Source organism: Hydra viridissima, unplaced genomic scaffold, assembly GCF_058129835.1.
Source record: "Hydra viridissima isolate aposymbiotic clone 2 unplaced genomic scaffold, HvirCarnegie_v1 scaffold_15, whole genome shotgun sequence".
NCBI lineage: Eukaryota > Metazoa > Cnidaria > Hydrozoa > Anthoathecata > Hydridae > Hydra > Hydra viridissima.
Genome location: NW_028324314.1, coordinates 5,074,754 through 5,213,464, shown reverse-complemented (window position 1 = coordinate 5,213,464; position 138,711 = coordinate 5,074,754). Strand labels below are relative to the sequence as shown.

The 138,711-nt window shown below is 28.4% G+C and overlaps 9 protein-coding genes, 1 long non-coding RNA gene and 2 pseudogenes across 15 annotated transcripts; 6 read left to right on the top strand and 6 right to left on the bottom strand.

The window, feature by feature from the left end:
* Positions 1-262: 262 nt before the first annotated feature.
* On the bottom strand, positions 263-2,321 carry LOC149878340 (uncharacterized). The gene is made up of 2 exons (XM_090073264.1): positions 1,121-2,321; positions 263-752 (listed from the first exon to the last, which is right to left on the bottom strand). The coding sequence occupies exons 1-2, from the start codon at positions 1,538-1,540 to the stop codon at positions 396-398; spliced, it is 777 nt and encodes a 258-aa protein (XP_089929390.1). The 5' UTR covers positions 1,541-2,321; the 3' UTR covers positions 263-395.
* Positions 2,322-3,810: 1,489 nt separating this feature from the next.
* On the top strand, positions 3,811-20,536 carry LOC149878339 (uncharacterized). 2 transcript variants are annotated; one of them, XM_090072839.1, is made up of 24 exons: positions 3,811-4,064; positions 8,483-8,594; positions 8,798-9,144; positions 9,436-10,410; positions 10,544-10,706; positions 10,888-11,044; positions 11,443-11,645; positions 11,761-12,042; positions 12,554-12,631; positions 12,827-13,114; positions 13,198-13,350; positions 13,439-13,663; positions 14,694-14,926; positions 15,148-15,330; positions 15,730-15,853; positions 16,996-17,142; positions 17,257-17,354; positions 17,530-17,961; positions 18,071-18,241; positions 18,432-18,588; positions 18,758-18,961; positions 19,050-19,118; positions 19,246-19,460; positions 19,869-20,536. In XM_090072839.1, the coding sequence occupies exons 2-24, from the start codon at positions 8,489-8,491 to the stop codon at positions 19,980-19,982; spliced, it is 5,124 nt and encodes a 1,707-aa protein (XP_089928965.1). In that variant the 5' UTR covers positions 3,811-4,064; positions 8,483-8,488; the 3' UTR covers positions 19,983-20,536. The 2 variants fall into 2 exon arrangements, with proteins under 2 accessions (XP_089928965.1, XP_089928966.1); XM_090072840.1 differs by having other exon boundaries at positions 3,954-4,059.
* Positions 20,537-26,024: 5,488 nt separating this feature from the next.
* LOC149878338 (uncharacterized) lies at positions 26,025-45,529 on the top strand. Its single transcript, XM_090073055.1, has 24 exons — positions 26,025-26,174; positions 31,245-31,356; positions 32,204-32,550; positions 32,842-33,816; positions 33,950-34,112; positions 34,294-34,450; positions 34,849-35,051; positions 35,167-35,448; positions 35,960-36,037; positions 36,233-36,520; positions 36,604-36,756; positions 36,845-37,069; positions 38,100-38,332; positions 38,554-38,736; positions 40,510-40,633; positions 41,965-42,111; positions 42,223-42,320; positions 42,686-43,117; positions 43,227-43,391; positions 43,605-43,761; positions 43,931-44,134; positions 44,223-44,291; positions 44,419-44,633; positions 45,042-45,529. Exons 2-24 carry the CDS (start codon positions 31,251-31,253, stop codon positions 45,153-45,155), a joined length of 5,118 nt encoding a protein of 1,705 aa, XP_089929181.1. The 5' UTR covers positions 26,025-26,174; positions 31,245-31,250; the 3' UTR covers positions 45,156-45,529.
* Positions 45,530-47,103: 1,574 nt separating this feature from the next.
* On the bottom strand, positions 47,104-48,902 carry LOC149878337 (uncharacterized). Its single transcript, XR_016447622.1, has 3 exons — positions 48,744-48,902; positions 48,415-48,642; positions 47,104-48,333 (listed from the first exon to the last, which is right to left on the bottom strand). It is a non-coding gene; the product is annotated as an uncharacterized LOC149878337 (long non-coding RNA).
* Positions 48,903-49,827: 925 nt separating this feature from the next.
* Positions 49,828-50,757, top strand: LOC149878336 (uncharacterized; annotated as a pseudogene).
* Positions 50,758-56,155: 5,398 nt separating this feature from the next.
* Positions 56,156-59,960, top strand: LOC149878335 (52 kDa repressor of the inhibitor of the protein kinase-like). 2 transcript variants are annotated; one of them, XM_090073401.1, is made up of 3 exons: positions 56,156-56,484; positions 56,749-57,085; positions 57,184-59,960. In XM_090073401.1, the coding sequence occupies exons 1-3, from the start codon at positions 56,240-56,242 to the stop codon at positions 59,941-59,943; spliced, it is 3,342 nt and encodes a 1,113-aa protein (XP_089929527.1). In that variant the 5' UTR covers positions 56,156-56,239; the 3' UTR covers positions 59,944-59,960. The 2 variants fall into 2 exon arrangements, with proteins under 2 accessions (XP_089929527.1, XP_089929529.1); XM_090073403.1 differs by lacking the exon at positions 56,749-57,085 and having other exon boundaries at positions 56,232-56,484.
* Positions 59,961-69,756: 9,796 nt separating this feature from the next.
* Positions 69,757-71,021, bottom strand: LOC149878334 (suppressor of cytokine signaling 2-like). The gene has a single exon (XM_090073061.1). The coding sequence runs from the start codon at positions 70,746-70,748 to the stop codon at positions 70,236-70,238; it is 513 nt and encodes a 170-aa protein (XP_089929187.1). The 5' UTR covers positions 70,749-71,021; the 3' UTR covers positions 69,757-70,235.
* Positions 71,022-77,616: 6,595 nt separating this feature from the next.
* On the top strand, positions 77,617-88,590 carry LOC145192889 (uncharacterized). 2 transcript variants are annotated; one of them, XM_090073262.1, is made up of 13 exons: positions 77,617-77,962; positions 78,105-78,126; positions 78,253-78,322; positions 78,424-78,533; positions 80,026-80,301; positions 81,065-81,161; positions 84,246-84,387; positions 84,559-84,678; positions 84,917-84,996; positions 87,426-87,590; positions 87,667-87,745; positions 87,852-87,901; positions 88,036-88,590. In XM_090073262.1, exons 1-13 carry the CDS (start codon positions 77,890-77,892, stop codon positions 88,090-88,092), a joined length of 1,341 nt encoding a protein of 446 aa, XP_089929388.1. In that variant the 5' UTR covers positions 77,617-77,889; the 3' UTR covers positions 88,093-88,590. The 2 variants fall into 2 exon arrangements, with proteins under 2 accessions (XP_089929388.1, XP_089929389.1); XM_090073263.1 differs by lacking the exons at positions 77,617-77,962; positions 78,105-78,126; positions 78,253-78,322; positions 78,424-78,533 and having other exon boundaries at positions 80,026-80,305.
* A 2,300-nt stretch (positions 88,591-90,890) lies between these two features.
* On the bottom strand, positions 90,891-111,677 carry LOC149878333 (BAR/IMD domain-containing adapter protein 2-like). 2 transcript variants are annotated; one of them, XM_090072768.1, is made up of 18 exons: positions 111,319-111,677; positions 110,316-110,388; positions 108,984-109,073; positions 108,702-108,835; positions 108,386-108,430; positions 107,326-107,421; positions 106,909-106,974; positions 106,631-106,717; positions 105,792-105,884; positions 104,882-105,522; positions 98,888-98,951; positions 98,476-98,546; positions 97,933-97,986; positions 96,923-96,970; positions 96,669-96,814; positions 96,400-96,507; positions 91,472-91,617; positions 90,891-91,292 (listed from the first exon to the last, which is right to left on the bottom strand). In XM_090072768.1, exons 1-17 carry the CDS (start codon positions 111,367-111,369, stop codon positions 91,496-91,498), a joined length of 1,989 nt encoding a protein of 662 aa, XP_089928894.1. In that variant the 5' UTR covers positions 111,370-111,677; the 3' UTR covers positions 90,891-91,292; positions 91,472-91,495. The 2 variants fall into 2 exon arrangements, with proteins under 2 accessions (XP_089928894.1, XP_089928895.1); XM_090072769.1 differs by having other exon boundaries at positions 91,170-91,292; positions 96,923-96,967.
* Positions 111,678-114,870: 3,193 nt separating this feature from the next.
* LOC145193249 (polycomb protein suz12-like) lies at positions 114,871-123,859 on the bottom strand. 2 transcript variants are annotated; one of them, XM_090072770.1, is made up of 14 exons: positions 123,721-123,859; positions 122,405-122,451; positions 122,015-122,091; positions 121,600-121,683; positions 121,348-121,394; positions 120,249-120,361; positions 119,682-119,913; positions 119,165-119,412; positions 118,555-118,923; positions 117,512-117,660; positions 117,346-117,426; positions 116,677-116,785; positions 116,470-116,549; positions 114,871-115,203 (listed from the first exon to the last, which is right to left on the bottom strand). In XM_090072770.1, exons 1-14 carry the CDS (start codon positions 123,824-123,826, stop codon positions 114,996-114,998), a joined length of 1,950 nt encoding a protein of 649 aa, XP_089928896.1. In that variant the 5' UTR covers positions 123,827-123,859; the 3' UTR covers positions 114,871-114,995. The 2 variants fall into 2 exon arrangements, with proteins under 2 accessions (XP_089928896.1, XP_089928898.1); XM_090072772.1 differs by having other exon boundaries at positions 121,596-121,683; positions 123,721-123,829.
* Positions 123,860-124,831: 972 nt separating this feature from the next.
* Positions 124,832-138,314, bottom strand: LOC149878331 (neuronal-specific septin-3-like). The gene is made up of 12 exons (XM_090072891.1): positions 138,119-138,314; positions 133,182-133,209; positions 132,912-133,067; positions 128,115-128,291; positions 127,846-127,971; positions 127,113-127,194; positions 126,739-126,876; positions 126,385-126,502; positions 126,134-126,229; positions 125,902-125,998; positions 125,710-125,761; positions 124,832-125,610 (listed from the first exon to the last, which is right to left on the bottom strand). The coding sequence occupies exons 1-12, from the start codon at positions 138,137-138,139 to the stop codon at positions 125,493-125,495; spliced, it is 1,209 nt and encodes a 402-aa protein (XP_089929017.1). The 5' UTR covers positions 138,140-138,314; the 3' UTR covers positions 124,832-125,492.
* Positions 129,264-130,827, top strand: LOC149878332 (uncharacterized; annotated as a pseudogene).
* Positions 138,315-138,711: the final 397 nt, after the last annotated feature.

The following is a 138,711-nucleotide window of genomic DNA, read 5'->3' as shown; positions in this document are numbered from 1 at the left end:
TATTGATAAAATTTATAAGGCTCCCTCTGCGCCCAACTTCCAATGGCAATGACTCTTACCCTCCAATAAACCTAAAGGTTGAATCTAGACTTTAATTTAGAAACTAACAGCACCCCCAAAAATCTCTGTGTAAATAATAAAAATTTGAATCTCCTCTAACGATTTTCTAGCATCGCCCCTAACTTCTTAAAGTTGTTTTGGCCCAAAAAAAAACCTATTTTTGGTTTTAAGATTTTATCAAAAAAAAAAAAAAAAAGAAGTATTTGGTAAGAAAGTAACATTCCATATTGCTATAGTACAAATAAAAGAAGTTGTAATCTTTTCAACTACAAAACCCGATTAAAAGTAAAGACTAAAAAATGAGTTAACCCAGAAATAAGCAACCAATAAAGTTACTATTTGCAAATACTCGGGACTCGAAAAACTTGGTCACTTGGTGATTTTGAAACAACTGTTATCGATGTCCAAGACACGACCTCGTTTTGCTTCATAAGTGCACTTCCATAAAAATGTTTTTGGAAAAGTATCGGTTCTAAAGTTTTGGTTTTCATATTACTTTTGACAATCCATTCCCACGAAGTTAAAGACTCACCAAGATGGCGCCTACCTTTACGAAAATACCAAGTTTCTTCCGTTATGTAGTTACTGATTTTTTTACTTCTTATTCGTGTGAAATGGTTAAGTTCATCGAGAAATGCACTGAACTTGTTTAGTGAAGAATTGATGCAATTTTTAGTAAATGTTCCTTCATACTAAAGTTTGAAATAAGAAAAGATTAAGAGCAATTTAACTCATTTAAAAATCTCTGTCAAAAGAAAGAAATAATTTACGTTTAAAAATCTCCCATTCTTAGTTTCAATTTGCATTAAATTAGAATTGTTGTCCAATTGAAAATGAGAATTGTTGTCCAATTGAAAATGAGAACTGTTGACCAATTGAAAATTTACAAAATCAGAGATTTTAATGAATATTTAAACAAATTGTATAATTCCAAAAATATTTTTGTAAAGAAAAAATTTGCAAAAAAAAAAATTTTGTAAAAATATTTTTTTTTTACAAATGTTTTAAAGATTCATTAACAGTAAAAGAAATAAGAAAAAAGACTGATAAAATGATTTACCATGTTGAATTTGCCTTTCGTATTGGGAACAATAAGAACAAACTTGCGTGTTGAGCCAACAACATCTTCTTGAAAAAATGTTTTTTTCTTTATGTTTTGTTGAATCGTACCACGCAGACGTTCAACGATTTTTCCTTGCGGAGTCTGAACCGTTCGATAGCCTTTATAATCTAAAATAAATGAACCAACCATCGGCAGTGGTTTGTAGAACTCTTCACAAGTATTGTTAGTCGGACATTTGTAATCTAAGTAACAGGAACATCGGGTGCCGCTTTGACATTTTTTATACGTCGATTTCCCTTCAAAACAGGTATAATAGCCACTGAGGTTTTCGCTGCAGTATCTTCCTGGAGGACCAAAACGACAGTTAAAGCAGCTGCAAGCACTAAGATAAAGTAGTCCCAATACAATATAATACATTCCACATACAAGTTTTAGTTGATCCGGATGTAGTTAAGTAGGTGTAGACCATCTGTATTTTTAAATTAACAACTATTTATCTGTATAATGCTCAAAGCGTCATCACACGTCATCGCTCGCCAATCTTTATTTAATAACCACTAACTTTCAGACTTGAGATAAAACTCATTAACTGAAAATTTTTTTTGAAAAAAAAGGTAAAAATAAACTCGACAATTAATGAGCTCCTGACATGCTTGGCTATAAATATAAAGTGTGATAATTTCATCCTAATTTTCGATCTTCAGATTGCACAAATCGTTTTGTAATAAACTGTAAAGGAACCGCACTTGTTTTTCCTTTGTCAATATTTGTATTCGATATTTTAAGCCCATTCTCCTAACACGCAACTTCACTAAGTTAATGTTTTTTTATATGCTGATGCTAAGTTAAAGTTTTTCGTCAAAAAGTTGTTGAAAGGGTTTATTAAGTTACAACATTTGCCTCCGTAAAAATAAAAATGGCGGTAAATGTTTCTAATATAAAAACAACTTGACAGCAGTTCTATCTTTTTGCGACTAATTAATTACCTGTAATTACCTGACACATTATTTAACCTTTATAGTAGAGACATAGCCTGTATAAGTCTTCTTCTATTGAACTAGCCAGTAACTTTCCCCTTAACCATTAATATAAGGGGAAGTTTTCACACAAACGTCATCTCTCTAAAAAGACTAACTTGGTAATTTTAGATTATTTTAACTCTGAATATAATTCTTTAAATTGACCAATTTAAATAATTATTTAAGTAAAGTTATATAAGTAAAGTTGTTATAATAAAATTATATTAAGTCATTATTGTTATTATTATTATTATTATTATTATTATTATTTTTATAATAATAATAATAATAATAATAATAATTATTATTATTATTACTACTATTAATTATTATTATTATTATCATTATTGTTATTATTACTATTATTGTTATAACAATAATAATAATAATAATAATAATAATAATAATAATAATAATAATAATAATAATAATAATAATAATAATAATAATAATAATAATAATAATAATAATAATAATAATAATAATAATAATAATAATAATAATAATAATAATAATGATGATAATTATTATTATTATTATTATTATTATTATTATTATTATTATTATTATTATTATTATTATTATTATTATTATTATTATTGTTATTATTATTATTGTTATTATTATTATTATTGTTATAATAATTATTATTATTATTACAGTATTACTATTGTTATTATAGTATAACTTCCCTTTAATCATTAATTTAAGAGGAAATTTTCACACAAACGTCACCTCTTTAAAAAGACTAATTCGGTAATTTTAGATATTTTTAACGCATACTCTGAATTTTTTATATTTTAAATCTTTTTTTTAATTGACCAATTTAAAGTGTTATTTAAGTAACATAAATAAAGTTGTTAAAACAAAGTTATTTAAATAAATTTATATAAATTAAATAAAAATATTTAACGCTTCACATTTTTAAGTTAAAAGCAAAATGTGCCACGGATGACAGATTTTAAAATTTTATTGCGTTTCTTATTTCTGTATTTTATGCTCAAGGTGCTTGAATTAAAACGTCATTTTGTTTACAACAAGTTTCTAAAACAAATCGCTGTTTTCGTTAAAGCGAAATGCCTCTGGTGATCAATTGATTCTTACAAAAATCCAAAAACAAAAAGGGCAGATAACCTGCAAATATCTTATTTCTCATGTCAAAGCGGGAACATAAAGAATTCGTAGCTCTCCAAAATTTATTTTCATTTTAACTTTTTTTTTAGGGTAATAATAAAATCATTTTAAATTGTTTTACAAAAAAAATATAATAATAAATACAAAAATAATAGTAGTGTTAACAAAAGTAGTAATAATAATAAAAATAATAATAATAATGATACTAATAATAATAAAAATAATAATAATAATAATAATAATAATAATAATAGTAATAATAATAATAATAATAATAATAATAATAATAATAATAATAATAATAATAATAATAATAATAATAATAATAATAATAATAATAATAATAATAATAATAATAATAATAATAATAATAGTAATAATAATAATAATAATAATAGTAATAATAATAATAATAATAATAGTAATAATAATAATAATAATAATAGTAATAATAAAAATAGCAATTATAATAACAGCAGAGGCGACTGCAAAAATAATAATGATAATAAGGAATGAAAAAAAAAGCAATTTATAATTTAGCAATACTAATACTAAATTTTGGTAAATTGATCAGTGAAGCAACGAAGTTTATGTCTTGTGCGTAAATGCTGTTTGTAAGCTGTTGTTTTCGTTAGCTCAGTGAATAAGTTAAGAAAATGGACACTGAACATATTGAGGATGAATTATACAGTTTTCATAATCAGTATTAGAGTTATGCATTGGTTATAGAAAACTTTTGGTTTTGATATACTGATACTTTGACACACGCTACACCAATACACTGTAAGGTTGGTAAATCCGTTTTTAATAGCTCATATAAAGGATAGAATATTGGTAAATTAACTTAAAAATCCTTTGTTCTTAAGTTCATTTTACTCGATTTCTCCTCCCAATCACATCCCAAAAAAATATACTATATGTTATAATATATAAATTATTTGGGTGGTTACTGAGTATATTTTTGGGGGGTGTCAAAATTTAATTTACTTTATTCACTTTATTAGGTGTATCAAACTAAATACACTTTATTTTTAAGCTCATTTAAAGTTCGGAAGATTTAATGCAATTTGTGATCAATTAATTTTCTTTACACAAGTAAAACCACATCATTTTAATTTACCAATTTTCTCTATTGAAATGGCGGTTTCCTCAAGAAATAAAAATATAGTATAAGGAAAAGAACATATTAAATTAGAATTATATATATATATATATATATATATATATATATATATATATATATATATATATATATATATATATATATATATATATATATATATATATATATATATATATATATATATATATAATTCTAATATATATATATATATATATATATATATATATATATATATATATATATATATATATATATATATATTATATATATATATTTATATGTATATAAATCATCACTTACTCTTTCAATACAGTACTTTTTAACTTTTTGTTAATTGTTCAATATGCAGTTATAAGTCGTTAACTCGTTAAGTCGTAAGATAGCATTTAGTTAACATTTAATGTTTGACAACTCATCATTTTATACTGGTGAGTTCTCGTTAGAGGAGCCTTATTAAAAAATACTGTTCAAAATATATTAATTATTGCTTTACGGACCAAAGTTTATAAATTATTGCTTTGCCATTCAATAAATGTTAATTATCGCTTTAAGCACCAAATTTGATTGAAAACAAAAAAGGTGTGTTAAGTGTGGTAAGTCACACTTAATACCCCTCCACCCACCCATCCCCTGTGTCTAGAAGATACTGAAACTACTGAAGTAATTCTTAAGTTTTAGATTTGTGTAATTCTAAAATTTGGGGAGAAAACGAGAAGTAAATCTTTCTAAGCCACGTGTAAAACAAAAGCATAATTTGTTTCCTCAGAGGAGGGTTTAATACAAGATCAGGTTATGGAACCTGTCCAAACTCTAGAGCTAAAAATAATATCTAAAATGATTATTTTTATCTAAATTATACTGTGATGTCTTACAGCATTTAGTGGCATTTGAACCTAAAAGGATAAATTTTGGTACATGCGCTTATACACATATTTTATGTTTAACCACATACTTTACGTTTATCCACATACTTTGAATATTTTGAATTTTTTATTTAACTTGCTATTATTATTTTCAGTATTTGAAATTGGTAAATATATTAATGAAACTAAAAAAAAATGTAATGAAATTAAAAATAAATTTTTGTAGCGCTCGCCAAGAATTGCAGCGCTAAAATGTTTAAAATATTGGTATTAATACGTGCATTGTGTGATTCTGGATGTGTTTTTAGCGGGTCAAACCTCAGACATCTTATTCTGTAACCACTCCGCTCCGCCCAAATAGTGGGTTGAAATTGCGTTTATTTTATCAAAATGTTTTATCATTTTTTATTGTCAGAATGCTTGGTTTTTATTTATTTTTGTAACTTTCTAGTCTTATTTATTTTTATTATTTTCTGTATGTGAAGTCGGTAAAGCATAAACACTTTTTTTTGCACATTTATTTTCAAAATCTGAAAATAAAGATAACGAATAATATAATTTTATATTCAAAAAATATAAATTGGTTGTTTCCTTTGGCTACAAATAAAAAGTTCAGCGACACAGAAGATTTTTTTTTAATGATTTGTTTTTTGTTGACAAAACAGGATCAGACGTGCAAAACAGTCTTTTTTAGCATCTTTACTTTGCCTCGTTCTCGAAACTTTGTATGAATGGCATTCATAATAACATTCAAACTTTTGTTTCGAGACTCTTGAATTTCTTCATTTAGAAGACCTATTGCCAATGCCATACCTTAAATTAATCATAGTTAATCTTGAATTAAGATTATTCAAAGACTCTGTAGAATGTAGAATACCTATAGAACAAGCTGGAGTAGAGTTTGGCAGTTTCTTAACAAAACTAACATCAACTTTGCGTAGTTATCAACAAAACTAACATCAACTTTGCGTAGTTATCAAAAAGCCCCATTTTCTGGTGGAATGTCTTTTTTTTGCATCTTTCTCTGTGTTTCGCTTGAAATCTCTTCATCTAATATGCAATATGAATGACACTCTAAAAAAATCTTTTTTGACTTTATTTTATTACAGTTATACAGATGTGTCTACTTTGCCTTTCACTCATTTTTTTTCACTTCATTTTTATTTATTATTTCACTTCATTTTTATTTATTTTTTCACTTCATTTTTATTATATTTGTCTAGCACTTTTAATTGCTCGATAAAGTAATATGTTCAAATCGAGTAAGAATTACAAACTTATTTAAAATTTTAAACTTATGTTTTTATAATACCTTCCGTTTTCTTTCCTCAGAGTTTGTCACATTTGATTGCGCTGTAAGGACTTTCCCAATTATCGTACTGAATTAAATATTATAACTGACTTGAACTTCCGAGAATTCAACAAAATTTCTATTGGAGATCACATTTTTTCAAATAAGTTTCTTCCGCATTTAATGTAAAGGCAAATTTTTTTTAAAATTTGAATAATATTAGACAATAAAAAGTAGATAAAGGTTTTTGATTCCTCCAAAATTTTTGCAATTTCAAATAGTAGAGCAAAAAAAGTACAACAAAAAAAAAGTAGAGCGAGGCAACAAAAAAAAAAGTAGAGCGAGGCATGTTAGGAGCATCTACTCTTTTTCTTTTAAACCACGAAAAATGAACGTGAACTGTTATAGTTTTTTTTTTTTTTTATAGAAAATAGTTGTACGATATTTTTTATTTTATGTGTATTTACTTAAAGTTGTATAAACAAAAACTTGTTGAAGGTTGAAGAGAAGTTTGTATTTTAAGAAGCACAGTATTTACTTTTGAAACCAAAAAAAAAAAAATATTACTCATCCCTTGAATTATTTCAAAGAGTCTGATGTATTGTTTTCAATGAATTATGTATTCAATGAAGTTAATTTAAAGAAATGATTACTCAACAAAGTTCAGCTTTAAAATTTCTAAAAAGGTGTTATAAAAACACGTGTTAATTTTGTAAATAACCCGATAAAATAACAATTGAATGGGTAATTAGAATGTAATTAGACACCGATATTTCTGCTAATGTTTCCAATATTATTCCGCATTGTTTCGAACAGATTGCCAAATTTTAAATATTTGATAACAGCCAAGTTTTGATAGATTCAATATATTTTGAAAATCCTCTTTTATAGTAAAGCTGGTCCCATTTTTCTATCCTTTAAAATAAGGGAGACGAAATATATTACAGATCTCCTTAATTTAGTTCAAATTTATTGTATTTTAACCGTGTTCACACGCTTAATTGCGATAGGTAACCACTAATGTATTAAAAGAAGGCTTTAAAGTAATTAATGTCAAAATTACGGGCTAGCTCGTTTGCAGGGCTAGCCCTTTTACCGAGATCTAGACGTTGTCCTTATTTCAACTTAATTTTATTTTGCGTTTATATGATTAAGAGAGCTAGCCAGGTTTACTTTTTTCACTTCCTCCCTTTTAGATTTTAGATAAAAAAAAAAAAAGTATAAATAACTGCTTTGAACTCAAAAGAACTATCTCTGATGGTTAATCGGGGCATCCTAGAGCGTTGCCAGAAATTTAATTATGCGTTGAAAACACCGCTCTGAACGTTTTCCAAATTAATTAGTGTAAAAAGGCTGAGCTATAAAAACGAACGAAATATCCTTCCCTTTTGTAACCAATATAAACACTCACCACGTGCGAGCCAAACACTTTAATTTTGTAGTTATTTCATGTCGTTACATATAGTTATTATATCAATGCAAGATTTTCATGCAAGTATCTTTACTTAGAGCAAATTTTCACCACAGTAATAATTCTGTACCAGTGTTGTTATTAGTAATGTTAAGAATGGCTGTTAGTTTCAGATTAAGGTATTTCTAAAAAAGTTAAAATTTTTTTAAAAATGTTACCATTATTATATTCCTTTCGATTTTTATGCTTTTAGTATTAATACGTTAGGATGACAATTTTTGAATTAGAGCAAAAATCTAATGATCATAACACACAGCTCTTACCAATTATACTAAGCATCCTTGCTAATTAATTTTTATTTTCTGGAGACTTGGGTATTTTATAGCTTTAAAGTTCAACTATCTAATATTAGAATTTTTTAAACATTAGAAGCACCAAATATAAATCTTATATTTCATAATGTTACTATTCTCAACTTATTTGATAAAAACTATATAAAGAAGTTTTTCTAATTTTAGGTCAGGATGCACTTGGTCATTATTCTTACTGTATTCATATGTTTTGCTGAATCTCACCAAAATATAAAAACACAGCTTCGTAAAAGAGATATTTTTAACTTACAGAGTGAAAGTAAATTTTTTTTTATTATGATAAAGTGTATTTTTATATCATAGTTAGTTAAGTGGGAATTCGATATCCAGTTGTATGTAATTGTACTATTGTATACTAATATTATATAACAAAAGCAGACACAGATGTATATTTTTAAAGAAATTTTTAGAGAAATTAAAAAGTTTGCACAAGATTTATATATCTATTGGTTTTTACTTTAGATGGTTTACCTTCATTTGCAGCATTATTTGGAGAAAAAACCCCTGATGGTGGAACCTCTTTTGAGGTCATGGGATGTACTATCAAAAATACTAAAAATGGTTGTGTTTGGACATTAGTACCAGATGAAGCATGTGTTGAGAAGCTATCACTTAATAAAGTATTTGAATTGCTTGCAAGCAAAACAGAGAAGTTTAAGAGCTTACAAAATTTGACAAAAAGTGCTTTCTCACCTGGTGCTTTTGTAGTCAAACAATTTGTTTTGTCTACATGTGGTGAATTGAAAGGTGATGTTCAATTTAGCTGTCAGTCTGTCCAGCCTTTTGATGTTATCAAAGATAAGTTAAAAGTGAGTACCTAAGAAAGTTAATCCATTTTTGATATATCGTTTTGTTAAATAAATTACTAGCGTAGTTATTTTTTAACTTGTTTATAAAACTTGTTTACTTACAAATCAAGTTAACAACCGATCAGATCATCAACCATGATGAAATTATCAGCCAATCACCTCATGGAACAAACAGATGAAATTAGTTTAATTATCCTTAATTATTTTTTGTTAACTGTTAAATGTTTATTTATATGTTTAAAAAGAATCATAACAATTATTTTTAACAAAAATTCAAAATATTTGTTTTAGATAATTAAAGGTGATTTAGACTTGAAGTTTAATTATTTGGAGCTGCAAGAAGAATTTAGTTTTAGCAACGTTGAGTTTGACATAAAAGGTACTGTAGAAATCGCAGGCCAAATTTTATCTGTTCAAGCAAAAAAGGACAAAAAAACTTCCTCATCAACTCTAAAAGTATTTGCAGAAGAAATCAAAGTTACGGATTTCTCAAAGTTCTTTTTAAAAAACAAAGAAGTTGCTTCCGCTGAAGTAATTGCTGGAAAAGAAGACGAAAACGGGGAAGCTATTGTCAACGAAGGAGGCATTTTCTCCAAAATGTTTATTGAAAAACCAATAATCAAAGTTCTGAGAAACGAAGATGGAAGCTACGAAATTGTTATAAATGGTAAGGCCACTGGGATTACAGGGCTAGGAGACATAAATGCTTTGTTAGTTGTTCAGAAAACAGATGATGGCCCTGTTGGAGTAGGTGTTGTTGCTTCTCTTAAACAAATTCAACCACTAAAAGTCATTTCAGCAATTATCAAAAAAGACCTGAATGAAATAGAAATAATAAAAGATCTTGTCTTAGATATTTCAATAGAGTATGCTAACAAAGATATACTAAAGTTAAAAGACTCAGAAATCAAAGAGCTATTAAAAGCTTCTATTCCAACTCATTCAGAAAGTCTTTCAGAAGGTACCATTGTTAGTCTTAATATTCCAGTAAACAAAATTCTAAAGAACATTGGCTCTCCTGCAAACCTAAACAACATACCAAAAGACATGGCGTTCCAAGTGATCATAAAGAGCGAGAAGGTTTCTTTTGTATTTCCTCCAGACATTTTTGAAGACGGAATGAATATTTTAGCTGCATTAGCTCCTAAAGCCACTGAGCTTCTTAACAAATACGTCTTTAAGTCAAAGTTTAAGATTCTTTTCAAAAAGTATGACGTGAACATTAAAACCAAAGAAGTAGAAATTTCCATACAGATCCCTGATGAGGTACGTTCTTTTTACGCACATAAAGCATTCAAAAGATGAAAGAGTTCTTTTGTACAGACTTTTGCTATTAGTAAAAAAATAAACATTTTTTGTTTATGATGACCAACTAAATGCATTTAGTATACTTTTGTAGATCACTCTTGGTAATACCTTCATATCTGTTAAAAACGCAGAGTTTCAACTTAAGCATGATGTTAAAGGGAAGTTCCACTTTTTGCTAAATGCTGAGCTCCAGCTAGCTGGTTCATCAATTAAGATTAAAGTAGAAAAAAAAGATGAGAAGTTTGATTTAAAAGGTAAAAAGGTGTTTTACATTGGCCTAATACTTTTGTGCAATATTTTAAATCTTTGAAACAAACAGTTAAATAAGCCAAACTTTTTTCTAACAATGACATATGTTAGAAAAAGGTTTGACTTCTTTAACTGTTTGTTTCCTTCTTATCTTAACACTTCTAAATGAAATGTTTTTATTTTCAGGCTCTATTGCTTTCCTTTCATCTGTTGAATTTATAAAAGCGTTTGGTACTAAAGGGCTGTCTGCTGAAATGGAATCCAAAATGTCAAAGTTTAATTTTGGAATCAAAGATCTTACTGTAACAGCTCAGTTTGGTCTTGGAGTTCCACAGGAGGTTAGGTAAGTAACCGGTTGTAGTTTTAAAAAGCTTCTTCAAAGTTTCAGTAGATTTTTTTTCTGTTTAGTCTATGTTCAAAAAGTACATTTTTACTTTACATACAAAGTAAAAAGCACATATTTACGTTTTTTAGTGTAGTTTAGTTCTATCCATTTTGAACCCAGAAAAAGCTTCCTTAAAAAGTCTGTGTAAATGATATGTAGTTGATTAAATCAAATGTTAAGCAGAAAATCAAATTAAAAAAAAAATGGAAAAAATAAAAAAAATGTTTCGTCATTAAGGTGGTTCAATCATAAGTTGCATATTGTAAAAAATACATACCGAAGCTATAATTTTACGGAGGAATAGCTAAGAAGTGGTTCAATGAATAAGTTGAGACAATGTTTTTTTTTTAACTTAGATTGATAGGAAATCCTATTTTATTTAATTGGGAAGGAATGAAACTTGAAGCGTATATGCTAAGCAAAGAAATCCCAGTCTATCAGCTTCCTAAGCTGTCTGAAAACTTCATTGTAAGTAATGACAATCACGCTGCTCAGTTCATGAATCGAAGTAGTGTTTCAGCAACAAATCTCAATCCGTACAAGGTTAACTTTCGTCTAGGTTAGGTTTATCATTTTTAGTTTACTTTGTTGTTTTTCTGTTTTTCAAAAAAAAAAAAAAATTACAGAGGAAAATATTTTGCTATATAGAGTTATCTGGTTTTTTGAAATTTCAGCTAAGAGAAACAGAATTGACTCAGGGGAAGAAGTTGATTATGAAGTAGAGAAAGAAGAAGAAGAGACAGAAGGCTCAGCAATCGAAAGTTCTGATGTGAAAAGGGAGTTAACAAATGCTTATACCCACAAAGAGGAACAAGTAGTTTCAAGCAAAAGGGCTATGAGCGAAAGACAAATGGGGTTGGCGATTTTCATGAAAGATATCCGTATCGACAACATTTTTCAACATCTTTTTAACAAAACCATCATGGGCACTAACTGGATGGTCAATCTTAACATTGGTAAACAGTTTCAAAAATCTTTTAGCTAAATGTTATCATACATTATGATTATTTACTTATATTACATCACAGTAAAACAGCAGTAAAATGAACTTTGACTCCATTATCAGAACTTTCATTTATGTTCCTTCCGCAACATCTTTGCAAATATTTTAGTAACTCATAATGATTTTGTCACAGCTGATAAACAATCAAAGAGTTTTTCTTTTTCTGAAAGAATACGCATGACAAGACCTTTCAACTGAAATTTCAAATTGTTGTGTCCTTTATTGAAAGTTGTTGAAGTTGTAACTTATTGCATTACAAGTTAATGTGAGAGACAAGATGCTAATTAAGTGAACTGATGTTGCTAGAAATATATGACAAGTAGTTCTAACATTTTATCTTCTTTAATCATATTTCTATCTCCGTTGTTTTTCTGCAAAAACAACGGAGATAAATATGTCAATCAACAAAGAAAAAGATTTTTGTAATAACAAGTACTAAAAATATATATTTGTTTTTTGTTCAGCGCTTATTGTATCAAGTACTGACAAAAATTCATTCACCTTGCCTGAAGTTAAAAATGCTGTTAAAGAAGTTAAGAAAGGTAAGGACATCATTTTCAGTATTTTAGTTTTGTTACTGAAGCTTTGTTTTTTATCTCTTACTTTTTAGACTAGTTAAAGTTATTTTATTTTTTGCAATTCTTTTATTTATGCTGTAGTTTTTTGTTAATTCTTTTCCTGTAAGTCATAAAATAAATCTTTTTACTATTGCTAAAAATGGTTTGAAAATCGTTTAGGAATATACTTTCGAGGGACATTGACAATACCAGAAGATTGTTTGAAAAACGAACTTTGTGAATTTGCAAAGAAGAGGATGTCCCCAAATGCTATACTATTTGTAACTGCTGGATTTCAAGATGATAACTTTTTTTTACAAGCTGGTTATGAAGGAGGGTCATTGGAGCTCAGCAAAACGGCTGTGTTAAACTCGATATACTTTGAGGTGAAATTCGGATTAAAGAATGAGTTGTCTTTAAATGGCAAACTGACACTGAAGTTAAAACCAGAACCTTTGGTATTTGAAGGTGAGTGAATTAGTTTTAAAACATTTTCTTATTTATGCAGTTATTTTAACTGTTGATAAGTTGCTCATGTTTTTCCTTGTTAGTTTCTATAAGATTGCATGCAACTGGTGGTTTGGAACTAGCTGGAACAATGCATGGTATATGGCAGAATCCTTTTGGAATACCTAATTTGGCTTTTGGAAATGCTGGCATCAGCGTTGCACTTCAACTTCCAGTATTTACTTTACGTAGTTTTGGTAAGTTTTTTCAACATGCCACTTTAGATGTGTAGTAGATTTCAATTTTGACTGAAGACAATAATGTTCTGTGTCTTTTCTCTCTCAGCGCTCTCAGGTGAAGTGCGTCTTGGAGTTCCAGGAAAGGAAATCATTGTAAAAGCTGCAGGTGGAATGGACATGGCAATAGACAATCATTTCTATGCAGAAATCAATAAGCTTTCAGTAGGTGCATGCTCTGAGGCATTTGGTTACAATTTGAAACTTCCCCAAGTGATCTTAGATTCAGGTTTTCCAGAGGGACTCACGATAGGATTTTCTTCTAACCCAAAAGGTAGAACTAATTTTTTGAAAGGCGTTTTAGATAAAAAAATTTATTTTTATCTCAATATTGTTATCAGTTCTAGAAAGGTTTTTACTGGTACAGGTAAGTACAAATATACTTATTGTTTGTATATTTTTTTAAATCAAAGAGATGGTCTCTGTTGATAGCCCTAGTTGTAACATACATGCGGCGGTTTCGGAGTTAAATTTCTCTTCTATGGTGATAAATTTCTGGTCACTGAATCTAGCATTTTCAGGATTGAATTTCATGTGGCAAGTCTTCAGGAGTTTTGCTTGTCAAAGTTTTTCTTGAGGACCAGTTGTTGCATAAAGCTTATTCTTGTGATGTTTGAATGTCAACATATTTAGATCATCTTTAAAATGCAGTGAATATTTTGTGACAAATTGTGATCACTGGCTAGTTTCTGCTGGGAATGAGCTAGATTTCAACAAATTTTTCTTCGTAATCAGCTTGTTTGCCTTTTTCTTGTTTCTGATGCAGGAGAAGTTTGTGTCTTCTTTCTTTTGATAGATTCAGTGTTGTGAAACCTGTAATAGCTGTTGTACACAGTCTTATGTTTGTTTCTTGTGAGTTCCACCTTCTGTATGGCAGTTGAAGATTGAATTTCTTGTTGAAAGTGATCATTTTGATATAAGGGTTTCTCTCATCGATTGCTGTAGCCTGAAAAGAGAAAGGAAAGGAATCGTGGTTGCAAATCATCTGTTTATCCTTGACAGGCATTATAATCATTAAATGAATCCAATTGGCACAGACTTGGTACCTGTAATTAGCATATTACTCTGGTGTAAAGCTAAATCACCCTGTATTTTATCTCTCTTAATACTAAATATAAATTTTGTAAATCATCTTTAAGATTTTTTAGATAGAATTCATCTTTATTTTGAATGAATAATTAAAAGTAATATTCATTTTCAAGAACAAAAGATTTTTTTAAAAGGAGAATTTATATCAACTTTAACTCTCTTTTTTTTTTAATCAGTTTTGATTAAACAAAAGTTGTTAATTTTTCAATTTTCAGGCAAGGAGATTAAGCAGCTCGGTAAAAAGATTGACTTTGGATTCCAGCTGAAGGGTTTACTTCATGTTCTTGGTTTCAAAGCCTATAGTAGAGTAGTGGTCAATCCAAAGAAACTTCTAGTTGACTGTGAATTATCACCAATTGAAATTTTCAATGGTGCTCTGAAGTTGGCAAGATCTTTAAAAGATCAAGAAAATGGACCAAAGATCTTAATCGAAATTTCTCCCACATCAGTAGGCATTAATTTCTTAACTTGAATTTTACTTTATAGTTTTTATTTACTAGATAGTTTTTCTGGGAACAGCAAATGGCAACCAAACTTAACTAAATCCATGTGTAAAACAATTTTTTTATTTTTGCATAAATATAGCTTAGTTGATCAACTATAGAGCATCATTATTTTATGCAGATCAACGTGTTGTATATGATATGCTTTTTCAACATTTATTTATAGGCTAAGTTCTTTATACAAGGTGCTATTTGGATTCTGGGTATATCATCAGCTGTTACAATTGACATTGGTGAAAGAGGCATGCAGTTTGATGTCTCAGGAAGTCTGTTTGGTATAGTTGCTGCAAATTTGTCTGTAAAGGCTCCGTACGGAAAAGAAATGAATTTAGACAAAGCTGGATTTCAGGTAATTAAAAGCGTTAAAAACTCTTGCTTTTTAATTACCATTAAGCAGAGGCTGCAATTGTTATATACTACATACTTGAGTTTATTAAAGTTTAACTAAAAGGTTAATTGGACTGGTAAATCAAAAAATATTAGGCTATCAAGATATTGGACTATCAGATATCAGACTCAAAAAAATGTAACTTGCCCAGCTTTGCCATTATGTACTTACAACTCTTACATACTGCATACTTGAATACATTTTACATTTAAATTTAATTGAAAGGTCTAAGTTAAAACTGTTGTAAAGATGGTTTATGTTATGTTATGGAAATAATCTTTTTAGAATTTAAAACCATTTAAGACATTTTCAAAGATTATTTTCAAAGATTGGATTAATGTTGGTTTGTTAAATATTTAGGTTGCAGCTTGTTTATCAGCTGATTTAAAGGAGGCAACCAGTGAGGCTAATAATGTGGTTGAAGATGCTGTTGTAAAAACAAACGAAATTATTTCAACCACTAATGCTAAAGTCAATGAGCATGGTATGGTTTTTATGCATTTTATTATTTTAAAAAAATCATTGTTACTGAGATGTTCATCAAAAATGTTTAAATGTATCAACTAAGTAGAGGTCACTTTTTAACCCTTTTTAAAGTTCAAATTTCTAAAAGGTCCCACATAGACCACCTCAGATTTTGATGAACATTATTTTGGCAGTGTATATCAATGAGATAAGCAATTGCTGAGAATTTCAGTTCAGTATCTTATATAGTTCTAAGTAACAGCTGATTAAAAAAGTAGGTCATTTTATATGAAGTCTCCCTTATCAAATATAAACTAAGTAAAATATGGCAGGCTTTTGTATTGCTACAAAATAATTTGGATGTTGATATACTCATACTGGATAGACATTGGGATAAATTCAGGTGATAAGAGATCTTTTTTCAAAAGCTACAAATCATCAAAATGTACCTTTCCCAGTTTTTAAAATTATCTTCAATTTAAAAGGTTCATTACATGTCTCTCAAATAAAAGATTTTTATAGAACAAGAATGATTTACATAGTGTTTTCTTTCTTCTTTTGAAAATAGCCTTCAACCCCCTCATAACTTCAACCCTGACTTCTACAGTATAAGGGAGTTTTGAACAACTACCTTAATCATGTTTTTGCATTTGAAGAAAAAAATGTTGATACAATCACAGGTGACAAATTTTTTGAATCAAAGAGTTATTTAAAAAAACAGCTTTTAAGAACAAGCTCTTTATTTTCTTTAAATCATAAAGTCTTTAGAATGGAATTTTTAAGTTTAGCCTGTCAAAGTTTAGAACTTCATTTTTTTTTCATTTGAATTAAAATTTACTCAAAAGAGAAATTTCACATAAAGCAGACTAGGTTTCTTAAATGAGCCAATTTTTAAGACTCACATGAATATTGAGCTGAAATTTTCAGTATTTCATTGACTTACATCACCCCAACAAGCTTTACTAAAATCTGTGGTGATTCATGTGGGGCCATTAGTTTATTTGGCATGGAAGGAACCTAAAGGTATCTAAAAGCCTAAACTTATAACTTAATTACCAAAAAAGCTAATCAAACATTACAATCTATTTGAATTCATAAAATGGTTAAAAAAATTGTATAGAAAATGTATAAAAACTTCTTCATTTTTATAATGGGTTTTAGCCTCATGGTACAGTAAAATTGTTTCAATTTTGGAGTCTTTAAACAAAACTGTCCAGAATATTCTTGATAAAATGGCTGTTACAGCTGGTAAGATTAAAAAATACCAAAGTAAAATTGACAGAGATTGTGCAGACAAATGTGAAGACGGTGAGTGCTTTTTTTAAAAGTTTTTTTTTGGGTTTTCTGGTTTTTAAAATTTTTTCATCTGTTTTTTTTTTTTTTTTATTTTTTAAAACTTGCTTGCATTTTTCTTTTTAATAGTTGATGGATTCTTTAAAAAGAAGAATTGTTTAGCAAAGTGTGTTGTTTATAAAAAATACCTCTCTATTAAAGTTGCCACAAAGAAAGCAAAACAAGAGGTTAGTGGAATAAAATTCATTTTTGTTGCTTAAAAAGTAAAAAAAAATTAAAAGTTTTTTTAACATTTTTCTTTTATACTATCATTTAATTGGTTTAAACTTCAATTTAATATATATATATTTAAATATTTAACATTGCTTTTAATGAAATATATAAGTTTAATTTTGACTCAAGGTACGTGAGTTGCGATACAACTTGTTTATGAGTATTTTGAATTCAGCAAAAGAGTTGGTAGAAAAATCTAAAAAAGTTATTAATGCAGCTGAGGCTATAAGTAATAGTGTCAGTAATTATGCTAAAGCCGGACTAAAAGCAGCAAAAGATATTTCTGAATATGTAAAAAAGAACATTATTGAGATTCATCATGCCTGTTTTAATACTTCTCTCGAATTAGCATCAAAGGCTTGCTTTGCTGTCAAAGTTAATGTTACTGTTATGGGCAAGCATAATAAAGCTCTTGAAGCAGAAACATGTTTTGAGATGGGATTTATGAAATCAATTGGTAAAGCAATCACAGATAAACTCTATCCTGGACTACTAGCAATTGGAGAAAAACTCAAAGAAACAAAAGCAAAGTTTTTTAAAGTGGATGAAGACAAAAAAGAAGTGTGTTTTTGTGTTATAAGTTATATTACCTAAACTGTGTATTGATTTATCCCTCATGGGATGTATTTTATGATGTCTTATGAAATTTAGTGAAAATTTAATGTTACAGTTAAATAAAGAAAGAGATGAAAACGAAAAAAAAGTCAAGAAACTTGAAGAAGAAGTAAACAATAATGATGACAAAGATGATGATGATGATGATAATGATGATGAGGAGGAGATGAATGTGGAGGAAACTATTGGCGATGGCAGTTATATTGGTGATAAAAAGACCAGAATGGTGCAAATTTTTAAATTTTATTTATGTTCTACTGTTAACTTTTTGTTTTTTCTGTTCATATTTTTGAGTGAAATTTTTCTTTGTATCATAAAATTTAAAATTTTTCTTTCATAATACTTAAAGTTCTAAAAGAAATAAGTAAAAAACTTTTAGCTTATTTAAATATCTATAATTTTGAAATTTACTTTAGAATGATATACATCATAATATGTCAATGGATGAGATAAGGCATCAAATATACAATGAGTTTCATGAAGTGTCTCTAACAGATAGGGATGTCCTTGAAGCTTTGGATGTAAACCCTGACTATACACTGGAGATAAATTTTGCAGAAGATGAGTCAGTGGGTATGTTCTTTCTCTTCAGTTAAGAAACGATAAATAGTAGTGTTTTAATTTTGCTAAGTAATTTATATTATCCACCACTCAATGTAAAAAGAATTTTTATAATTTACTTTTTTCAAAGTTTTTCTCTTTGCCATGTATTTTAAGCTTCATGCTTCAACAATCTCTTTAGATATGAATGAATTGACCCAGCAGTTAGTAACTGAGAAAAATAAATGTAAGCTGGCACAAGGACTAGTGCGAAATTATGGCAGAATTTCAGACCGCTTGAACAAAATGCTGGCATTTTTAGAAAATCAAAAAGACATGCATAAAAAGCAGTCTTTAGGTGTTGATCATATGTTCAATAGTTTGGAGAAGGCAGCTATCGAAAAATGTATGTTCAATGTAGATATTTTTACAAAACATTTTTTTAAAAAAGAAGCTAATAATTTTGATTTAATGTTTTTCAACTCATTTTATAGGTAAGCGAGCAAAATGTAGTGAGAGACAAACTGAGGAATTAGTTTTCTTAGCGCACAGTCTGACTCATGGTAACTTTGATTTTTCTTCACTTCTTGTGTGTTTAAAATTCTGTCATCAACTTCATTTTGTTTAATTATTTTAAAGATTTTAGGTGTGTGTTTAATGTTGAGTTTTCTTTTTCTTTTAAACATCAAGCCCATGCAGTACGTACTAAAAAACTAGATGAAGACTTTGAAGCAATTGGTAAGAGACTCATCAAAAGGGAGAGAGAGATGATGACTCGAAAGATTGATAAAAGTGGTATGAGTGTGAAAAAGTTTCTGTCCAAACTTAAATATGCTACTGAAACTGCTTCCCTGCTTCAAAGCAATAAAAAGGAATACAGATCGCATTTAAATGCATCTTACAGGGTAAATCTTTAATATAACTCATTCAAACTTTCTTAATAAATGGCTGTGTATTTGATTATCATGAGGCTTTTTCTTAAAAGTCTGGAACGTTTTTACTAATAAAACCATCTTTTTTATATGATGTTCACTTGTTATCATACTTTCAACATTAGTTATTTTTACCATTTTACTCCACAAGAATCTTAATCTTTTTAACTTATGATTTTGTTAAAGTTTTAACTTTTATAACCATGTCTCTGTTGTTTTGTTTTGTTTTTTTTGTTTTCTTTTTTTGAATTTTAAAAAGAGTATAAGTGACATTGGATTTTTGTTTTACACTTATTATATATTGAGTTGCTAGGTTACTGAATCAAGTTATTTATCGTTTCAAGACTCACTTCTAGACTTTTATGATTATGTTCACTTTAGGCTGTACAAGATCTGTTGCAGGGTGACCAACCATACAAAGACGCTGCTCGAAACTTCCAATCGATGAAAAAGAATTTAACGTACCTAAGAGAAAATATTCCTTGTGCAGCATAGAATAATATTTTTTTAGAAATAATAAGCACGAACTAAAACTGTTATGAGGTAGAGTGGAGATCCATAAGCTCTGGATAGTTATGGAAATTGTATTTAAGGTTGCCATATTTTTGAGAGAGAAAAAGTCCTGTGAATAGTTAGATATTGCTTTTATGTGCAACATTTAATGATATTTTAGTCAAGTTATTCCACATAAATTGGAAAGACTTATTTTTCGGATATTTATATTACCAGACTTATTGTCTATTATTGTTAGAAGCTTATTTATTATATTTATTTAGCACTAAAGGTTATTATCATAAAATTATATAATGTAGTTTTTTAAATACTGAAAAACAAATGTGAATATAATACAAAACAACTTGTTGAATTAACTGACTATTAAAAAATAAAATAATCATTTTTTTAATATGTTCTCATATTTTCATGCTTTCAATTTTACTTATTTTAACCATTGTATTCAACAAGAATCCTGTTTTTATTGTTTTTTTGTTTGTTTATTTTTTATTTTGAAAGAATAGATAAATTGAAGATAAAAGAGCTGTTAAGAGCACGACGTCATTCGTATTTCTTTAACCAATCATACCAATTGCAATTTAAAGTTACTTGTAGATATTCACTGTTAAAAGAATGTGAATGCTCTAAATAGCGAAGATTTACGAGCTTTAATTGCGATTGGTTTGAGAGCGTAACTTTTATTACATTTTTATTTTACAGTTATTATATATTGAGTTGCTAGGTTACTGAATCAAATTATCGTAATTCTCCTTTCTAGACTGTTATGATAATGTTCACTCTAGGCTTTAGAAGACCTGCAAGGTGATCAACCATACAAAGACCCTGCTCGAAGTTTTTCTCTTAGGTACGTTAATTTCTTCTTCGATGAAGAAGAATTTAACGTACCTAAGAGAAAATACTACTTGTGCAGCTTAGAATGTGTTTTATGTTGACTATTCCTACATTTTTCTTCTGCTCTTTCTCCTTCTACTCATAATGCTTCTCCTACTCCTATTTTTACTCCTGGGAGAAAACAGCCTGTGTACTGTTAATAAGTTTTAACCCACTTATTAAAACTCATGTTTTATTAACATATTTTGAACGAGCTGCTTTAGTATGAATACTTCATACGAATAAGTAAACTGTAAATTTTATTCAAATACTTTTCGATAAACAATACTCTTAGTTTTTTTCACATTTTAAGGCAATTGATTTTTTAAAGAACTCACTGATTTTGCCCTCGACAACGCCACATAATTGTCCATGCGAAAATACTGGCGTGTCAATGTTTTTGTGCAAAAATGGTTTTTACAGGGTGTCACCGACAGACATGTCTACTTTATTATATAGATAATAGCTTCTGAATATTTTTTACATGAAAAAATGTCTTATTTCAAACTAAAACTAAACACTATTTTAATAAACAAATACAATATTTATTAAAATTTTAGAAATGCAATAACAAACGAACTAATGCGTATTAGTTCGTTTGTTATTAGTTTGCTATTGCATTTCTATTTATTAATTGTTTTATTAATTGAGGGCTATATATTAGATGATAGTACAGTTTGTAAAGACATTTCATAGATATTGCGCGCTTAATACTATTTTATGTTTTTCTGAGAACAAAACTTTTTCTAGTTGTGTTTTATGTTACTAAAGTGTTAAAATGGGTAAAATTCCACTAATGGAACGTAAAAAATGCTGTTCCTCATGATGAAGGCTAAAAAACAAAAATAATCGTCATTCATGAAGAAGAATATTCTCAACGACAAATTGTCCAAAAAACAAAAATTTCAAGGACAGCCATTTTTAGAGGAATTATTAAAAAGTTTAAAAAAACGGAATCTCTTGAGGATAAAAATTCAAATGAAAGACTTCCAAAGCTTACAAAACATGACATGAAGTATTTTAAAAAAGTGTCTGCGGAATCGGAAAAAAACCTCCAGTGAACTGACCTAAGACGTTCAAGCTGCGACTGGTACCAACGTTTCCTCATCTTGGATTCGACGATATTTTCTATAAGATAGGTTAAGAGAGTGTGTTGTAGTTCGAAAGCCTTTATTACGTCGTGAAAATAAAGAAAAAAGACTTAAATATGCAAAACAGCATAATCATTGGACCCAAGAAATGTTAAACCGTGTACACGGATAAATCAAAATTTGAATTGTTCAGTAGCAGAAGACAACACTATGGAAAAAGAATGGTTGGAGAGGCTTATCGCCCTGGTTATTTACATCCAACAATCAAACATGGTAAATGTTCTGTTCTCGTTTGGGTTTGTATTTGATCATCTGGAGTAAGTGATTTAATTAGAATTGATGGCAAAGTGACAGGAGAACGATATGTGGAAATTTTAAGACATCATGCAAAGCCATCTGGAATGAGACTAATTAGTAATAAGTTCATTCTGAAGCAAAACAATGATCCCAAACATTGTTCCCGAGTGACCAAATAATATTTACAGAACATGTGTGAGGAGGGAGTTCTCGAAGTAATGAACTGGCCCACTCTAAGTCCAGATTTGAACATTATTGAACATGTTTGGGATTAATTGGATAAAAAAATGGTCGAATGTAACCCCAGAAATGTCAAAGAACGTTTCCCAGTATTAAAAAGGGAGTGGGCTAATATTCTACAAAATTTAATTACAAATTTATACAAATCAATTCCCAGAAAATTCGCTTTTGTGATCAAAGCGAAAAGCGGACATACGAAGGATTAATTTTTTTTTCTATTTGTACCATATTTGATTAAATTATTTCTAGATATTTTTGTTTGTAATATGTCTGTAAACCTGATTTTTTTACTTCAAAAGTCCTTCATATTTTTAAAAAAAGATAAAAAGTAGTTGGCTGAAACTTATTCACAGAACTGTAGGTCACTTTTTTAAATGAAGTATTACATGTAAATAACCTTAACACAAATAACCTCAAGTATATTTAAAAGAAATTTCAAAAGTAGTTCATGAAATTAACAAAGACTTATCCGAATACTATTTCTTGCTACAGTATCGGACAAAACATGGTGGACAAACTCAAATTTAGAACAAAAGTTGATGAAAAACTAAAAAGAACTAGTAAAACAATTGTACATATTAATTTTTAAATAATTTATTATGTTCTTAACAAAATTTAAAACGTTTGAATCATACTATATTTATAACACATTTTTCTCAACAAAATACATTTTTACGAAAAACTTGAACTACAAATCTCTAATCGCACTGTGCAACAAAAAGCTAACGAAGCAAAATTGTTTTTGCGAATGCCTGCCAAGAAACCGCTAACTTCCTTTAAAAATAGAAAGCTAAGACTTGCGTTTGCCAAAGCAAACCAAAATTGGACTGTAGACCAGTGGAAAAACATACTTTTTAGTGATGAATCAAAATATAACCTTTTTGGAAGCGACGGCAAGAAGCGAGTCTGGAGACCAAAGAACACCAGATTCAATACTAAATATACCAAGAGGAGTGTTAAGTATGAAACGTCTTCTATGGTTTGGGGGTGTTTCTCAGCACTAGGAACTGGTCCTATTCACAAAATTAATGGAATTATGGACCGCTTTGTTTACAAAGATATAATGGAAGATGTTATGTTAATCAATTTTCCATTTTCCATTATATCTTTGTAAACAAAGATATAATGGGAAAATCCATTTTCCATTATATCTTTGTTTACAAAGATATAATGGAAAATGGATTTTTCAACAGGACAATGATCCCAAACATATGTCAAAAATTGTAAAACAATGGTTCAAGGACAAGAATATCACCATAATGGAGTGGCCTGCACAAAGCCCTGACTTGAATCCCATAGAAAATTTGTGGGAAATAATTGACAATAAGATTGAGCGTGCAAATGTGAAGACCAGTGAGGAATTATTTGAACAAATCGAGAAGGCCTGGCGAAAGATTGACATGAGAATTGTTGACTCATTAATTGCGTCTTTGCCCCGAAAAATGAAAGCAGTAATTAAAAGTAAAGAAGGTCCTACCAAATATTAAGTTAACTTTTGAAGTTTTTTGAAAAATAATAAGTTAATTTTTGATTTTTTCTGAATTTTCAGTCAATTTTTTGAATGTTCACCTTGTTTTGTCCAAAGAAAAATGTAGCTTGTTAGGGAAAATGTGTTTTAAAACCTTTTTAGTGATTTTTAGTATGATTCAAACGTTTTAAATTTTGTTAAGAACATAATAAACTACGTAAAAAATAATATGTTCAATTGTTTTACTAGTTTTTTTTAGTTTTTGTTCTTAATTTGAGTTTGTACACCATGTTTTGTCCACCATGTTTTGTCCGATACTTTAAATTACTGTCTGTTTAGCAGGCTGTGTAGGATCGGAGATGAAGGATTGCTCATTAAAGAAATAGAAACTTAATTTTCAAACTTAAAGTTTCAAATCTTTTTGTTTAACTGACGTGATTACCTGTGTTTGAGCGCTCTTTGAAATTTTGAATTGCAACTAAAACATTCTTTAGTCCTATGTGATTCTTGGTTTCGAACTATGTGATTCTTGGTTTCAAACTATGTGATTCTTGGTTTCAAACTATGTGATTCTTGGTTTCGAACTACAAAAAAAAAAAAATTTTTTTTTTCAAATATAATATAATCATGTTATAGATTATGAAACCGGTAATCTCTTTAAGTAAATATTTATCTTTTTATTTTTGATGTACTAGTTAACATTATTTTTAGATATGCTCTAAATATAGTTTTAGCATAATAAGGATTAGGCTGCCTTTCTACAAAACACTCTGGGTTTAGTAGAATGTGAAAAATATTTGCTTGAAATGAAAATAGTTTCATTTTCTTCACTGCAAAATTTTTTTTCAAAGTCCTTGTTTAAAAGAAATTAGGCCACACTACTACTGAATCCCTTAACTGAACTAAAAATAACTAACACGTTTACGGCAGTTGTTGTATGGCAAATTTGACAATTTTTTATAACTGAATTAATAGATTGTGAGCACCGTAAGACTCTTTCTTGATTTAAATAGCTGCAGTTTTATATCAATTTCCAGAAATATTTATTTTTATTATATTTAATCAATGTTAGGCCAAGAATTTGACCAAAAAAAATTTTTTTTTAGACCAAAATTAAGATAAGGAAAAAAAGTATAAGTTGGTTTATGCTTGTATTTTTTTGTTTAAAAAAAAAAAAAAAATAATTTCTTAATAATAATTTTCGTCTCTTTATAAGACAGAATTGTTTTAAGCTGATAGAAAAATCTAAAAAAGTTATTGATGCAGAAGAGGCTGGGCAATCATGATGATGATGATGATGATGATGATGATGAGGAGGAGGAGGATGATAATGATGATGATGATGATGATGATGATGATGATGATGATGATGATGATGATGATGATGATGATGATGATGATGATGATGATGATGATGATGATGATGATGATGATGATGATGATGATGATGATGATGATGATGATGATGATGATGATGATGATGATGATAATAGTTATTATTATTTTTATTCTTATTGTTAACATTATTGTTAATATTATTATTACTATTATTATCCTTATTATTATTATTATTATTATTTTTATTATTATTATTATTATTACTATTATTATTATTATTATTATTATTATTATTATTATTATTATTATTATTATTATTATTATTATTATTATTATTATTATTATTATTATTATTATTATTATTATTATTATTATTATTATTATTATTATTATTATTATTATCATTATTATTACTATTACTATTATTAATTTTATTATTATTATAATGAAAATAGTAACAATAATAATAATGATAATAATGATAGTTATAATGACATTAATAATAAGAATAGTAATAATAGTCATAATAATAATAAAAATAGTAATTATAGTAACAGCAGAGGCGACTGCAAAAATAATAATGATAATAAGGAATGAAAAAAAAAAGCAATTTATAGTTTAGCAATACGAATATTAAATTTTAGTAAATTGATCAGTGAAGCAACGAAGTTTATGTCTTGTGCGTAAATGCTGTTTGTAAGCTGTTGTTTTCGTTAGCTCAGTGAATAAGTTAAGAAAATGGACACTGAACATATTGAGGATGAATTACACAGCTTTCATAATCAGTATTAGAGTTATGCATTGGTTATAGAAAACTTTTGGTCTTAATATACTGATACTTTGACACACGTTATACCAATACACTGTAAGGTTGGTAAATCCGTTTTTAATAGCTCATATAAAGAATAGAATATTGGTCAATGAACTTAAAAATCCTTTATTTTTAAGTTCATTTTACCCGATTTCCCCCCCCCCCCCCCCCAATAACACCTAAAGTAAATATTTTTAGTTTCCAATCAAATTATTTTAAATAAAAATAAACACTTTTTTTGCATATATATATATATATATATATATATATATATATATATATATATATATATATATATATATATATTTCATTATATATATTTCATTATATATATATAATGAAATTAAAAATCAATTTTTGTATCGCTCGCCAAGAATTGCAGCGCTAAAATATCTAAAACATCGGTATAAATATGTGCATTGTGTGATTCTGGATGTGTTTTTAGCGGGTCAAACCTCAGACATCTTATTCTGTAACCACTCCGCTCCGCCCAAATAGTGGGTTGAAATTGCGTTTATTTTATCAAAATTGTTTTCTTTTTTATCGTCAGAATGCTTGGTTTTTATTTATTTTTGTAACTTTCTAGTTTTACTTATTTTTATTATTTTCTGTATGTGAAGTCGGTAAAGCATAAACACTTTTTTTGCACATCTATTTTCAAAATCTGAAAATAAAGATAACGAATAATATAATTTTACATTAATTATCCAGGGATAATTGCTGACGTTGAGAGATGCCTGATGTATTTACAAGCTTCAGACACGCTGAAGGATTTGGTTTTTAATCTTTTTATTTTATTAATTTAAGGTGTGCTCTAAAAAACAAAGGGAAATTTTTTCACATTTGTTTAAAACAAGATGAAGTATGTTTAAAAATATTTTCAGTCAGATTTACTTTTTCCGCTTAATCCCTTTTGGGTTTTAGATAAAAGTTCTTTTGGGTTTCTAATTAAAAGTATAAATAATTGCTCTGAATTCATAAGAACTATCTCTGATGATTAATTTGGGCATCTTATACCGTTGCCAAAAGCTTAATTATGAGTTAAAAGTATCTCAGTGACTCAAAACAACAAAAAAAATGGCTATAAACTTCTCACAACTTTTTTTTTCAAAGTGTCCTTTTTTTTTATTAATGTTACATTACAATGGTTTTTTATTCAAAAAAAAAGCAATGTTTTCATAAAATTTATTTTTCATATTTTATAGTTAACAAAAGTTAAAAAATTATTATTTACATAGAAATCTGAAAAATAAGGGATTTTTATTTAATGAAAATGGAGACTTTTCTATTAAATAAAAGTCTGTATTTACTTTAAAAATAGTTTTTTGATAATATGTTTCATATATATATATATATAAAAAAAAAATCTGATCTTTTTTTTCAAATTAAAGAATTTTCTAAAATAAAATAGAATATATACATTTTTTTTTTTGCTTTATTTATCAGCTAAAAATGTTCCACCGAGTTCCATGGAGATATGTTTTTTTTTTCAGTTAACATTTTTAAATGGAGATGTTTTTTTTTTTCAGTTAACATTTTAGAATAAAAAGGGATTGCTGCGGTGTATATCTTTTAGAAAACATAAGACTTATCAAGGAAAACCATTACCAGATGGAGTTACTCAAATGATTTTAATGTAATTAATGAAATAAACATAAAAAGTCTGAAATAAAACTTTGTTTCTATGCATCAGCATCCTTTCAAAACCATTGCTATACAAATTTCAATTAGAGTAATGTATAAAAACGTTTAGTTGTGGCTTGAAAACCTAACGCGGGCATAAACAAGTATTCTCGCTAGGGTGGACTGAAAATAACTTTTTTTTAGAAATTCAATTATCCTCTCTGATTTCTATATTAATTACAGGAAAACAAAAAAAATGAGACCAAGATGAGCAAATTTGGACAAGAATTACCCCCTGCAGCAATTTTTTGGCCAAAATAGACAAATTTTCAGAGTTTCCCATATTTGAAACTTTTTTTCCAAATAATGATTTGTAGTATCCTTCCTTTTGAATGTATTATTATTTGTCTATTAACAGGTTATTTTAAAGGAGTTTTGGAACAGGTGCGTTTACTATATAATATAACATATATTGAGGAAAAATTGTACTCATTAGTGTCATAATGTGACTTGCGGTTAAATATTGGCTTATTCTTCCTAGATTGAAGACGGACACCTCTTATAACATCTTCATCTCACCAAAAATCACCATCTTTACACAACATTTTACAGCTTGAGTGTGTACCTCTTTCAGTTGCTCATCAGTGAGCTGTATTATTAGTGGAGGCTCCGTCCGCTGTTAATTACTCCAACCAATCAACTCCCACGTATTCTCTACCATAAAATTGAGAGTAGGAACTTTAAACTGCCGCATACTTTTTTGATTAGTTTTTATACTTCTTTGTTCTCTAGCTCTCTGTACACGAGTAACACCTAGTTCTCAGATATGTGGCTGCTCACCTGATATCATTCCCAGAAGGATATTTTCTTTATCATCAAAGAATGATTTTGTTTGAATAACTTTTTCTACTACCTTACGTAATCCAGCAGATAGATACCGTGATTTTACTATTGTGCTGCACAGGTGCCTGCTGCCATGAAGGATAGAAGACTCTCTCTAGATGATAAGCAACATAGGGGCATAAACACGCATAATTAGTGTTGCTATAGTCTATAGTTACCAAATTTAATGAGGAATTGCTGGTAGAAATATATAATCCAAGTATCTTATTGCCACTGGTGAGCTACCTAGAATGAGCCAGTTTTCCAGGGCTGAGCTTCTACAGGTTGGTAGAACAAGTGCAACTTCGCCGATTGGACTGTCCGATCTCTTTTGCCATCAAAGTACTACGCCTTCACTTGGACTTCATCAACTTTCAGGTCATCCCTGATTTTCATGCGCTCACACCATATCTTGCTCCGTTCAATAACTTATGTTTTGCCATCATGTTGTTATTGCTGCTGCAGATCTGTCTGAGAGTCTATGGTGGTCACAGATCAATGAAAGAGAAGTGAGAGACAATCACATCTGCTTTGAAGATAAAGATGATGCTGGAATGTTTTCATCAATTGCAGGTCGTTTTAAAGTATAAGGTGTGGCAGAAATGACAGAATCTTGTGGTACTACATCAGTAAGGTTTGAGCTCTGTTTGCTTCGGATATTCTACAGTTTTGCTGTAACTTCTTTGTCTATTGATCCAATAGCTATTTTACGCTCACTCCTTTCATCTTCCAGGAATGTGTGTTCCATAGCTGGTACCATATTATCTTTGGCACAGCAGCGTTTCTTTATATCTTTGTATTGTCAAACAGTTTGGTTAGTTTGTCCTTACAGAGCTGAAAGCTTTTCTTTTTTTTCGCAGTCAGAAGTTGGAGTTATTTGTAACATTTTGCTCTGTTTAAAAAGGTTAAAATCTCTCTTTGTTAAAGATTTAAATGATGACACAGTTGGTTTGCTGTATTTTCCCCGAATATTTAAAACCAACATTGCTGTTGAAGTTGCTTCATTCTTTTTGTTGGTTTTTCTAGAAAGATTTTGTAAAATATATATTTAATTGTACTATTATTTGAGAAATAATAAGTACTATAGCTTGGTTTCATTTTCTTGCAAATACAGTATATGCCGCATAATATCTAGTCCGGTTGGCTGTTGCACCTCAGAGAGTGGCTTTGAATGGCCAAAGAATGGATGATCTGATTAAAATTTTAACATTTTATTTACTGAAATATAATTATCAAAGTATTACTATAATATTAGCATAGTATTAGCGAAGCATTAAGCTGTGCTGAGAAACATGCATAGTTCTAATAATTTTATTATATAGAAAACATCATAAGAAAAACAGTGATATGATTTTAAACTTACAATATTTAAGAAACAAACTTGTTTCAGAAAATGTTGTATTACAGGCTAAATGTTGTATTACAGGCTAAATTCAAACAAAATCAATCTAGCAATAGTAAGTAACTCGAAGGTATGTACGTCACTCTGATTATTTTGGTCATGATACTTATGGATAATACAAACTGATACCTAATATGTTATCAATTTGAAGCTTCTTCAATTTGATAACATATTAGGTATCAGTTTGTATTTCAAAATACTTTGAAAAGATGTTAAATTTGCGCTATCAATAATAAGTAATATAAGTTAAAAATTGCAGAGGGTTATTCTTAACCAATTTTGCTCATCGTGGTCTCATTTTTTTAGTTTTCCTGTAATTAATATAGAAATCAGAGTGAAAAATTGAATTTCTAAAAAAAAATTATTTTAACGGTGCGCGTCAATGGTGCGCGTCAATAAGGCGCGTAATAAAAAGATTTTTATTAACAAATTTGAATTGTTTGATCCAAAAAACATTTATTTCAACATAAAACATGTTTATTTACAATGTTTATCAGAGTTTGTTGAGTTTTTGCCTTTTTTTTTTTTATCATTCTGAGTCAGTATTCACAATTTTTTAATTCTATTATTGTAAATAAAGCCTTATTCTGACTGAGCTTTAGTAGCGAACGAAAAATCCTCCCCTTTTGTAACCCATATAAACATTCTCACCACGTGTGTCCCACGGTGCGATAGCTTAAGCTAAATACTTTGTTTGAAATTATGTGGACTGTTACATATCACTATCATAAATTCAAAATTCCCATGCAAGTATCTTATTACCTGGGACAAATTTTCACTGCAGTAACATTGCTGTTCTAGTGTTTTTGTTATAATATTATGATAAATAATGGCTGCTAATATCAGATCCAGGTATTTCTTAAAAAGTTACGAAAGTAATTTTAAAATGTTTGCATTCTTATCTGTTTTTGTAATGATTTTAGTAGTAATACATAGGGATGGATATACAATTTTTAAATTAGAAAAAGATTGTAATGATCATAATACACAGCTCTTACCATTTATATTCAGCATTCTTGCTAATTAACTTTTATTAATTAGGGTTTTAGGGTATTCTATAAATTTTAGAAAGTTTTTAGGTTCAAATAACTAACATCACTCAATTTTAAAGTTAAGAAGTAACAAATACAAATTTTATATTAAATTTTACTACTTTTGAACTACTACCATTTTTCTCATCTCAATTGAAGATATATATATTTATAAATCTTTCTAATTTTAGGTCAGGATGCACTTGGTCATTATTGTTACTGCATTCATATGCTTTGCTGAATCTAACCAACATGTAAAACCACAGCTTCAAAAGAGAGATATTTTTAATCTACAGAGTGAAAGTAACACTTTTTGTTGTTGATAAAGAATAACTTCATATTATATATAAGTTTTAGAAGGAATTTGATGTCAAGTTTGAATCATTTACTTGTTTATCAACTTTCAAATTATGCACATAAATAGTATTAAACATTAAATCAAATATATTAAGCTGAATAGTTGCATTTACTTGTATTATTCTATGCTAATATAACATGACATAAGCATATATATATATATATATATATATATATATATATATATATATATATATATATATATATATATATATATATATATATATATATATATATATATATATATATATATATATATATGCTTATATATATATATATATATATATGTATATATATATATATGTATATATGTATATATATATATATGTATATATATATATATATACATATATATATATATATATATATATATATATATAAATATATATATATATATATATATATATATATATATATATATATATATATATATTTTGGTACTGTAGACTTTTTATTTAACTTTTTCTATTGTCATTATATTCTTTTTATGATGTTATTATTATCTTGGTACTTTATATATTATATATAGATTCATTTTGATTAGTAATTAATTACATACATATATATATATATATATATATATATATATATATATATATATATATATATATATATATATATATATACATACATATATATATATATATATATATATATATACATATATATATATATACATATATATATATATATATATGTATATATATACATATATGTATATGTATACATGTATATTTTTAGAGAAATTAAAAAGTTTGCACAAGATTTATATATCTATTGGTTTTTACTTTAGATGGTTTACCTTCATTTGCAGCATTATTTGGAGAAAAAACCCCTGATGGTGGAACCTCTTTTGAGGTCATGGGATGTACTATCAAAAATACTAAAAATGGTTGTGTTTGGACATTAGTACCAGATGAAGCATGTGTTGAGAAGCTATCACTTAATAAAGTATTTGAATTGCTTGCAAGCAAAACAGAGAAGTTTAAGAGCTTACAAAATTTGACAAAAAGTGCTTTCTCACCTGGTGCTTTTGTAGTCAAACAATTTGTTTTGTCTACATGTGGTGAATTGAAAGGTGATGTTCAATTTAGCTGTCAGTCTGTCCAGCCTTTTGATGTTATCAAAGATAAGTTAAAAGTGAGTACCTAAGAAAGTTAATCCATTTTTGATATATCGTTTTGTTAAATAAATTACTAGCGTAGTTATTTTTTAACTTGTTTATAAAACTTGTTTACTTACAAATCAAGTTAACAACCGATCAGATCATCAACCATGATGAAATTATCAGCCAATCACCTCATGGAACAAACAGATGAAATTAGTTTAATTATCCTTAATTATTTTTTGTTAACTGTTAAATGTTTATTTATATGTTTAAAAAGAATCATAACAATTATTTTTAACAAAAATTCAAAATATTTGTTTTAGATAATTAAAGGTGATTTAGACTTGAAGTTTAATTATTTGGAGCTGCAAGAAGAATTTAGTTTTAGCAACGTTGAGTTTGACATAAAAGGTACTGTAGAAATCGCAGGCCAAATTTTATCTGTTCAAGCAAAAAAGGACAAAAAAACTTCCTCATCAACTCTAAAAGTATTTGCAGAAGAAATCAAAGTTACGGATTTCTCAAAGTTCTTTTTAAAAAACAAAGAAGTTGCTTCCGCTGAAGTAATTGCTGGAAAAGAAGACGAAAACGGGGAAGCTATTGTCAACGAAGGAGGCATTTTCTCCAAAATGTTTATTGAAAAACCAATAATCAAAGTTCTGAGAAACGAAGATGGAAGCTACGAAATTGTTATAAATGGTAAGGCCACTGGGATTACAGGGCTAGGAGACATAAATGCTTTGTTAGTTGTTCAGAAAACAGATGATGGCCCTGTTGGAGTAGGTGTTGTTGCTTCTCTTAAACAAATTCAACCACTAAAAGTCATTTCAGCAATTATCAAAAAAGACCTGAATGAAATAGAAATAATAAAAGATCTTGTCTTAGATATTTCAATAGAGTATGCTAACAAAGATATACTAAAGTTAAAAGACTCAGAAATCAAAGAGCTATTAAAAGCTTCTATTCCAACTCATTCAGAAAGTCTTTCAGAAGGTACCATTGTTAGTCTTAATATTCCAGTAAACAAAATTCTAAAGAACATTGGCTCTCCTGCAAACCTAAACAACATACCAAAAGACATGGCGTTCCAAGTGATCATAAAGAGCGAGAAGGTTTCTTTTGTATTTCCTCCAGACATTTTTGAAGACGGAATGAATATTTTAGCTGCATTAGCTCCTAAAGCCACTGAGCTTCTTAACAAATACGTCTTTAAGTCAAAGTTTAAGATTCTTTTCAAAAAGTATGACGTGAACATTAAAACCAAAGAAGTAGAAATTTCCATACAGATCCCTGATGAGGTACGTTCTTTTTACGCACATAAAGCATTCAAAAGATGAAAGAGTTCTTTTGTACAGACTTTTGCTATTAGTAAAAAAATAAACATTTTTTGTTTATGATGACCAACTAAATGCATTTAGTATACTTTTGTAGATCACTCTTGGTAATACCTTCATATCTGTTAAAAACGCAGAGTTTCAACTTAAGCATGATGTTAAAGGGAAGTTCCACTTTTTGCTAAATGCTGAGCTCCAGCTAGCTGGTTCATCAATTAAGATTAAAGTAGAAAAAAAAGATGAGAAGTTTGATTTAAAAGGTAAAAAGGTGTTTTACATTGGCCTAATACTTTTGTGCAATATTTTAAATCTTTGAAACAAACAGTTAAATAAGCCAAACTTTTTTCTAACAATGACATATGTTAGAAAAAGGTTTGACTTCTTTAACTGTTTGTTTCCTTCTTATCTTAACACTTCTAAATGAAATGTTTTTATTTTCAGGCTCTATTGCTTTCCTTTCATCTGTTGAATTTATAAAAGCGTTTGGTACTAAAGGGCTGTCTGCTGAAATGGAATCCAAAATGTCAAAGTTTAATTTTGGAATCAAAGATCTTACTGTAACAGCTCAGTTTGGTCTTGGAGTTCCACAGGAGGTTAGGTAAGTAACCGGTTGTAGTTTTAAAAAGCTTCTTCAAAGTTTCAGTAGATTTTTTTTCTGTTTAGTCTATGTTCAAAAAGTACATTTTTACTTTACATACAAAGTAAAAAGCACATATTTACGTTTTTTAGTGTAGTTTAGTTCTATCCATTTTGAACCCAGAAAAAGCTTCCTTAAAAAGTCTGTGTAAATGATATGTAGTTGATTAAATCAAATGTTAAGCAGAAAATCAAATTAAAAAAAAAATGGAAAAAATAAAAAAAATGTTTCGTCATTAAGGTGGTTCAATCATAAGTTGCATATTGTAAAAAATACATACCGAAGCTATAATTTTACGGAGGAATAGCTAAGAAGTGGTTCAATGAATAAGTTGAGACAATGTTTTTTTTTTAACTTAGATTGATAGGAAATCCTATTTTATTTAATTGGGAAGGAATGAAACTTGAAGCGTATATGCTAAGCAAAGAAATCCCAGTCTATCAGCTTCCTAAGCTGTCTGAAAACTTCATTGTAAGTAATGACAATCACGCTGCTCAGTTCATGAATCGAAGTAGTGTTTCAGCAACAAATCTCAATCCGTACAAGGTTAACTTTCGTCTAGGTTAGGTTTATCATTTTTAGTTTACTTTGTTGTTTTTCTGTTTTTCAAAAAAAAAAAAAAATTACAGAGGAAAATATTTTGCTATATAGAGTTATCTGGTTTTTTGAAATTTCAGCTAAGAGAAACAGAATTGACTCAGGGGAAGAAGTTGATTATGAAGTAGAGAAAGAAGAAGAAGAGACAGAAGGCTCAGCAATCGAAAGTTCTGATGTGAAAAGGGAGTTAACAAATGCTTATACCCACAAAGAGGAACAAGTAGTTTCAAGCAAAAGGGCTATGAGCGAAAGACAAATGGGGTTGGCGATTTTCATGAAAGATATCCGTATCGACAACATTTTTCAACATCTTTTTAACAAAACCATCATGGGCACTAACTGGATGGTCAATCTTAACATTGGTAAACAGTTTCAAAAATCTTTTAGCTAAATGTTATCATACATTATGATTATTTACTTATATTACATCACAGTAAAACAGCAGTAAAATGAACTTTGACTCCATTATCAGAACTTTCATTTATGTTCCTTCCGCAACATCTTTGCAAATATTTTAGTAACTCATAATGATTTTGTCACAGCTGATAAACAATCAAAGAGTTTTTCTTTTTCTGAAAGAATACGCATGACAAGACCTTTCAACTGAAATTTCAAATTGTTGTGTCCTTTATTGAAAGTTGTTGAAGTTGTAACTTATTGCATTACAAGTTAATGTGAGAGACAAGATGCTAATTAAGTGAACTGATGTTGCTAGAAATATATGACAAGTAGTTCTAACATTTTATCTTCTTTAATCATATTTCTATCTCCGTTGTTTTTCTGCAAAAACAACGGAGATAAATATGTCAATCAACAAAGAAAAAGATTTTTGTAATAACAAGTACTAAAAATATATATTTGTTTTTTGTTCAGCGCTTATTGTATCAAGTACTGACAAAAATTCATTCACCTTGCCTGAAGTTAAAAATGCTGTTAAAGAAGTTAAGAAAGGTAAGGACATCATTTTCAGTATTTTAGTTTTGTTACTGAAGCTTTGTTTTTTATCTCTTACTTTTTAGACTAGTTAAAGTTATTTTATTTTTTGCAATTCTTTTATTTATGCTGTAGTTTTTTGTTAATTCTTTTCCTGTAAGTCATAAAATAAATCTTTTTACTATTGCTAAAAATGGTTTGAAAATCGTTTAGGAATATACTTTCGAGGGACATTGACAATACCAGAAGATTGTTTGAAAAACGAACTTTGTGAATTTGCAAAGAAGAGGATGTCCCCAAATGCTATACTATTTGTAACTGCTGGATTTCAAGATGATAACTTTTTTTTACAAGCTGGTTATGAAGGAGGGTCATTGGAGCTCAGCAAAACGGCTGTGTTAAACTCGATATACTTTGAGGTGAAATTCGGATTAAAGAATGAGTTGTCTTTAAATGGCAAACTGACACTGAAGTTAAAACCAGAACCTTTGGTATTTGAAGGTGAGTGAATTAGTTTTAAAACATTTTCTTATTTATGCAGTTATTTTAACTGTTGATAAGTTGCTCATGTTTTTCCTTGTTAGTTTCTATAAGATTGCATGCAACTGGTGGTTTGGAACTAGCTGGAACAATGCATGGTATATGGCAGAATCCTTTTGGAATACCTAATTTGGCTTTTGGAAATGCTGGCATCAGCGTTGCACTTCAACTTCCAGTATTTACTTTACGTAGTTTTGGTAAGTTTTTTCAACATGCCACTTTAGATGTGTAGTAGATTTCAATTTTGACTGAAGACAATAATGTTCTGTGTCTTTTCTCTCTCAGCGCTCTCAGGTGAAGTGCGTCTTGGAGTTCCAGGAAAGGAAATCATTGTAAAAGCTGCAGGTGGAATGGACATGGCAATAGACAATCATTTCTATGCAGAAATCAATAAGCTTTCAGTAGGTGCATGCTCTGAGGCATTTGGTTACAATTTGAAACTTCCCCAAGTGATCTTAGATTCAGGTTTTCCAGAGGGACTCACGATAGGATTTTCTTCTAACCCAAAAGGTAGAACTAATTTTTTGAAAGGCGTTTTAGATAAAAAAATTTATTTTTATCTCAATATTGTTATCAGTTCTAGAAAGGTTTTTACTGGTACAGGTAAGTACAAATATACTTATTGTTTGTATATTTTTTTAAATCAAAGAGATGGTCTCTGTTGATAGCCCTAGTTGTAACATACATGCGGCGGTTTCGGAGTTAAATTTCTCTTCTATGGTGATAAATTTCTGGTCACTGAATCTAGCATTTTCAGGATTGAATTTCATGTGGCAAGTCTTCAGGAGTTTTGCTTGTCAAAGTTTTTCTTGAGGACCAGTTGTTGCATAAAGCTTATTCTTGTGATGTTTGAATGTCAACATATTTAGATCATCTTTAAAATGCAGTGAATATTTTGTGACAAATTGTGATCACTGGCTAGTTTCTGCTGGGAATGAGCTAGATTTCAACAAATTTTTCTTCGTAATCAGCTTGTTTGCCTTTTTCTTGTTTCTGATGCAGGAGAAGTTTGTGTCTTCTTTCTTTTGATAGATTCAGTGTTGTGAAACCTGTAATAGCTGTTGTACACAGTCTTATGTTTGTTTCTTGTGAGTTCCACCTTCTGTATGGCAGTTGAAGATTGAATTTCTTGTTGAAAGTGATCATTTTGATATAAGGGTTTCTCTCATCGATTGCTGTAGCCTGAAAAGAGAAAGGAAAGGAATCGTGGTTGCAAATCATCTGTTTATCCTTGACAGGCATTATAATCATTAAATGAATCCAATTGGCACAGACTTGGTACCTGTAATTAGCATATTACTCTGGTGTAAAGCTAAATCACCCTGTATTTTATCTCTCTTAATACTAAATATAAATTTTGTAAATCATCTTTAAGATTTTTTAGATAGAATTCATCTTTATTTTGAATGAATAATTAAAAGTAATATTCATTTTCAAGAACAAAAGATTTTTTTAAAAGGAGAATTTATATCAACTTTAACTCTCTTTTTTTTTTAATCAGTTTTGATTAAACAAAAGTTGTTAATTTTTCAATTTTCAGGCAAGGAGATTAAGCAGCTCGGTAAAAAGATTGACTTTGGATTCCAGCTGAAGGGTTTACTTCATGTTCTTGGTTTCAAAGCCTATAGTAGAGTAGTGGTCAATCCAAAGAAACTTCTAGTTGACTGTGAATTATCACCAATTGAAATTTTCAATGGTGCTCTGAAGTTGGCAAGATCTTTAAAAGATCAAGAAAATGGACCAAAGATCTTAATCGAAATTTCTCCCACATCAGTAGGCATTAATTTCTTAACTTGAATTTTACTTTATAGTTTTTATTTACTAGATAGTTTTTCTGGGAACAGCAAATGGCAACCAAACTTAACTAAATCCATGTGTAAAACAATTTTTTTATTTTTGCATAAATATAGCTTAGTTGATCAACTATAGAGCATCATTATTTTATGCAGATCAACGTGTTGTATATGATATGCTTTTTCAACATTTATTTATAGGCTAAGTTCTTTATACAAGGTGCTATTTGGATTCTGGGTATATCATCAGCTGTTACAATTGACATTGGTGAAAGAGGCATGCAGTTTGATGTCTCAGGAAGTCTGTTTGGTATAGTTGCTGCAAATTTGTCTGTAAAGGCTCCGTACGGAAAAGAAATGAATTTAGACAAAGCTGGATTTCAGGTAATTAAAAGCGTTAAAAACTCTTGCTTTTTAATTACCAATTAACAGAGGTGAGCACTTCCTATGTAAGCTCCATTAATCCGATATTCCGCTAGTATTGTACAAAGAAAAAAATGATGGACTTTCGGACTAATATATGTATCAGACTTTGACTATCGAACTGGTAATATAAGATATCCAATATTTTGATAACTATCAGACTATTTAAAAAGTATCCGACTGTGGGGCTAAAAAAACTACTATTTGACTTTAGTTATTGGACTGTCCAATAGTTGTATTTTTGTTCTCTGTATTTTTATATCTGTAATAAATTTTTTTTTTTGAACTAGTTCAGATTCAAAAGTTATGACAATGATATTTGAGGTGTGTGTATTTGTTCTGCACCATTATATCATATTCTGTTATAGCCTCTTTAATTTTTACTTTTCAACAATCGAATTATGATTTTCTAATTAATATGTTTCAAATTACACATGCACACACACATAAACCCCATCACTGTGGTGCCCATACAATCAACTAATGGCAATAGTAGATGTTAGAAAAGTGATCTTCTACTCTTTAGTTTTAGTTGTGTTTCCAAACTGAATCAATGTTTGTCAAAAATTAAATCTACAAAACAGTACTTGTTACAAAATTCTTAACAATATAGCTTCTTTAATATGTATTCATTATTTTTTTTAGTTCATTCATAATTTAACATAAAGGATAATGAATATTGTTTTCCTAATTTTTGTAGAGAGAAAATTTTAGAAATGAAAACTCTTTAAAATCAGCCTATTTTTTTTTTTTTGTTTCTTTGGTAGAGTTTAGAAATCTGTCTGATTTTGTGGTTTTGAAAAGAATTTAAGAATATTGTAGCTTTTTTACAATCTGATTTAAAAGTGGTAAACTAGTTATCAAAACCTTAGCAAAAGTAATAGTTTTTTTTGCCAGTATACTTTTCCTTATCTATAAATATAAGTAATTAACTGATTTTGTGAATGAAACTTGCTCGGTATTTTAACTTATGTTAGGATAGGATAATGCAGATTGGTTAAGTCTAGGCTGAGCTAAGTAGGATAGATTAGGCTAAGCTTATCTTATTTAGGATAGGTTAGGCTAGGCTAATGTAGGTAAGGAAAAAAAAGTTACCCCCTCCCCCTGTAGAAAAAATCTAGTTACACCCCTTTGAAAAACTCAAAAGAAATCTCCACCTGCTGGATGAGAAGTGGATGGCCCTGATGGAGAGGGCAGTCGATTGATTTCATAGCTTATGTACTTTTTGTGTTAAAAAAATAAATTCAACATATGCCTAGTTTTTCTTGCACTGTATTTATTAAACTTTGTATGTAAGTTAAGAGTGCACACTCTACTTATAAATCTAAAGCCATGCTTTCAATTTTGAAAAACTTAGCCAAAAGTGTAAATTTTTCAAAATAAATAAAAAAAATCAAAAATAGCTTTTAAATTTTTAAAGCTATTGGACTATCGGAATATTGATAATTGGACTGGCAAATCAAAAAAATATTAGGCTATCAAGATATTGAACTATCATATATCAGACTCAAAAAAACATAATGTGCCCAGCTCTGCCATTATGTACTTACAACTCTTACATACTGCATACTTGAATACATTTTACATTAAAGTTTAACTAAAAGGTCTAAGTTAAAACTGTTGTAAAGGTGGTTTATGTTATGGAAATGATCTTTTTAGAATTTAAAACCATTTAAGACATTTTCAAAGATTATTTTCAAAGATTGGATTAATATTGGTTTGTTAAATATTTAGGTTGCAGCTTGTTTATCAGCTGATTTAAAGGAGGCAACCAGTGAGGCTAATAATGTGGTTAAAGATGCTGTTACAAAAACAAAAAAACTTGTTTCAACTACTAATGTTAAAGTCAATGAGCATTGTAAGGTTTTTATGCATTTTATTGTTTTAAAAAAATTATTGTTACTGAGATGTTCATCAAAAATGTTTAAATGTATCAACTAAGTAGAGGTCACTTTTTAACCCTTTTTAAAGTTCAAATTTCTAAAAGGTCCCACATAGACCACCTCAGATTTTGGGGAACCTTATTTTGGCAATGTATATCAATGAGATAAGCAATTGCTGAGAATTTCAGTTCAGTATCTTATATAGTTCTTAAGTAACAGCTGATTAAAAAAGTAGGTCATTTTATATGAACTCTTCCTCATCAAGTGAAAACTAAGTAAAAAATTGAAACTGACTTTTGACATTTTTCCAAAATGGCAGGCTAATCTTGAGCTTTTCCATTCTAAGTTAATGATTTTAAAGAGAATTATTCGTAAAAATTAGCTTTTGAAATGCTACAAATTAATTTGGATGTTGATATACTCATACTGGATAGACATTTGGATAAATTCAGGTGATAGAGCTCTTTTTTCAAAAGTTATGAATCATTAAAAAGCACCAGTTTTTAAAATTGTCTTTGATTCAAAAGGTTCATTTTGAATCAAAGACAATTTTAAAAAGCACCAGTTTTTAAAATTGTCTTTGATTCAAAAGGTTCATTACCTGTGTTTTATCAAATAAAAGATTTTTATAGAACCCAATCATGTTTGTGCATTTGAAAAAAATAAATTTGATACAATCTTATGTGAATGATCTTTTGAATCAGTGAGTTGTTTAAAAAACTCTTTTTTTAAGAACAAGTTCTTTATTTTTTTTGAAATTGTAAAAATCGTAAAATTTTAAGTTTAGCCTGTCAAGTAAAAATGTTAAAATTCAGAACTTCAAATTTTTTTCATATCTGAATTGTCATATTATATTCTCTCAAAATGGAGATTTTACTTAAAGGCAACCATTTTTTAAATTACCAATTTTCAATGCTCACTTAAATATTAAGCTGAAATTTTCAGTTTTATTCTTTTTCAGCTTATCTCATTGATAAACACAATCCAACAAGTTTCATTAAAATCTGAGGTGGTTCATGTGAGAGCCATTAGTCTACTTGGCTTAGTAGGAACCTAATGTCTACTTGGCTTAGTAGGAACCTAATGTCTACTCTGCTTAGTAGGAACCTAATGTCTACTCGGCTTAGTAGGAACCTTATGTCTACTCAGCTTAGTAGGAACCTAATGTCTAAAAGCCTTAACGTGTAACTATTACTAAAAAAGCTAATCAAACTTTAAAATCTTTATACTTTAAAAAATTCATGAAATGGTAAAAAATTTCAATTAAAATGTGTAACAATTTCTAATTTTTATAATGGGTTTTTAGCCTCATGGTACAGTAAAATTGATTCAAGAGTGGAATCTTTAAAGAAAAATGCACAGAAAATTCTCTATAAAATGGGTGTTACAGCTGATAAGATTAAAAATTACCAAAGTAAAATTGACCAAGGTTGTGCAGACAAATGTAATGGTGGTAAGTGCCTTTTTAAAAGTTTTTATCTGGGTTTTCTGGTTTTTAAAAAATTTTTCATTTGATTTTTTTCTTTTTTTTTTTAAAAAAATCTTTTTCATTTTTCTTTTACAGTTAATGGATATTTTAAAAAGAAGTTATGTTTTGCAAATTGTGTTGTTAATAAAAAATTTGTCTCTGTCAAAGTTGCCATGAAGAAAGGGAAACAAGAGGTAAGTAAAATGTAATAAAACAAGTTTATTTTGTTAATAAAAAAATTATTTTATTTTGCTCTGCATCTGTTTGCCAAAGTAGTAGGAAAAATTTTGTCATTTTTGTTGCTTAAAAGCTAAAAAAAAATTAAAAGTTTTTTTAACATTTTTTATTTAAACTATCTTATTATTATACTATCTTAATATTATACTATAATTTAATTGTTTTAAACTTCATTTATATATATATATATATATATATATATATATATATATATATATATATATATATATATATATATATATATATATATATATATATATATATATATATATATATTTAACACTGCCTTTGTTGAAATATATAAGTTTAGTTTTAATTCAAGGTACGTGAGTTGCGATACAACTTAATTATGAGTATCTTGAATTCAGCAAAAAAATTGTTAGAGAAATCTAAAAAAGTTATTGATGAAGTACAGAATATATACAGAAGTGTCAGCAAATATGCTGAAGCCGGACTAAAAGCAGCAAAAGATATTTCTGAATATGTAAAAAAGAACATTATTGAGATTCATCATGCCTGTTTTAATACTTCTCTTGAGTTAGCATCAAAGGCTTGCTTTGCTGTCAAAGTTAATGTTACTGTTATGGGCAAACATAATAAAGCTCTTGAAGCAGAAACATGTATACAGACTGGATTTCTGAAAACAATTGGCAAAGCAATCACAGATAAACTCTATCCTGGACTACTAGCAATTGGAGAAAAACTTAAAAAAACAAAAGCAAAGTTTTTTAAAGTGGATGAAGACAAAAAAGAAGTGTGTTTTTGTGTTATAAGTTATATTACCTATACTGTGTATTGATTTATCCCTCATGGGATGTGTTTTATGATATCTTAAGAAATTTAATGAAAATTTAATGTTGTAGGTAGATAAAGAAAATGCTGAAAATGAAAAAGTAGTCAAGAAACTTGAGAAAAAAGTAAACAATAATGATGACAAAGATGATGATGATGACAATGATGAGATTGAGGATATGGAGGAGGAGAAAAGTTTTGGTGGTTTTATTGGTGATAAAAAGACCAAAAGAATGGTGCAAGTTTTGGAACTTTATTTGTGTTCTATTGCTAATTTTTTGTTTTTTTCTGTTCATTTTTTTGAGTGAAATTTTTCTTTGTATCATTATACTTAAAGTTCTAAAAGAAATGAATAACAAATTTTTATGTATAAAATTTTTTATCTATTTATTTAAATTATAATTTTTATCTAAGTAACAATATATTTTTAACTTTAAAATTTACTTTAGAATGATAAACATCATAATATGTCAATGGATGAGATAAGGCATCAAATATACAATGAGTATCATGAAGTGTCTCTAACGGATAGGGATGTCCTTGAAGCTTTGGATGTAAATCCTGACTATACACTGGAGATAAATTTTGCAGAAGATGAGTCAGTGGGTATGTTCTTTCTCTTCAGTTAAGAAACGATAAATAGTAGTGTTTTAATTTTGCTAAGTAATTTATATTATCCACCACTCAATGTAAAAAGAATTTTTATAATTTACTTTTTTCAAAGTTTTTCTCTTTGCCATGTATTTTAAGCTTCATGCTTCAACAATCTCTTTAGATATGAATGAATTGACCCAGCAGTTAGTAACTGAGAAAAATAAATGTAAGCTGGCACAAGGACTAGTGCGAAATTATGGCAGAATTTCAGACCGCTTGAACAAAATGCTGGCATTTTTAGAAAATCAAAAAGACATGCATAAAAAGCAGTCTTTAGGTGTTGATCATATGTTCAATAGTTTGGAGAAGGCAGCTATCGAAAAATGTATGTTCAATGTAGATATTTTTACAAAACATTTTTTTAAAAAAGAAGCTAATAATTTTGATTTAATGTTTTTCAACTCATTTTATAGGTAAGCGAGCAAAATGTAGTGAGAGACAAACTGAGGAATTAGTTTTCTTAGCGCACAGTCTGACTCATGGTAACTTTGATTTTTCTTCACTTCTTGTGTGTTTAAAATTCTGTTATCAACTTCATTTTGTTTAATTATTTTAAAGATTTTAAGTGTGTGTTTAATGTTTAGTTTTCTTTTTCTTTTAAACATCAAGCCCATGCAGTACGTACTAAAAAACTAGATGAAGACTTTGAAGCAATTGGTAAGAGACTCATCAAAAGGGAGAGAGAGATGATGACTCGAAAGATTGATAAAAGTGGTATGAGTGTGAAAAAGTTTCTGTCCAAACTTAAATATGCTACTGAAACTGCTTCCCTGCTTCAAAGCAATAAAAAGGAATACAGATCGCATTTAAATGCATCTTACAGGGTAAATCTTTAATATGACTCATTCAAACTTTCTTAATAAATGGCTGTGTATTTGATTATCATGAGGCTTTTTCTTAAAAGTCTGGAACGTTTTTACTAATAAAACCATCTTTTTTATATGATGTTCACTTGTTATCATACTTTCAACATTAGTTATTTTTACCATTTTACTCCACAAGAATCTTAATCTTTTTAACTTATGATTTTGTTAAAGTTTTAACTTTTATAACCATGTCTCTGTTGTTTTGTTTTGTTTTTTTTGTTTTCTTTTTTTGAATTTTAAAAAGAGTATAAGTGACATTGGATTTTTGTTTTACACTTATTATATATTGAGTTGCTAGGTTACTGAATCAAGTTATTTATCGTTTCAAGACTCACTTCTAGACTTTTATGATTATGTTCACTTTAGGCTGTACAAGATCTGTTGCAGGGTGACCAACCATACAAAGACGCTGCTCGAAACTTCCAATCGATGAAAAAGAATTTAACGTACCTAAGAGAAAATATTCCTTGTGCAGCATAGAATAATATTTTTTTAGAAATAATAAGCACGAACTAAAACTGTTATGAGGTAGAGTGGAGATCCATAAGCTCTGGATAGTTATGGAAATTGTATTTAAGGTTGCCATATTTTTGAGAGAGAAAAAGTCCTGTGAATAGTTAGATATTGCTTTTATGTGCAACATTTAATGATATTTTAGTCAAGTTATTCCACATAAATTGGAAAGACTTATTTTTCGGATATTTATATTACCAGACTTATTGTCTATTATTGTTAGAAGCTTATTTATTATATTTATTTAGCACTAAAGGTTATTATCATAAAATTATATAATGTAGTTTTTTAAATACTGAAAAACAAATGTGAATATAATACAAAACAACTTGTTGAATTAACTATTAAAAATTTTTAGTATCGGTCTTGATTCACCTTTGTGCTGTAAATTCTACCTGTATCTTTGTAAGCTCTGATGACTCCAGAAATATTATTGTGGATAATGATACCAATTAATGCCAAAATTTTTTTTTTTTTTTGTCTACAATCAAAAAAACTTCATTTTTCCATCAGAATCCTTAAGGTTGCTACTAAAAAAAAGGATTTAACTTTTTACGTTTTAAAAAAAAAAGAACTCTGATTTTTCAATTTTTCTTGTGAAAGTCAAGGACCGTATATATGTATATGTGTTGTTATGAGATTATCCATTATATGTTGTTATGGGATACCTGTAAAGTCCGTGCAAAGGGATTACCTAACCCATCCGTACGAAGGCACAGTGGGCAATGGTGTGCCAAATGTAAAAATTATTTTTATTCAATTTTCGTATAAAAAACTACTATTCAATGAACGTAACATTGATTTACATAAAAACATAAGGATTATTAATCAAAAATTTCACTAAATTTTTTAATTTTGTTTGTTGTCACCCTGAACAATATTTTAGAAAAATATTTTTTTTAATATGCTTTGCCATTTAATGTTAGGTAATTTATATTACTACGAATCTGAATTGTAGTTTTAATACATATATTGGCTATCAATTGGCATTTTTATTTATCTTCTTGAACGTATTTGACTCATTTTATAATCAATCGAAGATTGTGCGTTTAATGGTTGAAATAATTGCGTTTTTTTTTGCTTATACTATGCTTATAATTTTTCGGCCATGTTTGGCCAGGATTTTTATGGCTGATATTCACTGAAAAAAAATATATTTAATGAGTTAAAAACAGTTTTGGTTGCAGATACTTGCAGATGTCGACTATGTAACTCAAACATCACACATGATTTTATACCGTGACAACTGTCAATAAAACATTTTTTTTTATATTACTATATATTATTGATTATGCAAAAACCCTATATAAATAGGTTGCCTAGATAAATGAAATATATATATATATATATATATATATATATATATATATATATATATATATATATATATATATATATATATATATATATATATATATATATATGTACACTGTTAAAAAAATATCGCGTTTTCTACGGAAAATTTCCGGCAGCTACGATGACAAAACTTCCCGTTATTTTACGGAAAAACCCATCACATGTAAACGGAAATTCTGTAAATAAACGGATATTTCCGTTTAAATACAATGGGTTTTTTCCGTTTATTTCCGTTAAATAACGGGAGGTTTTGACATCGTAGCTGCCGGAAATTTTCCGCATATAAACTGAAATTTCCGTTGAAAATCAATGCATTTTCCCCGTTAAACAACAGAAAGGTTGTGGCAACTCAACTGCCGTATAGTTTTCGTAAATGAAAGGAATGTTGTTCATATGAAAATTTAAAAAGTGAACATTTTATATGTAAAATAGATTGAATGTTATCGAAAATATTATCTAAAACAAATCATTTTTGATTTACAATAAAATATTAAATTTTCCGTGATTAAATAATCAATTTGTAAATAAACAACTTCAAATAAAAAAAAAAAAAAAATAGTTAATAAAGTATTAGCACATAATAATATAATTATATTACATAATCCTATATAAATTTACAGTGGGGTGCAAAAAAAAAGCCACACTCAATTTTTTAATAAAAAAAAAGCAATAAAAAATGTCTTAAACTCATATAATAAAAGTGATATAAGACAATTTTGATAGAAATGCTTTTGATATTATTCTATATTGCATATAATAAAAAGAAATTAGGATTTGTGAAGTATTTTTCAAGTTTTAGTTGTATAAGTACTTAATTGGCCACACTTTGTTTTTTATGACTTCTGCGCATCTAGAAGGCATACTATCTACATGCCTTTTTAATAAGTCATTTGGCAAAGCATTCCAACCAACAAGAAGAGTTTGGAACAGTTCATCTTCATTTGTTGCCCTACGATCTTTCAACTTTTTATCCAATATAGACCATAGGTTTTCAATTGGATTTAAATCAGGAGACTGTGCCGGCCAAGACATAATTTAGATTCTAGATATCTCTTATTCAACCGTGCTGTATGTTTGGGATCGTTATCCTGTTGAAAGATGTAGTCACCATTAGGAAAAAATTCTTTTATACTTGGTCCAAGTTGATTAACTAAGATTTTGTGATACAAATGCTGGTCCATGGTGTCTTTCACCCGGTAAAGTTGTCCAACTTTGTGTGCGCTAAAACAACCCCACACATTGACCTTTTTGTCATGTTTAATGGTTGCGTTTCATGTTTGGGGGTTGAATTTTCCCCAATTAATTTCCAACAGTGAGGTCGACCATTATAAAACAAGATGAAAGGAGACCCGTCGCTCCAAATAACTTTAGCCTATTGTTCACATGTCCAATCTTTGTGCTCAATGCACCACTTTAATCTTTTTTTGCGATTGATTTCACTAACAAATGGTTTTTTTTATTTGCTTTCCAGAAAAAAATTCACCTGATACTTTTATTTGATGAGATATTATCCACTTTGAGATATTAGTAAGGTTCAAATCTAGTTTTATCTCACTACATGTGATTTTACAATCTTTTTTGACAACATTAAGAATGTAGCGATCTTCCTTTTTTGAAGTTTTAGGTTTTCTCCCTGATCCAATAGAGCTTTCAGTTGTACCATTTTGTTTATATTTCTTCACCAATCTGCTAATAGTGGAGTTTAAAACGCTCTACATAGCTTCTATGAGACTCTCCTCGGTCAGCAGCTTCAATAATTCGTCCAATTTCTATATCCGTTCGCTGTTTTCTAAAATATTAAATGTGCCCATATTATTCTGTATCTTTAATGATTTTTGTTATATAAATATTAGTTTATATATATGCATACCTCTTTTTTCCTGAATTTTTCACTGCCACATCCAATTTTTTTTGTTTTGCTTGATTATACAATTTATACTTGAAATCAAGAAAAAATATCAGTGTGGCTTTTTTTTGCACCCCACAGTACATAAAAATTTATTTTTATCTAATATATATATTAGTTTCGTAAAATATAAATAAATCAACTCAAATGCAAAAAAATATAGTATTTCCTTTCTTATCCATTTCGAATCAACTAAAAATAAAAATGCATAAGTTTTTGAGTAAGGAAACATTTTAATATTTAATAAAGTAATAAATTTAAAAAAAAACTCATTGTGTGCAATGATTGATTACTTTAAAGTTGTTACTCTATATGACTGATTTAGCGAAGGCCAATTTTTTACCATTGTTGGTGCCAGTACTAAATTAGATTTAAATTAAAATTAGAAAATTAGATTTTTTTATATTATTAAGTAAATAAAAATCTTTAGAACTTCTTTGAAATCAAATTCTAATAATCAATTGCTAAATTTACCTACCAAATAATACAATGATTTTTTGAGCAGCTCTATTTTAACTCTAATAACAATTATTCATTCTAATAAACATTTTAACAATCTAAATGTTCTTTTCTAATCTTTAATAAAAATTTATTTTGATTTATTATAAAACCATTTAAAAAATAAAATTTTTTATACTAAGTTATTTTACTAATTTTATATACCATTGTTATATATTATAATATAATGAAAAATGAATATTTTATAATAGAAAATTAATAACTTTAACCCATCTGGTCCTTAATCATCACTAAAAAAAAAACTAAATTTATGAAATAACATTTCATTATTCTAAGAATGTTTGAAAATTAACTTTTTCTTGCTTAAGCTAAAAATTGTTACAAAACCACTATATCTCTCTTTATTACTAATATTTTTGCTAAACACAAAATAATTAAAAATAATTAATTTAATATCCCTGGAGTTGATAATACATCAGTATATATATATATATATATATATATATATATATATATATATATATATATATATATATATATATATATATATATATATATATATATATATACATATATATATATATATATATATATATATATATATATATATATATATATATATATATATATATATGTATATATATATATATATATATATATATATATATATATATATATATATTATAATATTTATATAAATTAATATATAATATTATTATATTTTATAAAAAATTATGTTATAAATATTATATCTAGAGTGAAATCCAACTTTTGATAAAAGCATTACAAATTTTTCAGTAAATAATCGAAGAAGAAGAAGATGCAATTGTCAACTTTTATAAATATTTCTATTTCTTTTTGAAGCTAAATGTGTACCCAAATATAAGTTTGAAAAATCATCACTTATGGCGGTTTAACATGTTGATTATAACTGCAGTTATTAATACAACGGAAACTTCCGTATTTGAAAATTTGGCCGCAGATACGGAAAATTTCCGTACATAATGTATCTGTACATCCCATACATGGATATACGGATACTTTCCGTGCAAGTAACAGAATATTTTTCCGTTTTTTAACGGAAATTTTTAACAGTGTATATATGTATATATATATGTATGTATGTATGTAGAAAATCAATTAACAAAAGTTTTTCATTTAACACTGTGTTTCATCAAAAAAGACTCATCAGAAATGATGCATTTCTGATGAGTCTTTTTTATACTTACACACAAAGGTGTGTGTGTATATATATATATATATATATATATATATATATATATATATATATATATATATATATATATATATATATATATATACACACACACACGCAGTTTTTTATTTATTACAGGTGTTACTGAAGTTGTACACTCAAAATGGGTTACAATACGGGATTTCAATTCTACATGCATGGATACGAACATTCGAATGCTTAATCCACATTGCTTACAAATTGCCAGTCAAGAAATGGTCATCAAGATTACCAGCTGACAAGCAACAAATTGAAATGCAAAAGAAAAAAATTCAACTTGCTTTTCAAGAGAAGATGGGACTGATTCTTGATAAGCCTAAGGCTAGCGGCTCAGGAACATCTAATGATGACAACACCTCCAGAAGAGCCTTTCAGAATGAACTCTTGTTTTCTGAAATAACAGGATTTAATTTTGAACTTATAAAAATGTTCCATGTTGTTCTGACTTGTATCTCATGTGGTTTTGAGCTTTACACAGATTTATTCAGGGAATACTGTACAAATACAGCTAGGTTTTACGTTGAATGCTATCCATGGTACTATATGCCGCAGAGCATTCACAAAATGTTAATTCATGCTCTCAGTGTTGTTGATTACATGACATTACCAATTGGGCTCTTAAGTGAAGAAACTATAGAGGCCTGGAATAAAGATTTTAAAAAGCATCGTGAGCATTTTACACTCAAGTGTGACCGTATCAAATGTAATGAAGATTTATTTAAGCAATTATTTTGTTCTAGTGATCCAGTCATTTCTTCACTAAGAACTATAGTTAGTACTAAGAAGAAAGTTTAGCCAGTTGGTGTCCTGCAAATGTTAAAAAACAGTGTTTAGATGTTCTTATTATAGATTTTTACATGCCAAATTTTGGTTTCTTGCTTTGATTATTATTAAAATTCAAATTTATGGATTGCAAATTAAAATTGTCAGTATTCTATAATTAAGATAAATTAAAAAGTTCCCTCGTACATTTATTTGGAACACCAGAGCATTAAAAATCCTATTTTTTTAATAATTCGCAGTAAATAAGTCAAGAGTTTGTATAAAATTGACTGTCACTATAAAAGCTTGTTGCTATACGTAATAAGGTATCCATAGCAACCAAACTTAATATCATAATATAAAATGCATACATCGTATTAGTACTCTTACCAAATTTAGTGTATATGACACAAGTAGGTTAATGCGACGCAAAATAGGTATCCATAGCAACCAAATAAAAAATAACACCTTAATAAGATGCGCAGACCTTACACTGGTGCTCATACCAAATTTAGTGTATATAGCACACATAAAAAATCTACAACAACAAAAAGTAAGTTGTTGGAATGCAAAAAAATAGGTATCCATAGCAACTAAATAAAAAATAACGCCTTCATAAGAAGCTCAAACCTTACATTGGTACTCATGTCAAAAATAGTGAATGAAGCACTAATATTAAATAAGTTATTAATTTTGTCTAAAAATTAGCCGTTCTGGCCCACTGTGGAAGGGTCCGAATAAAATTATTTTGAAAAAGTCACAAGTATTGTGGAAATTGATTGCTTGAAAAATTGGCTTATAGTATATATATATAATTGGCCTACGTTTGATTATGGTGATCATTATGGAGAAAATAAATCTTTTTGAAGAATGAGAGCACTTAAATAAAATTGCTTTTATTTTCAAACTTTTTTTAAATAAAATTGTTTTTATGCAATAAACTTAATGCTTAGAATTTATTTTTAAAAAATTTATATTACCTTAATTGTAAAACAAACTTGCATTTTAAAATACATTATATAAAAGTACTATGCTATCAAATGTAAATAGAATTTACTTAGAAAATTAGTTTTTCAAAATAGACATATTTTATTTTATAAGTAAAATGAAATTAAAAGTAAATTATATAAAATCATTTTAGATAGCTTAAGTTTTCACTTTAAGTAATTTTTACCCAACATAAGACGTCTAGACGACTTAAAGATGAACCATAAAAAAGATTGAGGAAATGAAATTAAATTACTATTAGAGCCTTTACTTACGATTTGAATCTGAGACATCTCGTATATAAAGCGAGTACCATATTAGTTTTTTTTAGTTTTTTCGATAGCAATGGCTGGAAAAAAAAAAAAAAAAAAAGAATGTTATTTAAAAGACCTTTATTCGGAACGCAAGACTTAATCAACATACGTCGCAGAAACACTTGTCTTAATCTCAAACACGCAAACTGTTGAAGCTGTTGAGGCCTATTTGGTGACAGTATTACATATTCAGGTATATTTGTAAATTTCATTTTAATATTAAAATGAATTTTCGAATGAAAACAGAAAAGTCAAGGAAAGTAAATGATCCAGAATAAATACTTACTGTACAGTCATGTATTTGTATCAGTTTTTAATTTGCATTGATACTTGAAATATATTTTTATAAACTATTTTTTGTACTGTAGGTTCGAACTCTGAACTGACAATGATCAAGTTATAGAGTCAGTCTGTATAAAAGAATAAAAGAATTGTCTATAAAGACACTATTTTCATTTGTTGCCAACACTAATTAGTATGTTTGATGTTCCCAGAGAATGGAAGCCTTGTATGTGGGCCTGAACCAAATCTGTGAGAAATTATTTTTATGTTCATACGAAAAATCTGAGTAGCTATACGATTCTTAAAAAAATTACTTGTTCAAGATGCAGAACAAAAGATGAAATTGATGAACAAAAGATGAAATTGTTGAAGCAAAAGATGAAATAGATGAAGCAAATAGATGAAATAGATGAACAAAGAAGAAATCGATGATTGAACAAAGACAAAATTAATCATTGAACAAAATATGAAATAATGAAGCTGTAATAAATTGCGTTATTCAAGATGGTCGTCCGTTTAACGATTTTCATAAAACTGGTTGGATTCTATTGGCTTTGCATAACAGCGCATTATTTAACAAGAAAGTTTAAATACAAATCAAAGTTAGTTTGCTTTCGTAGATTTTACGGAAGGCAATTAAGTAATAGACATACAGCAATCATCCAAAAAGAAACTACTAAACTTGAAATTGGTACTAAAGTTATTTCAATAACAACAGTCAACGCTGAAGTTATTAAAAAGGCGATGGGATCTATTTCTTGACGACTTTCATGCGTTTGTCATAACTTAAATCTTGTTTTAAATCATGGAATAAAGTTGTGGGCCAATCCATCACAGAATTTATTAGATGGCACATCATATATCGATGAGGATCTTATTTAGTTATTGTAACTAATAAAAGCGATATCGAGTCAAATGAAAATATATCGTCGGAAAATGGTTGTACTTATGACACGGAAAGTGTGAGCTTCGATGATGATAAAAGTAGCGAGGAGGAAGAAACATCAACAGATGAAACTGTTAATCAGTTATTTACCTTTTCATCCATCATATTATTAGGTTAAGAAAAATTTTAGCTCTTGTTAACAGATCTTCAATTTTGCAATCGTTTGTTTTAGATGAAATTAAGAAACAGGGACTAAAAATAAATAACTTATCGTCAGATTTTTACATACGTTGGAACTCAACATTTTTAATGATTAGTAAAATAATTAAAAACGTTTATAATAAAATTTCCTTAGATCCTTGTAATATCGATGGGTTAACAGAAAAACAGATTAGTAAACTTAAGAAACTAAATCTGTTATCAGAAAATTGGAAGTTTCAAAAAACTTTACGCTATAATCTTGCGGCATTCTTTAAAGCAACTAAACTTCTCTCAAATAGAAATTTTCTAACACTTTCATCGGTTAAATTTGTCCAAAATACGTTAACGAATTTTCTTGAAAATCAATATTCAGCTAAAAGTTTTCTATCACAATCATTTTCTTTGTTCGTGAAAGAAAATACGAAGTAGCTCTCTCAAGTTCATGAAAGTATACTTAATTGAAAAGATATCTCCAAAACAAAAGTCACAAACTTTGCTAGCATATTTTTTTGATCCGAGAACTAATGACTGTCTTACAGAAAAAGAATATCAGGAAGCAGGAAGTAAACTGTTGAAAACATTTTCAAATACTCGCCTTCACACAGAATAATTCCTAACAAATTAACCCAGAAGTCCCCAGAAGCAGGCGATTCTCTTGAATAAGCTACTTTTCTTTCAAATCAGTATGTAAAAACAACATAAAATGACTATGTTATTTGGTGAATAAAAGTAAATAAAATAACTTTTTACTTATTAAGCAAAGTATAGAATTTCAAAAATAAAAATCTACTTTTACTTTTTTTTCAAATAGTTTTTATGCTGCCGATGTTAATTTTTGTTACTTTTACGCATAAAAGTAATTTCATATTACGATGCAGTATTCTTTTACTTTTTAAAGTAAATATGACTTTTTTAAAAGCTTATATTTAAGTAAGATTACTTTCTAAAATAATTTACTTTTACATGTAAAAAGTAAATTACATTTCTATGCAAACTATTTGTATAAGTATAAATTGCTTTTTAAAGTAAATTACTTTCACACGGTCTACTTTTAAAAGTAATTTACAAAAAGTAAATAACTCTTTTATGTTAATTACCGTGGTGTGACCAAACAAAGTCCTATGCTTTAAGAAAGTCCTAATTTAAGAAATGACAAATTTGCGGAAAATAACTTTGTTGGTTTAACTAGATATCTAGTTAGATAAAATAACTAAATTTTCTTCTTTAAATGTTTATTTTATATATACGAAATTTATCATTTCTTAAAATAGGACTTTCTTAAAGCATAGGACTTTGTTTGGTCACACCACGGTACTTTTGTAAAAATAACTTTTTTTTTCAAGTAAAAGTTGTGCATTTTTAAAATTACCTTCATGTGAGTAATTTTATGTGATTTTTTTAAAAAAAAGTTTAACTCTAAAATATAAATATATTTAATAATTTAATCTAAGTTATGTAAAGTAACTTTTGTTTAAAAGTAACTTTTTTTGTTACATCAAAATAAATAAAAGTGCCATCCCTATATATGGGTCCAGTGTCGCAAAAAAACTTTTAATTTCAAGAAAAAATAAAACGCCATGCCTTTGCAAAAAAAGTACATTTCAAAGCTACTAGATTTTTGAAAATCAGTTTTATGATTTGATGAAGGTAAATTCGAACTAAAGAATTTCAAAAAACGACCAAATGAATGGAAAAGAAAAGTAAAAAACCTTTGCCTAAAAAGCAATAAAAGCAACTATCAAACACGGGGGTAATGTGCTTGTTTGAGACTGTCAATGCCCAAGGGCTTCATATTAAATATTAATTAACTATAAAACAAAAAACTCGGATATACTTAATAAAATTTTGAAAGGTATGAATATTTTTGATGATTTCTAAAATCTCAATTTTTAAAAAATTTTAATTTTTTTTAGAAACAGGATATAGTTTTGCAAATATTATAAACTTTATTTTATTAATCGTTGTTATTATAATTTTTTTTTGAATTTTTTTCTGTTAAAGCTATTTAAATCAATTTGGTCTTTCTTTTATTGTTAAAACTTATTTTATAATAGGGTATGAATAACTTTGTCTCACACAAAATCTGAATGTGCAGGAGCGGATCCAGGGTGTAGCAAGTGAAGCAATTGCTACAGCCAATTCGGACTACATTTATTATTATTTTCTACTCACATACATAAAAATATATATATATATTTTTATGTAAAATAACAGAAAAATTTTTGATCAAATTTTGGCCGCTATCGTAGCTTAACTAATTTTACTAAATCGAAAAATAAAATTTTCGCTAAAAAAAACCCGAGTTTTTATAGGGTTTTGTCTCTCATGTTCATAAATTTTTGTAAGAATGTCAAACATTTCGCAGCGTAGCTACTTAATTTTGACTGGGAGTGAAATAAAATGGCAAATTATGTGTTGCAACTGTAGCAAAATCCTGTTTGTCATGTTTTCAAACAACTCTAAGTTTACCCCCGTGCATTTATAATATTGAATACATATTTAGTATCACCTTTTTATTAACAAGGAGGTCTTATATAAGAACTAAAAGTCATTAACTGAGAACCTGTAGCAAGTGTAGCAAAAAACCAAAATTGTACTTGGTTGAATTAATATTACTTTATATATGGTTTATAAGCTTTTTTAATGAAAGAAATGGAGCTGTATCAAGCGTTAAAAGCAAAAAATCACTCTTTAATAGATCAGATTAAATTATGTAATACCGCCGAATTAAACAATTTCTGCCAGCAAAACTCTGAGGGAATATATATTTTGCATAAATTGTCTGGTGCAGCCGATGGTTCTATAGATGCTGCAGCAAGTAATATTTTGGCAAAGTTGTATGCTGATAAACTTATAGACGAAAAAACGTATTCCATGGTGCCTGTCAGGTAATATTTTTTTATAGTTTTTGTTGATTTCTAGCTGAGCAGCGCAGTGGATGAACAGATATTTTTTAGTTAGAAGTTCTTGATTTATAATCAAAACAATTCCTAAAGTTCGTAAAACTTCTTGTTTTATAGTCAAGCACCACAACCTGAATACCCTATGTTTAGCCACTGCAATGCTATATATATAGTAATCAATAAATGTGTGTATATATATGTGTGTGTGTGTGTGAGTGTGTATGCATATAAATTTAATCTTATGTCCAGAACTCCTCAAGATGGCAATTGTTTATTTTCTGCTGTCTCCCTTGCTTTAATCGGAAAAAATACACTCGCACCAACTCTTAGGCAACTTTGTGCAATTGAGTTATACAAAAACGCAAATTTTTTTGCTGTGCATCCTGTTTTTCGTCTTGGGCATTCAAGTGGTGTTTTTCGATCAGAAAGATCTGCTTTTTTGTTAGGCATCTCCAATGTCGCATGTACTGCATTTGAGGCTAAAAAGTCTAAAGTTGATGCTATTTTGGCTGAAGCATTAAATATTTCTCAATCTGGTGTTTGGTCATCTTTAGTTTGTGTGATGTCTATCTCAAATATTTTAAAAGTATATTCTTATTTGTATAATATAACATTTAAACTGATTTGAATTTTATTGTTTTATAATATGAATATTATTGTGTATATATTTATTTTCTATTTTAGATTCCTTTAAAAATCTTTTATCCTACTACCAGAGATGCATGTCTAGAATATCTATTTAGAAGTACATTGTACCCACAGTCTTTTAAGAAATTCGATAAACCCAATCAAATAATTTACTTAATGCTGTACAATGTTGACACAAAAAAAGAAATTCCAAGCAATCTTACACATATGGGAAAAATGCATTTTTTCAAACCTAATCACTATGTGCCTCTGGTATCTGTTAAAAGCGCTCAGCCAGAATTTCTAAATATTTTAGTTCGTACTCAAACAAGTTTAAATTCTGCAAAAAATATTGTTGTAATGGGAGAAAAACGCACTTCAAATACCCAACTTGTTCAAATACCCCACTGTTCTGCTGTTCAAAAAAGTAATTTGACCAAACCCTCATCAAGTATTAAGAATTTTTTTTCTGTGAACAATAAACCATTGTCTGTGTCTGATTCATCTTTAGATTTAGATAGTAAATTAAAAAAATCGATATCAGGTGTCATAATTCCAAAACTACATGTAAATTATGAAAATTCAACAACAGAAGATGAATGTAACAAATTTGATATTGGGTTGTTTGTAGACAAAGTGGAAAAATTATCAAAGCATGAGAAGTATAATCTTCTAATGAACGTATGGGTGCCACCTTCTGACTATATATTTCCTAAAACTAATGGTCGTAAATGTAACCCTGTTTGGTTCAAAAAATTTTCATGGTTGTGTTATTCAAAATACTATGATGGGTTGTTCTGTATCTCTTGTGTTCTGTTTGGAAAAGCCTCTTTAACTACTCAACTATTTTATAAATTACCATATCGGTTTTGGTCAATTGGAAGTGTAAGAATATTATCACATAATAACACTTCTCCAATGCATAAAATTTCAATACAGATAATGCTTGATTTTCAAGCAGCAATGAGTAATAAAGCCATACCAATTAATTTACAACTCAATAAGCTTCTATCTGATAATATTTCTAGAAATCGGCAAATTTTGTTTTCAATATCACGTGCAGTTCTTTATTGTTGTAGGCAGAATATACCGCTTAGAGGACACAGAGATGATGCCAAACATCTGGTTGAGCAATGTAAAAATGGTTGTAATTTCCAATGCTTATTAGATCTGATGGCATTATGCGGTGACAAGATCTTGAGTGACCATTTTAAAAATGGTCCTAAAAATGCTACTTATCGATCAAAGACAGTGCAAAATGAGTTGATTGATATTTGTGCAGGTGTTGTTCAATCGCTATTGACAGACAGAATAACGAAAGCAAAGTTTTTTTCTATTTTAGCTGATGAAGCTTCAGATGTTAGCCAAACAGAACAAATGGCTGTAATTGTTCGATATGTGGATGAATGCTGTAAAGTAAAGGAAGATTTTCTAAAATTTGTTTCTTGCAATTCTGGCTTGAGTGGAGTTTCTTTATCAACCAAGGTCAAGAAAAGTATACATAAACTTGGTCTGGAAATGTCTTATTGTCGTGGGCAAGGTTACGATGGGGCTGGAAACATGGCAGGGCGTCTTTGTGGTGTAGCAGCATTAATTTTAAAAGATTTTCCTAAAGCTCCATACATCCACTGCTTTTCCCATCAACTTAATCTATGTGTTGCCAAAGCATGTGCAATTCCTTCCATTCGAGATATGATGGATCATGTTCAAATTGTCTCTGATTTTTTTAATAATTCTCCAAAAAGGTTAGAAGACCTATCTACAAAAATTAGTGAGCTATGTCCGACATCATCTTTTCAAAAGACAATCAATGTTTGTAGAACCAGGTGGATTGAAAGAATTGATGGTCTTGAAGCCTTTATTGAATTATATCCGGCTATAGTTGCATCTCTTATTTGTATCAAAGAAGATGTGACATGGAACTACAAATCCAGAGGTGATGCTTCTGCATATGTGGCAATATGTTGTTCTTTTAAGTTTATCATCACCTTAATCATAGTTAGGAAGTTATTAGGCTATATAAGACCACTGACAAAAACTTTGCAAAAAGTTGATCAAGACTTCTCAAAAGCTCGTAAAGATGTGGAAAATTTAAAGAATACTCTTATATCTCTTCGGAGCTCTATTGATATTTCACACACAGAATGGTATAAAGAAGCTGTTAGCATAGCTGCAACTACTAGTACAATGCCATCTAAACCAAGAACATGTGGTCAACAAACACAACGTGATAACCATGAAGTAGATGGTATAAGTGAGTATTATCGAGTAACTTGTTCGATTCCTTTTCTTGATCACATCCTGATACAGCTAGATTCTTTATTTTCTTTAGAAAATTTAGCATTGCTAGATAGTTTCTCCATTATACCATCAAATTTAATTTCTGACAAGGAGTGGAGGAAAAAAGTAAAAGAATTTGTTCGTACATACCAAAACGATTTACCAGAACCAAGCTATCTTTATGCTGAGTTGGATATGTGGGAAGTTTACTGGAAAAATCACTCTGATAGTGCTCCTAAAACCATTTCAGATTCACTACAAAAATGTGATGACCATACGTTTCCCAATATTTCCACTATACTTCGAATCCTTTGCACATTACCAGTGACAACATGTACATGCGAAAGATCATTATCAGCTTTAAAAAGAATTAAAACATCCTTGCGCAATACTATGGAGAATGGTCGTTTAAATGGTATTGCCATGTTGCACATTCATCGAGATATTGAAATTGACTTGAATATTGTTGTAGATAAATTTGCGACTGCATTTCCACGAAAAATGGAATTTAAAAATATATTGAACTCGGATGAATAGATACATTTGCTACAAAGCTATACTGATTACATACATATATATATATATATATATATATATATATGTAATCAGTATAGCTAGAGAGAGAGAGAGAGAGAGAGAGAGAGAGAGAGAGAGAGAGAGAGAGAGAGAGAGAGAGAGAGAGAGAGAGAGAGAGAGAGAGAGAGAGAGAGAGAGAGAGAGAGAGAGAGAGAGAGAGAGAGAGAGAGAGAGAGAGAGAGAGAGAGAGAGAGAGAGAGAGAGAGAGAGAGAGAGAGAGAGAGAGAGAGAATATATGTAGGATATTTTTTTTTATTGCTGATAGAATATTTACAGGATATTTTTTTGATGCTATCATGAATACTTTTATTACTATTTCTTATATTTATCTTATAAGGTTTTGTTAAAAAAGTTTAAAGGTTTTGAGTTTTTTATTTTTTATGAAATTTATTTTTCTTTACATTTATGGTACATTACATTACATTTATTAACTTTTTAAATTTTTGAAGGGTATCTATATCTTAGGAAGAAAAAGAAAAAAAAAGGTCCTCTGGTTTTACTTCTGTTTTTTTTTTTTTTAAAAAAAAAGTTTCTCTGATTTTACTTTTGCTACAGTCAATTTTTTTCCTGGATCCGCCACTGATGTGTATATATGATATGCTGTGCATGTATACTAATGATAGTCTGATACTTAGATATGATAAAGTTGTTTTTTTTATGAAATATAATGTTGCATTTATTTGCAGTTTGCATTTATATGCATTAAATATCATTGTAGAGCTTTATATGCGCTGCAGCGTTTTCAAACATTTGTAGGAACGAACAGCATTTTCATTGGATTTCATTTATTGATCTCATTTCACAATAGCATTCCATAGATCAAGAAAACTCAATGATAATTAAGTTAAGTTGTTGCGCTCTTTAAATTTCAATTAAAATAGCATAAGTTAAGTTGTTGCGCTCTTTAAATTTCAATTAAAATAGCATAGGTTAAGTTGTTGCGCTCTTTAAATTTCAATTAAAATAGCATAGGATTTCAATAAACCAAAGGATTCCATGAAGAAACCGTAAAAGCAACACATGGTATTTAAATTGGCTTTGGTCACTATAGAAACCAAAAAAAGCCCATGGTATTTTAATTGATATTTGGACCATAAGAAAGCTATGATCCATGGTGTTTCAAATATCAATCGAAATACTAAGGGTATTTTTCATAGTTTTCCTATGAAAAATTTCTGTTAGGTTTGATGTTAAAAAAAAGTGTATAATGTGCGTTTGGTACATCGTCAGCATCGAATATCGTAGGTCAGCGATTGGTCAAAAATAATTAAGTTGTTTTTGACAAAACGCCAAAAGAAAAAGTTGTCCCACAAATCTGTTGAATTGAAAATCAGTTTTTTAGCCTAAAAAATTAATGGAATAAGTTCTTTTAAAAACTCCAGTTTAATGTGTACAACTTTACAATTTATTACATTGTGAATTTTCAACCTATTATTACATGAGACAGAAGATCGATCACGAGCTAATGATACTGGTGATCAAAATCCAGCGAATGTTTTTCAAGATGAATTATTATTTATATTAAGAGAACTCGTATTACTCGATGTTTTCTTATAAACATAGCAATAACATACTTCAAAATAACATACTTCAAAATAACATACTTCAAAATAACATACTTCAAAATAACATACTTCAAAATAACATACTTCAAAATAACATACTTCAAAATAACATACTTCAAAATAACATACTTCAAAATAACATACTTCAAAATAACATACTTCAAAATAACATACTTCAAAATAACATACTTCAAAATAACATACTTCAAAATAACATACTTCAAAATAACATACTTCAAAATAACATACTTCAAAATAACATACTTCAAAATAACATACTTCAAAATTTTAATGTTTTTAATGAAAATTTTTTTTTGAGGGCAATTTCTTATACATGTTCTCTTATTCGACAAAGTATAAAATAATTTCTTGTTTAAATTAGATTAAATAAAATTAGATTAATAGAGATTTAAATAAAATAGATTAAATAAAATAAATTTAATTAAGATTTCTAGTCAGAGAAATATCTAATGCAGATTATGTATAACGATTATATATAAGAACGAATACACAGGTCTGCAAAAAAATATTTTAAAACAAAAAAATATTGAAATTTGATAACTGTTTTTTATGTATTCCTCAGCGCTGATTTCGAAAATGCAATCCATTTTTTTCTATTGCGTCAGGTTTTCTCACAAAAAAAGGGATTAACTTTGGGTAAAATAATAAAATTTTACCAATTTTTCACATTTTCAAACGTTTTAGAATTTTATTTAATGTATAAATCATCTTCTAAATTATATTGTAAGTCCTTATAATAACGTTTTTGCTTTCTGTCGAAGCTTCTTTTATTGGTTTTTCGGCTGTGGACTTGTTGAGGATCATCTCTCTTTAACATCCAGCAGTAGTCCGCTATCATGTTGACGTTCCATCTTCCCTGATATCTTCTTTCCATTTCCTTGATGTCTTGGTGAAATCTTTTGCTCTTCACTTGCATCACCAAGGTTTCTAGGGAAGTAATCAAGATGTGAATGGAGAAAATGAACTTTAATGCTCATGTTACAGCCCAGCTTCCTAAAGTTGTCTAGCATGCCTGTGACAATTGTCTTGTAGTTTGGATCTTTGTTGTTTTCTAGGAAACCGGTAATAACTAATTTAAAGGATGTCCATGCTGCCTTTTCTTTTGTTTCCATTTTGTCCACAAAATTAGGATCTCTCATAAGTTTTCTAATGTCTGGTCCGACAAAGATTCCTACCTTTAGCTTTGCCTAGGATAACCCAGGAATCTGCCAACGAAGATATTTGAAAGTCTCCCCTTCTTTTGGAAATGCCTTAACAAATTATTTCATCAGCCCCAACTTAATGTAAAATGGTGGAAGTAATACCTTTTTGGGATCCACAAGGGTTTTTCTCTCAGCATTTTTAACCCCTACTTCTAAGGTTTTTCTCAAGGGCCAAACTTTTTTGATTTGGTGCTGCTTTCTGTCTCGATGTCTCATTCACAGAGAAAGCAAGGGAACTTTGTATAGCCACTTTGTTGACCAAGTAGCATTGAAATAACTTTTAAATGTCCGCACAGTGTCCATTTGTGGTATGAGTAGCTGAGTTTGTTTAAAACCAGTTCAAGGTTTTCGTAACATTCTTTTAAGTGCACCGAGTGTCTAACTGGCATTGAAGCATACTTACTGCCATTGTGCAGAAGTACTGCTTTAAGACTTTTTTTGATGAATCGATAAAAAGTCTCCACTCATCAGGAGCATATTCTATTTTAAAACATTACTGCAAAATACCAGGTCAGCTTCTTGAGAGAAGAAAGATACAAATTTCTTTTCCCTTGATCGATACTAAGAAAAGAATGTACCCGGAGCCACATATTTTTATCTTTCAATCTAGATCCTAAAACTTCTGCCGAGTCTTTAGGAAGACTTAGGTCTCTATCTAAATTGTTCAGTTCAGATTGTGAGAATGAAATGGGATCGGTTGTGCTAGGGTTGTAGCAAACAATGTCTTCTTCGCTATCACCTTGCTAAGCCAATGTCTCGTGATCATCTAAAATATCATTCAAAGAATCTGGAGGAGAGGGTATTGGTACTCCAGGTCCATGAGGAATTGGGCGAATGGCTGATTGAATGTTAGGGTAAGAAATATCCTTTTCGTTTTTCAAATTGAAACCTTGTACGTTGAAAGAACAAAAATAACAGTCAATAAAGAAGACATATAAGTACAGGAAAACATTACCTTACAAATAGGGAATTACAAAAAATAAAATTAAGGAGAAAAAAGCGAATTCTTCTGCCATTAGATTTTTATTTTTTAACTCTAATACGATTATTAAAAATCTTTGACATTATTTACCATTTGTTTATTCAGTATTTGAAGGTATAGATAGTAGCGTTAATTTAACACGGATAATAAACATTAAGATAACATGGATAATAAACATTAAGATAACATGGATAAAACTTGACGTAGATAAAGCTGAGGAACCTTAGTATGTGGCCTTTGTTTATTAACATTTTTGTCAAATACAATACATGTTTTTTTTTTTTATGAAACAAACATCTTTTGGGTCAAACATCTTTGGGTATTGCATTCTTCACTGCACTTTACTTCTATAATTCCATAATTATTATTACGTACAGTTTTTCAATCAGGTGAGGCACCTGTAATATAATTGTTTATTTTTTTCAAGTATCGAAACCACAGAGCTCTATGATTATTCAATAGCTTGATAATTTCATTATATTTTAATACTATAGGTTCATAATATTAACAGTAAGAAAGTTTATTGCAACAATATTATTACGATGTATGAAACTGTTTTTGAGTTTATATCTCACTTATTATGAAAAGATACAGTCTTTTTTTTTTTCGGATAAATTGTTCTTACAACTGATTAAAACAGTAAATATTTCAGTATTACTTTAAATTAAAATGTTGGTGTGAAGCTCTTTTTGTTTTGTCATTACAACTATGCCTGTTTGATTCTCGTATCATATAACGACGATTTTATTGCGGTCAAAGGAATATCTTTTCTCTTTAAATGTGTGGCTTTTTTTTTCTTTTATCATGTGTGGCTTTTTTCTTTCTTAATGTGTGCTGATATTATCTACAGGTAGTGAACGGAAACTTTCGGCTTCAGTATCGGTTTCGGTTTTGGTTGAAACCGATACCGAAGCCGGAGGTTGCTGTTTTGACAGCTAAAATTTCTGTTTAAATTATTACCATTAAAGATGCCATATGTCCCATAAGCCCCTACAAAACGAATCTATTTCATTTTTTCAAATATTTATTTAATCAAATAAATTTAAATGAAAAATAAAAGTCATAAGAGTGGGGATTTTGAATATCATTCAATATAACTGCCATCACTTTCCAATATTAATTGGAGGCGATCGATAAAAGACAGAAGCACTGGTCAGATATTGTTAGTAGTTATTAGGTTGGCAGCATGTAATATTCAAGCCGTTAGATTTTTAAATGTTAAAGATGTTCTGAGCACATAAACCAACTGTTTTAGATTGCCCCAGAACCAGAAATTGTAAGGCGATAAATCTGGTGAACGCTGTGGAACTGCGGAAAAAAACGGCTAATACAGTGGTCGGCCATCACATTAGGACCAGGTGTAATTTTTTGTAAATATTCTGTAAAAATAAATTTTTTGGCAAAAAGAAAAATAATGGTGTAATTTAAAGCTTGTTCCTTTATTTATAAAGTTATACTTGATGAAAAATAAACAAATGAAATTAAACATTTTGAATATTTATTGGTTATTACAATAAATTATATAAAATATATATTAAGTATTAATATATTGTAAAACCGCCTTTATTTGCAATAACTGCTTCGATTCGTCGTGGCATGCTTGCAATTGAACTTTTTATAGTTTCTGTCAACTCTGGGTTATTGTGCCAGATCCTGATAATATATTCCATAAGATCTTGCTTGTTAGCAAGAATTTTTTTTCCAACATCTCGCTTTACTATTTCCCAAATGTTTTCTATGGGGTTAAGATCAGGTGAGTTGCCTGGCCATGGCAATACATCTACTTTTTTCTCTTTTAAAAAAACCATAACACTTTTTGCTGTGTAGCAAGTTGCACCATCTTGCATAAATATAAGATTTTTGACATTTTTGGACTTCTTTTGAATTTTTTTGACATTTTTAGACCAATATGCCATTTGAGGAAGCAACTGGTTCTCCAGAACTTCTTTATACTGGTCCTGCCTCATTGTGCCAACTACTTTGTAGAGACGCCCTGCTCCTTGCCCACAAATGACAGACCACATCATTATTGAAGCTGGATGCTTGACTGTTTCCACAATGCAGTCAGGATGAAACTTTTCGTTTGTTCTACGACGAACAAAAGCTGTTTTGTCCATCATTACTTGAAAAGTTGATTTATCAGAGAAGCAAATCTAAAAAAATGCTTATTTTAAAGTGAGTGAAGTCAGTTTTGGTTTCTTGGCTGGGCGATGACACATCAATCCCTCTTCCTTCAGCCTTCTGCGAATGGTCCGGTCTGACACAGCAATACCAGCTTCATGGATAAGCTTAGTCAATACATTTTGTGGCTTTTTTCTGTTTTCCAGGCATATATTCCGGATAATAAGATCCGCTCTTGGTGTTGTCTTTCGTTTAGAAGCTGGTCTCCTTGGGTCAAACTCTTCCCCTGTATCAATTTTCTTTCTCACTCGCATTACGGTTTTGTGAGAAACCTTTACAATTTGTGCAACTTTTCGTTGAGAATATTTTGTATTCTGTAAAAGACATCTAATTTGACTAACTTTTGTTGGTGTCATATCACATTTTTTACCCATAGCTGAAAATTTAAATTAATAACTTTCAAAAAGACTACTATTTGGTGTCTTTCCATAAACAGGAAAAAAAACATAAAATCCTTTATTTAAAATTAATGACTTACTGATTATTATTAAGTTCAAAAAAAATAATTAATTAATTAAATCACAGATGCTTGAAATTAAAATAAATCATATTTAAACTTCAATCAAACTAACAACTAAAAATAACCTTAAATTGTCCAATATGCACCAATTTGATTATGACAGGTGATTGCTGACAGCCAGAGTTGCCAATTGATAAATTTTTATTAAATATTACTAAGAATAGAAATAACTTGACATGTAACAAAAAAAAATATCATATTTATTTTCTCATACGCGGGTTTAAGCAACATATTTGAAATAAATTGTAAAAAAAACGTGTGGTCCTAATGTGATGGCCGACCACTGTAGCACAATCATTTGTGAAGGTCTTTGTTAGAAATTGTTGCAAATTTCTCTTTATGTTCACTGGAGCGCCATCTTGTTGGTATATTGTTGATGCACGTATTCGATGGGCTTTCATGTATGGAACCACATCGTGCTATAGCATAGACAGATATCTGTAACCATTAATAGTCCAAGTTTCTATGAAAAAATTAGTGAAACAAATTTTCCGGAAAAACCCATCCACACGCTCAACTTTGATGAATTAACTGACTTTTTGGCACAACAGTAAGGAATGATTGTGAAAATGATTTTTTTCTAGAAACTTATTCTACCCGTTTTTTTCATTTCATATTTGATAGCTTACATTTTAAATGTTTCCTTTTTTACTGGCCATTTTTCTTCAGGGTTTAAATTACATGAAATAGAGTTTGTTCTTTGGTGAAATTTTCGATTTCATGCGCGGACTTTTAGTTATGAAAAGGTCTAATAGGCTGTGTATTTACAGTAGGCCATGGTCAGCAATGTCAGCATTTAACTGTCTGCCAATTCTCTTTAGATGATCAGTTCAAGAACCACTCTTGTATCCTGTCTAACATTCCGCACTCCATTTACTCGACCAATTTATGGTTGCAAGATTAAACAAGAAGAGAATACAGAATCACAAACCCATACTTTCATTCTGTATTCTCCTGGGTTACTTTAAATATCTTAAAAAGTCCCCTAAATGTAGCTATTTGCTCATTAACGATAAAATATGGACTTGATTATTGTTACTTTTACATTTAGTATTAAACATTTCCATTATATTACGAAGAGGCGCAAGTTTGTCTTCAAAACACCTTACATTTCTAGTTTCTCTCCATCAAGACGTCGCAAATTAATAAATCAATCTCGTTGCATTGAGGCAAAAAAACTTTTATTACTCCAAAGCTCTTTTTAACTTAGTTTTTAGAATTAAACACTCCAGCTAATAGAAGCAGGCCCATAAACCCATAAATCTTAATTTAACATTGTCAAAAAATTGTTGTATCAACCCATCATTCAAATCTAATTCCACGAGCTTTGGTGTCCGGTGCAGTTAACAACAGTTGGAATCATTTCTGGCACATTTGAAGGCAGAATCGACACTTATACCATAAGCATGAGCAACAAACGGTGTTGTATCAGTACATTTTCCTCTTCGTCTTTGTAAAAGTCATCAGAAATAGTAGCATCTTCTTCATCATCAGCTGTGATAGAATCGTTTTCATCATTACCAGAGTTATCACTTTTTAGACGATATTTCATTTAAAGCAAAAAGAGTTTGAGTCAGTGGCATGTAAAAGTAAAACCTTCTGAAGTAGTAAAATACCCCTCCCCCCTGTCTCTTAAAGGTTAAATTGATGCTATAATAGATAAACAATAAAATACTTTTAACAAATAGTAAACATGAAAATTGAAATTAGCATACGCATGCAAAGGATTGCTTCATAAAAGTGTTTTGCGTCTTTCACAGCTATCTTTCTAGTCTTCATGGCTCTCCATACAGCGCACTTTGTTGTGCCTCCCTATGTTAATAGCTTACTTGATTATTTTTGCTTAGGCAACTTTCGCTGTAAATGGAGAATCAAAAATGTTACAATTAGATTTTAAAAGAATAAATCATGTTCTTTTTTATTTTATCAAAACACTAAACTTTTGTAATCAAAACCTCAAAATCAAAGCCTCACGTTTGCATTGATGCATATTATTTATTTTTGTCGTAATATTTGCTTTGCTGTAGATATAAATATATTTGTCTTTGTATCGTATTTTAGTTTGCTTTTTCATACATAAAGCTTCTGTATGGGTGATGGAGACTTTTGCCGATGAATATGCCCGTTAAAATGCGTTTCATTCCCCTCCTCCCCTAATATGCTTAGGGCTTACACAGGAATCACTTAAAATCTTTTTTTTAAAAATGTCAAAGTTTAATGATGTAAAGTGATGTAAAGTTCCTCGTAAGTACAACCTTTTATGGGATTATTTCACTTTATAGAATGTAAACAATTCACTAATATTCATCACTAAGTCAAAGAATTTTATTGATTTTATGCGAAATTTCTATTTTTGACTTCAGATAAATATGTCAACCTCTACAACTCTCTGATCTTGGGTTTCATTTTTCTATAACAAAACTTTATTGCCAAACATTCATCAGCAGGCATGTTAATTGGAGTTTGGCATTTGTTTTTAAAAACATGATTGAAACTTCCCCCTCATCAGACCTGTTTCAAAAGGATTGGGTAAACTGATACAGCTCTATCGTTTATGTTGAGCTCCTGAGGTTGAGAGTGAAGAAAGCGAAACTTAATTTTTAAGATTCCGTTTTTAATGTGGACATGCTACGGTATGAAAGCGCATTCAATTACAAGATTAAACATCACAGCGTGTCAATTGATCGTCTTACTGGATTTTTTTAGTTCAAAGGAATTCTAATTACATTGATTGTTAAATTATTCATTAGCTTAACATAAAGCGAATTTTTTTAAAAAAAACTTGAACTTGTATTTCAAATTGGAAGAAGAGGAAAAAAAAAAATGAAAAAAAAAAAAGATATAGGGAAAAAAGTTCTGGAAGAATGAAAAATCTTTTTTTGTCGGTAAATTAAAGACTTTAATGTTAACGCCATAATTTTAATATCAAGACGTGTTTAGGTTTTCATGTTTTGATATGTTAAAATTTTAAAAACAAAAATATCACAACAGATGATTCTCTTTTTGAAATTAAAAAAGAAGCTGTAGAAAGAAAGGAAACCATTATCCAAAAAAATAGATCTTTAAAATAAAATTTGCAGAATGAAAATAAATAGAGCACAACTTTATATTATAAACTCAAAAAAAAAAAAAAAAAAAAAAAAGGAATTCTTTTAAGTTAACAAAAAAAAAAAAGAAAAAGAAATAACAACCTTACAAGTAAAAAATGATGATGATGATGATGATAATAATAATAATAATAATAATAATAATAATAATAATAATAATAATAATAATAATAATAATAATAATAATAATAATAATAATAATAATAATAATAATAAATAAATAAATAAATAAAAAAGAATTCACACAATAGTTTAAAGGTTTACAAACTATAACTTTGAATTTATCAGATATCAAACTTATTATCAGTAAAAATGAAGCATATTAGTAGTAGAAAAGAGTTTAAAACATAAAATTGAATGAAACAATGAAACTATTATTTTAAAGATGAAGAAGCATAGCTAACCTGTAGTACTTAAAACTCTAGCAGAAAAAATAATTTAATAATTTTCTAATACTTTACACAACTTTTGGTAATAATGGTGTGTATGCGTATGTATGCGTATGTATGTACATTTTTACAAATATATTACATACAGTTTCACTTACATAATAGAAAAAAAAACATTTTCAATGTTATTCTTCAATGAATTAAACTGCAAAAGAGTTTTGCAAAATCAAGCAGCACAAACAAGCACATATATATATATATACATATATACACGCAAATGCATACATCATAGTTCATGAGGATATAATTTTAAAATATTTTGAATATAAACTGGTAAAACTGATAAACTATTTAAATTTTTATTAACAACCAGTCTTGAAAAATGCAACAACGAGGGAATATATTTAAGAATTGGTCTCGATAATTTTTTTCCATATAATTTTATTAAACCAATTACTGAAGTTGAACGCAACGATCCTCCATCAAATATAAATAATCCATCATGAAAAAAAATCCGAATGTTTATGAGTTTCTTTGTTTCAGAGAGAAAACTAAGTACATAGAAGTATGATCTTGATCTACTATCTCTTAGAAGAAATCTTCCAGGTTCTTTTTCTTTAAATATATTCTCTAACTCTATCATTGTTAAGTTGCAATAGTAAAAACCACAGCACTCTAGCTCAGACAAATTCTTATGAAAACAATCAACTGGCGAAGATTCACAGGTAGTTTTTTTTAATAAACATAAGTCTCTATCATCTACTGATGGATAAGTGCAGATCATGACTTTTTCAAACATGATTTATTGTAATGATTTTCGTTACAACATCAAAAGTGAACAAAAGTGAACCAGATAAACTTCTTACTTTTGATCATTGGATTCGAATTATAAAGAAATCCATTTTAAAATAAAAATTCTGTGAATTCTCATTTTCTATGGAGTTTTATTCCAAGCATAGTTAGCTAAATTAATTTTTCTGCGAAGAATTGCAAATCATTGTTATTTCTGAGAAATCGCTAAGAGAGCCATTAGATTAGGTTTTTAAAAATGGTTAAATAAACAACGATTATGATTTCTAAGAAAAATTAAAAATATATTATAGATACCGGATGTAAAAAACATTTTGCTTTTATATTTATTTTTAATATGTATTTGTTTCAAACTTTAAAATTTAATTTTAATTAAAAAGAAAAAATTTTTTAAATAGTCACAGGTAAACCAATATTTTTTAAGATAATATCGCAATATATTTTCCATGAAATTAATAGCCATACCTCCGTAATTTTTTTTTTTTTATTTAAAAAAAAAAAAAAAACTCTTTTTAATCACGTGATTCAAATACACTTTAACATGACAGCGGGAATTCGAAGCCATTATAATTTAACACGTTCGCTGCCGAGCTATTTTAAACTATGCCTAATTTCTTTGCCGAGCCATAATGTCTGCCGAGGCTGTTTTGCGTGGTTTCATTCTCATTGCCAAGGCTAGATATCAACATTTCAATAAAAAAAAATTTTTTTATCGGAAATAGTTCTATAGTATTTTTTATTCTGAATATAACTGACAAAAAAAAGCACTACGAGTATACTCGTAGTTGGCAGCGAAAGTGTTAATAGTTTTTATCAGCGTTGCCACATGACATTACATTATTTAAGGTCCCAAAAACAATGCTAGCAAAGTTCAAAGCAAACATGTACTCTGATGATGATGACCCTGGCGAAGATGTCAATGTCAACTTGACACCAGACATGTTGATTTGAAGCGTTTTTTTTTGTGTTGCTGTCATTTTCAAAAATATGAGAAAATTAATACCAGTAATTAATAATTGAAATCTCGTTTACTAGGGAAGCACCTTACTTGATTAAAATGCAAATATTAATGTTTTGCCCTAATTTTTACCCTCTCTTAAAGTTTTGTAGCTGACTTGAAAAATCTTTCAAAAAAAAGCCCTCTTTATCAAAATAATTAAAAATTTACTATTTTATTTGGATTAAACCAGAATACTTGTGTGTAGCGATACAACTTCATATTTGTACTTTTGTCTTACTTTAAATAAATGCTTTAGAATAAAAAATAAAAGTGTTTAAAAGGGATTTAATATATATGGTATTTTTCTCGGGATTTTGGTTATAAAAATGGCATTATTTTGGCATTTTACATGTGAAAAATGTTGGCAACACCAATTTTTAAAGTTTTAATTGATAACTTCATTGAAGAAAGCAAAAATATTTAAATATTTAATTCTAAGGCGTTTAATTGTCAGTTTATTCGTTTGAGCTGTATCAGTTACAATGTGAAAAGTGATATTTTCTTTTTAAAAAGTTCAAGAAAAAAAAAATCATTAAGTTAAATGCCGTTCTTCATTTGACAATACTTTTCGAAATATGATGGTAAGTTTTTAATTCATTTATCCATTAATGATTTTAATATTATCGCCATTATCCTTTTTACAATTGATTACTTTGGAATTATTAGTTGCTGTTCGATTGAGTTAAATAAAAGTTAGTTGTTTTTCTTACATAAGTAATTAAGTCTTTACTTTTATTTTACAGAATCAAAAACAAGACTGCCATGAAAAATAGATAACATCTAGCTTCTCATGTAAAGATGGCACAACTTTAACTATGATAACACATCTCAAGAACAAGCACCTACAGTTCGCGAGGTTAGAACTATTTTGTTCTATCTCCTATTTTAAAAGTTGGGAGAAAATGAGTTATTAGTTTTAGTAAGTAATGATTACTTACTAAAGCTATATTTTAGAAATTTATTTCTAAATAATTTGTTTAAACATAAATTACGTAAAGTGTAAGTTATTATTTCTTTAAAAGTTAAAGCTAAAATTTTAAATAATTTTTACTTTAAGAAAAAATTCAAAAATTTTCTCCCAAAATTTAAACTTGGAGATAGAACAAAATAATTCTAACCTCGCAAGTTGTATAATGAGCTTGAAGATTTAAAGAAAAAATCTGTGGAAGATGAAATTTGATTTTTGTCTGAAAAAAAACCTCTTATTCGGTTAAATATCCCCTTTGAGACTGCAGATCCTGATGCCTTGAAAGACTTTATGTTTGATCTTCACCCAGAAGCAAATATTAAAACTGCAAGTTGTGAAAATACAAACTTTCTCTACTGCACAAGTGTCTCTCTGACAAAATGAACAAAAAATTAATGAACATCCTAATAGGCAGGCGATTGCAGTAACAGCAGATTATTGGGCATCTAAGCCTGAGCCATATGCCAAAATAGGTGATTCTACCTCTAAACTACCTCTAATGTGTTTAAAAATCTGGTTCCAGCTGTTAAAGAGTTGCATCTTTTTCAAGATATACACTCACTGCTTTGTACTGTTAGAAAAAGCAACGGAATGGCTCTTAATTGATTCAGTTGTGAGAATGATTTCCCTGGTCAGAATTAAAGCTCTGTTCATCACAATAGAAAAAGACTTAAGAAACCTAGGAGCACCAACAACTTCAAAAAATTTTTCAAAGGCACTCCAAAAAGAATAGGTTCAAAGATTTCCTAATGATAGTATGTAAAGTTTATCACATTAGCAAATACTGCTTGCACATACAATATTTTATTACAAATTTGTAAATACTCTGATGAAGTAATTATTTCCTAGTTTGTCAAATATTCTAAGTACTAAATGTCCTTTTAATCTTTAATAAGTTACACGCCCCAAGCAGCTTTTAAAGTAAAACATGTCAAAGTGCGTGCTTTTACATGTCCGCATAATTTGCATAAAGTGTCTTGTATATAAAAAAAAAATGTTACCATTAGCAGTGAGCTTCATAAAGCTCAATTTATGTTCTCAATTTCTCCTTCCATTCTGGAATTATTGTATGAAAAGGAAAATAAATGAATGTATTAAATGCTATAAAACTTTATTTCTTCTTAGCTATACTAGTTTTATTTTAATCTTAAATAATCCTTCATTCTTAGATTTTTTAACGATAGGACAATTTATCCACAAGTATGACCTTCTATGCTAAACTAACCTGTGAACCCTGCAAAAATCGTTCCTTAACATTGACTGACATCATAACTAACTAAATGCCGATCTAACACATCTGATGATTGAAACTTTTTTCACTTAATATTTTCTGTTGTTAGTGTGGCACTATTCTTTTGTTAGTGTGGCACTATTCTTGGAGCCCCTGATGAGACTATCATACTTGGTGAAACAACCGTTTCAAAGAGTGTTTTTCATGAATATTTGAGAGGATTGTCTAAAAAATCATTTAGGTTTTTAAACCACTTTTAATCTTTTTTTTTTAGTTCTTCAAAAGCAAGAAGAAGATGAAATAAAGTATTGAGACCTCTTTGTGACTTATTGTTGGAATGAAGTTTTTTGGAAAGTAAGATAGATACAATAATATTTCCTAAGCAGATGTGAAATTTTCAAAATTTTTATTATTTTTAAATGATGGTATTCAGTTTTTGGGAAATTTATTCAGCTCAATGTTCAGAGGAATGATGCTGGATTCAGAATTGAAAGAAGAATTAGTAAATAACCTAATAGAAGAGCATTCATTTGATCAAAGTTGGAAACAAAGCTACGGAAATTGATAAGATTAAGCCCAAAATGTCAACAATGTGTCAATATTTTAGATATTTAATCTTAAAGCAAAACAAGATATATCTCCGATTGTGTATTTATTTTCCATTTCAAATTTATCGCCGGTAAAATATGTAGCTGCATGTGAATTTGATTAATCATAACTTATTCTAACTGACATCAGACAAATGATCCAACATAGTTCTTACAACGTTTGACCAATATCGGTAAAATGATTTTGGCCGATGTTATATTTTTGACATTACTCCAGGGTCATTCCAAAGATATGGAAGAAGTTGGGCCAACGTCATTTTGCTCATGGGCATACAGCTAGTTCTACTAATTCATTTCTACCAATTCATTAGATTTTCTAAACTTTCTCACAACATTATTGACCCAAAAAGAACATATGGCTATGCGATTCCAGATCGTGTGTATCAAAATTTTGATTCCTAATTTTAATTTATATTTTGCTCATTCGGATCAATTAAAACTATCTTGTATTAGCAACCAGTGGTCCATTGGTGGAGTAACATAAGATTCTCACTTTTGAGTATAAGACCATATTTAAATTTATCCGCCACTGACTGAAAATATTGACTTCATCAAGCAGGACGAGTTTAATTTTGCTAAAAACAAGCACCAAACCAACCAGATTATAGACTTCCATCCAACCCATCAACTTCTCCATTAGCAATCAAAATTACCAATTTCTTGAACATCACAATGCCCTTTTTTTGAAAAAAAAATCTGTCAGATGTTTTTCACTGATTTGTGGTTTTGTATAAATATTTTAATTGCATTTGTTATGATTTTATTTCTGTTTTGAGGTACGCACGAATTACTCCATAAAACCATGTCTGTTACTCTGGGATTGTCTAAAAGTACCTTTTCAAAGAGAACCACAAGTACACTGAAAATATCATTTCCTGAGCAACCACTTAGAATCTCAGACCAGACATTTAATTGTTTATTACGTGAACAATGATCAATTAAATGTAAAACTTACCTGACGGGGAAGTAAACCTCATCAATATAGGGCTTGCCCTGCTATTAATGTTCTTCAGGAATGCTAACCCAGAAGAAGGAAGTTTTCGTCTCCTTCCAAAAGGAGAAGCAAAATCTGGGACGACGTTCTACAGGGTCTCCTTCGAACAGAGTAGGCATCACGTTTATTAGTTTTAGAGTTACAGAGAATATACAAAACAATGATGCTGACCTGCATTGTACACTGAAAGCAAAATACCCAGAACAGAAACAGAACTTAATCCTAGAACAATAATGGGCGGATCCAAAGATTATCCCCTGGCTTTTAAGAGACAACAGAATTAGAATATCAGCTTATAGTAATGTTCTCGAGAAAGAAACCGATTAACAGAGAGCAACGATAACCAAAAAAAGGCCAAAGAAGTAGAAGAGAACAATCAGTATATGGCCGAATAAAACTACCCGAACTTCTTTAAAAATTTATTTGGTTAGAGGTTGATATTTCTGTAGTTTAAACTGTTCCTTAGAAATTTTTTAAACATAAAATACACTTGTCTTCTTGATGAATGCAAATTGGGCCACGTATATAAAAAATTCCCATCTCCTTATCAAATAAGGCCCCCCTCACTTTGCAGATGTTTTTAATGAACAAATTTTGATTGAAGTTAATAATTTATTCCAATAAACAGCTTCAGTAATAATTATAACAATCTTATTTTCAACTTTTTTGATTTCATATTGTCAATTCATATCAATACTGTCACAAAATGACAGTTTGTGGATATACAGCTGTGTTATTCTCTGGTCATGAAATGATAGCTTCATCGTATTTTATAATTCTAAAGCTATAGTTGATGTTGTATCCGGTATTCTATCATCAGCAACACTTAGAATTACTTCTGATGCACAGCTCGTTAGTGCTGCAACCTCTATAGAAAGCAATATTAAATTGATTTTTTAAAATTACTTTTAATGATTTATAGCTTTTCATTGTATTTTAGCATGATAATAAGTTAGCTTTTCATTGTAGTTTTATTTTGATGCGATAACTTTATTAGATACGATAACTTTATTTGATACGATAACTTTATTTGATGAGATGCGAATAGAGTAAAAAAAATGATCTCACTTTTCTTGCTGACAATAAAAGAAGACAGGATTATTGGAATATAGCAACAGCAGTCAAGCAGTTTATGTTAACCCCCAGAGCTTCTCGAAGACTTTGATAATATTTATGAAATTTCGGTGAAAAATAGACGCTGTTAAGCGTGTCTTAAAAAGTTTCAGGGCAACGTTCTTTAAACTCATTAAGCCATAGTGTTAACAAAGAGACTTAATCAATGAGGCCTGATAGAATCAATCAATATAAAAAAAAGGTCGTTTTTTTGCTTTCTTTTTTTAAAAATGGAAATTGGGAAACTTTCACAAGTTTACATAAAAAACTTTCACATTAACGGCTCTTGTTGTTGAGAAATAATTACACCCTGTGAATGGTGCATATTATTGGACACTGCAAATTTAAAGATTCAACACCCTTTATAGTCCACCCAAAGGCGTTTTTTAAGTATTAAAAAGTTCTAACTAGAGACTCAGCAATAGCTTTTAATACCATACTTATAATTTTAGACTAATACTGGACTTGTTTTTAAAACAAAGTAAATTCCAAAACCTCAAGAATTATATTGTTGAAACTATCTCTCTGGAGGTCATCTCCCTGGAGGTCATTTTGTGAGCTTCACCAAGTTAAAAAACAAAGAGCGTTAAAACTTAACACCTTCATAAGTGCTTCTTTAGGTATCATTAAATCTGACTTTTGATTAAAATCTAATTTTCATGTGCTATTAAATTTGCTAAAAATAACTTTGTGAATCTCAAGATTATTGTTAAGGATAAACATGTCCGAAAATTTATAGAAAAAAAAAATCTTATATAACATTAGGTAATTGAAGCTAGACAGTTAAATGAGATCAATAAAATGAGTTAGATATGTTCCAGATGAATACTAAGACAACAATAACAAAAATTAAGAATGTTTCTTTTTTTATTAATGAGGAAGATTAATTGTGATGTATGAGAAATGATATATGACAGGTTTTTAAAGTCGCGGATTAAACGGCTGAAAATTTTGATGTGTGGCAAACAAAACCACGGAATGGGTATTCTGTAAAGAAAAATTATATAATGCATTGAGTATGTTATATTAGTTGATGTAGCTTCACTCTTTTTAATAAAATGAATGAGAGAAAGTTTTAAGACATAAAATTTAAAATTCTTGAAACTAAGTAGCTAGGTATATATATTTATTATACAGTTACTAAAATTACTGGAATATACATGTAAGGTTAAGATTTTTTTTTTCCTACGTAAAAATAGAGAAAAAAAAGTTAAAATATGGTAAAAGTTAGTTTATATATATATGACATATCAAAAGGGATGGCAAGTCAACTGTCTCTACCTTTACTTGGTAAGTTAATTGACACAAATCACTTTGAAATATGATTTTTTTAAAAATTTGTTTACATATTTTAAAAAACTGTTAATTTAGTTAATATAGATTAAAAAGCAACCAAATACTTCGCTATTATATAGTTGTCTTTTTATTATAGGAAAACAAATAGATGGAGTCTGGTAAATTCATTTTTATTTTAATCAGTATAAATGGTTTGTTGTATTTTGGCTAGTTAACTACTATTTTTACTTTCCTTTACTTTATTTGGTATCTTCTCTTTTTTAAATAAAGTTTGTAATTTACAGGCATACATCAATTGTTGTTTTTGATAAAGAGTATTTCTTTGGAGGAGGTGGAATATCAGATTGTATTCCAGTAGGAGTTATTAGTTCTTTGTATTCCAATAAAAGTTATAAGTTACTTAACTTGAGTTATCATTCTCTTTTCTTTTTTCACTTAACATTTTCTTTTGTTAGTGTGGCACTATTCTTGGAGCCCCTGATGAAACTATCATACTTGGTGAAACAACCGTTTCAAAGAGTGTTTTTCATGAATATTTGAGAGGATTGTCTAAAAAATCATTTAGGTTTTTAAACCATTTTTAATCTTTTTTTTTTTAGTTGTTAAAAAAAAAAAATTCTGTAGAGTGAATGCAATTTTATAAGTTTTAAAAACTTTTTTTTGAACTGTTGAATATGAATTTAATTCCCATTATCACAGATAGTGATACATTTTTACCATCTTACTTAGCTGTTATTGGTTGCATACAAAAGGAAAATGAAAATTCTTTTTTAAGTTGAATTATGTTTTAAATTTTGCTTTAAGGATTGGTCCATTAGAGTGTGCCACTGCAAAAAGTGACAAATTCTTATAAACTTTGATTCAAAGTTTCAAACAATGTTTAACTTAATCATTACGGTAAAAAAAATGCATCAAATATTTTTAACTTTACTGTGGTTTCCATCAGCTTAATGAGTATTCCAAAGATTCTAGAGGCTCCTATTCACTTATATGTTAAATCTTGTACAGTCATATCTTTTTTTGAAAACCTCTTTGATTATAATCAATAGTACTCACTTAGGCAGGTTTCAGGATTATTCCAAGAAAATAATCTGAGGCGCAAAAGTACATTGTTACTTGAAAGATAAAAAATAATTCAATAGTATTTGTTAAAAATCAGAGAAAATGTATTTGTCCTTTAAATGACAGATTTAGCTATAATATCACAATGACATTTTATAGAATACTTCTCTTGCAAGCTTAACACTTTAATGCAATAGATGCTTAGTAATTGTATTTGAAAGCTTAGTTGTTGGAATTAAAATAATGGTACTCCGTCTAGTTTTCAGGAAAGGTGCAATGGTTATGAAGTTTCATATTAACAGAGAACTTAACATGTTTTACTAAAAGTTTGTTTTTTGTTTGTGTGATTAAATATTAAGATACACAAAAAGATGCATTTTGTCACTAAGATATTACAAAAATTGGCCATTCTAAAACAAGATAATACTTTTCTAATGTGAAGGTGTAGAAGAAGTTGTAAGAAAAGCCAGAAATTGTCCTGGTTCTCCAGAAATCTTTTGCAATAAACAATGGTAATCCATAAACCTTATCTTTTTGACAGCAAAGATTTGAGTTTTTAACTAAATATTTCAAGGAAGTTCATGTAATTTCTTTTGAAGTTTTTGATTACTTAATAACTTCTAAAAGTTAGTAGTACTAACCTTTTGAAGTTATAAAGTAATAATAAAAAAAAATAAAATAAAATATATGGTCCTACCTTTTTAATTGTTTTATAGCATAAACTATATATATATATATAACTTACACCATATAAGCAAAATCTTTTATTTATATCATTTAAATAATCAAATCATTAAATATGATTATAATTTTTTTTTATAATAAACAAACTTGTTATGTTTTTGTTGTTTATAGTTAGTATGCATTCATGTTCCGCTCAATCAAATTGAAATAAACAATTGTTTGATACATTACATTTGATTTTATGTAACTATAGTTTGTCCTTTTTATACTAGCGATATGTATTTTTAAACTGGTGATATTTTTTAATTTAGTCATGATAAGTATCACTTGTTCCACCATAATTGTAACACATTCTCAAATGAAGTTGCACAATTTCTCACTGGTAAAAAGATTCCGTCTTATATTACTGATCTTCCATTAGAAGTCATGTCAACACCATTTGGAGCAATGATTGGGCAATTTTTTGAGAATGTACGTGTTCAGCCCCAATTACTAGACGCATCGCATGAGTTTGGTTTTATGAATTTAGGTAATAGTGGCAACGAAACAAATCTTGAACTTTATATTGATGCTAATGAAGAAAACCGGTAGGTACGGGCATTGGACATCTTAATAGCTATGCATTAAATTTTATTTTATTGAATTGTGAAAATATTTGTTTCATTAAAAACATCTCTAGGAAGGAGGAATGTGACCAAAAAGTTTTCAAACTTTAGTGGGCTTTAAATCAACTTTTGCAGTTTTGAAAAGTTTGTTAGAGTAGCTCACTTTTTATTACTTTTCATAACGTTCAGAAAAAGACTCAAAATGTCCTAAATTTTTACTTGATTTTGTTTGAATGTTTGGCAACTCACATTAAACTCACATCATTTTAATTTCAGTTTCTAAAAAAAATAATTGTTTAAGAGTTTTTTAAAACAAGAAGCTGAAGAAGCTTTCAATACAACTTAAGTTATTAGTATATAAAAAATGATCTAAAAAAAACAACTTTGCAATCCTTGCAAAGTTCAAACTCTGCAAGGATGTGTAGATCTAAAGTCACAACTACACATCATTTGCCTTCAAATGTAATGCTTAAGTGCTTAAACTAACTTTGAAAACCTATAAAGTTGTTTTTTTTTTATTATGAATCACAAATTTTAATATAAAGTTTAATTCATACATTTCAATTAATGAAAATGCTTGAAACTAAAAAATAACTAGAACTTAATTTAAACTGATTAATCTTGATTGATTGCCTCTATTTTTTATTTGAGTTTAACTTTAAGATTTGAAAGTTTTTTGATGAGTGTAAAAACACAAGTTAAAATTTTGAGTATTATGCAAATCAATAGCAATCTTTTTTCTTAGACCTTCAGATGTAGCACCCACACCACTTGTATCAAGTGAAACCCTCAGTAACACAGAAATCAGCCACAAATTGAAAATCTATGAAGAAAATACAGAGGTATAATTATTCTTAATTTTGTAGAGCAGTTTATATATATATATATATATATATATATATATATATATATATATATATATATATATATATATATATATATATATATATATATATATATATATATATATATATATATAAATAATTAGCTTGGTTTATATTACATTACTTAAAGTTTCACGCAATTGCGATCATCAGATGTTATATATATATATAAACTAAATAATTAGCTTGGTTTATATTACATTACTTAAAGTTTCACGCAAATGCGATCATCAGATGTTATAAACCGTAAAAAAAACAAAACATAACGACAAAAAATACAAAAAAAGTGCTATGGAGTGTCTGCTATGATGGCATTAAAGTTTTTTGTTAAAATTCTTTTATTGAGCAAGTCTAGTTTCGAAGTAATAATGTGGTACTTTTCGGTCAAGCACAAATTATAGTAATTGCCACCAGGCTTAAATGGTTCTGCCTGATTGAGAAAGTTCTTCGTAAGGATGGGTTCTAAACCTTTACTTTTACACTCCCATACAAATTTAGAAAGTTCAGTGGAATTTGCCTTACTTTCATAACAAAAATTTCTATGCTTATATCATCTGTCTTTAAAGGTTTTTTCAGTGTGCCCAACATATTAATGCTCCTATTCTTGCTGTTGAGTTTTTAGATTGCAAATACAAATAAGGTTTTTCTTAAGGCATTTTCTATTTAGTGGGCATGCAGTGGTTTGTCGGCAATTGCATGATTGGCTATTATTGTCAGTAGTATTAGAATTCTTTTGTTATGAGCAGTAATAATTTTCTTAACATTTGGGAGGCAGCTGTAACTAACTTTTACGTTAAAAAGTTTGTGAAATTTACTACGTTTGTCCTAATGTTCAGTGAAAATAAAGGGTTAAACCAAATAAGGTTTCGTTTTCGAGATCCTGCATTACGTTTTGGCATGTTTTGATTGAAAAAAAGTTTTCCTTTAAATCCACAAGAATTGAGACCGTTGTTATAAAATGGTGCAGCTCTATCAAAAACCTCTTTATTTGAAGATATATTACTGATGTGGTTAGAAATCATTTTTGGCATCAATTTAATATTAGGTGGGTGATTGGAGTTGATGTTGATATACATAGGGTTATCTCCTTGTTTTCTGTAAGGTTGAAAAGTACTGTAAAGGAGATTAAGTGTGGTGCCGAGGAAGTTTACAATTTTTAAATTAGATTTAATAGTAATAGTAAGGTTGAATTTATCTTTAAAAATGTTGACAAAATTTTTCTTTATTTCTTCTGACTGAGGGCCGCTGATATTATAAAAGCAGCAGAGACCATCATTTCTATATAGTCCTGTGTTGTTGAGCCCATATTCACTGGCAATAGTATATAATATGTATAGGCCTACTAACTCACACAGTTCGGCTCCATCAAAACTTCCCATAGAACGTCAAAATCAGAGTCGTCTGATTTTTTGCTCCACATATTATTTCCTGCGAAAAGTAAAGTTTTCCTAGTATGGTAGATGATGTTGATTGATTCATCAGGAATTATGGTGAACCTCTTAGCGTGCATTAAAGAGTCATGAAGTAATTGTTTTGAAATAGAAGGGTAGAACTTGTTAATTTCGTATTGAATAAAAGTACATAGTTTTTTGTCTGGTATGAACTTGAACCACTCAATTACTTTTGTATTATGCCATTGGTGTACAAGGGTGGCCTTTCTCACTCTGCTATTAATATCATCTAATAAAGCTTTACTAATTTTCCTGAGTTTTGGTTTAGCAGGGTTTATTAAACGGCACTGAGGATTGTTGGCAAAATTATCCTTGTGATCTTTTAGGGTAATAAATGCTGAGTTCAATGCTAGACATTCTATTCTATCGTCTATGTCCAAATTTTTTGCAATTTTTTTAGCCTCCATATTAATACTGTTATACTGTGTTATATCAGATTTTTTGTAAATTTTAGTAATGTTTTCCGCATAAAGCTTCTGATACGAAGGCTTATCTAGTTCATATATGTTTCTAGTTTTATCTGCAAAGATGAACAAGTTATTTGAAGATTTGACTTTTGCAATGTCATGATGCAATTGTCTTTGAAAATCATTTTGAATATTAGTAAATGAGATATTCTTTATTAGCTTAAGCAAATCATTTTCAAAACTTACAAGATCGGGGTGCTGTGGTGGGGATTTTCTTGATTTGAGATCATAATGGTAACAGGCTTCTGGCTAGGATTATTTTTGCACGTCGAAGCTTTCCATCTCATACGTTTAATAAGTAACTCGACTTTCTCCATTAAATATTTTAAGTATTGCTTTTTGGATGGTACTGGTACATTCTTCATCGAATAGTTGAAATAATGCTTCTTCAAAATTTGTAATTATTTAATGTAACCGAATATATTAGAGAGTGCTCAACTTGAACGAGCGATAATATAGCATTGTAGTATTGTAGAAATTATAATAATATTTCAGTAATAGTGCTCAATACAGCGTAGAATAAGTGAGCGAATATATTATTATTACTATTGTTATTATATAAACTAAATAATTAGCTTGGTTTATATTACATTACTTAAAGTTTCATTCAATATGTATATACATATATATATATATATATATATATATATATATATATATATATATATATATATATATATATATATATATATATATATATATATATATATATATGTATATATAAAACCTATGTAATTAATCATATTAATTAATTAAATATGTTAACTAATTATATTAATATATAGATATATTTAGATATTAACAATTTAGATTCATGCTTAAATATTTATAGTTGTTTTTATTATTATTTTTTTTCATTTTTTCATTTCTCATTTTTTATAAAAGCATGCATTATATAATGTAAATATTTATGATGTACTATGTAATTTAGTTAATGTAATGTCTATCCAATATAAATGTAGTTGTTTTACTAAAAAAACAACTACTTTTTAACAAAATATTGGCTAATTCTGTGCTACCTTACATACTCTTTAGTATTAAATATACATATGAATATATATATATATATATATATATATATATATACTCTCTGGAATGAATTAAAATTCGAAAAATTTTTTTAGCTTGCATCAAGTATTAATTATTTGAAATCAAACTTTGAAGGCTGTTCTGACTCATTAAATAAACTACAAAAAGTACTTGATAGACTTGAGTTTGATTTTGGCTTTGAAGATGCTACAAGAAAAGAAATAACTGCAACATTAAGTATGAAATTCTTCTTAAAAAAACATGCAAAAATGTATTGAGCTTTGACTCCATGTTAAAAATTGTGTCTGCAACTATTTTAGAATTTGAGTTGACTGTTGCACCATTTTTTACTTAAAGGTATAATTTTTAGTGTCACAGCTTAAACTTGATTTGAGTTGAATATTTTAGGTTCTTTGTGCAAAGAAATGAGAAGTGAAGAAAACGAGTATGTGCAATCTTTTAAATCGCTTCTAGTTGTCTTGAGATCCTGTGCTATTGTTATACCAAAATTATTTAAATATGCTGAAGGTATGTGTCAGTAATCAAGCAGTCAGACATATCATTGACTATGTTTTGAAAAACTTGGTTACGTTTTTAGTGTTTTTAAAAAGAGCTTTAAAAATACTCCTTGAACAAAAGTTGTTTCATTTTGATTTTTAACTTTTTCCCTAGATTAGAGGGTTAAAATGCAAAAATAAAAATGGCATATACGAACTTAAATATATGAGCTTAAACACAGCAAGCTTATTGCTCCTTTTATTTTTAGGTGATGAAATAATATTACAGGTTGTTAACAAACTTCAGCGTGGAAACTTCAATGAAATTAAACTTTTGAGAATTCAATTTGTAAGTTCTAGTGTTCATTTTTCTTTCACACACTCATGCACTCAGGCATGCACACAGAGTATGAACAGAATTTAAGTGTACAGAGTTATTTTTAAGTAAATTTGGTACTTTAGATCCAAGTATTGTAGCTTAGACTAATTACAGAAAATGTGTTTTTTTTTTCTGGAGAATTTTATTTGGAAGAAAACTTATAACATTTATTTATTTGTTGATATATTTTTTAAAAAATCTTTCTCTAAATTCTATTGGATTTAAACCAGGGGTTTGTGTTGACCATTTTAAAAGATTTTTGTCATTTTTATTAAAAAAGGTTTGAGTTTTTATAGCACTGTGTTTTGGATCATTTTCTTGTTGAAACACAAGATTGCTTCCTAATCTAAGTTTTTTAAATTTTGGTCCAATATATCAATACACAAATTTACATTCATGTTTTCATAAATAAATTTTTATTTACCAATACTATGCCATACCTTATAACCCCAAGCACTCGCATTTCCACCACGTTTAATTGTTTCTCTCATTCAATTTAAATGAAAAGCTGCTCCCCTTTTTTGCCAAGTTCTTTGTACTCCATCTTATTTTTTTAAGTTAAACTGGGATTCATTAGACCAAAGAACTTTCTTTAAAAAAGATAGTGGCATCAAACAATACTTTTTTGTAAAAATCAGATATTTCTTCATAATTCTTTAGTTACATTTTGTATTTTTGTTGTTGTTGTTAGTAATCCGGGAAGAGATTTTAAATGTGTATACACACACACACAAACTAGCTAGCTGCCATACCCATTGCAATGTGCCGGGTTTTCCAGCCATTAGATGTTAAAGTTTACTATATTAATCAAAAATGCATTTGTAGCTATGTAGTCATTTTTTTAGGAACTAAACCACACTTTGGTAATGTAGCTTTTTTGCAACAAACACATTGATAAATCACAATAATCTTCTCTCCAAACGAAAAACTGTTTTTACAAATTTTGTCATTTATTTCATATACTTTTCCAAAAATATCCCTCAAAATGTGACATAAAAAACTGCTAACACATGTTTACAATCTTTTCACTGGTAAGAACTTTTAAAATTATTAGCTCTGTAATCACCTCCTCACCAGGGGCAAGGAGTGGTTAGAGGGGGTTGGAACTTGGTTCCAGTCATAAGCACCCTAAACATGGAGTCCAGGGTGGTCCAAACTTGGCCTGAAAGCTTCCTTGGGAAAAGTTTGACCTGTGTGAGAAAAATTTGGTGAGGATTGGATCAAAACTGTGGATATATAAACACATTTTAAACCTGTGTCCAGATTTATAGATATTGTGTTAAATTCACAAATTGTTTCTTGTTTAGTCACTGTAAATAAAACAAATTCAGAAAAATCAACATCTTTTATTCCCTCTGCTATTTCATCATTTTTGTATAGACTTTCTTTCCCCTTTGTGCAAAAATTTCGAAGCGGATTTAAAAATTTTTTCTTTATCCATTTATCCTTAATGCTTTGCAATTGAACTTCCATTTGCTTAAAGTTTTTCTGAATAATCTTTTTGTTAGTTTTTTCAACTTCATTTTTTTTTTTATTGACCTAATATCACTTTTTTCAAGTTTGTTTCAATTTCTGAATTCAATATTTTACCCCTCTAATTTGGGTCCAGTCTTCTGGAGTATGATATCACAATAGGACTCTAAATTATCACAATCACTTTTTAAAAATTTTATGTAATACTGTTAAACAATTTACAGCAAAAACAATTTACAGCAACGGCTTCTTCATTAAAAACCCTGAGATTATTTTTATTTTCGGTCAAAATAGTTTCAAGTAATTTTTACTAAAGCCATGTAAAATAAAAAAACTCAGTTGATATCTTCTATTTTAAATGCAGATGAAGGATATTGCAAAGATTTAATCTGCTAACTGTTGAAATAGTCTTTTTTTTCTGGACTGTTTTTTATTGCAGGAAATAATTTTTCATTAATGTGGACAATCAGTGGATCATCAATCTTGGTTTCTTTTGTATCAGTTTTTAAAATGATGATTTTTTTCTGCTACTAACTTTTGAAATGTCAGCTTCCATTGTTGGGCTCTTCTTTCAGCTTTTCATTACTTTTTACAGTACTTTTTTATGTTAGCCTTTTTTTTTGCTACAGAATTTCGAATTATTTTAAATTTTATAGCAATATCAGATTTTTCAGGACATCAGAAACTTAATCTTTAATTGGTATTTTATCAATTTGTGTTAATGAGAAGCACTTTGAACTTTTTGATAGTTAACCAATTAAATTAGTTTTATTAAATGTGTTTTCAGCCTGATTTGTCATATCTATGTGAATAACAATAATATATTCAGATATGCACTTCTGAAACTAGCTTATAACGATATATTTATATGAAAAACAAGCTTTCACAATGCTTATTATTTCACAACGTTTTATCATTTATTTTAGCTTACAAATCTACTTAGTGTTTATGAATTGCGCAATCATTTGTTAGCAATCAATTCTCTACTTCGCACTATTGTTAACTTGGCTGTGTCCAGCATTTTAGACGGACCTGGTGAAAAGATAAAAGAAGCTGGATGCTGCCTGGCTTATTCTTTGTCTATCGTAAAAGTAAATAATGAATAAATAATGATTATTGTTAGTTTTGAAAGAAAATATTTTTGCTCATTTTTATTTATTTACATAGATAAATGAAGATCACACATTTGAAATCTCCTCAGCTTTGTTGCATGTGATCGGAGATCTACCAGAATCCACTGAAGCCAGTAAAGTTCTTTTTTTTTTTTTTTGCATTTTAAGCTGTTAAATTGATTATTCTAAAAATGTTTTAAAAAAATGTACTAAAATTTTTTAAATTGTTAAAAATTTAAGGAAAGTATTGTATCGAAGCTTTGAGGTATTTTATGAAGAAGAGCGACCAGGTATGTTACTTACCAGTTCTTTACTTTCCCCATCTTTTTTGTAGGTATAACGACAAGCATGTGTGAAAAATGTTCTTCTGCTAAAATAAGTTAAAGTTTTTACATGATCGTTTATGTTTGAGTTTATATTTTAGGTGTCAGAATTGGCGAGTATGATTGTTCCCAGTATCTACGAAGCGGAACTGAAATGAGGACTTTGACTTCGTTATTGAAAATCGCCTAAAAGATTCACTGGCATAAATTGATAAAATTTCTCGTATACCTATTTGCTCATTGCTATTTCAGAACACCGAGATGAAATATGAGTTCAATTAATAATGGATTATTTTTTCGCTCAGGAATTTTACAATTAATTTTATTATTTTGATCTCACTCACCAGCTGGCCGTTTTTAAATAATCATGCTTTTCTGTAACCATTTTTAATTTGCAATTTTTTGTGTTTTTAAATTATCTTCAATGGTGCATCATTATCATGGTGCACCGCGATGATAGTTATGCAAGAATTCTTTTCCACATCAGCGCAGAATGATTTAAATTTTTTTGTTGTTATAATAGTAAAAGTTATGTTGCTGCTTTTGAAGCTTTAATTTACATTTAATGAATGCACAGGATTATATTTATTAGAATATTAATAGAAGTCCCAAAAGATGTAAAAAAAACATTTTTTGTTAAGATAATTATAATTTTATGATTGATCGTTTTAAAATGTTTTTAAATATTCACTTCACTGAAAATTTAATTCAGTAACTGAATATTTTTAGTGCACAAAAAATGATATCTTTAAATTACCTAAAAAAATGACATTCGATAAAACCTTTCACTCGATAAAACATTTCATAAATAACCTTAGTATTTATTTATAATAAATGATACTTGCCACCTGCTAGATGGTCTTCTGGTCTTTTACTCAGTCGTGTTTTTTTTTTTTTTTTTCTTTTTTTCTTTTACACATTTTATTCTCCTTTTTTTTTTTTTTTTTTTTTTGATCAAATTAACAGTATGAAAACTTAGAGAATTATTTCTAATTGATGAAGAAAGGGTAAGATTACCTTGATATTTAACCAGAATGAAGTTCTGTGTTTCCTTCATTTCAGCTGAAAGAATGGAGGAGTAACTTTACTAAAAGTGGTTCTTAAGGAAGTCGGGAAAAGTTTTATTGCAAATAGATGATAGTTAATTTTTATGCCTTGTCTCTGTAAATTTATTGGGGAGATTTTTAAGCAATAAAAGCAAGCATTTTAAGACAGTTGGCTCAATTGCCAGATAAAAGCAAAAACAAAATCCAAAAAACCAAATATTTGTGGCACATGAACTTAAAAATTGCTCATTGTTTACATAAAAATTTCAGAAGTGTATATACGATATATCCACGTGAGAAAATTGCAGACAATACTTCTATGATTTAAAAATTTTCTCATTAAAAAGGAACACATTTTCCAAGTTGTTAAAGCCAAATGGCCTAAAATGGCGATTCTAAAGACGTTCATTAAGAAAATATCTGTTAAGATTTCATTCAAGCCAAATCTATCTTGTTTTTTTTGCTAACGACCAAAAGAACTAAAATTGTGAAAAAGCGATAAAGAAATATTTAACTACAAATTGTGATTAAATACTGATCATCTAGAAACCATTTTTTTTACACTTCTTGAAGATGTTTGCTCTTTGAACTTTTTTAAAAAGACATTTGTTTACCCAAGCAGTCAAGATGAACATTTGTTGTTCTTACAAATGCCCATCTTGAACATTTCGGGTAGAAATCTTTACAAATTTGCTCGTTTCCTTTAGCCATGAATTGTTATCATTATTATTGTTAATCAGATTTTATAAGAATTGAAGGTGAAAATTCAGCAACATGAGCTATTTAAAGAGGAAAAATCTAAAATTTTGACCAAAACTTGATTTTACTTCTTGAGAGACCACCACATATGAACTTTTTCTTAGAACGGCACAATTCATAGAATATTGAATTTTACCCATTTAATACATTCGACAGACCATTAAGTTAAATGATATTTGAATAAATGAAATTTCGAAGCTACTATTACAACATACTCTGCTAAGTCATCGCCAATTGAACTATGAAATTTTACGTTTGACCAAACCAATACTTTTTTTGGACTGTTACATCTGAAGAAGTAAAAGAGAATGTCAGTTTATTTATTCGTGTATTTAAATTTTGTACATATATCAAGAGATAAAATCAACTCGATAAATATTACAAGCTGATGAATCTTTGCACGTAGATATAAATATTAAAGATCGCTTAAGTAAAGGCATTCATTAATTACCATAGCATATTTAAGATTTAAAATGTTTTTATAACGTTGACAGAAAGACAAGTATTTCATCACTTTAACTTTGAAAACAGAAACAGTTTTTGAACTAGCATTTAACTTTGAATAGCAACGACCATTTGTTTAAGGAAGTGGTCGCACTTACTGAAAATGACCGATACTTTTCGGTATTAATTGAATGGTCAAAAACACAAGTTTTTTTAAGAGTTTTGTTTTACGAAAAAATATAAAATAAAAAAAAAAAAAATAATAAAAAATTAGTAACAAAGAAGACTGATTAACTAAAAGCCAACACATCTGTTTAAAAAAATTCTTTCGTTAATTAAACTATTTCAAATATAAAAACGATTTAAAGAAGCGTCCAATAGAAATTTTAGAAGCTTAAAATGAAAAAAAGCTTTGAACCTTACATTATACTGCTCCTATTTTATTTACCAAAATTAATTTTTAAAAAAGCTATGAAAAATTACTGGAGGGTCGATTGGTAGCAAGAATTATAACAATAATATCATTTAAATGTATAAAAAATTGATTTGTAAAAAATAAAAAATCTATTAAACCCATAAAATATAAACCATTCAAATTTCTCTATAAAAATAAGTTCATGATATAAAGATCTAAAGAACGTTACAAAATATCTACGTTGAGCAAAATATCTACTTTGAGCAAAACATTTACTTTGAGAAAAACATCATTTTGACCTAAATTAAAAAGAGATTCCATTTCTTTAGCTTAATCAAATTAAGGATACAACTAATAAAAAATGTGCTTAAAGCATGATACAAATTTTCTGTTCGTCATCGTCATAAAATCAAGTTTCACCGTCATTTATCGTCATAAAATTACGTCTATTTACATGCGCGTTTGAACTAAAGAACGCAGAAATTTTCGTTAGAATATTCTAAAAAATGTTCATCTTTTAAAAATTGAAAATAATAACAGGCAAAAATTTTACGTATATTGGTACAACAGACTATAGCGTATATATTACGTAAAATGTTACAAAAAATTTAGACGTAACTTTTGTAGTCATTTTCAGATCAATTACGAATACAGCGAAGACTAATAACCAAATAGTTATGAATTACAACAAGTCCTAAAAAATATTAGTTTATTATTAGACAAAAAAAACATTAATAAATATAAGACAAAAAGACTTTGTAAATACTTTTTGATAATTAAAGTAAATCAACTTCTAAGTAGTACATTTAAATTGAACTTCAACGTTTAATCAACCTTTATAAGTAAGAATCTCAAAAAATAGTTACAACACACCATTTTTATGCAAGCTCTTTCGTTTCAAATGGGGTTCGTTTCATTATCAGGTTCATTTTCCAACAATGGGGGAGGTGGTGGAGGTGGTGGCATGTTAAAACCAGCATCTGATTCTTCATCATCAAAAGAATCATCAAAAGATTGCTCTAAATCATTAAGGTTCATATCAGAAATTAACCAACATGTGTGTGTGTGTCTCGTTTCAAAATAGCGATTGTTAAATGAATAAACAGATAAATATAAAATAGTAAACAAAAACTTCAACAAGAGTTACAAATATTATTAACAATAAAAAAATTCCGGAAATTATAGTTACACCTATTACATGAAAAACAAGTGGAAAGAAGTATGGTGGTGGTCCATGTGAATTGTTAATGATGGAGCCAAGTACTTACGACAGGTTATTTAGTACTACTACTATCTTATGACAACTGCAGATATCATAGAAGTTACTACGCAAATTAAAAATAATTTAAAATCAATTTTGACTGCAGTGAATCCTAATCTACCTCTAATAACTGACAAATCTATTGCTAAAAAGGTAAAGGATCTCATTCTCATTCAAGTGAAAAACATTAATCGCAAAACATGGTTGAGCAAGTACCAAGCGAAATCTTGATACAAATTTGGATAAGCTTTTGCTTATTGGATATGCTACATTGCAGTGATAGAAAAGTATCGTGCAATAAAGCAAATCGCTCAGAAGAACATATTATATGTATTTGCTTTCAAAACGCAAAAGTACCTCTTGAAGATAGTTTACCTTTGAGATCAGAGGCAGAAAACTGGTCCAAAAGGAGCATGTCAACTTTCCTTAGTTGATAAAGTAGCTTTCAAAAGAAACAAGAGGATTGATATTGAGCGACAACAACTATCTCGAAGGGTAGCTGATAAAGCAGAATCTCTCATACAACAAACAATGTCATTTGAAGAAACTAGTTATTCAACTGAAACTGAGGTAAATTATTGAAACTTTATTGATATATTTTAAGTACAGGCAAATTTTGTATGCTGCAATTCTTTCAGGAAGAAGCTGAATGGCAACCAATAAAGAAATTTCCTGGAAACTACAACTTAATTAAACTTCCCAGGTTTGCTATGAAATTAGTCAGAAATGAGTGTTCATCAAACTTAGATGCAGCTCTTGTAAATGCTTTACTACATGACATTTAACACATTTTGAGAAAAGATGTTGATATCAATTAATCTTGATTAACAAGTGCAAATTAGATTGGGCTAGAAGATAGTTAGTGAAGGTAAAGATCTAGAGAAAAAAAATCAGTTAATTTGCCTTGGTGTGGATAGCAAACTTGATCAGACCACTGGAACTTCTGGCATAATATACTCACTGAAGGGGAATTGCTCAAAAAATCTATTGAACCTGAACATCACATTTACTTATGAGGATGGAAAATCTACTGGAACCTATTTGCCTCATAGAACAACTCCTATTATAGGTGCAACTGGTTTAGTACTTGCAAAAGAGACGCTCAGTGTTTTACAAGAATTGAACAGTGTTAAAAGTATTCAGGCAGTTCTTCTTGATAATACTGCTAACAATTCTCGCACAATAAGTTTAGTGGTAAAACTTGAAGAGTTGTTAAAAAGAAAACTGCACCTTGTTGGGTGTGCGCTACATCAAAACGAACTTTCTTTAAGAGCAGCTCATTATTAGTAAAGTTGGTGATAAATGGGCTGCTTATAAAATTGGCCCACTTAACCATGCAAGGTGGTTAACTCTAGCTATTCGTATTCTCTGTTTATATACAAAAGAAAATCAACCAAACCAGTCTTTAAAAAAACTAGTCTACTTTATTGTTCAAGATTATGCTCCAGGATGGTTTTAAATAAAGACATCATCCAAGTTGCACGGCTCTCCTCTTCTTCTTTATTCTGCTATTGTTTGACTAAATATTCTCCCATTCAATCATGTGATATGTATTGTGGAGCAGAACATTAAAAATAACACATTCTGCCTAAGACCTGAAAACTTTCTCTGTCATGGTTAAAGATTATGAAAACAAAATCCGAAATTATGGTTTTCAATCAATACTGACTCTTAGGTATCTTTTTAAATTATTTAATTGGTTTAGTAACTTAAAAAAATTACTTTATTATTCTTTTCATAACACAATCATAGTGCAGTATTGATCACAATTTTATATTTACAGAATGAACTTGACCAGTTTTCAAAATGAATTGAAAAAAGTTCCTGTAATAAATTTTAATACCAATCACTGGTATGAGTTGATAGATCTCACTGTTACAGATGTCACAGAATCTCCGACTACTCAACATTTTAAAATTCAAGAATTTCAATACTTATAGTACAATAAAATACTTATACTTATAATATAGACAATTCTGTTATGCCAGATATTCCAGACTTCCCATCTCACTCTCTGAGTGTAGAGCGATCTGTTAAACTATTATTGGAAGCATCCCATTACATTTATGGGTTTGAGAATCGACACAGCTGCATCTTGACAAAATTGCTTAGCAGAAAGATGCGCCGAACATATATGTCAAAAAGATATTATTCCCATTCATATGATGATATTTTTGAATAAATTCAAAAAGTTACTAAGTTAGAAAAACAACTTTTTATAAATTTAGAATCATAAATTATAAAAAAGGCGTTTAGAAAACTTTTTAACATATTATCACAATTGAAAATTTTAATTTCCGCTTATTGCACTTTTTATAGTGTTTTTTGTACAATTGCAATAATATTTAAAGGTAAATCCCAGGGCGCGACAAATCGTTTTTTTTTAATGGACGTTGACGTTCGTATCTTAAATTATTGACGAACGTCTAATTTAAGAGATACATGTCAAATAAAAAAGTTTTATATTCAAATAAATTTTTATTCTAGTTAATAAGTTTTTGGATATATCAAAGATGCTTATTGAGTTTAATCAATTGTCATATTTTCAAAACAATTTTTCACGCAAGTGCGCGCAAATTATTGATTTTTAATATGCCATGATTGTAAACTGTTATCCAACGATACAAAACTTTTTTTTTCAATTTAGTTCGTTAAATTTGTTTACTCATAAAATATACGTGTAAACGTGAAGAAATTAAAATAAACGGAACTAAAGAAATAAATCGTAAAATGACGTCTCATTAATATTTATATATTAATTTTTATATTTATATAAATGGATTTAAGAATCGCTAGAACTTTTTAATTTATGGCCATCTAAATATCTAATACCAACTGCTGCGTCAATCCAATTTTTGACATGTTTTTGGGGCAAAAAGTTCTCAATGAACTGGCCATCAAGCTTTATACGTATAATATCTTCTAAGGTGTCGTCATTTAATGAAGTTCGCAAAATATTTTTTTGTAAGTTCATACAAGAAAAACTGTGTTCACAACTTGCCGTTGAAGCACTGAAAGTTAGCATAATCTCTAACAAGACATTTATACTTGCCAATTCAGGTTCATTTTCCAGCAAGATATCTCTATAAATGCTAAACAGTGAATTTGTCCTTAGTTTAGGGACTTTCTCCCTGAATAAAGGCCACTGCAATACACATAAGTTAGAAGTTTCTCTGCTTATCAAATTATTATTCTCATAAAAGTTGCAAACACTTTTTATTTCGTTAAATCCCCATTTTTTTATCTCCAGCAAATCTGTAAAGGATTTTGGCCAGTTTCGACAATCAAAGATTGTGGTTAAAGATTTTAATGGGTCTTGGTTGAAATCACGGCGAAATCACGAAAGGAAAATAAGAAAAAAAAAGAAGCACGCTATTGAAGAAAGCAATCGTTAAGTTTAAGCATGGTTTTTTTTAAAAGTAATTGCAAATGCAGTCATTTTTAGTAAAATTTTGAATGCTTTTGTAAATGTATGCAAAAACTATGCTCAAACATAATTACTTTCCTCGTTCCATCGAATAAATTAGTTTTAGCGTGGTTTCTTTTCAAGTCTTTGAAAATGCGTTTAAAATTTTCGAAATTGTTTTTTATTGCAATTACGTGTTTTTTATAATGAATAAAAAACGATCAATCGCTTAATTATTTGGAAAAAAAAGTTGCTGAAGTAATGCGTTCGTTTTGAAAAATTTTAAGCGAACGCCAACGTTTGTGTAAGGAAAAGTAAAGGAACGTGACGTTCGTTTTTCTGTCATTTTCTTAGCAGACGTTCGCACGTTCGTCGATTTGTCGCGCCCTGAATCCGCAAACCATTTTTCATCCAAAACCACTTAAATTTTTTGAGGTATCTCATTTCAACTATCTTCAACTACTGCAACATTATGCAATAGGCCAGGGTAAAATCAACCTACCCTAATATACACACACACACACACATACACACACACATCTCCATATACATATATATACATAAACACACACATCTCCACTGACAATTTCTTCAAAGCATACTAGTGAAACTCAAGATTGATGACCCTGAGCAACAGTAGTTCTACAAAAATTCAAACAGACACGTGGTTTAATGAAAGACCCATTAACCAGACACAGCATCAAAAGATTAGTTGATAAATTTGAAGAAACAGCCAGTGTTCTTGACCAGCAGAAATCAGTTTGCCCATCTTTAGAAGAAGAACAAACACCAGTTGTGACAGAATCATTTTGCTTTGGAGACAAGTTGTTGCTCCATTCAAAAAATTGCAGAAGATACTAAAATGCCTAAAGCATCCATTCATCATATCCTCAAGATTTTTTTTAAGATGCTTGAAGTTGAACTTATCACTGGTTTTAATTATCAATTGTTGACCTTCAATTATTAGACAGTTAATAATTAATACATTAAATAGTGTAAGAAAAATTTAGTAACAATTAAAACCTAAAGTACACTATAGTACATTTATAACTAAACAACTTTTACAACTAAAAGTACATTTATAATTAACATTAAATTACAATAGTTTAAATTGTACATAAAAATCAAACATACGTAGGGAGCGTCTGCTTGCTTCAGTGATTTGTAACTTTTCACTTTTTGAGTTTTCAATTTCATGAATCATATGTGGCATTGAGTTTGATGAACGCATTCTTGGAGGTTCTTAACAAAAAAATAAACTCATTCATTAGAAAGATTAAACTCTTATTTCATTAGAAAAATAAACATTCTGCAAGAAAGTTGCTCCTGAATTTTTTCTCAAGTTAAAGTTAAATGTTTGTTGTCAATAACAAAGAATAACAAAAAAAAAAAAAAAAAAACACCATTGTTATCATTGCATTCATGAAAATCATCAGTGGGTGCTGCTATAAAACTGGTCTTCTTCGCAACAACTTTTGCTGATTTTTTAGCAACAGCTGGAGCGGTTTTATGGTTCACTCTGTGCATGGTTGATGAAGATTTTAACTGACTTTTTAAAAATAATAAAAAAAAAAAATCAGTAGAAAAAAAAAAACAAAAAAAAAACAACACACACACAAAAAAATGTTATAAGAGAAGTACAAAAAAGAAGGCTTACTTAAAAGAACTCAGAAAAGTAGTTGATGATGCAATAGATTTGTTACTGCTAAAGCAATTAAAAAAAAAAATTACATTTTGAAGTTAAAGAGTTGAGAAGTTACCCTTCTAGATAGTGGAAAAGATGGCATTAAGTTGCTATCGAATTGTTATCTTGATTTTAAGTTTAATTTGTTTAATTTGAAACATCATTGGCATATAAGAAAAATCATCCATTTTTTGTTAAAACTATCATTACCATTAAGTCCAAAACTACTTCTTAATTTTGTCACCATGATCCGTATTAATTCCCTATATAGAAAATGGTGTAATGTTTTACTAACTACAATTGTGGACTTCATTTTTCTTGTGTGCCCACATTATATACAGTGGTTCCAAAAGAATATGTGCAATATGTTGGATAAATCTTTTTTTCAAAACATAAAAAAGTAACCATATTTGATAAAGACCTACAATTCTCTACAACTATGCCATAACAAGTTCACTAGTGCATTAGTTTTTTTTTATTGATTCAGTTTTAATCAAATGCATACAAAAAATAATCCAGAGGATATTGTAAAAAAAAAAAAAGATAAACAAAATTTTAAATTGATTTCTGTTTTCTTTTGTTTTCAAACCAGCTGTTTATTTATAACAATTTTATTAATTAATAAAAAAGCTTAATAAATTTTTTAATGATAGTATAATAATTTTTTATTATAAACATTTAATTAAATGATACATAAAATTGATAACCATGACCAGTTTAGCCATATATAAGCAGTAAGTAAACTGTATCATAAATACAGTTGGAAACATTTTACTAATGCAGAAATAATCGGCTCACAAAATTAAGGTAGTGTAAGAAGAGAACTGCTTTGTCTATGACACTATATATATATATATATATATATATATATATATATATATATATATATATATATATATATATATATATATATATATATATATATATATATATATATATATATATATATAAGCATGCAAATTAACTGAAAAAAAAAATCTTACCTTATTGTAGTGATGATTACCTCTTCTGTGTATGCAGCAGGATACCAACCAGACCTTAATATTTTAATAAAATCAATATAGCTGACTAAAACAGTTTGCACCCTACGATAAATGACTCGTTTGAATACGCCTTATTGGTATATCAAGAAACTCAATTATAAAGGGTACTTAATTGGTTTCTACTATATCGTCAACACAAGCCCCCTCATAAAACTTTTAGGCCTATCAAAACCTGACAAAATGTATTTTTTTATCATAAGAAAAGAGAAATGGAAAAAATCATTTAAAATGTAAGTTTTAATGTTACTTTGAGAAATCTTTTTTTATATTAAATAATGAGGGGTGTAAGGGAAAATTGAATTCCATTTTTTAACAATTTCAAAATACATGAGTTTAAAGCTGCAAGAGATTCTTGCGGTGAATGACAAATATTGAAAAATTTATTCAATAAGAATTTAACATTCTATATACTTAATATATTATTAATCTAAGATTAACAACTTTTACACACAAAAATTTAAATAGAAAAGAGAAATGACTCACAATCCTGTTTTTTCGTTTTCACCATATTGCCACCCAGATGTAGGCTCACATATTGGTATGATTATATCACCCTAAAAGTGAAAAACTTTCTAAAAACTCAAATTTTCCCACTGTAAAATACTGCAAAGTTCTATTAAACTTTAAAAGCAAGTGATAAACAAAAAGATTTATGTTTGATCAAACTTCAAAGTAGGCTGGAATGAGTAACCCTTGGATAAGAAACTATAATAATTTTAAAACTATTTTTAATATTTGTTTGAATTTTTTAATCATTTTTATTTAACTTTGTTTCAGTTTTGATTACAGAATTCTGTTTTCCAGTTTTGTTTCAGTTTTTTATAACTAAAGCACCACCACCCTAATCCTAAAACTTTTTAAAATTAATAATTAAAAAAAACAAAAAACAATTAACCTTTTCAAAAGAAAGCTGAGAAGCATCACGAGCAGTGTGTGCATAAATGGCTTTCAAGCGATTCCTAAATACAAAAGAAAGCTTAAGAAATAATTTATCACTTTAGAATATTATATATGTGTTCCTAAAAATTATTAAAAAATTATTTTATTTTAAATTTTGATTTATTATGAACAGTAATCAACAGTAGAATAATTACTATAACATCTTGTTGCATTTCGATAGTAGAATAATTAAATGTAAAATCTTGCTGTATTTTGCATGGATTAAGGCTCATAGCTTTGAGCTTCTGATACTTGATTATAGTTTGATGTTCAACTTTAATATCCCATTAAAAAGCACTTAAAGGTTTTGTGTTTTGAAGTGACATTAAAAGTTAGGTCATTAAGTTATAATCAAATAAGTAACATTAAATTTGGCAAAATATCTCCAAATTTAAAAAAGAGATAATTTAAAGCTAGATGCAATGTCAAAAATCATGTCATTTGGCTGAAATTATTTTTAAGTCATTTTCTGCTGCATACAAAGATAACTTAGGTTACTAATACTAAAATTATTAAAAAACGTTCTTTCTAAATTACTATTATTCAATTATTTTAAATGATAAGGATTTGTTATTTATTTATAAAAAAACTTTAAAGTTTTTCAAAGAAAATAAAACAAAGTAGTCAAAAAGTTTTGTAACTCAAAATATGCTTTTTATTTGTAAATTTTCTCTATTTTTTTGGGAAACATCATATAATGAATCTGGTTTACTATCAATTGAAAAGCTGGTAATTTTCTCAAGAATCAGGGTGTATTTTATATACCTTTAAGGAATACAATTGGAAAAACAACTGCAACGAAAATATAAGAGGATAAAATGAGGTTCTATTAAATGGAAAAATAAGCATTGATCAATAAGCAGTTTTTAAAAAATACTCAAAATAATTTCTGATGGAAAAACTATAGATGTCAAATTATTAATATATATTACAATGTTTTTGTATAAAATATTTTGGCTATCAACCACTTGTCAGTCATTCTTAATATATGGCAGGAAGAAGTGTGAGCAACTAATGATAATAGTAAACTCATTCATAGTGGAGATAAAGTTTTTAAATGCATATATACTTTTATATGCACTACAGAGATGTGAATATATTTTTATATGCACTACAGGGCTATAAGTATAATTCAATAAGTAGTCAACAAAAAGATGCTTAGGATTATTTTTAAGAAAAAGAAGGATATGTGACATGCACTTAAAAATGGAAAATTCAACCTTTTTTTTTTTTTTTACAACCCACACCTTTTTAAAAACAGTGACAGTACCTTTTTAAATTTAAAATAAAAAGCATTTTGCAGATTTCAGGAAATAAAGATGTAATAGTTTATGTAAAAAAATAGATAATGTAAAAAATAGTGAAGAAAACAATTTCTCAGAAACTTCTTCAAACCCATTTTTTTTTTTCTTCAAACACTTTTTTTTTCTTCTTCAAACATATATTTACCATCAAACCAAGGGATAAAACTAACACCCAACTATAAATGAATAAAAAATGTTTCTTAGGGTCATTCCATGCAAAGCTAACTAACAGACCCACATGGCAACCTCATATTTTGATGAAACATGTTGGGATGGTTTATATCAATGAGATAAGCAAATCCTGAAAATTTCAGCTCAATATCTTGTGTGGTTCTTGAGAAATGGCAAATTTAAGGAGATTATTTTACATGATCATTTTCATTTATTTACATGAAATCTTTCCCTTGCACAAATTTGTATTTCTTCAGTTTTAGAGGTTGATAAACTTTAAAGCTAATTGTTTACATACCTCAATTTTTCCAATCAAAAAAAAAGTATGAACTCTGTGGATAATTTCAGACAAGCAAAAAATTGAAAAACTTACATTTTTCCATAATGGCAGGCTAACCTTGAAACTTGCTAAAATTTCAAGTTTAGCTTAATTGTAAGTTTTTTATGATTTTAAAAACAAGTTTTTAAAATACTAAAATTGGATTTTTGATCTACTCATGATGGATAGACATTTTGAATAAATTCAGGGGACTAGAGCTATTTATTCATAAGTTATGTGGCATCAAAAAGCGTTGCACCCAGATTTTGGGTAATTATCTTTCTATTTATCTAATTATCAATCTAAGTGTGTTCTATTAGAAAAGTAGATTATAAAAGCCTGACTAAAATTTTAAAAAAAGAAGAAAAAAAATACTGTGTTTTGAAACTCAGAAATCTTGGAAAAAAAATTTAAAATTGCAATAAATTTAAAACATGACATGTTATTTTTTAAAAACTCCAAGATAAATATTACTAATCAGTAAAATATTTCTTAAACACCTAAAACTTCACAAACCTCACAAACTAGATTTTTATGTTCATTAAAGCAAATTAGATTTTTAGAAGTTAAATTGTTTATGTTCATTGAGCTTATAAACAATATAATTTATTATAGTAGATTTATTACAGTAAGTACAGTGGTAAATGAACCTTATTATATTTACCAAGTCTAAGAAAAAATGTTTTGAAGAACTATCTGAACGAAATCAAGAGCTTGTGTATTTAAGAAATAACTGTTAAGCGAAAGTGTCTTTGTGAAAGTGTCTTTAGTGTGCAGCAAGGTGAGTGAGCATGGTAGGCATTGTAATCCTTTTAACAAAAAGAAATTAAAAAATCTTAAAGTTTAAATAACTACTTTAAGCTAAAGAAAATTTAAAATTATCTTTAACTAAAAGTTAGCATAAGTTAAAGTAGTTCATAAGTGCTTTGGAAGGTGATAATTAAAAAGACTAAAAGTTCTTGATCAATATGTGGTTCAAGTATACTTTTATATTTTGTCTAGGATCAAAATGAGGCATTCTATTGCTGTTTATCCTAAATTGGATATTCTCTGGATGCAATAAGTTTTTCTTTTATAGTCTTTTAAAGTTTTTAGTCTTCTGGTTGCAAAAGAATTTGGTTTTTTACCTGGTCAAAAACTCTGCACTGATTGTAGAAAGACACATTTTTATTTTCTGTATTATAAAGATACAGATGAAAATGAAAGTGGTAACAACATGCCCCCAAGACAATGACAATTTTATAATCAGGCTTATATTAAAAGTAGATATCTGAATTCAAGTACCATCATTTTTGGTTGTTCACAAGTCAGTTTCTAACAGAAATCTAGTTGTATATTGAAAGCATAAATTGAACCAAATATGAGCTGTTACACAAAAGACTGTTGTAGCACAAAGATTACTTTGTAAAAGTAAACTACTTGAGCCATTTGCTGAAAAACTTTGTAAAAGTAAACTTGAGCCATTTGCTGAAAAACTTTGTAAAAGTAAACTACTTGAGCCATTTGCTGAAAAAGCAAACAGGATTTAGAAAGTATTAAAACTCAAATCAAAATTTACAAACACATTTTAATAATCTGAAAAAATTACCCTGCTTATACTCCAGACATTTGAACAATAAGGAAAACCCAGCTGTCTATGACTTTACAAGGATCTGTAAAATAAGTCAAGGAATTGCAATAACAAACTGAGCTATTGGCAAATATTTTGTAAAAAAATAAGTGAGATGTTAACAAAAGCTATTGAGCTCTATCAATTTGAAAAATACTCAAAGACATGTCTCAGGAAAATTTGCATTCTTCGCTAAGACTTACAAGTTTAAAAATACATTTTCTTTCATTCTTTTAAAAAATTTAGTCTAACTTCTATAATCTATTTGAGAGGATTAAGAATGAGTTCCCATTCATTTTTGGCTTTTTCTGATAGAACACATTAGATTGATGTGTACAAAAGACTTTAAAAAATAAATTGATACAATCGCAAATAACAGATCTTTTGAATTAGAGACATAACTTTACAATATTTTTGATGATACATTGCTCTAGTCCCCTGAATTTATCCAAAATTTCTATCCACCATGAGTAGATCAACATCAAATTTGATTTGTAGTATTTCAAAATATAGTTTTTAAGAATGAACTCTTTAAATCAAAAACCTTTAATGTAGCTAAACTAGAAACTTTAGCAAGATTCAAGTTTAGCTGGCCATTATGGAAAAATGTCAAAAGTCAGTATTTCAATTTTTTGTTTATCTCAAATTATCTACAGAGTTCATACTAGCTTGGAAAAATTGAGGTATGTAAACAATTTGTTCAAAAGAAGAAAAAATAGTATTTTTGCAAGCAGGGAGATTTTCTGTAAAATGATCTTAAGTTTACCATCTCTTAAGAACTACATGAAATATTAAGCTGAACCTTTCAGGATTTGCTGATCTTATTGATATAAACCACCCCAACATGTTTTTTCAAAATAAGGTTGTTCATATGGGACCTTGTAAAACCTCGGTCTATTTGATTCGGAACAACCCCTAAAGAGAAAATGAAAAACAAACATATTGCACATGAATTCCAAGCTTCATTTGATGTTCAGAAAACACTTAAGAAATGTGTATGAGTAATGTTATAGCAATTAAACTATAATTAAGATCAAAAAAAAAAAATTTATTCATAATCTGCTACCAGTGCAACTATCTTTATTGTATTTGTAGCACGTTTTTAAATATAGAAAAAAATTCGCTTATGATTTTTAAATGTGAATTTTGTTAACAACCAGAGGAGCCAGAACTACACTGGAAAAAATGACACTTATTTTGTAACTATCTCCATTTTTAAACCTTAAAAAACTATAAATCAAAAATAATGGTTAAAAAAATCATAAGAGAATTTTTTATTGTAAAAGCAAATTTAATAAAAATTAGGGTAATTATTGGTATATATACCTAACTTGATATAAAATTGATTAAACCTTCATTACAAAGTTTTAAATCACATCATAAGTTACATTAAAAAGTTTTAAATCACATTAAACCACAAAGGAAGATTACTTATTGAGCCCAGTTTTTTTGTATTTGAAACTTTAAACTGACACAAATTTTTGAAGCTGTGGATCAGAGATGTAAATAACAGAAGATGTGTAATCAAAAAACATTTTCATTAAAATACAAAAATTTGTATAAACAAAAGTTTTTTCAAATTGTCAAGAATAACTTCCACAAGTATCTAGAAACAAAAAACTAAAAATAGGTAAATTACATTAATAGATAAAAACTTAAAACAAAAATGAAGTTCTTTTTCCCTGATAAAAATCATTGGTAATAAAATACTGAAATATGAGTCATTTAAAAACAAAATAAAAATGATTATTAACTGAAGGTGGTTTTGAGGCATATCTTCCTTACAAAGTATTACAATGTATTAAGGTTGATCTCCAGTCTTTAAAATAAGACTAATCCAAAAAAAAAAAAATCAAAATTCTTTCAAAACACAAAATATTTTAAAAACTGTTTATATTCTAAATAGTATCCTAAAGACTGATCTCCAGTTAGGAAAAGTTTCTAACTGGAGATCAGTTTTTAAGGACTAAACAAAATTTCATATTTCAATAGTAGAGATGACCTTATGATGACTCCTTGATCAAATTTTTAGCTGACATCTTCAGTTATTTAAAATATGATTTAGTGTGGAACGGTCTGAATATTTTAAACATTTTTAATTTCCCCAATTTTAAGTATTGATAACAATTATCAATTAAAAACATAGTTGATAAAAAACAAATATTAATCAAAATTAACGTTTATTGTTATCTATAATTATTTTATATTATTATCAAAATTTAATATAATGATATGATAACTTTCAAAACAATGATAACTAAATAACTAAATCTTTATTAAAAAAAAAAGTTTTATACATAAATTAATTTGTCATCTAAAACTTCTATTACATATACTTTTTGGTTTCAAATATAACTTAGGTTTATATTCAGACTATCACTACATAGGAGTTCTTTGTAAATTGAATATTTTAATTGTTGGATGTTATACTTTCCTGCATTAAAGTAACAGTTGAATGGTTGTAAACATGATTTTAACAATAATTTGGCAAATATTTTCTTTTTCATGTGGCATTACAAATAAAGAATTTATTTTAAAAGAACTTACTTGACAACGGTTTTTTCTCTCGCTTCTTTTTGATTGAGCAAGTTTTGTATTGATGCAAGTCTTGTACGGAAATCAGATGCTTCAACACTTTCATCAACAGGTTCAGCAGATTTATGCTCTCTATAACTAGCTTCACTTTCAGTTCGATTGAGTGGAGTACATTTATTTTTCTCTGCTGTTTTGCTAAGTTCAATTCTAGGACCAGAGTATGAATGACATCTTGATAAAGAAGAGTCTTCTGGCTTGAGCACCACAACATTTGCATATTCACTTTTAGCAGGACTATATGCACTCTCTGCTGTAGTTTCATTATGTAGAGATTTTCTTTCAGACTCATCACTTTCTTGTAACGATAAAGATGCACCATTTATTACTTCATTAGGGTCTTTATCACTATGTGATGGTGATGAGGCACCACCACTAGGATACTTTGGTTGACTCACACTGTCTGTTAGATTTCCACGTGAACTTATTGCTGTAGAAATACTAGGCCGGGAACCTCCTCGAATAGACCTACCATCAAGAGTACTATACTTTGTTGGATAATGATTACTAAATGACTTTCCACGTCTTAGTGTATCTTTCCTGTCAAGTTTAGCAACTTTTTTTTTAACAGTTCCTATTTTATAACCAGTAGGATTCTAAATACAATGCCACTTTAAATCAAAAAATTGAAATCTAGCCTCAAACTACTACTAACTATTGTTAGGAAACTATATTGGTTGTTTTTAAAAAATATCTTGTTTTTAAAATCTCTTTTTTTTGTAACTTTGTGTGCTAAAATATTCATATTAATAGTAATAATTTAATCCTTAAAACAAAACCAAAAAACTGTCTGTGAGTGAAGCAAAAACTCCTCCATTGCTAACAAGTATACACATCATTAATTTTTAAAAATGAGGTTACTAACCTTAATAATGTTTTCACTCTCAGGAGGAAGCTCAGTAGGTTTGGAAATAAAGTGCAACCAATCAGGAACCTTCTGGTTTATAAAATTATTTATCTAAAAAAAAGTATAATTTGAACACAAATATTCAAAAATTAAAAAAAAAAAATTTTCATAGTATGTTCAAAAAGTATACAAGAACTCACTAATTACCTATCTAATATTCTTTTATCTATCTAATATTCTTTTATCTATCTAATATTCTTTTTAGTATTTTCTCTAATATTCTTTTTAATATTAGTAATATTATTAGTAATAATATTAGTAATATTAGTAGTATTATTTAATAGTAACATCTCTCTAATATTCTCCACAACAATGTTTACTGGTAAGAAATATTGTACTATTATGGTGGAACAGCTAGAAAGACTATACTGACACTTTTTTTAATATAAATATCACAAACAAATCTTAATCTGTGTATGCTAAATATAATTATGGATACTCTACTTTTAAGGTTTAAAATAATTATTATTTTTGCTATTCTTCATCATAAAATTTAAAATCGTTTCTTTATTAAAGTTAAAGTTTTTTATTTTAAATAAAAATTTAAAAATTTAACTTCAATAAAGATATTGACTTATACTTGATAGCAATTCACAGTTGTCTTATGTTATGATTTTTTAAATTGTAATTGATACTCTTTTAGATAAATCTCTAAATAGACATATGTGAATTAGGGGTGGAAAAAGATCTTATTAATACTAGTCTAAAATCTTCCAGTGTCATCATTACCATCCTTAGTTTCAGCTATTTTCATGGGATTTAAAAAAATTGTAGCCTACTTTGTTGATGTTACTTACTCTATTATTACATAACACCATTCCTTTTCCATAAGAGCAAATTCTCTCAGCAACAAAACAATAAACCCTTCTTTCTTCTACAAGTGCCTAATAAATTAAAATGATAAAAACATTGAGATTTTCTAAAAGAAAAAAGAGAAAAATCTGTGTCAAGATTTTGTCATGCTAAAAGTTTAAAGTGAGTGATAAAATAATTTTTTCCCTTTACATGTTAATCTTTGTTTTGAAATTAGAGGTGATTAAAATTTACTAAAAGTTATAAGCCAAAATAAAATTACATCTCGCAATCCTTGCTCTCGAACTTCTTTCAGTTTAGCTTCTTCTTGCATAAGTGTATTGAAAATCTAAAAATTTTTGTTTATATTAATTATACCTGTGAATTTTTAAAATATAAATATACAGAAATTAAACTTCAACAGAGCAAAACAAATTTAGTAACTAGAATTAAAAAAAACTAAAACTGTATAAATGTTGTTATAAAAATATCAAAAATTATTACAAAAATGTCAAAAAGATTGTGTTCAATTTAGATTAGATTGTGCACTATTAGAAAATTTTAAAGCCATATCTTACTAAGGAAAAAATATGCTTGAAACTTAATAGAGATTACAGAGACAAAATGATGATATTTTAGCATGTAACCTATAATCATATATACCTAATCAAATATGAACATAAAAACAAAAAATGATTACCTGCCTTTCCTTTTCTTCATATTTCTGTGAAGGACGTCTTTTCCTTAAACTTCTTCTTCGAATTTTAATCACTGAGCTTCTAACCTTTTCCACTACCTGGGAAAAATATAAAGAATTGCATACTAAGTGTGAGTGTGTGTACATACATACATACATACATACATACATACATACATACATACATACATACATACATACATACATACATACATACATACATACATACATACATACATACATACATACATACATACATATATACATACATACATACATGGCTGACCCTTTCCTTAAGAATACTGATGGTGTATTTTTGGTCTGTAGAGTTGTTGGGAACCATTGTACTTTTAAACTTGAGCAATTTGTTTGTGTTTACTGCCCATATTGGACAATAAACTTGAACAATAGGATGAAAAATATTTCATAAGAAAGGATTAAAACCATAACACATGTAACTAATTCCTAAGCTTTTAAATTCAAACATTAAAACAAGACTTTGAATTCAAGCTTCAATTTTTTTATTTTTCTTGTTTCAACAGTGCTCATAAAATGTTTTCAACATCGCAAAAGACAGTGGATTAACATTTAGAGTTCTGAATATGAAGCTACTGAAATAGAATGGCATAAAATATTGTTTCTTGAAAAATACATTTTAAAAGTTTGTATATTTATGTTTACAGTTATGTAAATAAAATACCTTCACCTAGTATTATTATTAAATTCCATAATCAGTTTATTTAACTTGTGATTTTTATTGCACAAGATATGTGTTGTGTTTTCTTATCAAAAATTGTTTTTCTCTTACTAATCAAAATCTCCTACTAATGGAAATTTGAAATACATGAATGAAATTTAAATAATGAAATTTAACAACCAACATAAAAAATATACAATTGATAGAATGTTTTTTAAGATTTTTTCCCCCTTTTCCCCCAGTTTAATTTAAAAAAAAATTTTTTTTTTTAGCAAAATCAAAAAATTTTCTTATTTTAAACTCAATCAAATTGAGTTTTTGATTCATTTTTATTTGCTTTATTTTATATTATACCCAAAAACTTACTTCTGATTGTGCTTTGTTAAGTTGACTGTAACTCTTATGTGTTGTCTAGAAATAAAGAATCATTTTTAAAATAATTAAATAAAAAATAATTGAATAAAAAATAACATAAGTTTCCTAGTGGTGGTGCCCATGTGGTTCTTAGCAGGAAACTGAAGAATCATCAAAAAAATAAACAAGCACAACTAAATTTCCTAAATAAACAATTGTAACAAAATTACATTATTCTTCTTTCATTATTCATTACTCTACTTTCTATTTGCTTTATCTCTTTACTTAGAAGGTAGAATTGTTAAATGAAAATACAAAAAAACATTACTTTTGTATTGCCAATTTGAATCTCCACTTTGCTTTCTAATGGTATAATAACCTCATTGATAAACACTTTTGCCAGTTCTAACTTAATATTTTCAATCTCTTTAAATGCATCAATTATATCAGACAAGACATCACCTAAAATAAGTGTTGGAAAATATTAAGTAAAAAAATTTTACTCAATATTTATAATAATGATTGATCAGTTTATTATCACAAGCTATTAATTATTTCTAATGATTTAACTCTAAAATATTTATTTACATAAGTATTAACTAAAGTATACCTAACACTTTAGTTGCACCTTCAGAAACCAGAGCAGCATTAGCTACATTCTGCATTGACTCTGCAAACATCACTGCAAAGTTGCATGTAGCTAAAATAATTCATAGAAAATTTAAAACAACAAAACAATAAAATGAAATACTTAGTTTATATCTTATTTATATGTTGATCTATAAGTTTTGGCAAATAGAAGTCAAAAAATTGATCTCAACTTTTGAGAGTACCTTTTAAAATAAAACTTTGTAAAAGAACTACTTTAGATATTTCTTTCTTAAAAAAATTTGGAAGTGCTTTAATTTGATTTGCTTTTTTTTAGAAGAATGCTATTTTTTTAATGGCATCATTTTATTTGCTTGAAAAAATGATCACATCTAAATAAAATTGTGTGAGACTGAATATTTTAATGAAACTCATGAATAATAAGATGATCTTTGAGGGTAATACTACTTTTTCAAATCTTTTTCAATACCTATAAAGAATACCTATAAAGAATACCTATAAACATAAATTCATTTAACATAGAGTTTTTGAGCTTCTAAAAATATAATTTGACATTTATTTTATCTAAATTAGGAAGTAACATTAGAAATTCCCCTAATAATAAAATATTTCAAATGGATTCACACAAAGATTAGAAATAAACATGAGTTTCAAATGCTTTTGTTTATTTCTAATCTAAAGTTCAATAAACATGAGTTTCAAATGCTGTAGATTTTGTTGATTTTTGAAATTTCTTTGAAAGTATTTGATTAGTTTATTTTATGTATATATAGAGCTACACATAGAGAAATAAAAAACATCTAATACATTAAATGAAACCATATAATTTACTGATTTTCAGTAATTTCTAAATATACATATACATTCTAATTTTTTTATTATTGTTTTTAGATTTAATTATTTTATTACTATTTTTTAAGGCCAATTTTATAGGCACAACTTTTTATAATTAATATTTTATTGTGGTAAAAATAAACTTTTCTTTATTTAAGAAAATTTTACAAAACATGTTAAAACTTTTATTGGAAAAATTACACTAATTATATTAACAATACTTATTACATTATATACTACTTTTTTGTAAACACTCAATAACAACTAATAACACCAACTTAACATTTTAATTGGATTAAAATATTCAGTTATTAGACTTTTCTAAAAAAAAACAGAACTATATTCCATAATAAGGAAGAGTTTTAAAAAAATTTCAATTCGAATTTCAATTTCAAATTTGTGTCATCAGCATTTTAGAAAAAAATTGTTCATAATAAAGGGTTAAACTAAAAGCCATCAAAATTATTTTTGCTGAAATAAATTCAAGACATGAACATACTTTGAATTGATTTTTGATAAACTTTTGCATTTGCTACCATTTGTCGAAGTGCAGGAGTAAGATTTGCCACATTCTGAAACCAATAATTAGAATAAAACTGATTGTACTGCTATGAACTAATGTATTGAAGGAATAAAAAAAAAAAGCCCTATTTAAAGCTGAGAAATAACAAAAACTTTTACAGATGTAATTTTCAGATAATATCAAATATATATACATATATGCACACACACACACACACGCACACACACGCACACACACACACACACACACACACACACACACACACACACACACACACACACACACAAAGACATATGCTTATCTTTGATTATTGATAAACAAATTAAAACATAAAACAAAAAGATATATTATTGGAGACAAACATTTTAAACAGTTAAACTTCATTTACCTTCCTTAAAATTTTTTTAAAAAATTGCTTACTTGTGCATTTTTGTAGATTTTTAAAAGTTCCTCTCACACTTTTATCATTTGATATATTATTATCATTATATTGTTAAAATTGGAGCATTATCATTAAAAAAACTTACATCTTAAGATGTTTACTGTGTAAAGAAGAGTTATTGGTAAAAAAGCTGTCTGCTAAATTAAGTTTATTGAGTCATGTATGTTTCTGTAATTGAAATAAAGGCCTTCATTCAAATTTTTAGTTTTTTTTTGTTTATTTATTTAAATTTCATACAAGTAAATAATATAATATAAGTATTACAAAAAGTAATATAAAAATTAAAAAATTCAATAAAATTGTTATTATTTTGAAAATACTTATGACTGAAAAACAGCTATACTAACATAAAAAAGTGTTTCTGATTTAGTTTGTTAAACTAGAAATAAATACAACAGTTAAGTATTACAAGATATGCTGAACTTGGTTTCTTCGAAAGGAATTTATTGCAGAGCGTATTTTTTAAGGCAATTACATATGTACAATCTACGTAAGCTTGCAAAACAAAATAAAAAAAAGAAAGGATAACATAACTACCTGAAAAGTAGTGATAGCCAAGTTATGCAATTCGTTTAGTTCATTATCCATTTTTAACAATCAGCACTAATTACAACATACATATAATCTTATATCTGCTGAATGGTAAGCATACACCTTGACATTAATGATAGTATACTCTGCAAACGTCAATCAGCTTTTGATGCGACGCATGTTATTAATATCTTGTATTTTTTTAAATTAATAAAAAATGAGAATTGCATGAGTTAATTTATCCAACAATTACAGATTGATATTTTTTTAAAAAAAAAAAGTTTCATTTTTCTTGTAGGAATTAAATCGTGAAACTTATTTTCTTTTCTTTTGAAACCTAGTCGTCGAAAGGTCTTATCGCGCGTAAATAAACATTATCACCCATTTAACAATACAATTACTCTACGCGTCAATAAGTCGTATCCTGTTTTAAGATTACATTCGATCAAACTCGAGTTTTAGTTTGCTTTATAAGGTTACTTCTGAATCTTCTACCAGGAGCAAATTTAAAGCAACTGTAATCAAAAATAATATGCAATAAAATAATTATTTTGTATTTGTTTTTAGAGGGAAAACGTGGCATAGTACTTTGTGTCGAACCAAACTTAAAAATAATGCTTTCGGATAATTCCAGTTTTAGGCAATGTTAAATATTGACATTCTAGTTCACAGCACACATTACAAATGTCATTTATATTTTTAACTTTGAAAGACATTCTGATATTTTACTGCAAGCTTTTTGGGTTAGTTAAACAAACATATTGTATCGAAATAATGCTTATAACTATCAAAGCCAATGATATTTTCCTAATTTTATTTCCCTCAAATATTGTTTACGGTTATCATTTGTATGTTTACAAAAACATTTTTAACTAGCTTTAAGTACAATTTTTGACATTAAAATTTTATTACATATTTGGTTACTAATCTAGATAATTTAAACTCAAAAGTTAAAAACAATTATTTTTAATACACTGTAATTATTTTCAATACACTGAGATAATTTTTTAATCCTATTAGATGAAACTCATAAAAACACAACGGGAACATCGATTTTTCGTTAATGATCGGCAGTTAGTATTTGTATAACTAATCCTTAAGTATTTATTGATTATTTAAAATAGAATTAATTATTCGCTTAGCAATTCTTAACTTTGAGGGTTAATGATTTTCATATTTACACTTAAACACACCACCTATTTGGTATGGGGGGATACTAAATTATAATGCATTAAAGCAAAACAAGTTTTTTTTCTCGTGCGCTGTGTAAAGGATTATCAAGCACAGGATTGTTGATGTTGCCAAAAAACTTTTTTTTAATTATAGTTTACTTGATGACTCATATGAGGAAATAGATAAACAGCAGTAAGAGTTGTTTTAAAATCAATCAGTAACATTCTTTACGAAAAATACTTTCAAGAGTATACTTTACATTCAATTTAATGGAATCTGTTCGTGGTTAAAATTTGTAATTTGTACAGGAAGAATAGAACTCATATTCCTACAAAATATCTTTCTTAATACTAACATTTAAATATATCTGCGATCTTAACTTAACTTCTCCTATTATTAAACTAACTACATCCGCAGTATTTTAAGTTATTAGACAATTTAACTACCAAATAAATTGTTTGAACGAAATATAAAAAGATTATCAATTCACCGGAAAATAACAAAGCTAATTAACCGGCATCTGACAAACTATTGTAGTCGATTCAGCCCATTGGAGTTTCATGGAAACGGTTCCGAAACAATATTTAATCAATTTAAAGTTAAATTGAAACTTTACCACTATAAAGCATAAACTAACAAATGATTTAAATATATTGATGAATGTTATTTGTGGCGATAAATTTAGGAACACAAGAAAAACAAAACGCCTTTGTTTTGTTTTTGATTTCATTTAGTTGTGGTACTCAGAAATTTCGCAGAACCAAAACTCTGGTTGTTTTGATGTTATATATATATATATATATATATATATATATATATATATATATATATATATATATATATATATATATATATATATATATATATGCCTAAAATGTCTTTAAGATGCTTCTCTTTCTAGGAAGTAAAGTCCTTTGAATTGTTCAGCATTTTGAGCTGAATGGCAGAAAGGAGCAAGTCATAAATCTCTGAAAAAGCAAGATTTTTTCAAAATTACCGATGACTTGCTTCCTTTTGGTATGACAGTTTACAGTCAGTCAAAAAATGCTTTTTGCCACTTAAAATTTTGTTTTTTCTTTTTTTTTTAAAAAAATAATGATAATAAAAATAAACACATAAATTGAATTTTTTCCCATTTGTTCATTAACTTCTAAATATTTTTTTAAAACTCCGTGAAAATGTTGGCAAAAGTACTGTATAATTACTGTTTTAATCACTATGACATCTGCGATGTGCCAATTTGATCCGAAACGCTGTTATTTCCTGGCATCACGCTATTGGTTTTTTACCAATATGATGGCATTCATCACAAATTTGACGACATTAATTACAAACGAATTGTAGCTGTGATTCAATACTACAAACATTGAGAACTTGCATAAATTGCATTTGCACTCAAAACGCTTATCAAGATAGCAAGAGTGAACGCGAAGTTGTCTTCCAGTGTTTATAGCAAAATAAGATCAGGGAGGGCGTTAAAAGTTAACAACCGGTTGACAATTAGTTATGAAACGTCATAATTCATAAATTAACTTCAGAAAACTTCAGATATTCTTTAATGTCTGACTCAATCTCCAGATTTTAATGCAGTTGAACATCGACGTGAACACTTGGATTTAAATATTTTAGATTTAAGAAAACTAAAGCTCATAGTAAGATAATTGAATGAAGAAACCCTTTCAGATGCTTGAGGAATTTTAGAAAAAATTCTTTGGTCTGATGAATTAAAAATTATCTTAAAAAAAAAACGATGAACCAGAAAAAACGAAAAAAAACGAAAAAAAAACGATGAACCAGAAAAAAGTTCGAAAAAAAACGAAAAAAAAACGATGAACCAGAAAAAGTTCGAAAAGTGAATGCTAACATGTGAGACTCTTATATGAAACCTATAAAAAATCTTTTACCAATAAATTGAGTTTTGGATTAAATTTTATCTTTTAACAGAACAAAAATAATATCGATGTGTTGGAATGCGCCGCACAGAGCCCTGACTTAAACCCAGTCGAGCATTTGTGGTACTCAGCGACATTATTAGAACTTAAATTTGCGTTATCAGAGGGATAGCTAAGAACATCTTAGAACTTAATTTGGTGTTATCAGAAGGAAGAAGCTAAGAACATCTTAGAAAATTAGAAACCTTGAGAAATCTTAAAAATAAAAGTTGAACCATCAAAATACTGTTTTTTTGTGAAATAAATTTAGCGAAATTAGTTAGTAATGCACAATTAGAAAATATTTAACAAATATTTGTCTAAAATTTTAATTTCTTTCTTCAAACAAATATTACTTTCAGCCTAAATTTTTTCCAAACCCATTTAGAGTGAGTTTAAATCAACTAGCTTTTGTTTCTTTGACATATCAATATGTATATATAAAACAACCATGTAAAAGATACTTTCAAAGTACCGTATATTATGTACATATCAAAGAATTCTACCTAAAAACAAATATATTTTTTCCCCATCGAAACAACTCGCTGTCACCAATAAAAACGTTGTTAAACGTGGTCCTCATCCAGTCTTCGACGGGAGTTCTCCTTTTAATTTGTAGATTATATCCATGGCTTTGACCAAAACAGATTGCGGTATTATATGGAAATCCATCAAATTATTCAAATGAAGCATAAAATTTTTGATAAGGTTGTTTTGAATAATTTGCTTTCCATGTTCTTCGGCGAAAGTGATGCAACCAGCGGCGCAGGTGAAGTCAGCAATGTAACTAATGTAAGTAGGAATGATATTTTGGTTAATTTTTTTTTTTTTTTTTTTTATCCAATTAAAGTATTATACTCTTATTTAAAACACTTTTGCTGATTACAAAAATTTTTCAAGCTTCAATAAAACTTATAAAAAAATTTTTTTTTGTAGATTGGAAATTATGAAGTATTTTGGCTTTGTATTCTTTTGAGCGGGAAGATTTTTAATTAACATTATTGTTTAAATGGTGATAGCATTTAATTTGGCCTGTGTTATCGAGTCATAACTCACTCCTCAAAATTAAGATTAAATTTAAACGAGGTGTTTTGATCTATTTTTATTATTTGAAATTTTTTTTTTTTTTTTAAGGACAAAATCAATCTTTAAACACAATCGACTTAGCTAAGCTCTGGATGAGCTTTGTGTCGATTTTACGAATACAAAATTGAATGCTTTTTTTTAATTGATCTAAATTTTCAGCTTTCCAATTTTCTTGTATACCAGTCCTTTAAGAATATTCTAAAAATTCTCTATTGGACGACATTCTGGCAAGTTTGCTTCAACCTTTTTCTTTTGAAAGTAATAAACCACAATTTTAGCGTAACGAACAGACGTCAAGTCAGGCCAAAATACATACTCATCATTAAAATGGTGCTCTCCAATGAATGAAATTAGTCTTTTTTTTTTCTATACAATAAAAAAAGTACAATAAGACTCGCATCTAAGATGAAAGTTGAAATCTTTATGTTTTTTCTTGAACGGATCTCAGTCTTTGTTGCCAGCGTTTTACCTTTGTAAGCTTGGTTGCAATCGAACTTTCGGGCTGCTTGTCTTTAAGAAATTCCATCCTTGTGGTCAACCTTTCCTTTAAACGCTTGACATTTTTTTTTTTTGGGTCGACAACCACTTCCTGTTACTTTTTGACAGCTAGCTCTGCTTTCTATACGTCTTATGAAAGTATAGATATTTGATTTTGGTACAAAATCTGTCATAAAATGGTCAGCAGTGAATTGTTTCCTTTACCGTTTTGCATTTTATAAACCTTGTACACACGCTTTCTTAAGGTCTCTCTCTCTCTCTTTTTTTTCAATTAATAAAAGTTTATAGATAAATTTTATATTTTTTTAATGAGAAAATTTGCAATATTTTGAATGTATTTGCAATTTTTTCAAATTGATTGTGGTGTCAAGAAATCAGTCTAAAACTGCAGGCCTAGCAAATGTTATCACCCATTAAAACTACTATTTAATTAAAACTATTATACTGAATTAACGATATTAGTACTTACCCTTTTTCCAGGACATGAATATTCCACAACTGCATTAGATGCTTTTCTCCTGCATTTAAGTCGGTGAACTCATCAATCATCTGTTAACAGTATGAAAAACAATAAGACAATATTTTTTTACCCCAAAAAAAAAAAACACATTTTTTACTTGGGGTAAAAAAAGTAACAAACGTCATTGATTGTATTTAATGTAATTCCCCACATTACCTCTAAAGTTTTTTCCTTTAGCCACTCAGGTGCAATTTCGTCTTCAGCTTTTATATCATGATGAGCAAGACTGGGTAATAGCTGGTTGTTTAGTGTGTGATAATAAGACCTAGAAAATTCTGGCAAAAATGTAGCGCGTGTAATTCTCTACAAATTTGACTTTTATTACTATAACCGGGTCATAAAACACGCCAATTATCAACACAATTTTTGTTAAACTCATCACCTATTAGATTTTAATTATTTACATTTTTGTTCTTAACAAATTTATATAATATGTAAACACTTCAAACAAAAATGTTTATAAACGCAACCTCAAGTCATGACCTCCCGCCTATAAGCTGAAAACATATTTTGACTTGTTGTTGTTGGGAGATCTTTAATTCCAAGTAATATTTCCAAATAGACTACTTATGACCATATACTTTTTCAAGTAAACCATATTTTCTTTTAAATTTCGACTCAATAACTGTAAAAACAGGATTACTATTGAAACATCAACATTTGTAGCTGATTTTTCAAACTTCATCCATCACTAATCTTTAACTATCAAGTTTACAAAAAACTTACATAATGCTTTACATTTATTTATATTAACTTATTTATTATATTTAACTAATACAACCGAAATTTTTTCATTAATTAGAAACAAAAAAAACAATAACATACCTGTCATGATTCATTTGTGACAGATTTTCTGAACGATCAACTTGGCTAAATTCTCTCATATCTTCTTTGTGTTTATACGGCCTAATCACAACCAATAAATAAATTACTTAAACAGAAACAAACAAAATATAATAAGGTTAAATGTAACTAAATAAACTTTAAAAACCTTCCAACAATTATTTCTGTTTCTGGATTCCGCTTTTTTGGAGCATTGTCAATGTCAATAAACCCAATATCTTTAATACCGTCAATTTCTAACGAGTTTTCAAAGTTCTCGTTGATACGAACATCTATTCGGTGACCTTTCTTTAAAGCCTACGAGGAGGATATGGAGATAATAAAAAGATTAGTACAACCAAATGTTTATATTTTTAACAAACAAATACTTCAATATATTTTTCTTTTTGGAGGAAATCATTTAACTTAAAAAGAAAGAGTTGCACTTTTAAGTAAAACTATTAAATTTATAGCAGATTTGCAAATTCCCTTTTAAAAACTAATAAACTAATAGACTAAATTAAAAGATCAAATAGAAAACTGTTTTTAAAGTTCAGCCTAATTTTAATAGACATCACAACAACAAAAAATATAGCATAATTATTTTGTTAAAAATTCTTTTCAGAACATATATATTTATTGTGCATGATACTAATTTACAAGTTAAAAAACCAAAACATGCCATAAATTATGCAAAGTGACTTTAAATATTTCATTACCTTCCTTTTCAGAAATTTTGATGGAATATTTAATCATTTAAAGTTTTTCAAACAATTTTTTCAAGCTATTTGCATAAAAATTGCTTAAGTATTTAAAAAGAAATTATTAAAGATTTTTTACAGTTGAAGAAAAATATTTTTTTCTTTTAAGATTTTCTCAAAAAGATAATATAATCTTAGGGATTGCATAAAATTCTATAACTTGAAAGAAATCAGTTTCTTTTTTTAATTTTTCGTTTCTCTTTCATCAGCTGTGTCATTTGGTTGATTTCTAAGACAAGAAACCTTTTTCCATGACGCAATTCCATTGTTTAGCAATTAAATTGTTTTGACAAGCAACCATTTTTTATATAAAATATTTATAGGAAAAAAGACAAAAACTATTTTGGAAAGGAAATTAAAGCTAAAAAACATTTTCATGAATTTCAAAAACAAAAACGACTTTAAACATAATATCCAGATATTAGTATTGTAAAAATAAAAAATAACTCACTGTGTATATGAAGGAGAATCGAGGATGACAGGTTTTAAAGTGCTTTAATAGTATATATAACTTTTTGCAGTTCAATGCACACCAAGGACAAGCTAAACCCTCTTTGGCTTCGGTCTGCTGTCTTGTAGATCCATTGTAGATGAACCTATAAAACATTCGCATGGTTTTGTCACCAGAAGGTCCTGGTAGAGATTTGTCTTCTTTTAGTAAATCTGGCTCAAGTTTTACATTTGGAAGGGGTTTGACAACATCTTGATAAGGAGATGCAAGACATTTGTAGACAGGGGCCAGTGTTGCTATTGGTTTTGATCCCCAATTGAGATTAAATTTAATAGTTGGTCCGAATGAAAAAGCTGCAAATGGTCCAAGCTAAAATTAAATCTAACTGAATTTAAATGAAAGCAAAAAATAATCAATTTGAACATTTTTTAAAACTAGTTTTAAAATCAGTTTATATCATCTGATAATCCAACATCATAAACAACATTGTAAATTGTGTAGGAAGCTAAAGAAACACTAGAAATATTTTTTCGCTTCCCACATAATTTGCAATGAAAATGTAAAAAACACCCAAAATATGCAAAAAGTATAAGTAAGAAAAGCTATAAACCTTGGATTTAAATTTGCTTTCCCAGGAATTTGATTTTCGAATTGGTGGTGAGTTTTCATGTAACAGTAATTCATAATCACCATCTGTCAACAGACAGTTTTTAAGACGATCATAAAGAATCATTTCAGCAGAAAAAGAGGCTACAGTTGTTACAATTGGAAGTGTTGAATCAGAATCAACATTGACTTCATTATCAATTTCCCCATTTTCATACTTTTGACGCTTCAATGGACGCTGCAGACCATTTTCTGTATGTAAATAAAAACTTGAGAGAGGATTAAGTTCATGATTAAGTTTTAGAACATGATCTTTTAGATATGGTTTATATTAAACTTGATTATTGCTTGATCAAAACTTATTTCATATACCTAACTAACTGTAGTTCAATATTGTTTTAAATTGCTTAGTAAGTCACTATGTCACCAAAATACTGATGCTGTTAAATCTTTTTGGGTCCTTTTTATTATTCTAGACATTACACTATAATAATTTCAGAGAAAATTATTAATTCACATACCTTCTGCTCTATCTGCTTTAACAGTTTTTTTTTTATAAATTTTTTTAGGGACTACAATGCTGACTGTAATAGATAATATATGGGCTTTTACAGCTCGACCATTTTCAACAAATGCATAAGGAGGGACAGTAAGATTTACAGAAGAACATGGGAGAAGAAGCTGGGTACGTGGATTCCAAGGTGCTTTGCATGAGCCAAGGTGAATAAGATCCATTGGTTCCGAGTCATTGCACTAATAAACAATGAATTAAAAAAATGAAAAAGATCTTTTTTCTCAAAGTGCAAATCACCTACCTAAAACTTAGAACCTATTATTCAATTAAGTTATACTTCAAAATTAAATTAAAACATAAAAAATTTATGATTAAAAGATAGTTTATGACATCTGACTTTCTAGTAATCACAACTAGAATCTGCTAAGTAGAATCTGCTTTTAGGTTTTTAAGCTTTCTGATTGATGAACTAGATTCTTACTCTACATGCAATAAATTAACCTTTCTAACTCTATTTAAATGGAATAATCTTAACACCAGTGTCCATTTAAAAAGGGAAAAATAACTTTATTACCTTTTTCTTTTTATGATATACTTGACACAGCTGTATCTCTACTTTGACAAAATCTTCTTTAAAAAGTTCTTGTTCTTTGGGTTCGTTAGTCTGGAAGATTTCTTCAGCAAAACCTAAAATAAGAGGCATCATTACCCTCAAGCTCCTAACAATTAGCACAGTAAGTACTTATCTGACATTGCACAAAATTGTCAAACCATGAATAAAAATTAAGATTACAGATAACAAAATTGACTTCCTTAGGATATTACCTTTAAAACCAGTGCAGTAAAGATATCCTGGTTGAAACTTGAAAACTTTTATTTATAACATTTAAGTTACTTAAATTTCTTGTGAAATTTGCTATGAAACTGCTATCTGATAAAATTTGTTATGGAAATTGTTTTCTGGTAAAGTTGTTTAACACATATTAGATAACGCTATGAATCCTTGTTATATTTAGTTAAAAAAGGTTCCTTCATGGGATATGTTAAGTTTATAACCAAGCACATTTTTATTGAGCCCTTATATTTTGCAGAATAATATTAACCAGCTATTGTATTAAAAAAAAGCAAATAATATGTCACCCTCTTCTAAAACATTACATTTCTAAAATTATGATTTGATTTTCTTTTTGTTCTATTTTGAGTAAATCTCATTTCACTTTATACAAACTTTGATAAAAAAAAATGAACTCACTATATACCAAAAACATAAAGTCAAATCACTGCACTGCACTTGCAATTATGATATTGATATAAAAGCTTCAATCTCAAGTTTAGTATTTAAAAAATACATATTCTGTAAAATAGATTCTGTAAAAAAATATTCTGTAACAAAATACTTTATCAAAATATAATTTATAAAAAAATGGTTTATAAAATATATTCCTAAAAAAATTTTTTTTTATATTTTTGCAGAATATAATTTTACAGAACATTTTATTCTCTAAAAATTTGTAATTGCAAAAAAAATAATTTGTAAACACAAATCCTGTAAACATATTCTTTGAAAATTTCAACTTTGTAAATATGTATTTAGTAAAACATCTTCTGCAAAACAAGCTTTCAAGTTAAATGATTCACACAGACAAGATTATAAAGACTACTGCACAATTTACCTGGACCATGAAAGAAGCCATTGAAAGATATATTTAGATAATGATTTCTAGAAAAAAATTGGAATAAAACATTAAAAAATTTAAGGATCAATTAAGCAAAAATGAACTAAAACAAAAAAATGGTCATAAATAAAAATAAATCTAAAATGATACAATCATTGTCATATTTTAATTATTTGTAAAATAATGTAAAAACTGCATTCATCATTCAGGACCCAAGGAGAAAAAGATAAAACAAGATTTGTCACCTACTCCTCGTCACATTCATTTTTAATTTTGGAACAGCCATCAGTTGATTTAAGTCCTTTTAACATTAGATCCAATTTGAAAGCTTTTCTAAGTTAATAATAATAATAATAATAATAACAATAATAATAACAATAATAATAATAATAATAATAATAATAATAACAATAATAATAATAATAATAATAATAATAATGATGATGATGATGATGATGATGATGATGATGATGATGATGATGATGATGATGATGATGATGATGATGATGATGATGATGATGATGATGATGATGATGATGATGATAATAGCAGCAACAACAATAAAAATAAAATAATAACAACATTTCTTTCAACTTAAAAGCACAACTTTATTCACCACCATCATCAATATCATTAATAACTTTTTAATCAAATTTTAAATAACCTTTTAGCTTGCTGCTGTTGCAAATGCTTTGATCTGCGCTCTTTAAAGTATGACAAACTTCGGTGCAGCATGAATGGCTAAAAGAACAATAGCATGAAATAGATTAATTTGTCACATATCAGCATTGTTTGATTTCTTTTTTATGAAGTGAAAATATTCTTTTATAGAGCTTTGATTTTTTAATTAAAATAAATAATTTACTGAAAACTTTTAAAAATTCAAACAAAAAAACCTACAAAAAACCTATTTCTCTCTCATTTTTATAAAATTTTTGTTTACTCACCTTTTTCATTCCCCAAGATTAAGTCATAACATTTAGAAAAAGTCATAATATTAGAAGGAAATTCTAACAAATAAAACTTCTCATGATCATAAAAAAGATGATCTTACAGATAATTGATGCCTTCGTTGTATAAATCTGTAAATCCAAGTAGGTTCTAAGACGAATGAAAATTTAAGGAGGAAAGAAATATGCAGGGAGGATTTAGAATTAGCATATTAAACCTCAAACTGCAGGGAACTTTAATATGCTAGTTTTAAACACTCTGGTTTAAAAAGAATCTAGATATAAAACTTTTTAAAATTTAAATGTAGCAGTTTTTGTACATACTAGCATGATACCTAAAATCTAAAATTAAAAACATTTTTTCTGAGGTGAAGTTTAAAAATTAATTAAGGTTAAATTGTAAAAGATATAAGATTTTAGTTAGTATATGTTAAGGAAGGCATTTGAGAAAATTCTTAGTATCTGCTTAAAAGTAAATTCATCTATAACTTCAATATAAACATCCATTTTGTTCTTTAAGAAGGGTAAAACTACAACTTTTATAAAGAATTCTGTAAAAGCAGAGGCTGTGGCATAAGTAAAATTTAAGCCACTATCTTTTTCTGTGTTGCCTGTTGGTTTTTAATTACATGTAGCATTAAATCTTTATATACATCCATTAACTAAAGGATCTTTCTAATAGCAAAGTCAGACAAACTTTGATATATGAAACTTAGTTACATATTTGAAGAATATAGTAACATGCAACTTGTTTTAAACTTTTATTTATATATTAAAAACCAAAATTTATTCCAAAATTTCTTGATGAATTGACTTTATTCATAATTAGCACTTAACATTTATTTAAACAAAGAAATTTTATATAACTATATAGCAGATAATTTGTATTAGGGGAAATTTTTTAAACATTTATTAAGTTATGCACCCAATTTATTTACATATCATAACACATATTTTAAAATAATATATTGGGATGGATTGTGCAATATATATGACCCCCATCCAACTAAATCAACCAAAAGTAGAAAACTTCTGCATTATGACCGAATTTTTCTATGATTTTATAAAGTTAATGTACTAAGAAAAAAAAGTAGAATGATTAACAAAGAAATAATGATAGTAAAGCAAAAGAGGAAATGAATTTATTGCACAACAACATTTTCTAGGACCCTTGCACAACTTTTACACTATTATTTATATAATTTTACACTTTTACATAATTTAAAAATTGTTCTCTTCTCATCATATTATAAGTTTACATAAGCATATATAAACATGATCGCATTAGCTAATTATTCTTATGAACTACTTTTAAGATCAATGGCAATAAAAATCTATTAAAGTATATTAAACTAATTGTATTATTCAAACTATAAAAGTATATTAAATTGATTGTATTATTCAAACTATCAAATCTTACTTTCATAAGTATGTAGGAAAAGCTCATAATCAGCTCGTAACTGTTCAAACTTCAATTTTCTTGGTGTACCAAGTGAAGCTTCTATCTTTTGACTTGTTGAATTCATCTTTTTATATATAAATAATAATATTAAGTAATGTAAAGAAAATATTTTCTATTTCTCATAAAGATAATTTATTTTGACCAATTGCTGCAGTAATAATATACTGGTCTTATTTTTATATTAAAATTAAATTTAGCATGTATGTGTGGATATGTGCATGTATGTATGTATGTATGTATGTATGTATGTATGTATGTATGTATGTATGTATGTATGTATGTATGTATGTATGTATGTATGTATGTATGTATGTATGTATGTATGTATGTATGTATGTATGTATGTATGTATGTATGCTTATGTATATACATAATACAACTTATTCTATATTTAACTGTTAAAGTTTATTATCTAAGGAAATGTTGATGCCGATTTATAATAAAAAGATGTTGAACCAAGCAAAAAATACTTAGTCGTAGGTAAAATTATTAAAATAGGGCTCAGTATAACAATATGTAGACAGAATACAGTATGCTTTCTTGATTGATTTTTTTTCCTTTTTTACTTGACTTTTATTGTTTATTTGCATTCAAAACTTAATACATGGTTCAATTTGCATATTATTGTACAGATTTCTATTTGATTTAGACATGGCGGAAATATGTTTCTTCTTCATTATAAGTTTTATCAAGCTGTAAACAGTTAATCGTTTTTCGATAAACGATTTAGTCGATTAACCATAATCATAAATACAACACTTAAAAGTTAAACACATTTTTAATACGCATTTTATTCGTCTTTTTAATAACCTGACAGGCGACAATGATCGGTGACAGGCATTTATTAGGTCGAACTTTGACAGTTTAATTGCAGTTGTTTAAATACGATTCCGTGTAATAGATACATTCCGCTAGGGAACATAGCTGATCATTCGTAATTGCCAACAACCAAATAATAACCCATTCTATTCGTTGACAAATATTTCTGGTGGTAAGTAATAAAACCGGATAAAGCTAAAAATTACATCCTTTTAATATTTCAGCAAAATATAAAAAACATTTCGGGACATAATTTCTGACACTTTCTCATCTTGCAATTAATGCTACATGTTTTGTTGATTTTAATACAATAATATTAAATCATTTATAGTAATAATAACAATCGACTTTCGGTCGTGACACTTTGACCCAGTAAATTAAATTTTAGTTATAATAAGGCCAACAAACTTTTAAAATACAAAAACCCAAACTGATTTGCTTGGTTATTTTTCAAGATTATAACAGTGTCAAAACAGTGTGCCGGTATATCAAAATATTGTGCCGATGTATCAAAATTATTCTGGTGTATTAAAAGATTCTATCAATATCTTCCGACGTAATAGAACAAAGAAAATTTTGAGAACTTTATATTTATATTAATGTATCAATTTTTAATAGATATTTTAAAAAGCATGACTGAAAATGCCGTAAATAAAAGTCTTGTAGATCTACGAACTTAAAGAAATTTAAAAAAAAAATCTTTCTTGACATATTCCTATTTTATCTCGATAATTCCCCCCTCCCCAACAAACAAAAAAAAAAAAAAAAAAGAAAAAAAAAACGTTAACAAATTAATAGCATAGAAAATACAAAATAAGTATACAGCCTTTTAAATTTGTTTTACTTATCTACTCAATAAAATATGTTTATTATACATCTGGAAAGGGAGTTTTAAGGATAAATTGAGTCGCTTAGACAACATCTTTAATTACATGGAACGTGGCTTCTTGTTTTTCAGTCAGCTTCGTTCTTCGGTAATTTTCGTAGTGTGTTATCTTAGTGACTTCGATCATATCTTCCATGTGTGTCCTACATGGAAATGATGAAGAAAACAGTTTAAAAATGATGCTTTAAAAAAAACTTTAAAAGTATTATATTTCTTCAGTGTAAGTCAAGCTTTAAACTTACTTAATTAGGAGATCTCTGAGCAGGGGAAATTCACAGTGGGCACGATTCTCAACTGTAAAAAAAAAAATTAACAAATTTTTAATAAAATAATAATAGAATAACAATAATAGTAATACAAAAAATAGTTGCTGAAAAACAGGACTTGAAATTAAATTAAAAACAGAAAAACAAAAACACAATCAATGTAATGACCTTCTATAACGCCCCATTTTGTTTTCCTTCCAAGAACGTTTTTATTACCGACGCTTACATATCTATCACTTCCCACAACTGCAAATGGAATTTGCTCCTACAACATGATTTAAACTTACTAGCAAAGATGTTTGTTTTACGCAAGTAAAAACAGAAGCTGATTTAAACATTAGAGAAACGGAATGCATGGAAAGTCGCAACACAGACCTAAATTTATTATGGACTTTAATACCTTGACTCGAATATTCATTTTGACTTCTTCTTCAGTTAAATTTGAGTGCATGATTGGATAAATATTCAAATTGTTCAATAGTATGTCTTCTTTTATCTGTGTATAAAAATAACATAAATTTACTTCAGATTTCGAGTATTTACTTAAATATTTTTTATTTGAAACTACTTGATAAAGAAAAGAAAAGAAAAAAAATTAACGGAGTCATTCACTCTTAATTTGTCAAACAAAAATAATTTTCGGATAATTACCCTGCATTTAAAAGCTTCTCTCTCCTCCAAAGTTAAAGTATCTGCTTTTGCAATAACAGGAATAACATTTACACATTTATCTAGGTGTTTCATTACTAGTATGTCTAGAGGTTTTAATCTAAAGAGATCAGAAACTTCAAAACATTTTTCTAAATCATTTTTATTTTACACCACGAATACTATAAACTGGAGAGCTTATGGTTTTTTGTTGTGCAAAAAATGCTGCAAAAAGTATAAAATACCTACTAACATACAAAATTATCAAACCAATAATACAAAACTAGCAAGTAAAACTAAATTTTCTTTAGCTTTACCAACTTTTTTTTACCACAAAAATCAGGGAAAAAAAACAACCTGTGACCAGTTGGAGAAATGAAATAGAGGCAGCAATGGACACGATTGTCAGGAATTTTAATTCTTCTATTGATACTTATTTCCTCATTTAAATAGATATCGTATTGGCGGTTTATGTAACCAACAACTGGCTCCCAGCTTAAATAAAATAATGCAAAAAAATCAAGGGACAGTGAGGAGCATTTTTTACATGGAGAGAATTTCCTTTTTAACTAAACTCATGACTATATTGCTTCAACCCTGGGTCATTTATGTTTTGACAGCTCAGACAAAAAAATCATTCTTTCAGTAGAGACACACACTCCCTATCCTATTAGTTTTTTAGAAATCGTCATTTCACATTACAAGTGTTTATTGTTAAATTAATCACTCACCAGTCTTTGTTGTTAATTTGATCACCAAAACCAGGAGTGTCTGTTACAGTAAGCTTTAGATTAACACCCTTCTCTTCTAAAACTGTAAAAAAAGGAAATTTTTTTGCAATTTTTTACCTTTACTAACAATGCTATTACCATCATTAATATTATTATAACTACCATTATCACTACTGTTAATACTATTATTAACATAGAACCAATTTCTATGAAAGTAAAAATTTTATGTAATTTTGCCAGATTAAATGTTAAATTCCTTGAAGATAAAAACTTAAATTTGTGATTAATTATCATTACACATCATATTATTTAATTTTTAGTGCCTAAGTATTCAAATGCAGGTATCATAGCATGAATTAAAAATTAACATTTTAGGTTTTAATGCTGTAGAATGCTACACATTACATAACAAAATATTGACATAAGGGTTCAATTTGTTGAAAATAGACAGCAAGCCAACCTGTTTATGACATGCAGGGCAAAAGATAATATTCTAAAAAAATTAGATTCTGTTATGAAATACCAGCGAAGTCAAAAACAACAAATTGGTAAAAATTATACTAAAAAATTTACTTTCTGGGATGACTTTAAAAACCTAAAATTATTTGATTTAAAATAATTTTTTTTTTTTTCTTTTTTTTTTAGAAACTTTGATTTTAGAAAATAAGAAAAATAAAGACAACAATATTAAAGATTTTATTGAGCATCAATATATTAGAGAAAGAGAACTTACCATGTGTAATGGTTTTAATTTCTACAGTTTTGGGAATAGTAGTGTTTTCTGGAGTACAACTAGCTCGTGCTGCACGTGTTTTAAACAGTGTGTTGATCAGTGTTGACTTACCCAGGCCTGATGAACCTGACAAGAGCAAGAACAAGTCGTAACAAATTTTAACCAGTTTTTATCAAAAAAACTAAAAATAAAATGTTGAATTTTTTTCTAACAAAAAAAAAAAAAGAGAAAGATTTAAGAAAATACAAAAAGAAAACAATTCACCATACCAACAACCATAATGTTGAATTCAAAACCACGCTTTAATGCATTTAGTCTAAGCTGTTCCTGGATAGAATCAAAACCAACATAGCCATCAACAGGTGTTTTCAATTTGATACCCCACTGAGTAGTCATTCCCATGGTCTCCAACATAATGTTGAGAAAGTTGTTGTATGATAGCATTCCTTAAAATATTTTAAGAGATTTTTATATTTTGCTGATTAAAAACATTTTTTAAGTAAAGACTTGATTTTAAAGTACTGTTTTAGTTGCAAAAGTATAGCTGTATCTAGTTTTCTATGCTCAATTAGGTGCATAGTTAACTTGGTGTAATAAATGCTTAGGCAGAGGTTTTTCTGAGAATCAAACAAATCTGAGCAGAGCAATGTTCTTTCACAACTTTTAAGTTGTGTTTATTCAACTTGTGTTAGCAAGACGCTGTATTCTAGCAAAAAGGTGATTCCACACCCAGCAGTATCATTGATAAAGTCTGCCTTATGGACAACCTCCTTTGCTTTCAAGGAGCCTGAACTTGTTATCAAAGTTTAAAGATCTACATTCAAATTTATAATGGCTAGAAAAGATTTTTTGTCACCATACTTTATCAATTATGGCATCTTAGGCTAGTTTTCATGGAAATTTGGTCATAAATGTCAAGATTTTGACATTTTATGTTTAGTCTAGTCAAAATAAGTCTAAAAAAGGGCTAACCTGGACAAAATTTGGATATAAATGAATTTGGTATCATTCGAAGCGTAATTTTATCTACTTTAATATATCCAAAATCCACCAAAATTCATTTTGGGCAAAAAAAGTTATAAATATTATTGTTGACCTCACTTTGTAGATTTTTTTTTAAAAAATAAACTAAACCCGTACGACTTGCTGTCAATAAATTGTCATAATTCAGCAAAAAATGACGCGATTCATATAATATTTTTAAAAAATTTGGTTTACAAATTATAAAAATGTAAAAACTAATTACATAAAATGATGACACCATCATTTTTTACTTTAATACCAGCATAGCATGCTCAAAATGCACTAATTTTTCTTTTCAAATAATATATTTTGTGTACTTGGTAAACTGTAGAGCTGAATTTTGACCATGACTATACCAATACTTCCTAGGAAGCTCATAAAGATTCCACATCTTTATGAGCTTCCTAGGAAGTATTGGTATGGTCATGGAGGGATCAGGGCTGAATAGATTACTGGAACTTATTTATGCAAACAACTCTGTCACGCATATAATGACTGGTAAAGCAGTAGCTAGAGCACTAAGAGCTCACTTCTTAGTTGAGTCTACCTTAATGAGTCTACTTTTTAAAAAAAGCCCCAAAGAAGATGCTGATAGTTCTCTAGAAAATATGTATCAGGATCTGGTCTAAGGAAACATGGATTTGGAAGTGATAAACAATAGTAGTGAAGTTATAAGATTCACAAATCTTATTGAAAATTTAAAAAAACACAGCTTTCCCATTCATCCAGAACAGCAAAACTATGGTTGCAATATCTTGAATACATTAGCATTATCAAAATGTTCATCAGAGCAGAGAGAACTAAGAACTGGCACGAACATCTGGAAGCCACCAGGCTGATGCTTATTTATTTGCCGCAACAGGGCATATAAACTATACCAAAAGTGCTTGGTTGTATCTACAATCTATGCACTCACTTAATTCAGAACATCCTTGACTTTACTGTAAATCAGGTTACCATTGTATTAGACGCACAGATCGATATTGGGCTGGTCTTTGGCCTGATTTAGTAATTGAACAGTGCATGATAAAATCAATGAAAAGCAATGGAGGCTTAACTAGAGGAAGGGGTATGTCAGAGTCTACAAGGAATCTTTGGGTCAGTAACTTGCACAAATGCGGAGCAATCCATGATTCCATGTCAACATTGACAAAGCATCGTTTTGAGAGCAGTCAGCAACATTGTGAATCTGGTGAGTCTCGGCGAAAAAGAGATACTAAAGATTTTAAAACATTAAAGGAGCAGCTCGAGCTGTTTAACCCATTTGAATTTCAAGACTCAGGACTTCAATGTATATTTACTAGCCTATGTGTTGATAAGAATGATGAAATCAATTGTGATCAAGCAGAAAATGTGGGTTTAGAGATTCAAAACAGTCTTAATAATATTGCAGTCAATCAAGCAGCTATCAAGCATTCAAAGCAGGTCAAGACACTTGCCAAGTTGATGCCATCTGTTAAAGTTAATGGCGATGCAGTCCACGTAGATCCTAATGTTTCGTTCCAAAGACTAATCATGCTAATTGAGAGGGTTGAAGATTTGACTGACTGCTTCGAATATGAATTAACACTGGAGCCCACATCTCTCTTCAAAGATGGATTAATGAGGAAACCAAACAAAGCAGAGCTTGGTAGAGAACTCATTAAGGATTCAACAATTTTAACAGTGAATAATGACACAACCTATATTCTTGACGGCGGAGCTTTGCTGCATCGAGTTTTTTGGAGTCTCCCAGCTACATATTCAGACATTATTGAACAATATTGTACATATATTACAAAAAAGTATGGTAATCAAACTTTAATTATTTTTGATGGTTACAAATCATCCATCAAAGATTAAGAACATCAAAGGAGAGCAAGAAAGTCTATCAACATTGTATTCCAACCAAAAAACCAAGTGAACTGCAAACAATCTGAATTTCTGTGAAACAGCAATAACAAAACTGCTTTGATCAAAGCATTGGTAATAAAGCTAAGAGAAAAAGGTCATATAGTAGTGGAATGTGAAGGAGACGCTGACAGAACCATTGCTACAAAAGGAATTGTGCTTGTACAAAATGGAAAATGTGTGACTATCATAGCTGATGATACAGACATTCTTGTTATGTTGGTTCACATGTGGGATCAAACCATATGTGAGATTTTTTTGCGCCGTTAAGCTAAAATAATTATGAAAAAAAAAATACGGAAACAATTATCATAAAGAATGTTACATAAAGTTTATCATATCACGTGAAAAAATGTTTGTTGTTTATCCATGCATGGAGTGGATGTGATACTACCTCTGCACTTTTTAGTCAAGGAAAGATAGCTGTACTGAAGTTTATTGAATCAAATAGTGAGTTCGCTCAATCTTTATGTACAGTATTCCAAGATCCTTTTGCAACACAAGATCAGGTAGCTAATGTTGGAATACAAGTGGTTTTGAACATATATGGTATGCAAGACAATTATCATATTTTTTTTTATTGATTTATAATATTGTTTATTTTATAATTATACGTCCACATTGTTTTGCAGAGGTTTAATTTAGCTCAACTATTACTATAGGTGAAAAAAATAAACAAGTCTCGCTAGCACAACTAAGGAAACAAAAATATATGAGAATGGTGGCAACTTCCAAAAAAGGAATTCAGCCAGAACGACTACCAACAACTGAAAGCGCGATCAAGTACCATTCGTTTCAAGTGTATTTACAAATTCAGCAATGGTTGGGAGTCAATATGGATGAAACAAAGTGGGGATGGAGAAGGAAAAAATGACGTTTTAGTACCTATAAAGACAGACAGACAATGTAGGTATACTGGAGCAGCAAAATAAACCACAAATGCCGATTTTACTTTCAAAACGGATTTCTTGAAAATACTCATTTTTCAATAAACAATCTAAGTTTAAACCAGCTCCCAAAAATAGTTTTAATTAACTTTTCAACTTAAGTATTTTTTTATTCAGGATCCTGCACCAATTCACATTCTTAACATTATAACTGCGGCACTAATACAAAAACACCATGTGGAAAACAATGCCAATGTCGACGTCATGGAATAAATTGCATGACAGCCTGCGCACAATGCCAAGGTTTGGAGTGCACAAATGCACCAAAAAATGACGTCAATATCGATGACAGCAAAAATGAATATGAAAGTAGTAAAGATGGAGATGGAAACATTTTTGAAAAAATGTTTTTTTTTATTTGACTTTTGATATTATTTCTAATTATATTAGTCGAGTGCAAAAAGCACTAATATTTAAACCTTAAATGAAAAATTATTCAACAGTAGTTAAAAATATATTTATTATGAAAGAAAATATTTCAAAAATGCTTGTTTTTTTAAATACTTATACTAATAAACAAGTTTTTTTTATTTCAGTCTCAATATCAACTATATATCTAATAAATTTTTAAGTAAAGGTGTGTTAATATACTATAAGTATTAGCCTATGTAAAAAATATTGTAAAAAAACTGCTGACATCAGCATTTAAAAGATTTCTGAAGCACATTTCATTTTTTTAAATTTCAACACATTAGGCTATATCTGCGCAAAATTTCATAAAGACTGAGCAACTTTATAACAAGTTATTACAACTTATTGACAGTAGACACGACGGTTTTTTTTTGTATTTTCAATAAATTTGAATAAAAGTGAGGTGAGCTAAAATAATCATAACTTTTTTTGCCCAATATGGATTTTGGTGGATTTTGGATATGTTAAAGCAGATAAAATTACGCTTCGAATGATACCAAATTCATCTTTATCCAAATTTTGTCCAGGTTGGACCCTAATTTGACTAGACTAGTTGCCTTTCTCTAAGACAACTAAATGTTGATGATTGAGTTTTTAAAAGAAGTTTAAAGAGCAATAATTTGTGAAAGAGAACTTCATAAAAACTCCAAGACAAACTACACAGAAATCTCCAAGATCTTGACAAATCAGTTAGGGCCCTCATTAGCTAATACCTTTGATTAATTAATGGCTAATTAATTAACAGTTAGTTGATTGTCATAAAATAGGAAAACAATTATATTTAGCTTTTTTTACCTTTCTCAGATCGAGCTTCAGCTTTTTTATTCACTATTTCTTTTTCTGTCTCACTAAAGTTTGGTCCCATAAGCTGAACAGCTAATGTAGTAATGGTAGCTACATCCACACGCCCAGTCTCTTCAACATCAGCAAACTTAAACACTTTGAGGAGTGCTTTAAAGAACAAGATCATAGAGTATAAGAAAATCAATAGCAACTATTACTACAAGCTAAAAATTACTTGATAACTGTTAAAAACAAAAATACATAATAAATGAAAAGTTTTACCATCAGCCTGTGAGTTGGTCAAAACGCTCTAAAATAGAAATAAAGTTAATAAAATAAGAAATTCTGAACAAATTAATTATTACTATTTCTATTTAACTTTTTAAACTTCAAAAATTTAACTTCACTATTTAATCTTTTTAGACTTTCAACTATCATTTACAATAAAAAGAGTTGAGAAAATTGATTTTAATCTTCTGATCCTTGCATTTGAATTTGAATAGATAAGCAAATAAAAGGTAGATAAAAATTCTCTTTGGGATCAAAAAATAACTTATTTGTGTGTGATTTTACATTGGTTTATTTCAAATATTAAACTTGCTTACAATATGGAACAAAAAAAGATTGTATTTTGAATTTAAATGGTCTCTTTATATTGATAAAATTGTGGCACAAGGTTTTGACTTTTACCCCTAAAAAAATTTAGTTCACCTAAAAGATATGTAGAGTTCTCTTAATTTTTTTAAGAATGAATAAACAATTTTTGAAAAGTTTAGTAATAAGAAACTCCCAATTTTGCGGTACATATAATTCTGAAAATCTCCACCAATTTTCATAACATCTTGCACCAGGTTATGCCATTCCAAACAGTCATAAATTTGTATGACTGTTTGATATGGCATAACCTGGTGCAAGATTTAGAGAATATATTTGTTTTAAAATATTGCAGGTGCAAGCATTAAGATCAATGTAGATCTCTAAAGAACAATGTTTAAAGAATTTCTCTTTCCACTTTTGTAAGTGGACAACAACAGTGGCATATGATTTTAAGAAGATCATGCTTACACCTCACATGGACTTTAGTGATAATCTTTAACCTAACTTGACATAGACTTCTTTATAATCACAATGGTTAAAAAAGTAGGTGAATTCTAGAGTCAATTTAGAGTCAGAAAGCTTATCTCTTTATAAGGTGTTCATTACATTTAAGATAAGCACACTTGATCATTTGATTACATCACTTGATCAAAGATGCTAATGTATTAGTACTTTCTGTAAATTAAGAACATTGGCCACCCTAGAATTATCCACAATGGAGCTTTTGTCTTTGAAATCTGAACTTTATATTTTAGTTTTGTGTTTTAAGAGCATTTCCAATTGATTTCAAGTACTAAAAAGTCTTTTATACAGTTCCCTCTGAGTTCTAAACTAAGACAAATCAGCACTACTAGAGCCAGAATCTTAAGAAACATGGTTTCATTCAAGAGATATAATATTGGGAAGTTATGTAGTTAGTACTAGCCACTACTGAAAACTTTAATTTTCTTTTGGAATCTTACTGCTAGCTTTATACTGTGGGATGGGTAGATGTATTTTTTAGTTTAAAAGCCAACTAAAAAGTTAACCAATATGACATTTAAATTTTTAAAGATCTGTTTCATTTATCAATTTTAGAAATCATTTGAAATTTCTCTCAATTTGAATTAATCTCTGATTGTTTACACAGTAAAAAAAGTATCTGTGGCTCATGGTAAATTTACAATCTATTTAAAATAAGGATATTCTTCAAAAACGTTATCCTCCTCAATCAACATATCTTTCAAGTTTGACTTTTGCTTTCCTTTTTAAATTACTTCAGTTTTTAAATTTTAACACCAAAAAAAACACCAACTTAATTTTATCTATTAACTAATATAGATATAATAAAGGGTGATTTTTTAAAAGGTATAGGATTTAATTAAAAAAAAAAAAAAAATTTGAAAAAATTGATGAAATCTTTATTTGAGTTGATAGAAAGGTCAACATAATTTAATGTTTAAAGATTATTTCATGTAAATGTTGGCTGCGGCTCTGCTTTAGATGGCCCATGCATAAGGTCCAATTTTGGCACACTCTCTCCAACATATCAGCCAGTATCTCACAAATAAATGCTTTAATATTGGCTTCCAGTTCATCAATTGTTGCTGGTTTATCCCTGTAGACATTAGCCTTAACATGGCCCCACAAGAAATAGTCCAAAGGCTGTAAATCATACAATCTAGGCGGTAAATCATACGATCTGGGCGGCCAATCAACGGACCCCAAACATGAGACAAACTGCTAACCGAACCTGCCTCTCAATTGGGCCATTGTTTTGTGTGCTGTGTGGCATGTGGCACTGTCTTGTTGAAACCACATGTCACCCAAGTTCAGCTTTTCTATTTTGGGCAAAAAAAAGTTTGTAATTATTGCACCGTACACTCGCCATTCACAGTAACTTTTCGGTCATTGTCGTCTTTGAAGAAGTACAACCCTATAATGCAACTGGGCCATAATCCACACCAAACAGTGACTTTTTCGGGATAGATTGGTAGCTCTTGCAATGCTTCTGGCTGGTCTTTACTCTAGATGCAGCAATTTTGCTTGTTAACGTATCCATTCAACCAGAAATGAGCCTTGTCACTGAACCCAAAATTTTAATAAAAATATGGCTCTTCCTCCAAATTTGCCAGCACCCATTCACCAAATGTTAAATGTTGTGGGAGGTCATGTGGCTTCAATTCTTGCACCAGCTCTATCTTATAAGGTTTTACACTCAAATCCTTTCGCAAAATTTTCCACGTAGTGGAGTAACAGATGCCAAATTGCTGCACATTGACATTTCACGATCATCACTAACACTGGCAGATACAGCTGCAATATTTTCTTCAGTCCTCACTCTATGTATGCGTGTTGGTGGTTTAATGTCCAATAATGTAAACTGGGTTCAAAATTTAGTCACAAGCTTCCGAATAGCTCCCTCAGTAGACCGACCAAACTGCCCATAAATTGGAAGAAGTACGTGATGCACTCTCTTAACCGAGCATGAATTTTGATAGTAAAATTCAATAATTTGTAAGAGTTGTTCGTTCGTAAGTCGACTCATGTTAAATTATAGACCAAATTGAACAAGTTTGACAATGACACAAGACACAATGCAAGCATGATCTGTCAAAACCAGTGTTGCCAAAAAGATACCAGCAAAAAAATCACTCTTTATAAGGCATCATAAACCCTAAATGCCATGTGTGTATATAGAGTAACTTTAAAAGAGTAGGGACCAGCTATTTTTTTAATCACTTTTTGCTTAGCTACTTAAAGTTTTAATGAAAGAACTTTTTTGGCAGTTATTTTGATTGGATGGAACACTGGGAATAAAAAAAAGGAGCATATTTCACTCAATTCCCTTCACTAGCAACCACTGTCAACATCAAGGTTCAAACAGTTTGGTTATTGGTGTTTTTGATAGTGTTTTTTCCAGAGCATGTTGACTGCCTCATAAAGTAATGAAACTTAAACAACCATCTAAAGGATTCCTGAAAGTTTACTATAAAATCCTGTTTGGACCAAAGACACCCAACTTACAGTATTTTGGTCCAGATTTTCTCAACTTATGCGAAAAATTATTTTCTGTTAGATGGTTTTTTAACTTTAGCTTGTTGATCTTAATGGTCCCAAATATATTTGAACAGAGTAAGGTTTTATAATAGCCTCTCTAGTAAGTGATTGCCCAAACTTTTAATTTCCATTAAAAATTGAGTTTTGGCAAATCAATTTTTATAAGAAACTGCTTCATCACAAGACATCTTTTCAAACATTCATATAACAACCTCTTAAAACTTCTTGAGTATCGAATCCTGTGTCTTCTGCAAACTTCCTTTTGATCTTCATATTCTGTTTGATATGACTTATTGTTTTAAAAATATTCAAATAAAAAGAGGTGTAAAAATTGCTGAAATATTAAATAGAAAAAATTAAATAGCTGCATTATGGTTTATACAATTTGTATTAAATATTTTTAAAAATTAAAAAAAAAAAATTACCATTAAGTCTATCATAAAAATTCCATCAATTTCTGACAGATAATTTTAAAATTACAAGCAAAATATTTTTTAAAAAAGAAGAGGCCTCATTTTAGAAAGCTACTGTAAAATTACAGTTCATTTAAAAACATTTGATTTTTGTTTTTTAAATGTCAACTTTTATAAATGGTGTTCTGAACAAAATTGGTCAGATTTTTTATATAATTAAATTAAAAAGTTTACTTAATTTCATTCAAAATCTTTGAGGTGCAATTACTCATCTGGAAAACTAATGTCACTTCCATCAAAGATATACCTTTTTTATTTTTGAATGGGACTAAACTTCCATTTAGCACTTAGATATACCTTTTAGATTCCAAAAAATGGAATCTAAAAGGTATATCTAAGTGGTAAATGGAAGTTTAGTCCCATTCAAAAATAAGTACAGATAGAAAAAAAAAAAAATTTAACAGGATTAATGGCCAGTATCTATAAAAGAAAAGTATCATGTAAGTAGCAAAGTATAAAGTAAAAGCAGAGAAACTATGGACTGTTTTAAATTTAAAAAAGGACTGGTTCAAATAAGAGAAACTTTAGACTGGTTTAAAAGATTCTAACATCATTCAAATGTTTTCAATAGGATTTAGATCAGAGCTTCCAGTGGATTACAGGAAAGTTTATATTATTTAGCTGTGGTCAACTGGAGGCTCTGACCTAAACCCATTGAAAACATTTGGGTAATGTTAGAGTTTATACAAATAACAAACAATATTCATTAAATATGCTTAAAAGTTGCAATATACAAAGCTTGGGAGTCACAAGATGTTAATAATCTCAAAGATTTTGGGAATAACAGATGGTAATAATCTCAAAGACTTGGGAAAACCACATTTTCTAACTGATAGAATGAAAAGGAGGAGCAACCAAACATTATCTTTTATAAGCAATCATGTTGCCAAAACTGTACATCAAAAGAGCAAAAATTGAAATTTATAATGCTTATCTGAATTCTATATAAATAGAAGCAACACAAACGTAAGCTTAGATATTACGTTCAGCTTAGAATTAGTTAACATAAAAACTGTTAGATGTAGAAAGAATCCTGTTAATTTGGGATATCGAATACTTCCTCTTATAATATACTGGTTCTAAAATATAAAAAAGGAATATCTGGTGTACCTTTCCTGTTTCTAAATCCATATTTTGAGTTTGTTTTTCAATAATAAGAACCAGCTAAATTCATCAGAAATGTCTCATTCCCGCCCTTGTTTATGTCAACTTAGAAGGAAGCGAAATTTTTAATAAACAAAGACGTTTGAGCACCGAAAGAAGTTTGAGCACTCCTTCTCAGAAGACGCGTATGCATAGTCTCAATAGTTGAGATATTAAAATGCGGTTAATCTTATGTGCTCACTTGGGTTAATTTCTATAAACCAGATAACTGACAACAATCGGTAACAAGAAGGAATAAATTGTTATACGATGATTGCCGATTAAAAATGATAAGCGGTTGATCATGTATGCTTGCTTATGATTTAAATAATACGCTGCCTAGTTTCATTTTGATTGTCATGTCGGTAGCCATGCTAACAAATGATATTTCTTATAATTGAGATACTTAAATGATTTAATTTGTTTAAAAATGTCCCAAATTTTAGAAGCAAGTATTTCATTTCTTTAACACCTAAAAAGACTTATGTTGAAAATGTGTTTCCCTTTGAACGACGTGTACTAAATATGAAATTGGCTTCCCTGCTTTTAGTACACGAACA

Excerpts from the sequence above, each read along its gene's own strand:
- LOC149878334 (XM_090073061.1), bottom strand. The coding sequence starts at position 70,748 with ATGTTTGAAAAAGTCATGATCTGCACTTATCCATCAGTAGATGATAGA.
- LOC149878339 (XM_090072839.1), top strand. The coding sequence starts at position 8,489 with ATGCACTTGGTCATTATTCTTACTGTATTCATATGTTTTGCTGAATCT. Across the intron at positions 12,632-12,826 it reads TGTTAAAGAAGTTAAGAAAG|GAATATACTTTCGAGGGACA; the intron begins GTAAGGACATCA and ends AAAATCGTTTAG. Across the intron at positions 19,461-19,868 it reads ATTTAAATGCATCTTACAGG|GCTGTACAAGATCTGTTGCA; the intron begins GTAAATCTTTAA and ends TGTTCACTTTAG.
- LOC149878331 (XM_090072891.1), bottom strand. The coding sequence starts at position 138,139 with ATGGATTTAGAAACAGGAAAG. Across the intron at positions 127,972-128,114 it reads ATTCAACATTATGGTTGTTG|GTTCATCAGGCCTGGGTAAG; the intron begins GTATGGTGAATT and ends TGCTCTTGTCAG. Across the intron at positions 126,230-126,384 it reads GAGAAGCTTTTAAATGCAGG|ATAAAAGAAGACATACTATT; the intron begins GTAATTATCCGA and ends TTTTATACACAG.
- LOC149878333 (XM_090072768.1), bottom strand. The coding sequence starts at position 111,369 with ATGGATAATGAACTAAACGAATTGCATAACTTGGCTATCACTACTTTT. Across the intron at positions 105,523-105,791 it reads AGAGTGAAAACATTATTAAG|AATCCTACTGGTTATAAAAT; the intron begins GTTAGTAACCTC and ends CATTGTATTTAG. Across the intron at positions 98,952-104,881 it reads AGAGAAAAAACCGTTGTCAA|GAATCGCTTGAAAGCCATTT; the intron begins GTAAGTTCTTTT and ends TTTTGTATTTAG.
- LOC149878338 (XM_090073055.1), top strand. The coding sequence starts at position 31,251 with ATGCACTTGGTCATTATTGTTACTGCATTCATATGCTTTGCTGAATCT. Across the intron at positions 34,451-34,848 it reads GGAGTTCCACAGGAGGTTAG|ATTGATAGGAAATCCTATTT; the intron begins GTAAGTAACCGG and ends TTTTTAACTTAG. Across the intron at positions 35,449-35,959 it reads GATGGTCAATCTTAACATTG|CGCTTATTGTATCAAGTACT; the intron begins GTAAACAGTTTC and ends TTTTTTGTTCAG.
- LOC145193249 (XM_090072770.1), bottom strand. The coding sequence starts at position 123,826 with ATGAATTCAACAAGTCAAAAGATAGAAGCTTCACTTGGTACACCAAGA. Across the intron at positions 122,092-122,404 it reads AACGAAGGCATCAATTATCT|CCATTCATGCTGCACCGAAG; the intron begins GTAAGATCATCT and ends TTGTTCTTTTAG. Across the intron at positions 117,661-118,554 it reads GATTCTCCTTCATATACACA|GCTTTAAAGAAAGGTCACCG; the intron begins GTGAGTTATTTT and ends TCCTCCTCGTAG.
- LOC149878340 (XM_090073264.1), bottom strand. The coding sequence starts at position 1,540 with ATGTATTATATTGTATTGGGACTACTTTATCTTAGTGCTTGCAGCTGC. Across the intron at positions 753-1,120 it reads CGAAAGGCAAATTCAACATG|TATGAAGGAACATTTACTAA; the intron begins GTAAATCATTTT and ends TTCAAACTTTAG.
- LOC145192889 (XM_090073262.1), top strand. The coding sequence starts at position 77,890 with ATGGTAAAAGTTAGTTTATATATATATGACATATCAAAAGGGATGGCA. Across the intron at positions 84,997-87,425 it reads AACTTTTGAGAATTCAATTT|CTTACAAATCTACTTAGTGT; the intron begins GTAAGTTCTAGT and ends CATTTATTTTAG. Across the intron at positions 87,902-88,035 it reads TTATGAAGAAGAGCGACCAG|GTGTCAGAATTGGCGAGTAT; the intron begins GTATGTTACTTA and ends TTTATATTTTAG.
- LOC149878335 (XM_090073401.1), top strand. The coding sequence starts at position 56,240 with ATGAAAGAAATGGAGCTGTATCAAGCGTTAAAAGCAAAAAATCACTCT. Across the intron at positions 56,485-56,748 it reads TATTCCATGGTGCCTGTCAG|AACTCCTCAAGATGGCAATT; the intron begins GTAATATTTTTT and ends TCTTATGTCCAG. Across the intron at positions 57,086-57,183 it reads CTATCTCAAATATTTTAAAA|ATTCCTTTAAAAATCTTTTA; the intron begins GTATATTCTTAT and ends TTTCTATTTTAG.